The sequence below is a fragment of the Cimex lectularius genome, unplaced genomic scaffold (assembly GCF_000648675.2).
Source record: "Cimex lectularius strain Harlan isolate CLEC.00 unplaced genomic scaffold, Clec_2.1 scaffold113, whole genome shotgun sequence".
NCBI lineage: Eukaryota > Metazoa > Arthropoda > Insecta > Hemiptera > Cimicidae > Cimex > Cimex lectularius.
In genome coordinates, this window is record NW_019392858.1 from 875,720 (window position 1) to 999,814 (window position 124,095).

A 124,095-nucleotide genomic window follows, 5' to 3' on the forward strand; every position below is an offset into this window, starting at 1 on the left:
TGTATGATGCCAATAAAACTATTATCTTCATCATTAAAATAAAAACCAACAAGTTCTTATTTAATCTGTATAAATTAAAGACGTCGAAAGAAAGAAAGAAAGAAAGAAAGAGAGAGAGAGAGAGAGAGAGAGAGAGAGAGAGAGAGAGAGAGAGAGANAGAAGAAAAAGTATCTACGAATCTACTATAAAAAAAATTCTCTAATTTTCCCTTTAATTGAATATATAAGAGTAAAGCTTAAATATTTAATTATCAATTATTGAGACTTGTAAGATGCAGCGATGAAAAGACTTTAAAATCTACTTCTTTGATTAATAATTAAACGTTAAGAATGAACGTGCAATATCTTTCTCTAATTACGAGAAAGAGTAATTGCGAAATGGGTGAGATAGGTTCATTAATAAATGACCACTAATGGAATGGTAATTATTAAAAGTAGAGCAAACAATGTTTAGTATAAGAGAATATTATGATTATTTAACTTGGGTATGCACGATCATGATCATGAATAAATGATGGCAAGAGAAGGACGATCATGATATCAGGCAAGGATAAATGCTAATTTAAACAGGAGAAAAAATAGGGCAAAGGAAATTGGATTTAAAAAAGTAGTTATAATTATTTTGGTTTTATTAATGTGCTTTTACTCTCACCGAATAATTAAACGCTACATATTAAATCAGATAAAAGTTTTAGAAGGGAAACAACAATCAACCAATTTAAATAAAAATTTTAAAATGTTTAATAATAAAAGTTTGATATACCTTGGTACACTAGTGGTTGTTAAAGAAGTCTTTAATACCCAAGGGGTGAATTCTTAAATACCGTTCGACCAAATTGCAATTTCCATCGAAAATTCAAGGCTGATGAAACTCTTTTGACCGGCTAGCGAGTTGATTTTTCCTTACAAAACACAACACCAATTTAGTAAAGAAAAATATATTAAGTTGTATGATGTGTACTCATAGTAAAAGCCGGACAGTCGTATTTTGTTATTTATTTCAAACAAATGTATTTCTATCGTTATATTAATTACAAAAGTTATTATGATATTTGAGATTTAATAAAAAATATGTATTTATGATGGTGTAAAATAAAATTAATAAACTGAATTAGTGATAGATTTAAAAATGTAGCTAACAATTTACTCTATCACGTTTTCCCCTGTTCTGGTGAATTTTCTTTCAAACCATCATAATTAAACAATTATGATTAAAACTCATAATTTAAGTTGAAGTTATCGACCTGCAGCAATTAATGTTACGAGGTGGATCTTAGGGAGGTCAAATGACGGATGAAATAAAAAGGAAAAAAGAACTACTTCCGGGTTCAACCGAGTTTTCGGCGACTTGTATCGCCATCCTCAGGGCCTAGATTTGTATACATTTTTTTTTCACAATATAATACAATCTAGGCCCTGAGGATGGCGATACAAGTCGCCGAAAGCTCCGTTGAACCAGGAAGCTCTACTTTTTTCATTTTATTTCATCCGTCATTTGACCTCCCAAAGATCCAACTCATAACATTAAAACTCATAAATTTCTAATCTCAGATCAACAATTGGTTAAATCGCAATGTTAAAATGTCGAAATGCTAAAAAATATTCTTTACAAAACCTTGGTTTGGACCAAAAGTTTAATTTGATCTGGAAACGGGAATATCTTAGACTTAAAACAGTTATCCAATACTTGTTTCTTGTAAAATTTGATTAAAATTTATATTAAAATATTTAAATATTTTTTTTGTTCGCAAATATTTAATTTTTTGCTATAATAAAATACAAGAGTATTAACTAAATTTATTTAAAAAAATAAAGTAGTATTTACACTATTTAATCTAGTTTATGATGTATATTTTGTTCAAACGATAAAGGTAAAAGCCAGATATTGGATTTAATATCTTAATTTATAACAAATTGCAAAAAATGGTAAGCGCAGTTTCTGAACTAGCGTTCAGTTTAGTAAACTTTAGTGAATTGAATTCCATTAAATATGATTAATATTTTTTGCTAGGCTAAAGGATTTCTCAAAAATAATAAATGCCAAATATATTTAACTTGATTGTATTGCGATTGAACTGCAATATATAAATGTTACATAAATTGTATCTAACGATTGCCGAGCTTTGATGATATTTCTAAATTAAAAAAGGAGAGAAGAGAAAATTTCTTAAATTCTAATACTGTAATGTTGAAAATAACATCAAGGATTTTTTCAGTTTATTATTTTTGAATAACAGGTAAAAGGATTTTTAATGATTTAAGGAAATTGGGTCAACAAAATAGACGTTATTGAATACATAGATTTTAAATGTTTCACTAATGGTTTCGATTTTGCCTTTATTCCCAAATCTATTTTATATATTTTTGTGCAAACAATGTAATTTCTAAAATTTTTATCAATAATTTTAAAGAACGGTGGGTTTACCATTTGGGTTTTTTCGGTGTGAGAACTTTTTTCTATGCTACGATGACAGGTCAAAAGACTAACAACACTACCAATCTGCATAATTCACCACCTCCAGTATGCCAAGTTATTTAATACATAAATACGTCCAGACACGAGTTACATATTTTTAATAAATATTTAATCGTGTCTTACATCCCCTGAGATGATATAAATATGCCAACCGACGTTGGAGAGATACGGTGTACGTGAGTGAACTTGATGTATCTTCGTTTAAATAATCCGGCTTGTTCCACTTGAATGCTCCGATCCGGCCTAATTTTCCTCTAATCCTTAAAAATGCGTTTAATTGTAAATTTTACTGATCCGTTAAGTGCAAAGGGGATTAGGACTCGTTGGGGATTATGGCCAGATCGACATGGATATTTTACCGACGGACTTGTCATCCGCATTCAGCCGTTCATCTCATTGGACAATCACAAACCTTTATTTAACAATATACTTTTTTACGCGATCAACAAGTTTAAATAAAAAGTTGATGTACTGGTGTACTAGAAAAATATAAATGCAAAAGAAAAATAGTTACCAACAGCGCAAAATTGGGAAAATATATCCACCAAGAAATATATATGATCTTTTTTCTGTTAATAAAAACAATCTCTCTTCTCACACTCCCTCATCATCAATCATTCAATCATGTGTTTAAATTGGAGATTTACAAACATACGCACATACTAATAAAACGAAAGGTGAACAAACGAAGGAGTCAACAAAATTATATTACTTATGATAACAACGTAATTATGTACGCCTAAATGATTTCAGTTTACATTGGTAAAAGTAGTAATTATTGTTGCTAAAAATGATTACAAAATAACTAAATAGCTCATGAATTAAACACAGTTATTCAGATATTTAGTCTATAAATATGTATTATCATACAATAAGAATTTAAATGGCAGGGGGAAATATTTTTATTTATATACACAAGTCGGACGTAATATATGTTAGATCATTTCGTAAAATCAAATAAATAAAATAATTATAAAACAATACCCGCGAAAAATCACAGTTTCACAGAAAGTGATTTACTTGGTTGATTTTTATATATTGCTTATGTACAAGTAAATATACAGTTTGGTTAAGGAGATACAATGTGGCGGTGATTGGGTGTTTCCCAGGGAAACTTCAAATTTCGTAGGGTCAATTCTGTGTATGCTTTATACAAGTGACCAACAGAAAAACACTTACTTTACTAACCTATCCTAACTCGTCCCTAACTCTAACCATAACTACAATTAATTAAGGTTTTTAGTTGAGATAAAAACCTTAATTAATTGAAATATATCAATTGGTCAAGCGCACCACGAAATTAGTGAATTTAATGAATTAAATGAAGTATACTTCACTAAAGCTCTCCGTGGCCATTTCATTTGTTTACACGACATTTGAAAAATGGCAAAAAGGAGGGAAAATTAAAAAGAAGTGCGGTTGAGATGGGAAGTTAATGTCCGAGAGGATCGAGGTCACGATAGCTCAAGTGGTAGAACAGCGGCGTATGTAGCCGAAGATCGTGGGTTCGAATCCCGCTCGTGCCAATTCACTGTTTTATCTCAACTAAAAACCTTAATTAATTGTAATATATTAATTGGTCAAGTGGACCACGAAATTAGTGAATTAAATGAAGTATACTTCACTAAAGCTCTCCGTGGACATTTCATTTGTCGCCGAGAATCCAATCCTATTACACGACATTTGAAGCGTGTTTAATTGTAATATATTGTCAAGCGGACCACGATATAGTGAATCTAACCTTAACTTTACTTAACCTAGTGCACCTAGTATACCTTACCTGAAAGCCCAAAATGTTAACATAACTATAGCATCTTTCGCGTATGACACTCCAGCTCAGATAGTAATAATCGAAGCATCGACACGAAAACTGCAAAATAACAGCAACCTGATTGACAAATGGACATAATATCGGAAAATTGAAATAAATGAGAAATAAACCTGTACGTATTGACTTTGCATATGGAAACTTCAAAGACCGTAATTCTGTATGCTCAAAAGCACTTATCATGCCTTCAAGGATATCCGAATATCGAAGCTTGTCACAAGCAACCTGTGAAATTGAAAAGTACCAAGCCATGCCAACTTATTTCGTAGACTTCAGTTTGAACTAAAGTCTTGACTAAAACTAAAAACTTGATAACTGATTAGTCTAATAAGACTAATCAGTGGGCGAAACCTGAATTTAATTAGTCTTGTGTGTATAATTATCAATCAATAAACATATCGAATAAAAAAATGGCCTTTTGCATCTGCAGACATCTTGGTGTACAAGGTGTCAAATAATAGATTTCTGAAATGATCTGTTCCTTTTAATTTACATTTTCTTACATTTTGGTTTAGGGGTGTCATATAATTACTATTATATGTAATAACTTGTTTTAACAATACAAATTTCAACGTATTCAAGGTTTCCAATGCTTTGCGCGTAATCATTTAATCTTTTAATTATGTTATTTTACATTGACACTTGATTTTAAGGCATAAAAGGGCTTTGCATTGAACATCGTACACCTTGTGCATACCGAACAATTTTTTTTAAATACGTTACAACTACATACTGCTACTATTGCTACTAAGTTGTTATTACATTACTGAGTGAAGTTCGAGTTAGATTATAAGTTCACTAGTTTTCGTGGTCCGCTTGACCGATTAATATATTTCAATTAATTAAGTTGAGATAAAAAATGTCACGATAGCTCAAGTGGTAGAGCAGCGGCGTATCTAGCCGAAGATCGTGGGTTCGAATCCCGCTCGTGACACTGACTTTTTTATCTCAACTAAAAACCTTAATTAATTGGTCAAGCGGACCACGAAAACTAGAGAATTTAATAAGTTAAAATGAAGTATACCTTCACTAAAGCTCTCCGTGGCCATTTCATTTGTCGCTGAGAAACTAATAGATTACACGACATTTGAAAAATGGCAAAAAGGAGGGAAAATTCAAAAGGTGGGGTTGAAATGGGAATTAGTGTCCGAGTGGATCGAGGTCACGATTGCTCCAGTGGTAGGGCAGCGGTGTATCTAGCCGAAGATCGTAGGTTCGAATCCCGCTCGTGACACTGACTTTTTTATCTCAACTAAAAACCTTAATTAATTGAATTAGATTATAAGATTAGTCAGTGTGTGTTTAGTAGGATAGTACAAATCAGAGTTAGTCACAACATAAGCAATTAACAATTCAGTACATTACAAAAACAACTTTCATCCCTTTTTTGACGTTTCTAATTGAAAATGGAAAACACAACATCTAGCAAGTTAATAATAATGAAAAAAGCTGAAGTGTATAATCCAGTTTACCCAATATTTTCAAATAAATTTTGCAATATTAAATAAAGTCTTGAATTGTATTGTGATATAGGGACACACGGAGTAACTTAAAAACAGCAGACTTTTGCTCAATAATTCAAAGTTTTGCGAATAAGGAGAAAGAAATGATTAAAGAAGTCATTCTTTATTACGTTTAAAAAACTGAAGCTCCTTAAACCAAAATTTTTCAATTACAGTTTAAAAGTAATTCAACTTGAGTCGACTGGAATAGAGCATACTGATCACCTAAGGATATTTTGTTAATAAAATCAAAGTCAACGGCTAGGCGAAAAGTTGGACACATAGAGTTGATGGATTTCAGCTTTATTTCACGTTAGCTTTTTAAAAATATGGAGCACGTCTGTTTGATAAAGATATGCGAGTTCTTGAGGGGTTTTATAATGCTTTTACACATTATAAAATATTGCTCTGTATCAGAAAGTTTCAAAGTTATCTCCAGTTAATCGATTTACGGGCCTTTCAACTTTCAAAAACTTTCTATCGTACATTTAAATTTGCAGGATAATTAATCTGTCAACGTCGGTCAATGATAATAAAAGCTAGTCATCGATCTTGACAAGTCAAGAAGAATATTTTTTTATAATAAGAGACAACAATTTACTACAATAATTTGGTTTTAAAATTAATCAGGACCAAAAAAAAAAAAAACAAAAAAAAACGAAAAAGTGATGGTGACCCTGTGCAACTCAGGCTATTAAATTTAAAATTTTGGAAATTATATCCTTAAAAGTTGAATTAGACTAGGCTGTTCATCTGCTAAAAGCAATGTTGAGAACAGCTGTGACTACAGATCTTTGAGAAGACATGGAAACTTGCAGTGTAATTTGAACTTTCTCGCACCTCTGATAACTGACTTTCGGCATTGAATCCAGCTACGAAAGGAAATTACAACCAGGTTGATGTGTCTACAACTTGTAAGACTCCATTTATTGTATCAAGAAATGGATGCTAAAATGTGTTTAATGAAATTTGGAAGAAGCGATTCACATCAATATGATTCCCGCTGGACAGCCAAAAGATATGAAAAACATTTTAATTAAATTTTATAGTAAAAATTTCTGGCTGAAAAACACTTAACGATATAAATATGCTCTTCTGGAGTAAAACCATACATTTCACGTAAATATAACATAAAAAGTTAACAAGTAGTTAGAGTTAAAATTTGAATTTGTACCTTCAGCCTGTCTTGCCCTTACTTTTTCAGACTACAGTTTAATCCGGTCTCTTGTTAGATGAGCCAGAATTTAACACTGAACAAAAATTAAAATTGGTGCTTTCAATTTTGATTTTAAATACTTGGAACTTGTAATTTTTAGTACTATACATACGTTTCGTAAAAAATTCTTATATTAAAAAATTACCCTCCCTTTCAAAAACAAAAAAAAAGATTTTTTCTATTTTGGGAGAAAATTAGGTTTTATACAAATTAAAAACGATGAAAATTAATAAAAACATAAATAATTAATAAATAATCAACGTTATATTCAAAATTAAACTTATGCGTGATTAAAATAACAAATTATATCAATAAGATCAGTACTCAATTTTTTGTCAATTCAGGCATTTAGCATGCAGGTTTTTTTACTTACTTCGTCTTGTACTTTCATATTTAAAAATAATTAAATAAATTAAATTCACCGAGTCGTTTGGATATATTGACTGTTGAATTTGATTCTATTTGCCAAAGTATACGGACCTGGGATCACCGATTTGAATGAAACATTTTTTATGTTACAAGGTCGAAAAACGTTAGAGGCTTAGTAGCCGAAAGAGAAAGTAATTTACGTAATTTAATCAATTAAGTAATTTTTCGTATTATTTGGCCTATTATCTTATTACGCAATCATACCTTAAGAATAAATCTTTCGCAGTAAACCAGGGATCAAAGACCTCTCAATACCGGGGTCAATACTCGCTCCCTGTTGTGCACAATTTTCATCACAGACATACCAACAAATCAGAAAGCAATTATTGCCACAAGCTTTCCTTATGTTACAAAACTACATGTAAACAATTCTAAAATGGAACAATCTTTGGAAAAAAAGTTTAACCCCTCAGAGTCACCGTACATCACCTTACACTCCGCTGTAAGACAAATCCTAGCGTATACTTATATTGGGTTGTCCGGAAAATAATGCAGGATTTTGGTATTAAACAAAAAAAAAGAAACTAGTTACTTTAAAGCAATGTTCTTTAATCAAAATAATTTCCCATACTCTCAATACATTTCTCCCAACGTGTTGGTAACTTATTAATTCCGTCTGAGTAGAATTCAGAATTTTTAGAATTGATAAAGTCAATAAATGCATTTTCCAGTTCCGTTTGATTTTTGAATATTATGTGTTCTAAGTAGTGGTCCAGGTGTCTAAAAAAATGGTAGTCAGTAGGCGAGAGGTCCGGAGAGTAGGGTGGGTGAGGCAAAGTTTCATAGCCAAGCTCCAATAATTTTTGTGACGTTACACGTGACACATGTGGTCGAGCGTTGTCATGCAACAAAATGGGCCCTTTCCGATTGACCAAAGAGGGCTTCATTACTGCCAATTTCTGATGCATGGTATTAATTTGGTTACAGTATGATTCAGCATTGATGGTTTCGCCAGGATTTAAGAAGCTGTAGTGTATTAAACCAAATGAAGCCCACCATACCGTAACCATTACCTTTTTTTGATGAGTTGGGGGCTTTGGAAAATGTATTGGAGCTTCTCCTTTGTCGAGCCACTGTCCAGAACGTCTAGTGTTATCGTAGAGAATCCACTTTTCGTCACATGTAACAATTCTGGCCAGAAATGGGTCATTTTTGTTTCGACAAAGAAGTGATGCACAAACATCAAAGCGCTGATTTTTTTGGCGATCGTTTAATGAGTGTGGAACCCAATTTTCGAGTTTTTTCACTTTTCCAATCGCCTTGAGGTGGTCAGCGACGGTCGTTTTACTGACTTTGAGTTGCTCTGCACCCACCACTGATCGCAGAACATCATCATTAAGAGAGGAAGGCCTTCCACGACCTTCTTCATCTTCAAGGCTGAAATCTCCCTCCCGAAATTTTTTAAACCACCTTTGCACAGTGCACTCATTAACACAACCCTCGCCCCAGACTTGGTTAATGTTTCTAGCCGTTTGGGCTCCGCTTCGGCCGAGTTTAAACTCGTAAAAGAAAATCGTACGAAATTCTCGCTTTGACATTATAAGGATGACTGAATTATTTCCAAGTAGCGGAATGCTACAGAGGTAAACAAACAATATCATTTGGAAGAGGATTAATAAGTGTTGACATTCATACAAATGAGTAATCCTGTAAACGTAAACAGAATATTTTATATAGATTTTTTTTAATGAAAACTTAAAATCCTGCATTATTTTCCGGACAACCCAATATAACGAACCTGTTCCTCAATCCGACAAAAGTACCAATTGAGGACTTACATTTGATAAACGATTAAGAAAACAGACACTTAACAAACGAATTAAAATGTTTTACCACCTGCTGAACCAACGATCAAAATTTAAAATCAAAATTTTTGACATACACATTTCTACTCAAACCTATTTCGATGTACGGGTGCCAAGTTTACTGATCGGCCAAATATTCCAATGTTTAAAGATCACAGTTTCAAATCAAATATTTTATGACTATTATTTGATTTATACAATCATACCTTAAGGAGAAATGTTGTTTCTGCTCTTTGTTATGTAAAGAACTTCAGAGGGATCTTTACATAACAACTGTTTTTCAACCATTAAATCATATTACAAACGTGTCAACAGTATGTTGTAAAATCACAATTGCAATTATTCATTCCACACAATTACTCCGTAAACGGCTGAAGAGAATATGGATCTCAACTTCTTGAATGATTAATCCTGATCGGCTGCCAATATGTAGCTCCTCTATAATGCCAGTAATGTCACACACTCAAAGAGGAATCCTGGTCGTGAATAGCACATATACAATTGCAGATACAAATTATATGGATTAAAGGAATATTTTTTTATTATTTCAAGGTAATTACATATCATTCGATTGTTTTTTTAATCATGGATAAGCAAAAAATATGCTAGATCATATTAAAGTGAGATTAGATAAATGTATAAAACGTTTCAAAACTTAAAAAAAAGAAAGTATAAACTGATTTTTCCTTAAAAGCCATTTTAGGTACTTATTAAAATGAGAATTTTTGACCGATTCATGATGCGACTCAGCAAATTAGTTGAATTGTAAAAAGTAATAATCATCGGTAAGAATTGTTACAAATAAATTAAGGTAACTATTATTGCGTCAATTTGATTCAGGTCTGAATGTTGATTCAATGATATAGGTAATTGATTAATTGATTAACAATTTAATTGATTCAATATTGATTTAAGTGAATCGTATTCTATGATATTGTCATTAGATTTTATCTTGCGCAGTGCAGTTTGGTGACGTTTATGTCAAAACAGAAGTATAGAATGGATTGAGCACCTGTTCAATTCTGGAAGGCTTGATGTGTATAGACAATATTTTGGCATATCATCGGACCTATGCGTAGTCTTGAGGCACGGCAACGAGCACAGATCGCCGTTCCGGTACCTCAGGGCTCTAAGGATTTTTAAATATATATAGTTTTATGTGTTTGTGTTGCGTCTGTGTTTGACTTATGTTAATTTATTGGAATGAATGTAATTTATTGGAATGAATGTAATTTATTGGAATGAATGTAATTTATTGGAATGAATGTAATAGATTGGAATGAATGTAATTTATTAGCATGAAAGGAAGTGGTGATTTAACCCCGATTTCTGTGTTTCTATCGACTGTTGTGTTTGTGTTGTTATTGTAATGAATGTATTTATTAGCGTGAAAGGAAGGGGTGGCTTATAACCCCGCCCCGAGGAATATCGTGTACTCTGGGGGAGTGAATATGACCAGACTTCTGTGCTTCTATCGAGTGTTGTGTTTGTGTTGTTATTGTAATGAATGTAATTTATTAGCGTGAAAGGAAGGGGTTGCTTATAACCCCGCCTCGAGGAATATCGTGTACTCTGGGGTGAGTGTGTGACGTCTGGAGAGTAAAAGTAAGTTATTAACAAGAATGGAATGGGTTCAACCCCGCCCCGAGGAATATCGAGTACTCTGGGGAGTGAATGTGACCAGACCTCTATGTTTGTGGTGATGTATACGTATGTATTGTATGTTTTATTTCTATTCTGTATTTGACAACCCGAGGTACAAACGAGAGGCTAGCATTCTAGGTTATCAGCGTAGTATTATTTGAAAGCAGAGAATCAGTAACCAGATCGAGACGCTCAAATGGCTGCAGTTTACAACAAAATACGCGTGAAAGAAGAGAAAAAGAACGAAAACACGCGAAACATATAGAATGGATTGGATCTCTCGATGGAACGCAATTTGTAAAATTGGTGGCAAAATTCTAATTTGATCTAATATTGCTTAATAGGGGGTCAAGTAACTCGGTCATGAGATCACTGTTTTCAAGGAAACCTTTGTGATAATACAATATCGAAAATGTTAGACACTTGTCTTTGCATTGGACCGTTTGAGCTTATATCGACAAACTTTGGTTTTTATGTTGTAAGTGAGAGAATTGTATGAATTCAACAAAAACATCACAAACGTTTTATTTTATATCAAAATTTTGATTTATTAATATATTTATTTATTATATATGACCGAGTTTGTGCCATTACTTGTTGGTGTAGGGTTTTAAAGTACTGGGAAGTTTCCTGTGGAGTCGTTTCAAAATTATTGTAATATTTGTGATTTTCGAATAAAAATCGGAGGCTTTTAAAAAGCGAACAACAAGACATTCTTGAAATTCTTCTGAAACAGAGAGTATTTTAAGAGAATTATTAATGTGTAACGTTTACTGACCGTTAAATAATAATTATTAATTTTAAGCATTATTACATCATTAAAAATTCTTATCGTTCTGATCTTTGAGTGTGTCAGTTCCTTTGTAAGTTGGGGATTCTCAGTTTTTGAATGGTTAACGTGTTTGTTTTTCAAGTTTCTTTTAAAATTTGTATTCCATTGTTCGGATGCAATGAGAGTAATGTAAAATGTAAAATTTGTCAGGAAATCCTTTCACCGTTTCATGTTATAATAAGTAATAACCATATTGTAATATTTTAACTTGAAAGGCCAGACTGAATCTTTTTTATAATCAATGATCAGCCTGGTCTGTCTGTTATCGCCAATTTATCACATCTTACAAGAATTATCGGATTTGTTTTGTAGAGACAGAAAATTGGTTTTTCCGCTCTAAAATATTTGGTTTTAATTTTTAAATAGTTGGTTTAAAACGTTTATACATTTTACATTAAAATAAATATAATTACAATTTACATCCTTGAGAGATTTGCATGACTGTTTTTGTTAGTATAATTTATGTATTGTTAAAATATTGTAAACAATTTTTGTTTAGATTACATTTATTAGGTTTCGTTATCCACTTGATCAACTAAATTCTTTTCAATTAATGAATCTTTAATTAAGGTTTTGGTTGAGATAAAAAAGTTGTAAATAATACTGTAAATCTTATGTACAGTAAAAAACCCAGCTAAATAAGAGACACGTTTAATATTTATTTGCAAATGTTTATTGTTGGTTAAATTTTAGATAATTAATATCAATTTTATATCCTAGTGTTTCGAAAATAACGTCCATTATTAAGTAATTTTGTAAAATAGGACCAAATGAAAAGTGTTGAGTTTGCTCGAATAAAGTGTTAATATCTATCATTTCATAATTCTATCTTTATCTAAACTGTATTGTACCCTGGCAGAAAAACATTCGTTTCCAATTACCAACAGTTATTTCATCTGACGGGGTTTTGTGTATTTATGATCAAGGAGTTTATTTTTATACGATTCACACTTAAGATTTCAACGGGGTTCCAAATTATACACCAAGAAGCCTTTAAATCCCTACCCTGTGAGCGAATATATTTTTGGAATATGTTATATTTTGAGGATCGAAGGTTATTCCCAAGATATAAAAGTCCATATACGAAAATAAAATGGAGAAAGAACGTTTCGTTTTTGTCGTGCAATCGTTAGCCTTTTGTATATAAAAGAGTGGCGAATGAGGATTCTTTCGATTAAGGATTTTATTTGTGTACCTGCCAGACAAGAAATCCGGAAGAAAAGAGTTGTTATTGAAATAGATGAATTGTTTAGTATTTTTATTTGAATATATTAAAGTCCTGCAGTTCATTTACAATGCAATTAATTCAGTTAATACGTATAAATAATTTTATATACATTAGAATATGTAATTCAACTAGATAAAAGAAGGTTTTTGTAATGAATCATAAAAAACTAAAATAAATTTACACAGTCTATTTATCAACACTAGTTACCTCTGAGGAGAGATTAATAAAATAGAGTAATACTTACAAATACTTGGCCTTAATAGTCAATTTTACATTATTATTTCAATTTTTGGGTGCGGGGTCATGAACCTGAAATTTGATTGTTATTGATCACTTTAGTCTATCTATAATTGCTGGTTCAGACTCGTTTCTGCATTTCGCCATCTTCAGAGTATCTGTGTTATATCATTGAAGTCAAATCTTTTTTTTAAGGTGTGGTCCATGTGTCGGTGTTATCTTTGTTTGTCGGTGCCTTTGCTGGATTAAGTCTGGTTTATTTTTGTTATTTATTTTATTCCTCGATATTTTACTAATTTCCGTAGTATCTCATCCAATTTATATTCTTGATCAAACTGTAAAGGCTTGGTGTATTTGAGTATTCTTATTTTTCGCTATTTTTGTATGTGTGTCGTGTAGTAGTTTTGTGTTTGTACTGTTGAGGATTCGTGATGATTTTGTGAGGTGAGTCGCGTAGTTTGATTTTTCCGTTTTTCGTTTTTCTAAATTAACTGATAAGTCCTTTGTGTCTGTCAGGAATAAAAAAAAGAAATTTTGGTCAGGAATAATCTGGATCTCGCCATTGTCTGGATAAAAAAATTCAACAGTTATCTGTCAAGCTTTTGACTTATTTTGAAGTCATTTTTAGAGCAAAACAATGTTTTGTAGTAGTTTTAGATTATGTTCGTGGTCTTCAGTGCAGTTGTATTTTCTAATTTGTCGAAAAGATTTGTTAGTTTGTTTGTTGTATTATATTATTAATAATAATATTTTATTTGTGAACCATCTTGGTTTAATTTTTTATCTTAAAACGTATTGATTATGCTTTTCAGAAGATTTCACAAGAAACTGAACTAGTTTATTTTTTTTATATCCAACAAAGCATACGTTAGCATTGGTTAGTGTCGCTTAGCGAATTACTAATTTTGCCTTTTCCAATTAATTGTTGTCAAAGAGATGTAACATATTTTCTAAATTGTTTGCATACATTAATTTACGTGAAAGCACCAAGGGCTTGTGGTCAGAATAATTTTGACCGCCAACAAAACAGCCAACAAGAATCAGGTCATCAGAAGTGCAGCAAAATTCAATATTTGAATTACACGGAATTCAATAAAAGGAAACTCACCTTTATTAAAAGTTGTAATCATTCAACCATTCAAAACAACGAGTTGCTGTAAAATTGTTCACCTTTTGTACTTTGAATTACAATGTCAATTGGCAATAACTTTCACGTATGTAATCTTTATTTATTTTCTCCAATATCTACAGTTGCAGTCTGAAAATCCAATCAAACTTTATTGTATTTACAAAAGTACATCTTACAAATTGGTATAATCAGTTTCTTATTGGCAAATACAAAAAAATGGTTTATGAATTAGATCGAGTTGAATAAATTATATGTACCCACATGAGAAATATAACGTGTTGAAATCGTGAGGAGCGATCAAGTGGGGTACAAATAGGACACCACAAGAATAGCACCACACTTTATGCGAGTATGAAATACTTGGTTCAAAATTTATATTTCCATCTTAAATTATAGTTTTTTCCAATCAACATATGTTTTGTAATTTACCCAGGCCCTGAAGATGACCCGAATAAAGGTCGAAGCGTCGGCAAAAAAAAATGAAAAAGGTGTTCCTCTAAACTACCTCATTCTTGACCGCTCCTCACGATTTAACAAAATTTGAAACAACAGGTCTCTAAGAAACACTCATTAAAAATTACGCAATACGCGAAAATTATTTGCTTTAATTCAATCAGCGTAAAATTCGGTTTTATGCTCTCCTAAAAGTGCTTGTTGCCGGTTTCAAATTAAGTAACAACTATAAAAAATTCACCTACTTGACCAAATTCATTTATTCAACAAAGGTTTCCAAAAAATAAAAACATTAAAAGACACTTCTAAACAAACAAAAACTTCGAATTGTAGCAAATGAATGTTTAAATTCCGATACAAAAACTATTTGAATATCTGTGCTGCTGTATGTTGAAGATTCACAGAAGTTTTTATTTAAACCGATTATAATAAATTTTCTTTGTTAATGTTGTATTTAAATCTAATTTTACAGCTGCAATTTTAAACGATTGATTTTCAATTTCGTTTTCTAGAATGTGCCTGGTTTTATTTAAAAAAAGAAAAGAAAGTATATTTCACTTTTCCCATAGTCTCTGGAGTTTAGGATAATTAACAAAGACATTTTACCCTCCAAATTTGTGAAAAGTTGCAAAAGAATAATTTTTTCCAAAAGGTAAGTACACACAAATGAAAATAAGAGAAAAAAATTAAAGTATTATTAGAAAAAATAAAAAAACAATCGATTTCAAAATTTAAGCTTGCCTTTTTTTTAAATAGCAGTACATCAATAAATTTTTAATAAATAGACTTATTATATATGCTGTTTTAAGCCTGGTAGAATGCTCGAAATTTAAAATATTCAACATTAACGAGTTATTAATAAATTTATCTGCTGACCACTCTCTCGTCTCTTTCGTATTCACAAAAGTCACGTCTGCATAAAGTTGTACTTAAAATGATTATTTCAATTTTTACTTTAGTTCCTAAAATTTTTTATAATGTAACAAAAAAAAAATTAAAAGTTCAGTCTCGTGTTTAAAGCTTACAAAACATTTGCAATGAAACTGTTTCAATTTTCAAAAAGTAAAATACAAAACAAAATTTTTACTAAGTTAAAAGTTATACAATATATACAAGAAATGAAAAAGGATACTTTAAAACAAATAATTTGCAATTCTATTTAATTAATAAAAAAACCTTCCTTGAAAACCAAGTAACAATAATCCACCTTGTAATGAGGTACAATGTGTGTATGTGTGTTTGCGCGGGTGCAACATATCTCATAAATACATGTACCATATAACATTATTTACTGTTTTGATAACTAGGTTATAGATCTATCTAGGATATAAATGTACGTAAACTATCTACTCATACATTCTCTAATCTACTACCATGAAATTTTTTTACTTATTGTTGCATAACGTTACTACATAACGTAAAGTATTGATTTTGAACCATGACATTACGATAATTGATTAGAAAATTAAATACAAAGTTGTTTGCAATTTTATTTTTTAAACATTTAAAAAAATATTTTATTATTGCATATCCCGCAATACGTTTCTAACAATAGCACCATTTCTGTGCGTGTTGTGTGTGTTCTGGACGCGCAAAAACAAAATTAACATGGTGTTTATAAATGAAGTCCTGTAGTTTTTAAGTAAGGAGATTTATCTTAAGATGGAAAGCTATCCTCGAAAAAAGTTTGACCAAGTTTATCTAGCTTTAAGTAAGGTTATAAATTACAAAGTTTAATTTAATCAAGATTTTGTGGTAGATTATAAATAAAATTGATAGTGAATAAAGGGTATTTTTTTTAAAGTTTAAAGACTAGTGATCAAAAATTTAATTATAATACCGTTAGGTCTTTTTTCAGAACTAATGTATATAAAATATTTACAATTGCTTGAGTTCAAGAATAAAAATGAAACGCCCATTGGCATTATTTGAAGTTTTCGTCCGAAAGGGTTGAATAAACGATTTTTTTTCTTTTTAAGAAAGGTTTATCGCCCTTAGGCACGTTACGAACGATTTTCCCCTTGACCTCGAAACAGTTGCGTACGCGTTCGGGACGCACGGCCTGTCGTCGGCAATCGTCGCTTCTTCCATTAGCAAATTGACGACGTGTCTGAAAACCCAGGGGAGGCCGGATGGAACTTCGTAATGCGGTTATAATGCAGATTGGATGAGAGGTGGGGTGAAGTTTTTCTACAGCGTACGGTATGGTAATTAAGGTAGAAGCAATGGCACGCTACCAGGCTGTTGCTGACCAGAGCAAACCGAGCCTTGCTAGCGTGCAGTCGTCACCAGAACCATCGACCTATCTCATAACTGGAGCATTTCCACAATATTGAATGTAAGTGATTCGTGCAAATATTTACTTTTTGCATTCGGTCGTGACCCAATTAATCGAGCTGTCAGTTTTATTAGGTCAATTAAGTTTGTTCTTGGTCCCTTTTTTCAAAGCCTATCCCTTTAATTGGCATCGAACAAACAGAAATTTCTTCTTGCTTCTCTTGCAAGGGAGATACTTGTTTTACAGAAGCTTTCAGAACCTCAAACCTTAATTATTTGACTTCGGAATGATTTAAACTTTCCATCTAAATTGAACGTTAGAAAATAAAATTATTCTACTTTCGTAATTCATCAGAAAGTTGCCAACACTCAGAACATTTCTCAATGATCCTACATTAATACACTGAGACAATAAAGAATCACCACCTCACTGTTTTTAATTTTTAAACAATCTCCAACACTCATAAATTGGATTATTTGACCAAATGACAAATTTTTCTATCACAAGGGTCAAGAATTTTCCACATCTATGTATTCAAGTTTACACTGGGAATTTGTCCCACATGCAAAAAATGACAAATATACTTAAAACACAAACGTTATGCACATATTTTATTTACGAGAGAATATTCTTTCTTGTCTGTATGTTTTTTACTTTTAAATAAGCATGAGAACAACTAACTCAGAAATATAAACATTGCTTAACAAACACTCTATATGTATTCTGTATGTTCTGGGAAAAATAAACTCTACTATTAAAATCATAAAATCATTAAAAATGACTAGAATGTTCACACTATTGGTGAAAACACGTTACAGTTATGTAAATTTCTAGATGGGTTTGCAGTTAAATTTCGTAAGTTTGTTTCCAATTTACCGACTATGCCATTATTTCTAACATTTCAAAAAAATTATGTATTAAAAATTGAAAATACAAATGCTATAGAAATGATTAGCCTTTAAATATATAATTAAACAGACGTCGAGGGGTGAGGCAAAATAGAAAGAAAAACACTCAAGTCTTTCCAGATTTCAAGAAATATATTCTTTTTATTAGAAGTATGAAACTATAAGTACCGATAAAATAAGCCCAATTAAATTAAAAATTAAAATTCTATGAAAATATGATTTGTACATTCTACTTTAGTCATAATTGTAATTTTTAAAAGAAATGTGTTTTTCCTATAACAGTATTGTTACAGAATGTACTAGTCATGTTGATCTATTTTTATAGCATTTTAATTTTATCACTCCATTATAAACTGAGAAGCAAAAAACGTAGCAATCTAAGAGTATATTTTTAATATCTCTAAAACAATCCTATACTGATTATTTTACAACTTTCATTTTGGTACATTTTGAAGCATCAGAGGTAAATAAACACAGATCTCTTCTTTGTTGGTTTTTCTGTTATGCTTCTTTCTAACGCTTTAGTGTATACTTTTTTTTTAAGTTGTACCATTTTTAAGTTTCAAATTTGTTTGAGTGATGATTTTTAAGTGATAAAGATTCGCCTAGAGTCACATCATTGTGCGTGTGTGTCCAGGGCATTCCCAGAACAACTGTCCGAAGGGTTTTCCATCCCTACCGAAATACTGGAGGTTACCCACAAGGCCAGGTGGTCATCGGGTCCATTATAGAGAAATGATCGTTTTATTGTTTCCAATGAACTCCGTAATCGACATTCTACCGCTGTTGAGGTCAAGCAACGATTTCAAAAAGTTAGAAATGTTAATGTCAGTGTACGCACCGTGAGGCGAAGACTTTCCTAAGCTGGACTATATGCGAAAAGGCCGCTGGTCCAGAACTTCTCAGGCTCAGAACAGGTTAGGTTGCGGAAGAAATCACGTCAATTGGTCTGAGCAAGAGGGGACTAAACTCTTGTTTTCGGATGAGTCAAGGTTTTGTCTGAGGTCTTCTGACGGCCGAGAGAGGGTTTGGAGAAGAATAGGAGAACAACATTTTCATTCCTAGAAGCTATGGAGGTGGTGGTGTTATAGTTTGGACAGGCATGGAAGGTCGCACTAACTTGATCTTCATCGTGGGTTTACGATCATTTGCGTGATATATTGAAGATGTGTTATCAGAAGAAGTTGTTCCTTTTATGCCTCTAATTGGTAACCGTTTTATTGTTTTGCATGGCAATGCAAGGCCCCACACAGTTAGGTTGGTGACAACTGGGAACCGGCTGCAATTCAATGTTTGGAGCTGTCAGCATCTATTGCCGACTTATACCCTATCGAACACGTTTGGGACGAGTTATCAAAAAGGTGAAAGTCGCACAGTCATGCCAGATAATTTGCAGGCGTTAAGAATGGCGCTGTTGGAGTAGTAGGAAAATATTCCGCAGCACTTCATTCAAAACCTCTTAAAATCGATGTCACGTCGAATGCACGCGGTGGTCAACGCAAGAGGAGGAAATACTCCTTACTGAATTGAATTTTCAACACTGTCCTCCTGTTTTACTCAGTTTAATTGTTTATTTAGCTATATCTTATATTCCTCTTTAAAAGAATCCAGTAAACAATAAAAAATAAAAATTATGACGATTGCAAAATAAAAACGAGTGTGGCCATATTGTTTGTCTCTCAGTGCAGATAATTATAAATGGTTCATAATTGTTAACCTTTTAAAATTTGAACGAAAAGCTTAAAATTTTCTAACCTCGGCGAAAAGGAAAAATTATTCCAAGGATCAGTGAAGAAAATGAGTCTGAAATTTTGATTTTAGAAAGTTCTTTTTTGCAGGGGCATTAAGTTGTTGTTTTATAAAGAAAGGGATGAGGACAGGAACGGCCAAGATTTGAATTAAAATTTTGTGCTTATTTTTGAATATGGACAAATAAAATGTCACAAAAAACATTTCACAGCTGGAACTGTTTTATAACAAAAGATATTTTTATTGCTTAGGCAATATCGTTAATAAATAAAGATGATCGGCTGATATGTTTGAACAAGGTGTATTTGCCAGTGTTTTTTATAACAACACAATTTTACTTCATTATGTACTACAGCTCTACTATTATTACAGTATTATTATTATTACAAAATTGTTTGGAGGGGTTGAGAATTACATTTTTGTTGTAATCTTTCCCTCTGTCGACCTTGGCTTTTTGTTAATGTTAATTTAAAATATTACGACTAATATTAAAATAGAAAATAACACCTGAAGTTAAATTTGTTGAGTTTGTAACGAACTTGGGCTTTGCCTTTATTTCTCGACCATTTGCAGCACATTGTACAGGTTAACAATTTCACTTTGAAAATTATCAAGGTCATACAAAACGGCATTAATTAGTGTATAAACTGTGCTTGCTACTGCTAATTTCATTTGTTGTCGCACTTAAAATGCAAACTCTGAAATGTATTTTTTAATATTGTTCTTACTTGATAGGTTAAAAACCAGCAGTTGCGGTATTAACGGTACAATGTGATTTTCAAAAATGAAATCCTTTCTATTCTTAGACTTTTTTGTAATCAAATTCAAATTTTTGACCACAATTCTAGTGACAATTAATAAAAAAAAATTGAAACTATGAGAAATACAACAGGCAAAAGAAATTCATTAAATATTGTGTTCGTAATAGTGAGATTCATATTTCATTTCTTATATATTCCTTTATTTTTTACATTTCATAACGATTCTTTTTTGTTCTATTTGGTGTGTAGGGTAATGAAACTGTAATTTAGTCGTTACTGATCCAAGCTGTATACTGCCAAATTACTTAATAAAAATGACTAAAGTTGATAATTGTTTGTTTGTGTGTAATTTACTAACGAAATTGTACAAGTAAATTAATGCAAATACAGTTTTTTGTCGACTGAAGTTAAATTTATAAAAATACCGACTCTGTTGAATGCATATTTGAAAAATGTGTATATTTTTAATTTAAACTATTTTCAATTTTTTTTTGTGTGAATCTAAACTTATTTTTTCTAACATGAAAGAATCAATAAAAAACAACAACAACACGATTTAAGGTGAACTGTTTAAAAATAAATTCAAGCTATTTCACATGCGTTTAAATTTGTACAAACTTTATACAAAGAAGAATGATTTGGACTATAAAAGTGACCGTTATATTCGTAAAGATCTAAATCTTCAGGTTGGATTAGGTTCCACTCCGCCTTTTGCGTTTTCCTGCATATGCAAAACCTAAACCTTGGAATTTTTCGTATATCTGATTACACGTAACGTTTCGTTAGGTTTAAATCAAAAGACAGTGATTTATTAAATGAAGACAGATTTGCATAAATATTTTAGTCAATACTATTTTTATTTTCAATGTTTTAAAGTGCGACACACATACCACACACACGCACACAAATGTGGATGCTTTCAAAACCGAATTTAAGAATATTTCGTAAGTAAGGGTTCTCCCCTGGTGTGCACCAATTTTGGAATTACTAGGTCGAAAAATGTTGAAAAAAGATACATAATAGTTATATAGAACATCCTTTAAAGGCTTTTAGTTACGAATTGTTGAGGCAATAAAAAAGTTAAAAAAATTCAAAAAACATTGAAGATTTACATCTTAAATTGTATTTTTTCTAATCAATATGTTTTGTAATTTACACAGGCCTGATGTTGACCAGAATAAAGGTCGAAACGTCGGAAAAAATGAAAAAGTGTTTTTCTAAACGACCTCATTCTTGACCGCTCCTCACGATTTCCACAAATTATGAAACAACAGGTCTGTAAGAAATACTCATTAAAGATATAGCAATACGCGAAAATTATTTGTTTTATTAAAATTCCGTTTTCTTCTCTCCTAAAATTGCTTGTTGCAGGTTTTAAATTAAGTTACAACTGTAAAACCTTCATCCACTCGGCCAAATTCATTTATTCAACAATACTATTTTTATTTTCAATGTTTTAATGTGTGACACACACCACACACACGCACACAAATCTAGATACTTTTAAAACCGAATTTAAGAATATTTCGTAAGTAAGGGTCCTAACCTGACGTGCACCAATTCTTTTAGAATTACTAGGTCAAAAAATGTTGAAAAAGATACATATATAGTTATCCTTTAAAGGCTTTTAGTTGCGAATTTTTGAAGCAATAAAAAACTTTTAAAAAATACAAAAAAACAAACCAAAAAACATTGAAGACGGCGAAATGCCGAACGCGTGTGGAGACTAATCCAGCGAGGATCGTCAGGCCTATAAATAATTGGTAACGATCAAAAAATAAATAAAAAATTTACATTTTTGGGCTGGATTAGGCAGGGATAATTTTTTCTCCAATGTCCGATGTTCCACTTAAAGTTTCATAACTTTTATTGATTTTATCCCTTTTCAAGTTATTACCAATGTCAGATAGTTTAATATATCTTCTTTAAACCTATTTCAACAAACTTTGGTTTCTATATTACTGTAAGTGAGACAAATAAGACTAAAATGAAAAAAAAAACAAAAAACAACAACACATTTTTCTATTTATACATTTAATTCTGATTTGTTGAAGGAGATCACGGTTATGCCGTGAAGGGTAGTTTGTAGTATAAAATAAAGTCATAACTATTCGGTGACTTTCCAAGAGAATTTAAAACATTTTAGTAAAAAATTTGATAATAATTCAGAAATCGTGAGATGCGGTCTGGTGTGATGTACGTTTCAGAAAAACATTTTCTTTATCGTGCCAACGTTTCGATCTTTGTTGAGATCATCTTCAGGGCTCAATAAAGATCGAAACGTTGGCACGATAAAGAAAATGTTTTTCTGAAACCTACATCACACCAGACCGCATCTCACGATTTCTGAATAATTATCGATTAACGGTCACTAATCACCGCACATAAAAAATTTGAGTTAAGAAATATTTTTTCTATTTTTAACAAACTTTACGCTTTTTGTGGTATCGTAGATATTAAAGTACATAAATTATGAATGATATACAATAAATTTCGTGATTGATAGAAATATATAACAAAATATAAAAAAACTTGAAATAGGGAAAAGATAAGTATAACCAATTCGCTTTTATATTATGCTATTTATAAACAGTTTTTTTGTTTACCATTTATGGAGCTCGGTTTATCGTTATCTTTTTAAAACGTATGTACTGTTCCATTGAATAGTGCAATTACCGATTTTTAATAAAATACAGTGGCCAATAGTAAAATATAACATCAAAATACAAAAGTTGAGTAGGGAAAATACAAAAATAACCAATTCATTGTTATATTATGCTATTTATAAACTATTTATTGTTTTACTATTTAGGGAGTATGGTGTACAGTCTCTAGGTAAAGCATATGTATTGTCCCATTGTATCGTGGAATTGACTGTAGGATGAGCAGTGTATATTTTTGTTATTGTGTATATTTTGATTACAAGACTATTTTGGTTTGTAACAGCTACCTCTTTCAATTCCTTAATCAATTTTGTAACAAAACCGGCTTAAAAAAATACGTGTTTGAACAATTCGCTTTAAAGTAGCAGTGGTAAGAGAGAAAAATCGATTCATTTAGTTCTAAGTTTGATTCGGAAGATAAGTTAGTTCAATGATAAGTACATTCGCCAATTTTCCTCAATTTGTCTGTTTTTGTATGTTGTCGAGAGTTTCGTTATCGATTGTTTAAAAATATTTGTAATTTGAAACAATTTGTATTGCACGCCATTATTATAATCTTGATTTCCATTTCAGCGTAGATCTTATATTTAAGATAAAAATGAAACTTTTCCGTTTTCATTCAACTTCTACGAAATAATGCGTAGATCATGTCGACAAATCCGTTCCATTATAAAAGCTCGTCTTAAGTAAACCGAACTTCTTTTACTATCTTTATTTGCGTTTTAAATGGGTTAAATATTCATCATTTCGATCAAGTTTGTGATAGCGTAGCGTTTTTACTACTAATAGACACTTCATCCTCACGCAACTCTGCAAAACAGCTGCTAACCTACATTTTCATCCATCTTTAGACCTTGTTTAAATTGTAAAGAACATTTTTATTCTTAGTTAAATAAGATGCGCTTTTTTTTTTTTTTTTTTTTTTTTTTTTTTTTTTTTTTTTTTTTTTTTTTTTTTTTTTTTCAAAGAATCGTTTCTTAATTGGAGGAGACTGAGTATTTCAAATATTTATAAAAATGCCGTTAAAATAAATACCCTGAAATACGTGTGAGAATAAAGTAGTAGAATAGTGTAGTACAATTTCTTAATAAACAGTAATATTAAGACTTGTGTTTAATTTGAAAATTATCATTTTAGTAGTTGCCTTCGGAATTGAGCAAAAAAGCAATGAACTAATGAGATTCGTAAAAAATGATCTATTTCTTGATAATCAAACGCCACAATTCCTCGTGATTCAGTTTTCAACTTATCTAAACCACAATTTTTCAAAGTCAAAAGTTTGTTTCAAAGATATTTTACTTTCAAAATTATAAAAGCAGAAAATAGATGGATATATAAATAAGTGATACGGTTCATCGAAAACTATTAATTTTAATAAACAAAATAATAGGCAAGATAATAGATAAATAATTTTCAGGTTATTACATATTGGCATCTTATCCTGAGGGAGGAGTGAAAAAACCTCCGAATTTTTAAAATTATCGAAGAGAAGTTTAGTTTCATGTATACAAAATTCCAACTTTGTCGAAATTTCGACCCGGGCATAGTAAGTATTCACCTGTGCCAAAAAGGAGTAAATGTTTTTATAAAATAACTGTTAATTAATTGTTGTTAATTGTTGGAAAATATAGACCCTGATGACCTTGAAGCCCGGGTCGAGATCTTTGCAAAGTTGGAATTGTTTTTTATTCTACCCCTTGACTGATAATTCATCAAATTTTTAAAGAGAGAAGAAGGGGTTTGCCAAGGTTACTTACTTAGCCCAACAATTGAACTTTGTATTTATATGAATATATCGTTTTACAGCACGATTCATTTTTTAAGTAGTTTGCAATAAAATATACTAAAAGCTATCAAAGTTTATCAATAACCAAAAATTTTTTAAAACCAAATATTTTTCAAGTAAACTAGGTCATAAATTTTATTATGTGAAACTAATATGGAATTTCGTTTTAGCACCTCTAGAGACATCTAAATATAAATTTTTATTTGAATTTAAATTTATCGATGTTTTGACCCCTGATTTTTCGTTCTCGGAATATCTGATTGAAACGGCTGTAATTCAAAAAGGGTTAGAAGAGATTTATTGTCAAATAGACCACTACAAAGAAGAGAAAAAAAAGCTTTTTAACGACATATATATCATTAAAATATATAAAATATTTCTATAAGAAAATACACAAAATAGCAAAATTATTTGCCAGAAATTAACATTTTTAAATGGAAATAATGTTTGATTTTGGTTATAAAATGCACTTGACAATTTCTTAAAAACGAATTATCAACAATAAAAATCGATCCACAAACGTTTGAGAAAAATGATGTTAGAGCTTGCACTAGGAATACCAATCAGGAAGAATGGCAGTCGTCGAAATTATCAGTAAAAAATAATTACACCGATTTCCTAAGCATGATAAACACTTATAGATAATATTTGTTTGAATTTTGATTAAAATAGAGAAGGGAACCATTTTGGAGCTAGTTAACAATTTTAAAAGAATTCCAACTATCCTAATTAATCGACTATAACCGATAAAATTCTTTAAGGTCAAATTAAAAAAAAAAAAAAACTCTACCTAGTTAGAAAATGATTAAAGTTAAATTGGATTAAATTAGTCGTTACCGGTAAGTTTTCCTATCCTCGTTGAGTTGGTCTATTAAGATTTCAACATGTAAATTTTATTTGAACTGTTTAACGACACCAACAAAGCAAGGATAGGCAGAACAAAATGATCAGTTATGACCAAATTTAATAATGTAAACTCGCGGGGTCATAACAGAAGTGAGTGAGTTCAATTATTAACGTATAAACTCTTGTTACTTTTATTGGTATAACGTTTATTGGCATAATCTTGTTAAATGAAAGTTTTTTGAAAACCCTAAAACACCAAGAGTATATCTGAAAAAAATATTTTGTTTTTTTGTATTAGCACTGTTATTATTATTGTCAAGTCCTTTAATTTTAAAGATTAGTTTGAATAATAAACCAGAATCGATTTCATTTGTAAGTTTACATAATTACATTTTTGATTGAATCTTTTCGTACGATCTAAATTATTCTCTGAGGATTTATTGTCCCTATGCAAAATCGTTCTAAATTTACATTAATTAGCTATATCCCATGGCTGCGAGTGATATTTGAAATTCCGTTTGTTCATCACCAAGGGGACCGTTTCTTTTTTATCGAACTCAGAAACCCCAGACCTTGACTGGCTGGAATACGATACGATATTTAATAAAGTGAGGCCGACTGTGTTCAAATGCTGATCAATCGTATAAAAATCCCAAACTTTGTCTGTCCTACAGATTCAAATATATTTTAGAAAGATGTTTCACAAACAAAAAACAAGTAGAAATTAAATACATGACCAAAATAATACTGTTTATGTAAGCATAAATATAACTAAAGGGCCAAATGACGAATACACATACAGATATTTTACAAATAAATAACACACCAAATATAATTTATATTACTAAAAATACTACTAAGTACTATTAACACAAACAAATAAAACAATAAAACGAATAAATAAATTGCTTATATTTTTCCACCATTATGTTTCTCTTGTGCTAGAACTTTATTTTCCAAAGTTGTTCTGGAATAAAAATTTATTTTGCAGACATATTCAGCAGGCTCAATCATCTTAAGATAATATTATAAATAACTAATAAATTTGTGGTGTTTAGTGACCGTTAGTCAATGATTATTCGGAGGTTGGTGTGACTTACGTTTTAGAAAAACATTTTCTTTATGGTGCTAACGTTTCGACATTTATTGAGATCATCTTAAAAGCCTGGGATTTATTTTTTCTCACCTCCGACATGAATTTGTAAAATTTAAACAACGTTTATAAATCCCAGGAAAGATCTTAATAAAGATCGAAACGTTGGCACGATAAAGAAAATGTTTTTCTAAAACCGAGTCACACCAGACCGCTTCCCACGATCTCCGAATAATCATTTAAATATAAAAACGCACAGGTTGCGTATTTGAAGTCCTTTCGGTCGACCGGAATCTTCCTTGCCGATTACCGTAGTGGATAAATCACTGGCATACAAAAAATTTGTAGGACATCTATCGACTATAATCAAGAATGTTCAGCAGCAAAAAAAATTTCAAAATATCAAATCGTTTAAACGAATTGAATGTCATGAAAATGAATAAAAGAAGAATTTAATTAAAAATAGACACTTTACAAAATTTCAAAATATCAAATCTTTTAAACGAATTGAATGTCATGAAAATGAATAAAAGAAGAATTTAACTAAAAATAGAAAATAGGACAAAAAACGAATTTTTATTTTATTTTCTACTAAAAAAGAAAACACTTATTAATAGGATTACATCATTAACAATCATATTTAAATAATGTAACCCCTAATTGATCTGTATTGCAATGGAACTATGTTTCTTTTTATTACTGATATCAAGTATTACTTATTTTTATTTATAACTTATTCAAAATAAAAAAATAGCGAGGCTATTTAAAAGAAACTTATTACATTACGCAAAGGCATTTTTCTCCTCTTTTGTCATTAATATCATCTTTGACATCATTAAAACACCAATAACTATTTCATAAATTTTAAATGATTTAACGTTATAGTTCTATATTTTATTTTGAAAGCAATCAGTTTGCTCGAACCCATTTCATTTTAGAATTTACGTTTATATTTAAACTAAAACCTCTTATTGGTATTTAAAGTTGTTAAATATTTTAAAAAGTAAGTAATATATATTTAAATTTCTCCTCCAATCATCCTGCAATTAGCGTTTTTTAAGGGTGTTTAATTTATAACCTAGAACATCCTCTAGTCCATTCTGAGGAAGACAGCTGACTAACCCGTTAATCAATTATGGATTAGGGCCCTCTCAGATCACTTATCCCTGTCCGTTAAGCCCAGCTAGTTACCTTCTATCAAGCTGAGCGCGTCAACATCAATATAGGGCTTTCTTACATTTTCGTTAATCTGGACGCAAATCTATGTCCTACTTGACAAAGTCGTCCAAGTACAAATTAAAAAAATTCCAGTCTAGAAAGTTGTGTTTTTCACTTCAGCTTATTGGCGACCAATTGCTTGAAAAACGGATTGACCAAAGTTTTAATCATGTGAAAGTTATCTGCGTTTTAAAATGCACACATGAATAACTTTTTTGTTTAATTTAATACTATTCTTTAATCAGTTTTAGTTTTATTCTCCAAGTTTAATTGTTTAATCACCATTTATAAAATAGACAGCCATTATTTCTCCAGTGGGGTACGTAATAATGTTAATTACAGAAAATGATATCCTGCTTCGTTTCGTTTAACTGATAATTTTGTTATACGTTTAATTAATTTAGAAAGGTTACGACATTTTTTTAAACATGTTTAATCAACTTGATGACATATTCGAAGGTAATAGACTTTAGAGCATTCAGAAAAATTGTCTTAACGAATCTTCCAAACTACATTAGTGTTCATGTCATGAAATAACCGACCTCGTGCATGCCGGTTACTTCCTAACAATCATTAATTAAACGCTAACGACGCCGTGCTGCTTTATTCACGCGAGTCTGTAAATGAATAATTAATGTTTTCATATGAATTATAATTGAATTTGGTGATACGCGCGATGTTGAAAGATGTTTGGGAAAATTGATTGTTTGCATAATGCTAAGTAACCTGTAAATGTCTACTGACTTTGCAGACTTTGTATATAAAAAAATAAATAAATTGTTGTTTGTTATATATCAAACAAGTAAACTGAAAATAATAAAACTTTCTATAAATACTTAATACTTAAAATTTTATAACTTAATACTTATAATTACGAATAATAATTACATATTTTTGCATATAATTAAGAACTGTTTTTTAACAATTGAAGTGTAAGAACTGTTTTGCTTCGGAACTAGAGGTTTCTCGTGCAAAAACAAGAAACATAAACTTTAAACCAGTTGTTATGTGTACGAGCTATGCATACACTTCAAATATTAACAAAGTTCAAAGTGTCAAAAAGTTTCCTGTGCTTCATATATGTAGTTGTTATTGTATGCTGGGGAGATGTATGCTGCCGGAAACAACAGACAAATAGGGTTGCCCTGCTTTTCACGTCTTTTTGTTGCCATTTGCATAATTGTTATAAAGGGTTTTATGACGGCGGTGCTTTTGAATTAAAGGCCTAAGGTTCTACTCAGTCTGTTTACACTTTTTTACTGGGCACTTACACATAATGCACCACTTACAGACCGTAAGGGCCGTTACAACTTTTCCTATTTGGTTTACTTATCAATGTTTATACTGACAATAAGCCCTTTATCTCTTCCAAATTATGGATTTTTTGTTTATGCTTGAAAAATAACAGTGTGTAATAAATCACATAAAAATAGGTGAAAGTAAACTGATATAAAAAATAATTGTTATGATTGCTACTTTTTGAAATAAAACTATTACCAAAATTTAATATTAAATAGTGAGATTCTTCTGGCCGGCGAGGTGATTTATAATTTGGCTGTTACTAATAATTTTTGTCTGCCTATCCTAGGCCTGTTTCATCATTGACTTTTACTTCAGAAAAATCGCTCAGACCCAATACTGAAGATGAGGAAAAGCCGAAATATATCTGACAGACCAGCACAGTGAGGATAGATGATATATGATCGGTACTAGCCAAATTGCAAGTGGTTGGACAAAATGAATGTGACAATTCTGATATACTGTGGCTTTTCAACCACTGCTTCAGGTGTTTTAGTAACAACTTATTTAAGAAAATATTAAGTTATAAGAATTAAATTTCAAAGCAATACGAATAAAAAAGGTTATATTTCTAAGTTACAAACAAAAAAACTATAGTTAAAATATTAAACTGATTATTGATACAAATATATTTTTTGCTATGTATTTGTTTTAATGGGGTAAAACAAAAATAAATTTTCCTGCTTATTGCTAGTTTTACTATAAGAGTAATGGTAATTTATTGATATTTGGTAACTATTAGATCCGTGGGTTCGAATCCCACTCGTGGCACTAGCTTCTTCATTTCAACCAAAACCTTTCATAAAAAGATTAATTGATTGAATGATATAACTATTAGGTTATTTTATTGAATACTAATGTATGGACATAAAAATACAGATGTTTATCTATGACATAAAACTTATATATTTGCTATATGTATGTATTTGTTAACCCATTGAAATCTAACCGTTTTATTAGGTATCTTATTATTCCATTAGTTTTGAATGAAAACTATGATTTTTTTATTGGTAAAAAACATTCAGCTATAAAACCAAATAATATTGTAGCAGTATGAACTAGAACGTGACCGCCGAGAGTCAAGTGTAATCGATGTGTAAAGGATAATTTGCATATCTCAGATCGTTCTTAAGTAAAACGAGCAGAGCGATGTATTATACTTAGATATAAGTGAATGTCTATTAACTAGAGCAACTATTTAATTTACGATTAACGACTGTTAAAATCTTAGTGAATTTTAGAAGTAATCTTTCTTTCTATGTATATTTTTTCACCCCTATATACAAGGGGTCTCTTTTTCAATGCGACACCCTTTTTCCCAGGGATCTAACATAAGTGGCCTAAACATTTTTTGACGTTACAGTAATAGGAAATCGACTTTATTTTCCAAAATAAGAAGTACGTCGGTTGGATACATTTTCAAAAACTAGATTTTTTGACATAAAAATGACACAAAAAACAATTAGATTGTTTCATTTCACAAAACTGTAACTAGACTTCGAAAATATTTATTTTTGTTTGAACATCATTTAAAGTATGAAATATTTCCCTGCATTTGAATTGGAATTCCTCCGGAAATACGCAACCAAATTTAATGTTCTTGGTCTTACTTTTTTAAATTAAAACATCAAGTTTTTGAAAATGTTTCCAAACTTGGTCTCATTTGGAGTAGTATATAAATATTTATTTTTACATAGGTATGTTTACATATATATTTTGTACGTATTCATATTTTATTTATTTATTTATGTTTAATTAAATAATCAAATATTTTAAAAAGGAGTTCATATCAACCCCCGGTATGTCAATGTTAAAAAATACAAAAACATTTATAAGTAAGTTGGAAGCCGCTGGAATCGAACCTGGGACCTTATTCTTATAGTGATGACCGCCGTGTCAACGTCTTACCTGCTGCGGCCACCGACTCCCTTATTTTCCAGCCATTTTATTTAAAACAGATTCTAGTTAAGGCAAACAATAAATCCATAATTAAAGCTTGTTAATTATTGTAATTTTATAAATAAAAGTATGTATTTTCGTCCGTCTTAGATTGTGTGTGATGATTTTGCTCAGACTTTTCTCAATTTGCGGCTGTAATTTTTAGTAGTAAAACTGACTGAGTAGAAAACTGACATCTTAGCTCGAGTTTGTGCTTGCTTATTTTTAGTATCGTCATATAATCAGAAAAATGGACAACTGTTAAAGAGTTTTTTTTATCGCGAATTTTCAGCGTGTGTAACGTGTCTTATACGCGAAGTATGTTCAACAGATTAGGAGCTGAATTTCGATCATTTCGATTGATCTACATTTTTTTAAAAACGCTATCTATTGTAACTTAGAGTTGATGCTGGATGTTGGTCTACGCGACGGTGAACAAGCAGAATCGGCATTGTGTCATTAATTGGGGTAGTACTCGAATATACTCTGCTGCAGAGGGCCAAGATTTGGTGTCGCCATACTCAGGCAAAGTGACAAACAGTTCCTCACTGAATATGGCGTCATGCCGAAAAGCGTTTGGGTTGTTCAATAAACCCGCAAATGGAGAAGGACCCAAATAATGCCGGTTCAGCATTAGTTATGTAACTTATGAAGCTGTTTTGTAAGAAAACACAAAATTCCTCAAATCTTGAGATGTTGTAGTTGAGCACTTACAATTAATAGTACTTTTCAAAGTTTTTCATTTTTTTTCATTCTTGTCTAGTTCTCTAAAATCGAACTTTTTTATTTATTTGTGATTGTGGCTTTATTGGTATGGCTTTTCAAAGCCAGCATTTGACCAATCTTTTTGAGGTTAAAATTAATATTTTGTAATATGTGACTTTTTTGTATTTGTTGAAAATTCTGTTGACCTTAAAAAAAAATCTAAATTTTATCCTGTATCTATCAATGTGTTGAACTATATGCTCATGAAAATCAACGATTTTTCACTAAAAACCTCTTTCTAGTATATTGATAATTGCATCAACGTTTAGTGTCTCTATGTGACCGGCTACTAATAAAGCTGCACTTCACGTCTCGAGGGAACGTGCTAAAACCCAAGGGAAAGCGCTTTGTGGCACATCGGCGCGCCAGCCTCGGAATTTGTCAGAGACCCAAGGGAGATCATTTAGTCTGTAATAACACCAACTCAGGTAGAACGTGTTGGCTGGTCATCATTTAATAATAAACTTATAGAAAGGGTGACAAGAGGAAGATAATTCTCCAAAGTAAAGTAAATAATCATCTCGTAAAATAATAAAATTATGTTATTGTTGTAATTAATTAAAAATAGGGAATGTGGAGACTTAAACATTTATTTGAACACATTTAACGTGTAATTATTTCTATTTTGAACTAGCTTAATTCACGATTGGAGAGTGTGTATTCCAAGGAGCAGTAAAGAACAGAAAAAAGGACAGTTAATAAAACTCCCAATGTGCAAAAACGTAAATTTAATAACCTAAAAGTCCAATAAAAACACACAAAAGGGATTAGTTGCCACCTTTTACATCAAAGTGAACTATGAAACAAAAATAAATTGCATTCAACTCCAAGGTAAAATACCTAAAAAAAAATGGAAATGTACATTAGCACAATTGATTTTTTAAAATTTATCTATGCATAAATCATTGTCATGGGTCTAGCCGGGACACACTGATAAGATGAACCGGAGAGGTAAATAAATAAATTGGGGAGCAGGAGTGATTGACCAGCTTTTGCCGGAACCGGATCACTATATTATTAAATTTTCTCTAAGTCCGCTCATATAAGGTTTGTTCCTGGGAAAGGACCTTAAGAAAAATTTACTTTGTGTTTTGATTACCATTAATAAATTGGAGAGGGTGTTGGTGTACGTCTGGTGTTTGTTTTTTCTTTATTCCTTATTTCTTCATATTCCTAGACGTTTTAAGTTGGTCGTCGTCCACAACAGAAGGCCTACCGAGACCTTCTCTCTTTTCAAGATCGAAATCTTCAAGATGAAATCTCTGAAACCATCGCTGCACAGTTCATTCGCTAATGTTCCTCTCCCCCTCCCACCAAAAAACGAAAATGCTTTGTATAAAAGCTAACAGTTAAAAGGATTAAAATAACTTTCAATTAAATAGGTTTTTAGTTGAGATAAAAACGTCAGTATCACGAGCGGGATTCGAACCCACGATCTTCGGCTAGATACGCCGCTGCTCTACCATTTGAGCTATCGTGACCTCGATCCACTCGGACACTAACTTCCCATCTCAACCCCCCATATCAAGCCGAAGGTCGTGGGTTCGAATCCCGCTCGTGTCACTGACTTTTTTATCTTAACTAAAAAACAATTAATTGAAAGATGTTTATTATTATCCATAAATGAGATTTGAGGATTTAGTTTTGTTTACATGAAAAGCCCTGCGAAAATAAAACAAATTTTTAAAACGTGTATTAATTTTGCACCTTTTGCCTTTTGAATCAAATGCCATGGACAAAAACGAGATCTTTAGTTTATAACACATTTTTTCCTTAAATGTAGTGCCTTCTAATCTACCATTAAAACATCTATATTTTGGAGTGGTTCAGAGCATATTTGAGTAATGTGTCTTGGTATGTATCCGTGGAGCGTTCAGTCAAATTGTAAGATTAATCTACTTGATGGTGAAGAGAGGAAATTTATTAAGTACCTAATTTACAACCAAGGACATCAGTGGGATCATAACGAGCATGACGTACAGTTGAAACTGTGCGAAATGTTCTCCCTTGAATCGCCCTCTGTTGATGGAGTTGTGTTTCTTATGAAAGGCGACCATTTCTCCTGTCCACAACTTCTCAGTCAGATATATCTCCCTGCCCCTACTCATAATCAGCGACAAAGTTTTTACAACCAATTTCATAGAACTTATTACGGCAAATTTCGTTCAATGGTTTACATACAAAAGGCTACAAATATAATCTGTAATATGGTTATATGGTTATTTGTCTGTAATATGTTATACAATATGGTTATATATAATGTTTTGAAAAACGAAATACTTAAATACTTGTCCTCATGATTATACTTAAGGTTGTTGATTTTGTTATAAAGTAATCTATTTATTATCTATTTGTATCACTTAATTTTAGATATTGTAATGTGACTGCACCAATTAGGAGGGTCATTCCCTATAATGGGCTACAAACTAATCAATAAACCTACATCACGAGTTTAAGAAATTATATGCTCAAACATTATTTTTTCATTTAACACTATTTTGGGCTTTTTGAGTTAAATTGAATGAATTTGGAATTTACTGTACCAAATTGCATGATTCAACCAACAGATCTGAATCTCATATATATATATATATGAGAGCAGGCAGCTGAGGTCAACGCCGCCCCGCTGTGTGTTTTCCTATATATATATATATATATATATATATATATAGGAATTTTCTGGATATATATTCTGAAAAAAATATATATACACAATAATAATAGGAGATTTATGAGCAGGCANTATAATTAGGAGATTTTTGTGCAGACAGCTGAGGTAATCGCCGCCGCCCCTCTGTGTGTTTTCTTTCTTTTTCTGGTCTTTCACGAGTATTTTGTTGTAAACTGCAGCCATGCGAACATCTTGATCTGGTTACTGAATTTCTGCTTTTTATATGTATACAACAATGGTAGGGAAAACCTCAGGTTGTCAACTACAGAATAGATACAAAACATACAATACGCATGTATATGTGTACAGAACCACAAACATAGAAGTCTGGTCACATTCTGTCCCCCAGGGTACTCCATATTCCTCGGGGCGGGGTTAAATAACTCATTCCTTTCATGCTAAACACTGACACAACTCAAACACACACAAACACTGTACACATTTTAAAATCCCTATAGCCCTGAGGTAACGGAACTGCGATCTGTGCCCACTGCCGTGCCCCAAGACTACGCACAGATCCGATGATGGGCCAACATATTGTATTAAGGTTATCCTAGAATTCCTGATTTCTCCCAAAATCGAATTTGAATATATTGACCAAATATGGAAGATTTCAGATTGTGGGATTACTAATTTTAGTGTAACATATTTTTGGTGATAATAAGTCAAAAAATGTTAGACACATGTCCGAGCTTTTTTTGTTAATGGGTGATGTTAGTAACTAGCAGGGGAAAAAAATATTTAAAAAAATTGACATATTTTTTTAGTAAATATGGATTTTTTAAATATCTCCGTTTCAATCTATTTGCGGAGGTTCTTAGGCGTATTTTATAGGGTACTAAACCTTTAAAAATTTCCTGTATACTAATGGAGCCGTTACAAAGTGAGAATTATTTTCTCAAAGTTTTGTAACAAGGGAGTTTTTGGGATGACAAGAACGAATATCAACTTTGTTTCTTGTTATAAAACATTTTCTTCTCTAGTCTCTAGATCAAAAATTATGCATTTCAATAGTTAATTTATCTAATCCAGATCAGACATTGGTAAAGTTTTATTAACGAGATTTTGTTCTCTATTTCAGATGCGGCCTCAAATGACTCGATAAGATCCACGGATTCGGGCATGCCAAAATGACAGGAAGATCCTGAAAAGTCCATCAATCCTCAAATGGTTTGAGACAATAATTTTAAAAATATCCTTAAAAGACATGAAAATATCAGTTTTAAACGAACGCCCCTGTTATCTTTTAAATTGATTTCAACTATGAGGTTTTGTTTTATTAGCGTGATGACAGTTCAAAGATAACAGAGGACCATTTATTTGATAAATGTGTTTTCACGTAAGGCCATAAATGATAGAAACTTAATGACCTCCTTTTTACTAGATGATAATCAGTATTTTAGTGTTTAACTTTTATTAATAGGCTCATATTTGTAATTTTATACAAAAATATTACTAATTTTCATTGTGAAATCAAAAATTTTTTTGTGGAATTAAATAGAAAATTAATTATACAAACTTAAATGATAATACAGTAGAACCGTATAAAAAAACATTAAATAGAACGCAATTTTATAACGGAATAACATATTTAAAATAACAGTAAAATATTTATTAATTTTTTCTATTTTTTAAGCAGCTCTAAAAACTTTCTACCCAACTAACTTTCATACTTTACCGATTAAGAGGTCTGTGCTGAATCAGCAAAGAAAGTATTAACCTTGCCTGTATTTCAGCCTGTTTGTGGGAAGGTGCCAGGAAATCTAGTATCTCTCTCTCTCTCTCTCTCTCTCTCTCTCTCTCTCTCTCTCTCACTCTCTCTCTCTCTGTATGGAAAACTAGAAGTGACAATAAAAAAATAGCCTTGATGAAATATTAATTCTCCTGCTTATAGAGTCCATTTTGTGCAAAGCTATTTAAACTGCCGTCAACATGTTTGAAGCTGGTAATTTTTACGGAAAATTGGCTTTAGCTTTATTTTTTATTTTTAGTACTTTAATTATGCCCAGCAGACCTAAAACTACTAATTTCAAACTCTGTAAAAAGAGAATGGGAAAACCTCTGGGCTTGAAGAAATAGAAATAACCTGCCAAACTGTTGCAGGGTAAGAAAGAAGTCGGTCCCTGGTCCACGGAGAACGGTTCGAAGAGGGAAAAGGCCATACTGACAAGACTACGCATAGGTCATACAAGAATAAAGCATCGGCACCTTCTGGCCGGAAAGCGACCCCGTAGGTGCCCGTTATGTAAGGATAGAATAACGGTCGAGCACCTCTTTAATTGCAGAAGGCTCGACGTTTATAGATACTATGTTCGAATATGATCGGACCTGTGCGTAGTCTTGAGGCACGGCAGCGGGAACAGACCGCTGTTCGGGTACTTCAGGGCTATAGGGATTTTTAAATGTATATAGTTTTATGTGTTTGTGTTGCGTCTGTGTTTGACTTATGCTAATTTATTGGAATTAATGTAATTTATTAGCATGAAAGGAAGTGGTGATTTAACCCCGCCCCGTTGAATATCGAGTACTCTGGGGTGAGTTTGTGACGTCTGGAGAGTAAAAGTAAGTTATTAGCGAGAGTGGAGAGAGTTCAATCCATCCCCGAGGAATATCGAATACTCTGTGGGAGTGAATGTGAATGAAATAGAAGACCTCTATATTTCTATCGAGTGTTGTGTTTCTGTAAATTTATTGTAATGAATGTAATTTATTAGCGTGAAAGGAAGGGGTTGCTTATAACCCCCCCTCCCTGAGGAATATCGAGTACTCTGGGAGAGTGAATGTGACCAGACATCTATTTTTTTGGTGATGTATATATATGTATTGTATGTTTTGTTTTTATTCTGTATTTGACATCCTGAGGTACAAACGAGAGACTAGCATTCTAGAATATCAACGTAGTATATATCTGAAATCAGAGAGTCAGTAACCAGGTCAAGACGCTCAAATGGCTGCAGTTTAAAACAAAATATGCGCGAAAGAAAAAGAAGGAAAACACGCAGAGGGCCGGCGATGACCTCAGCTGTTTGTCGGCCCATGAACTTCCCACTTATATATAGTACTTTAAAAACACGCCATGTAAAAACACATTCTATCCATTTTTCAAAAATTAGTGTAACAATCTTGACGTTGAATTTGTTCAAGTGTATTTTGATGTATTGCATGCCTTTGTTTTTTTTTAAGTAACCAATTTGGCCTAACATCCGGAAATGATAACAATTAATATATAAAATACATTTAATTTTTTAAAAATTAATTTTGACAGACTGTGCTAAATAATTTTGTTACTTGGTACTTTGCAAGTGTTTTATTTATTTTGAAAAACGAACCGTTTAAGTTAAATAATATTGGGCGAAGCAAGGTTATTATTACCACGGTGGGTCGAACGATGTACACGACGTATTACCAATTGATTCCGAAGAGGAATATAATTTTATTACTTAACTTTCATAAACTTTATGGCAATTGCGTGACATTCTCTGATGAACCTGACCTTCTACATGTTATACACTCACGCCCACGTTCGCATTTTGTATCTGTATTTGCATTATAAGAAAGTACTGAAAATAAACAAGACGTCAAGTACGAATAGATTTATAACTATTAATATTTGTTTTGACGAAACTTGTAATAAATTATTTACTTACTTAACTTTAATTGCAGTCAAACAGAAAGGTAAACTGCATTTAACATTGAATAAATATTATTCTATTTTACTAATTAAACTAAATAAATTTGTTACTATTTTTTACAATTTATAGTGACAGTTTTGTTGATACGTATTTTCCATTATACAGTGACTCACAGATTTGTTCACGTCAGTAAACAATTTTTTATTATCTCTAATTTGCAAATCCAGTATTTTTTAATCCAGACAACAGCAATACGATTGAGTTCGTTGAACTGTTGGTAAACAAACATTCACCCTAATAATCTTTATTTATGTTTATACCTTTGAATTGAGCCAGTTTATTACGAGTCTTCAGGTGAACAGTTTTGGGACTCAGGTTACTTCATTGCAAATTTCGCAAAAACCATTCAACAATTCGTCTCAAATTTGTTATCAGTTATCATCAATTTAGTCATTTTTCTTACATATCGAAAATATTTCCTTTCCTTAATGGTTATGATCTATCCCGTTTAATTACAGTATGAAGCCATTTTCAACATTTTTGAAAGATCAAATAATAAAATCTCTACAAGAAGAACTTCCTTATCGTGCAATTTCAAAAATATATAATGTCATGGAATGGCCTCCGCAGTCACCTAACCTTAATCCAATTAGATTAATCACCCAAAGTGGTTGTGGGGAAAACTAAAAAATCTTTAGCCGATGCTGCAGGAGACGCTTCAAACTTGGATCAACTTTGGGAAAAAACACAAGTTGAATGGGACCTAATTGATCCAGAACAGTACAGAAATCTCGTGAGAGTTTGCCCAGAAGGACCGATGCAGTTTTGAAAGCCAAAGGAGGACATACAAAATATTAAAGGACTTTCTATGACACAATCATATTATCGTTCGCACACGGCAATTTCTTTTATATTATTTTAATAATCATGATAAAGGAACAATTTAATTTTTTGGGTGTTTTTTTGTGTTAAGATAAATAAAATGATTAAAAAACTACGTTTATTTGATGTCCTACAATTGTTTTGTAAAGTAAATAATGATATAACCCAATTGGCATTCAGCTGTGAACGAATCTGTGAGTCACTGTATACAAGCTATAATAATCTAAGGAATACGGTATAATTAAATTTATTTTGTTTGGTGAATAGTGACCGTTAATCGATAATTATTCAGAAATCGTGAGATGCGGTCGGTGTGATGTAGGTTTCAGAAAAACATTTTCTTTATCGTGCCAACAACAACGTCGCACAACTACTACTCAACACTAACACCATCCACTATTACTAATAATACTACCTTAAGTCTATCAAATACAAACAAACCAGAGTACATTTTCATGCCATTTATTCAAGGCCTATCACATAAATTAAACACATTTCTCTCGTCCGATNTATATATAAATATTTTTTTAAAATAAAATAAAGGTTTCCCTATTAAACAATGTTAATGCATAATACACTGATATTGTAAAACCATAATATTAGAAATGGAATGTAAAACAATAAAACATGGCTATGAAATCCGACACAAGTAATAATTAAATGACATTTTCAGTTAATTGTAAAAAAAAATTGTTTTGTATGAGCATCCTACTTCTTTCCTTTATGTTTGTAGATTTTGTAAAAATCAGGCGAAAAAGGGGCACAGTTAAGTACAGCTATCGGTGGGTATATTGTGTTGAAGTTGATTCTGACTTTTTCCCTTCCACTTTGTTATGTCGTTTGTTTGACGTTATTTAGAAAGTTTATTATGAGTGATATGTGTTGGTTGTTGTTTGTGCTGATTGCCTTTCTTTGTCCTGCATTTTCACGTTTGTAGTATGATATATTTGCCGTATGTTTGAAACTTACTTCTATTGTAGTTATTGTTTTTAATGGTGTTTTCATATCTAACCTGGAAAAAGGATTACAGGTTGAACAACAATTTGGTTGTACTCTTGGTTTATTTTGAGTTTTGTACGATTGTTTATATTTTCCAATGGTGTTAAGTTTAATTTCTTTTGATTAAATTTAAAGTGGGTGATATTTTGTTGAGACTGCAAGGTTATAAAACCAATCAAAAGGGTTTATGTTTGGATTCTTTTATTCTTCCTTAATGGCTAAGAAATTTTGTATTTCTTTTCACTAATTTTTACAGGATGATCTTAGGTTTGTTTAATTAAATTTAAATTGTGGGGCATTGTGTATTGTGGGGTGTGAACAAGGTGATGAGCTTTGTCAATAGAGCTTTATATTTTTAAAACATTTGTTTTAGGAAGATATTACATAGACCTCTGCTAGGTGAGAAGCTTCTTCGTCCCTGATCATCTGCTTATTTATACTTCTTAAGTAACGACCTTTTAAGGAGAGCCACTGATTTTTTATTTTACACCCAATCTTTTTGGTTTTATTTTTTCTTGGTTTAATCCAAACTTGTATTAAATATGTTACCACCACGCGATCCTTAGCCAAAATTAATTGGGGTTTGTATAAGACAATTTTTTGTTAAAGTTGATAGTTTTTTTAAATAATCGGGGAGGGTCATCTTGTTACAAAAAGCATACCCTCTCACGCATCTTCCGGAAGGCATAACTCAGAAATGGTCGATCCTCGCGCGTTTATGTTTGTACATGTGAGCACAGATTTGAGCTTGTATAAATCAATAAATTGGTAACAAAAGCTGATAATACAATATAGTACTACTATACTTGTTATAGTGTTAAAATTAGTATTGTTATATGTAAGGTATTAAGTTGAGAAGTAAATGGTTCCTTCAATCATGCAAAAATAATGAATAAACACCAAGAACATAGGCCGAAAAGTGATAAATTATATATTGATTAATATTAAATGTTACTGAACCAATTTATTGGGGGGATTTCGTAAATAGATAGAGTTAGATACGGGATAGATTTATATAGATATTTATAATAGATTCTTTCATTCATTTAATCAAATATTTGGCACATATACTAAATGGCGATGATTCGCCACCAAGGATTTCAGCAATTTTATTGAAAATTGTGATTAAAAAGTTCATTAATTCTTCACTAACACCAATCCACATCCACATTAGTAAAGGGTAGCGATTATTTTTTTGGTCGAACAGCTAGGGGTTTATCCCTATTATTTGGTTTAACTTCACTTCTACTCTTGGATTTGAATTTTGATACGCATTTATTTTTCAAATACTTTTCAAAGTGTACTTTCTGTTCAACGATCAAAGAACTGCAGTAGCCATTTTTTAGTGCCATTTTCTTAAAACCTATGTGGTCTATTACAACCAATATCTTTTATTTTATTTTGTATAGTAAACTTAGATGACAACACCTAAGTTTACAAAAGTTTAATAATTCTTTTTTAAATAAAAAAAGTTATTTATACCCATTAAATTCCGTGGTCCGCATGACCAATTAATATCTTGCTATTAATTAAGGTTTTTAGTTGATATAAAAAAGTCAGTGTCACGGACCACGAAAACTAGTGAATTGAATAAGTTCAAATGAAGTATATCTTCACTAAAGCTTTCCGTGGCCATTTCATTTGTCGCCGAGAATCAAATAGATTACACGATATTTGAAAAATGGCAAAAAGGAGGAAAATTCAAAAGGTGGGGTTGAGATGGGAAGTTGGTGTTCGAGTGGATCGAAGTCACGATAGCTCAAGTGGTAGAGCAGCGGCGTAATTAGCGGAAGGTCGTGGGTTCGAATCCCGCTCGTGACACTGACTTTTTTATCTCAACTAAAAACCTTAATTAATTGAGTTATTTATAACCAGGAGCGAGGGTTTTGTAAAAACCCAGTTCTCTACGATTCTTTGCCTATTGTTGATTTATAAAATTAAAAAAGAATTGTTTCAATATGATTAAATCGTTTTGGAGAAAGGTGTATCCCAAGGTGAAAGAATAAATTTTCTATAGAAAAAACATTTTTGATCAATTTATAATTTCTCCTATTGCAGCCCAATCTGGCGCTATAAAATCGTTCCTCATCAATTCTTCTTGGAGTAGAAGTTAATAGAAGTTATTCAATTTGGAGAGTAGTTTTTTACATAAAGGTAGAAGTAGAACAAGTTGACATCCCATAGTCTCACAAAAACGCAAGGGATGGCGAGTTGTAAGTTCATGGCAAGGATACGCAAGAAAACTTAATTTACAACGTTTTTAGAATTACTTTTGTTATTATTTTAATTCCTTGCACAACAAGTTGTATTGTAATGGGAAAAAATAACAAATACATTTTTGTTTGAAAAATGGTAGCCATCAACTTAAAGAATATACTACTTATTGCTAAATAAAATAAACAATAATATATTCATATCGATTTCTAGTAGTTTTCAATATTTTCGATGACGTGTAAATTAACAATTTAAAAGCACGAAACACATTATCAATACATTTAACAGGGGGCTTCGGTGGCCGCAACGGTTTAGGCATTTACAAGGCGCTCTTCACTGTAAGGTATAGGTCATCCAAACCCGACATACTTACAAATGGGCTTTTTTTCAAAAACACCGGCACTCTGAAGATCATGGAAAAAATAAAAAAACAAACAAATATTTAACGTAATATTTATGTTTTTTGTTTAGAGTTAAATTCCTTATTATCGTATCATTTTAAGTCGATGTGACTTGAAATGTTTACAATTTTTTAATAGAAAATATTAGAAATAAAAATGTAAACAATTGTTGGTAGAATTTCATCGTTTCGTTCGTTTAGTCTGTATTTGCAACTGTACCTAAGCATGCTTTAAGGTTAGCACACCCTTAGAAGGCGAAAGGTCGTTGAATGTTCTAAGGTTATTTCGCGTGACAACATTTCGAAACACGACAACGTGAATGCAATAATTTCTAATAATCGTCCCAGAAAAAGTGTACCTATCGAGCGAATTTATTTTCATTCGTGAATAGGCGGCAAAAGATTTTCAATAAGGAAAATATTTTCTGACATTATTTCAAGCTAAAATGGATTTCTCTCTTAAGGTTGGATACAACGAAAACGGGTTTCCTCAGAACAGGTTTCATTCAATTATCTTATCTTGATTAGATTCGATTTGTACTATTGACTATTTTAGCTCGAATCGTGAAAGTAAAATTATATGCGATTAAAGAGTTATCAAACTGCTTTCTTTTGCAATATGATATTTATTTATAATTTCCATCGATAAATTGATAATTAACACGCTGGTGTTGAATTTTATCGTAGGTTATATAGCTTTATTTGTTGAAATCTAGAACAAAACAACACTTAAAGCTATTCAAGAATGTAATATAATTCTTAGCAGATTCTAAAGTTTAAGATCAAAAGGAAATTCTATTGGATCAATGTCCATTTGATATTGCGCTGTTATTCTATAATAACTATGTACACAAAGACGCACAGCTTAATAAGCACTTGATTCGAAATGTTTTCTACGACCTTTTTTGCAGTTAATTTTATTATTCGCTTTAAAGCAAGAGGACTTCTTATCGCGTGCATAATTTATTTCAATCCTTGACCTTGTTTTTTGAAAGTGAATAAAATTTCAAATGTGTGGTGTTTAGTGACCGTTAGTCAATGATTATTCGGAGATCGTGAGATGCGGTCTGGTGTGACGTAAGTTTTAGAAAAACATTTTCTTTTTCGTGCCATCGATCTTTATTGAGATCATCTTCAGTGCCTGGGATTTATAAATATTGTTTGAATTTTACAAATATATGTATTTTCCACATCCTACATGTATTTGTAAAATTCAAAAAAGGTTTATAAATCCCTGGCCCTGAAGGTAATCTCAACAAAGATCGAAACGTTAGCACGATAAAGAAAATGTTTTTCTAAAACCTACGTCACACCAGACTGTATCTCACGATCTCCGAATAATAGAAATTTCAAAAATAAACTCACGTTCTCAATGTTTTTTGTTTAGTTTTTAAGTACAGAGTTTGTTTATTCGAATATGTTAAATTTTCTCTAATGTTGTCATCCTTTTTCTTAAAACCTTCACCACCAATATATAAATAAATTCCGTTTAAAAATAAATAAATATTACGCGGTCTAGGTTTCAAAGCACTTTATCAATACCATCACCCCGACTAGTCAGGCCATGAACCAAGAAAGTCGCCTTATCATTTCTGCTATTTATAAATATATACAGGATGGTACAAAACCTCAAAAGTAATCACTCATTTTTTTAAATAAAGTTATTATATATAAAGTTTATTTTATTTTTCACTTTGTAGTTTGTATTATAAAAATTGAATAATAACGTGCATTACTTCAAACCTTGAACTTGTTTTTTGAAAATGAATAGAATGTTTAAGAATAAAATCTCATTACCAATGTTTCTCGCGTCATTTTATATTAACTGGTTTGTTTACATCACATTTTCTAATGTTTTCCTTTCGATCTTGTTTGTTTTTCCTTAAAAAATCAGTGTAGACGAAGATTAATTTTAATATTTTTACGTAAGATTTTGGTCGAAATGAAAAAGTTACTGCCAGGGGGATCTCGTGACACTAACTTTTTCGTTTCAACCAAAACCTTACATAAAAATGTTAATTAATTGAAAGAAGAAATTTTGCCAATCAGACTACTAAATATAATAGATTTAATCAATTTTAATGTAGAAAAATGCATTTTGCCTTGGATTAAACCATAAAAGTTTAACTTACAAATATCTAATTAACCATTGAACGAAAAAGCGTTTACGAAGGTTATAAGTGGCAAAACATACATCGTATCTTTTTAATTAATTCAAATCATGTTAAACAAAAATCAAAGCAGAGTATTTTTTACAAATGTATTCAAGTTATAGTCAAAAACCAAAGCGTATATCGACTTGTTGAATGCAAGACTCAAAGTCCAAAAACCATGCTATGCACAGCAACTTTAAATGGCATAAAACCTTTATAAATTCATAATCCGTAAACATGAGGTTTTATTACCACGTTTTTCATAATGCAGCATGACCAATCGAAAAGCGATCTAATGAACTCTCATCATGAACAAACAAAATATCATTAGATTTACTTTTTCATTTTTCATTCCAATCTGTCAAGACCTTAGTTGTAAATTTTATGTATTTCTTTAAATTAGCTTATTGTTGAAAAAAAATTCTCTGATAAAACCAACCATCTACTTACTTCCTCTTCATAATATGATCCTTCATTAACTTTCTCTGTTCTTTTTTACTACCTTTTTTTAGTTTATTAATATTACTGATTACTGAATACTAATTTATATAAGTTTAAATCTTTCTTCATGCCGGACGCAGACGCGGGCTTTGGCTGCTTATTAACATATCCATGCATATACCAATCAATTTGCCTATGCAGACAAGCATATACACAACCATGCTTTAAAACAAATTTCTAAAATACTTACTCTTGAATTAAAGGGAAGTAAATTCATGAAACTTAGACCTTCTATCAAACCTGCGATTGATATCGTTTTATAAACAGAATGTCTTATATATGTACGTCATAACTTTTCGTCAGGATTATTCATCAGTAGAGATTTTTCCATTAATTATAGGGTAAACAGGTTAGTGGCCACAGCCGGTTGGGCACCACGTGAAAGGCCCACCCTCCATCAAATTTCTATAAACCTCTTACAAAAACTACCCTAAAAACAAGTCAAATAAATAATAACAAATTTCCATAAAGTAAATAATTAATATAAAATAAGGTTGGCTGATAGCAAAAGCCATCATGACATGAAACATGAAATTGACTATATCGATTTATTTCTTATGTTTGATTTAATCTTATTATGTAAGTTTTAATAAGTAAGTTTATGTTGAAACTTATTTATTTCTACGCCCATGAAAAAATATACAGGCGCTTCATTACATATTAGTATTCTTCAATGTTACAATTAAATTTTTAATTTTTCATTGTTAAAAAAAATAAATGAAAAAAGTTGGACATAAGATACTATCATCTGGATATTATGAAAACGCTTTTAACTGGATAATATCTTTTAATTCGAAACGATAGCACAGGGTTGACAGGCGCAGGCAAACACCATTGAAAATAATTATCGACCCTTCTGTTATACTATTGTCCATTTAATGGATTATCTGTTTGGCCTTTTCAGTTAATGGACAATGTACAAACTGGAATTGATCCTGGAGGAGCCAGATCGTGTTTACTTCTCAGGTGATGACGTGAAAGGGAATGTAATTGTCAATTTGGAGAGCAGTCTCGCCGTTCAGGGTTAGTAAAATAAGTATAATTAATTCATTATAAAATTCCTTCGAGGCGCTTGTACAAAAAATGCACCAAAAGATGTTAAAATTGTGTAGGTATTTTTTTTTATTTTGTAACGACGTTTCTGCATGTTTTGCGCCATATTCAAGTATTAAGAAGAAAATCTCGATAACGTAATGAAACATTTTTTTCAGTTTAAAAAATAAAATTGTTTATTTTGTACTTCTGAACCTTATTGATTTATGTAAAACCAAATATTATCGTAAAATACGAAAATCTCAGCGTGTTTACGATTTCTTTTATGGGAAATGTATGTTACAAGTAAGGTATCTATTCAGCCGAGATTTAGTTGATAAAATATATTTTGTACATTTAGATAATGTTTTAAGTGAAATAATTAAAATGTTAAAATGGTTAACTACTTGCAATATTTCTCAAATTTAGCTAATGGACAATAATTATAAGAAATATGTTATTGGGATCACCAACATCTGCAAAGTATCAATTAATTTTTTCTAGTCTTAATGTTGATTTCCGTTCAGATGATATCTATTTCAGTTTAAAGAAATATTAAAAATATTGTACTTAATTAAAAAATGTTATTACCTTTGATGTAGGAATAACCCTGACATTTCTTTTTGCATATAGTTAAAATGCTCGTTATTTCATTTCATTTATATCTTTTCAGCCGTGACTGTAAAGTTCATCGGTGAGGCTTGTGTGAGTGTTCCGGACGAACTGGTAGACAGCAAAGGACCAAAGAAACCACGCAAAAATGTAACTAACAAAATGTAAATACGTTTGTAAATTTTTCCCGTGAGGGATTTTTAATAACGAATGAATATGAAAACAAATACTAATATGGATAGAAAAACATTTATTTACTTGCTGTATAAATATTCACTCAAAATGAACCGCAGCAGTTAAATGTTTGAACCTGACTAAATGTTTGAATTATTTAACCTCACTGAAATGCTCATGTGTGCTTATTTATTATATGAATTATTGTCAATAGTTGATTCATAAAGCATCTTTTATTATAAATAATATTTATTGAAATGAAAGTATTTCAACTTTCATACCTTTAATTGTTTTATCTAGTAAAATTTAGCCATATCGTTTCAATATACATTAAAAAATACAAATAATACTTATTTACAGTATTAATTGTTTTCAGTACACCAGTATCGAATGAACAAGGGAAAATTGAAGCAGCTCAGGGTTGGGTTCAAGGGAGCAAAGAAATACCATCCACGCCGCACAAAACAAAGAAAGCCTCCAAACAAATTGCCAAATCTAAACTTTGTTCTCAGGAAAGATATTTCTTCCACAACGAGTACCTGTATGGGCACAAGTATAGTAGTGAGTTAAAACGAATAGACAGATAAACATGTGATAAATGTGTGTGTGTGTGTGTGTGCGTGTGCGTGTGTGTATGTGTGTGGGAGAGAGAGAGTGAGAGAGAGAAAGAGAGAGAGAGAGAGAGAGAGAGAGAGAGAGAGAGAATGAGAGAGAGAGAGAGAAATTATTAAATTACGTAGAATAATCAAAGATTCAATACATTGAATTTAATTTCAGATTTCTCTGTGTGATCTACTCGTGTGAGAAAACAGCCTTACAAATTAGTTCGAAACGCTTTGCCTACTTAAATAGTTATAATTAATTAAATAAACCAACCAATTAATTATTTATGCAATTATTTCTTTGATATAAAGTACGTAAGTTGTGAAAATCTATTTCTAAATAAAATAAAGAAAGCGACGGATAAATCCTATGTTTTTATAATTTTCGATCAATTTGGTTTGCTTATTCTTGTTTTGGTTGGTTTGATGAATTTCAGAATCTCACAATTTTTCAATTAGTCTGTGTTACTTTATTTTCCATTTTCTTTACTCCATAAAGGTTAAATGTATGTGTCCATATCCAATTTCTCTGCAGTCGTTTTTATGTTTCCGTTCACCAAAATGATTTTGCTGATGGCGGTTGCTGGTTTTTGCGTTGCTACCCACGCCACCTGCTTCTCATCATCCCCGCCTGTCGGCATCTAGGGCCCACTACTGAAGATGGCGGGAAGATGAAACGCGCCCTTCAGACCAATACAACAAGGTTTACAGTCCAATATGCCCGCAAACGAACAAGCTACAAAATTAATATTTTTAAAAATAAATATGTACAACCTTTAAATCCAGATTATTTATGTAATAAAATATAGCCTTGATGCAGATTATAAATGCGACACCCACTTATCTCTTAAACGAGGTCTTATAGAAAAAAGGTTTCAATGGTCACCCTATAGTTTTTCCAAGGATCTAAAATAAGCGGTCTAAATATTGTTTTAATGACGCAGTGAAGAGATCTTCCAAATTTTGGTACGTTTTTAAGAACTAGATTGTTTAAAATATATATCTAATGACTGTACATAAATGTACTGAGTTTCAGGAGATATTTCAATTCAAATAATGGGGAGGGGATTTCATATTTTCAATGTTGTTCAAACGAAAATAAATATTTTTGGAGTTTAGCTATTCTTTTGGGAGGCGCAGCCGTTCTAATTGTTCTTGTGTCACCCTGTATGAAAAGATATCGGTTTAAATAAAAATTGTAATTAATTAATCAAGCTATATTAGTTATATTTCTTAGGTCTAAGGTAATTAATTAATTGCTAATTGAATTTTGAATTCCCCTTAAATCAAATTGGCATATCTGCGATCGAAGTCATCAGGAATAAGACCGCCTGGTATGCCCAATGGCTTACGCTCTTTCAAAGATTTGAAGTAACCTATCCCACGTACGAAAACCTTGCTGATTGGCCAGCTCTTTTTTCCAGGTCTGCTATCTAGATTCAAGGAACGGCATCGGGACGATTGCTTACTCCGAGCTTAACTTTTCCTTATTTAAAAACTTGTCACAACCCCACACCTTACTTAATCCACAGAGAAAGAGATAGAACCTTAATTCCCTTAGTCTATCAAACTTAAGATGACTATTAAAAGCCCATTGCTAGGCCCTTAACTTGAACTCTGCACTTTGGTTGAGGGGCAAGGAGGGTTTATGAGCCCTTTGCAATTCACAATCTGTGGAAACGACACTGCATTTTATGGCTGAATGTACAATATTGGGCGAGATGAGGTTTCGCATTTGGGATCTTTTATCCTGTCTAGAAACACTCTGGTAAATCTGTTAGGCTCAGATGCACGGGCGCTCACGCAGTACGTCCGCCACGCCTGGAAATATTGGACCTAATTGTGGAATTCAATTTTTGACCCCTCCAATCCATTCACTCCATTTTCCTTTATATATTATATGATTTGATTATATCAGATTTTTTTGGTTGACGATTAAGACTTTTCCCCTCTGTTTGTTCTCTGTTATAAGTATTTTTGTTCGATTCCGGAGAGGGAGCCTGAGAAACGGCTACCACATCCAAGGAAGGCAGCAGGCACGCAAATTACCCACTCCCGGAACGGGGAGGCAGTGACAAAAATAACGATACGGGACTCGATATGAGGCCTCGTAATCGGAATGAGTACACTCTAAATCCTTTAACAAAAATCTATTGGAGGGCAAGTCTGGTGCCAGCAGCCGCGGTAATTCCAGCTCCAATAGCGTATATTAAAGTTGTTGCGTTTAAAAAGCTCGTAGTTGGTTCTGCGACCCGCGTTGTCGGTACACCGTTTGTGACACTGGCATGACGCGGGATGTCCTGTCGGTGGCGGCGGAGACCATATCGCCGTCGGATAACACCGCAGCGTGTTGGTCTTCTGTCGCCGGCTATATCCTACCGTGGTGCTCTTCACTGTGTGTCGAGGTAGACCGACACGTTTACTTTGCACAAATTAGAGTGATTAAAGCAGGCAAAAATCTCTGCCAGAATAGTGGTGCATGGAATAATGGAACAGGACCTTGGTTCTATTCTGTTGGTCTCCGGAACACAAGGTAATGGAGTGTGTTGTTAACCTTTTTGGAGTGTGTGCTAGCATATAGCGAATAATGTTATAACCTCGCTTTAATTCTTATCTCTTTATTATTATTCATTCATTGTTACTTTTTTCTCTTAACAACGATTTCCCGGAGAAGGATTGTGATCCATGCCTGTACTATGCTTTGTAAATAATCATACTGCTATATTCGTAGGAATAAAAAACATTAAAAAATGTTAATTTTGGATACATTACGTCTCACGACTGAAAATGTGAAAGCCGAAATGTGTTCAAAAGATTGAAATACCATTGATAAGAAGACCAAATGATTGAAAACGAAAAAACTACAAGTTTATCACACCTCAGACTGATCACAGAGAAATTTAACAATGTAATGCATGTATTTAAAAGTCACTCAATTTAGTGTGAGTTGGAAACTTCTTGTTTTATATTTCTCCTGTTTCGTTTAACCTGCATGTCTAGTTTTTTTACGATTCAAGTCCAATTCTATTGTGTTTGTTCTCTCTAAAGAGGATACAAACCGAGCACTTATTCCCTTAATATTTTAGGTTACAGAGAGCAACTGTGGGAGGGATCGCACGTGTTCCCCTTTCAGTTCACACTGCCGACCGGGCTGCCGGCATCGTTCAACGGCCGTTTCGGCTACGTCCGATACTACTGCGAATCGACCCTGCAGCGATGGAAGATAAAGGATACGAGGCGGGTCTACTTCAGCGTCACTAACGTCGCCGATATAAACACAGAGGCGAAAGCGGAGGTAATTGGAAAAATCGCTTTCCCATCGTGGAAAGTCCTGTCGGTAAATTCTACAAGTCTATTACTTGAAGGGACATTCGACTCTCAAAGGGCCTTCAACTTGGCGAATTAAACGTGTCAGAGTGACTTAGTTGAGACCGATGCTTTTTTATTCAATGATAGGCTCAAGTTTACAAATTAGTCGAACGAGCAACTTGAATGGTTACAATTAATTAAATCAATTAACCAATGAATTATTTTGTCAGGGTTCCCACATTGGGGAACGCCAGCCGTTCTACCTAAATAATTTCCCTTTTATTTGAATATCAGTAACAATTTATTTAGCCAATGGACATTGGACAAGGGTGAGACAAGCCTAGCCAGAAAAATGTGACCGTTGAAGTATTTACGATTGTGGCTCCGACCTCGCTCAGCATCCCATTCTATTGAGGTCGGCCCAGCCGTGTCAAAAGCCTCTTCTAGGCTTGGGACTTGGGATGAGCATGATGTTCGATGTTTGTTGACCTTCGTTTCCTTTCCAGTTTTGTGAATAGGGAATGGCCAATATTCTTCTCATTTGAAAGTGACCTATCAGAAGCTGTCAAGAGTTGTTCAATTTGTTGCCTTAGTGGCACATCTGTTCCCTCTGAACGATTATTTTCCAAAGCTTGACAGATTATTTCGAAAACCAGAAATCGCTTAGAGGATAAATTGGCTTTAAAGCTACGTTTTTTAAATTGCGTTCCGGAGAAGATGTGGTAGTGTTTCGTTGTAACATTTGGATACATTAATTCTAATAAATTAAGAATATAATTGATTTTAGTTATGTACATGTTAAATCTTTACCTTGTTTTAAGCAAGGGACGGGAATTGGGCTTGGGTGGATTTGGATGTTTTCCTAAGTAATCGAAGAAAAACAGGGAGATATTTTGAATAAAATTCACAGGCACAAAATTCTTTAACAATAGACATCTTTTATTTAAAAGGGAGATATATAACTATAAATGAAACAAAAAGCAAAAATAATTCCTAATAAATGTTATTAAAAAATAAACATAATTTTTATTAATTAAGTTGCTAATAAAGGTTCAGAACTGGGGAAGTTGAAAAATTAGCTTATGTTTCTAAAGTGGCACATAAAAGTAACGTATCCATATGAAAATAATTTGTGGTTTGAGCAATGAGTTCTCAAAAAAACCAATGATGTGTAGACTATAGAGTTGATGATCGTACCACCATCGATGGTGAGGTTCTGAAGATCAATGGATGGTCACCATCGTTGTTTTTATAATTGATGCTCACCGCTAGGCTGGACTATGCCCGTGACACCGACCCTCTCCCTGTTAAAAATTTTTGCATGGAAAAATATTGGGCTCCTTGGCGTTGTCTTTCAATGGCTTATCTATTTATTAACTTAGGTCATCGCCCTGCAATAATTCTTTCAGGACGCCGGCAGTAGATACGAACACCGAAGGTTTGGGCTACCGGCAGAGACGGACAAACTTGGAGGTGGATGACCTTGGAGCAAAGTTTAATCTTCTCTGCATTTGACGGTGTCTCCATCTTGCCTTGCAGAGTTAAACGGAATTAGGTTTTAGGAAATACATTTTGTTTAAAAAAATCCCATAAACCTGATACTATTTGCTTGAAAGAAAATTAAACACTTTTTTCTTATAAACAAAAGGACAATCTTTGTACGTGGGAAAAATCATTGTTAAAAAGATTACAAAATAAAACATTATTTTAATAAATTTTGGTTTAGAAGGAAACTACTTTTATTATATTTTTTTTGTGATTTTGGTCGTCATTCAAATAATAAACCGAGTACACAATTATTATAAAATGTATATAATTTACTACTTAAATTCACTAATTTTGTGGTCCGCTTGACCAATTAATATATTACAATTAATTAAGGTTTTTAGTTGAGATAAAAAAATTCAATGGCACGAGCGGGATTCGAACCCACGATCTTAGTGTAGATACGCCGCTGCTCTACCACTTGAGCTATCGTGACCTCGATCCACTCGGACATCAACTCCCCATCTCAACCCCACCTTTTGAATTTTCCCTCCTTTTAAAAGGTTTCTCAACTAAAAACCTTATTTAATTGTAATAATTTACTCTTTAATTTATAGAATTTAGAACATTTTGAACACATCACAATGTTTTTATATTTATTTTTGTGTAGTGCTTAGTGACCGATAGTCAGTGATTATTCTGAGATCGTGAGATGCGGTTTGGTGTAACGTAGGCTTTAGAAAAAACATTTTCTTTATCCTGCCAACGTTTCGATCTTTATTGAGATCATCTTCAGGGCTCAAAGTGTTTGATTTCTGTATAAGTGTGTCATTCTTTTGTGTCTGTGTTTTGAGAGTCACAAAACTGCTACTAACTACTCTCAACACAAAAGTATGACACAATTATGAAGAAAACAAACACTTTGAGCCCTGAAGATGATTTTAATAAAGATCGAAACGTTAGCACAATAAAGAAAATGTTTTTCTAAAACCTACGTCACATCAGACCGCATCTCACAATCTTCGAATAATTTATATTTATTATTGTTTTCTATTTATTTTTTTAGCTTTGACAAAATTTCATGAACCCAATCGAAATCTAATTTCTTTCTTTCCATCATCAATCTATTACAAGGTGTGTTATATAATTAGTTGAAGCCAAGCTTTATAAGATCTTCATTTATATTAATAGATTATAAAAGCTGGCGGTATCAATGTTGCTAGTTATTAATTTAAATAAAAACTACATATCTAACATGGTTCTCCTATTAGCAAACGTTAATAAATTAATTTCTTTAAGAATTAGGTATCGTTCTCTAACAAATTTAATTTTAATTAAGTAACTACGGAACAAATTTTGACCTATATATACATACACATACATATTTTTACTTATGTATATGTTTGCTGCAATTGGATGACCAAAATACACTATTAAATTTAAGTTTTGAAAAAGAAAGACTTAATACAGTGCCTTGAAAACATCTTTATTTTTAAAATTTTCACGTTTTCTCATATTTTTATTGATATTTATTCCTACTTTCATACATAAGTATAGCAATTGAAAAAAAATTAAAAATAATTTAACTACTTATGTTTCTTTACAAATTCAGACTCACTGAAGCCCATACACCCGGCACGCACAAGTCCACACTCATGTTTTAAAGAGTAATTTTTAGGTACAGTTTGTAAATAAACTGGATGTGTCAACGGTTGTGTCATAATTATGTTGTGACCATTTCCCCCTAAGCGTGTAACATGTTTTCCCCTTGAGTGAAAAAAATGACAACAAACGGGGTTAATGCTGTTTACACTCCCGCACAGCTACGTCGCCATACGGTCTGACTTGATCAAAGTGATATGTTAATTGCGTAAAGTGGAAATACCGTTACTCCTTTTATCATTTCACTTTTTGGAATTAGTGAAAAATTCCTGTTAAACGGATTTAAACCGCGCTTTTTATGATATTCGTAAACCAGTTTTACTCGCTTCTATATTAAATTAAAAGTAACTTTTAGTTGGTCTTTAATTAACTTATATTGTCGTGGAGTTAACATTACTCTGGACAAAATAATTAAATAAATAAAAATATTTAGAAGATAGTTGATATCAATCAAGTGGTTGAAGTAGTAGGGAGTAGTGAGATTAGATGTATTTTCGAAAAACACATATTTAATTTAAGTGACCATGTTTCGACATTTATTCGGGCCATCTTCAAGGCCTGATTAAATGACAAACGTGTTCGTTGAGAAATTTGTTTAAAAAGTTATAGAAAAAATGTTAATGATGTAGATGTAAACGTTAATATAAAGATGAATTTTTGTTTAGTCAACGTAATCATACATAAAGTGCAGTGTTAATCCTGTAGTGTTATGTGTTGTAAGTGCATACTTTTAATACTATTATTAAACCTAAAATTCATCTTTATATTACCATAATCACTTACCAATTAATTAACATTTAATTAAGGTTTTGGTTAAAAAAATGCAGTGTCACAAGCGGGATTCGAACCCACGACCTTTGGCTAAATACGTCGCTGCTCTACCACTTGAACTGACTTCGATTCGCTCGGACACTAACTTCCCACCTTGAGGTCGTGGGTTCGAATCCCGCTTGTGACACTGACTTTTTTTATCTCAACCAAAACCTTAATTAAAGATTAATTAAAAAAAAATTATTTGGTAAAGCGGACTACGAAACCTAATAAATATAATCAGTTACATTTTTCTTGTATAATGTTTTAAACAAATTTCCCAATCACTATCTGTTTGTGATTTAATCAGGCCTAGAAGATGACCCGAATAAAGATAGAAACGTCGGAAATTAAGTGAAAAAGGTGTTTTTCTGAAATATATTTAATCTGACCGGTCCTCGCCTATTTCAATTTCTTATGAACCACCGGTCGTTAAACTACACATTGGTGATGTTTGTGTGTAGTATTTAGTGACCGCTAATTAATGATTATTTCGATATCGTGAGATGCGGTCTTGTGTGATGTAGGTTTAGTTAAACATTTTCTTTATTGTGCCAATGTTTCGATCTTTATTTAGATCATCTTCAGGGCCTCGGATTTACATGTTACACATTTACATTTACATTTATGTAAATCCCATTGTTTTTTAAATATATATTTTTGTTAATCAAAACCAGAACAACATTATAGTGATTTTCCTCTAATAAAATTTTTGCAGAACAGAAATATTCTTCTATTATCTCGCCTCAAACAAAACAATGAGAACATCAATAATTTATTTATTATTATTCAGAAATCGTGAGATGCGGTCTGGTGTGATGTAGCTTTCAGAAAAACATTTTCTTTATCGTGCCAACGTTTCGATCTTTATTGAGATCATCTTCAGGGCCTGGGATTTACAAACATTGTTTACATTTAACAAATACATTTAGGATGTGGAAAAGTGAATTTATACAATGCAAAATATATTTTTCATATTCAATCTAAGTATTTCTAATCACTCAAAGTGTTTTTCTTCTGTGTTCGGTATAGCATAAGTCGGTATATACCGACTTCCTTCCCCACTCCTTCGAAATCCAACGTATATAAACATAAAACAGCAAAATCTCACTGGCACTCTCAACACGACCCGCAAGAATGGCATTACACAGAAGACAAACATTTTGAGTGAGTAGAAATACTTTGATTGAATATAAAAAAAAATATATTTTGCATTGTATAAATTCACTTTTCCACATCCTAAATGTATTTGTTAAATGTAAATAATGTTTGTAAATCCCAGGTCCTAAAGATGATCTCAATAAAGATCGAAACGTTGGCACGATAAAGAAAATGTTTTTCTGAAACCTACATCACACCAGACCGCATCTCACGATTTCTAAATAATTATCAATTAACGGTCACTAATCACCACACATTTATTTATTATGTGCTCAATACACGTTTTATTTTTAATTCTACTGAGAAGTTGTTAAATAGCTGTGTTTCATTGTTATGGTGAGATTTGGCTTACGTTTCGCATTTTTGAACTTGTATTCTTGTTTTTTAATTTATTTTTAGTAAGAGTTTTATCTATATTTTGAGTATTTTGAATACACAAGTTTTTAAATTACTTTGATTTTGTTTAACCCATCACAATATCGTTATTCTATCTGTCTAAAAAAGTTATTAAATGGCGTGGACATTAATATCGTTTAGTCGTGCTTTCAACCGCAAATGAATCAAAAGTGACAATAGTTACGTATCATAATTAAGAAATTAACAATATTTATTAGCCTAGCAGTAGACGCAAAAATTTAGTTAGAAAAAGAATCAATTTTTTAAATGTAATCTTAAGGTTGTAATTGACATTTTTTTGATCTGTGTAGAATGTGGTTGGCCATCGTTTTATAGGTTTTAATGAGAAAAGTGTTTTAATATCTTTCATTTATTACACTAGCACAATATTATTATTATTTGTTATATAATAAAATTGACGATTGTCATAAGTAAATTTTTAACAAGGGCCTTTTTAGCCTCACGCAGTCCTGCCTTTTTATGAAGAACTATAGGGAAGAGAAAATAATTAGCGAATTACGTTATATAGATAGTCAAATTAGGGTCGTATTTCCTCTTCCTTAACCTAAGAAACATAAAATATGACTACAGACTAAATTTCAACATATTCAGAAAACACACGGGAACTGATAAATCATTAGTGTTGGCTCAGACGTCCCTCACAGGATTAAAACTACTAACAAATGAGAAGTACTAAACCGAACTAAAAACATTAAAAAACATACTACAAACAGGTTACATCATAGACAAAATTAATAAACACAATCCGAACATAAAACCAAAATGATACCCGAAAAAAGAGACTTGAACCATACTGGCACAGAGAAAGTGATAGAAGACATAAAGTCACCAATATATTTATCAAACCAGGCAATATTTCCTGTCATTCAGGATGGCTTAACATTAATCTACTTATTCGCTGTAGCGAATGAGAGGTGCAAACCATTAAAAAAAATATACATAAATACTATTCTAATTAAATTTTCATGGGATACGGCGGATTGGAGATTCGAACCCAGAACCTCTAGCGTAGCAAATACGAGTCGGACGCCCTAACCGCAGGCACCACCCAACAATAACAATTAGAAAACTCCTGAGACAAACATCGACAAATCTAACCCACTAGACAAAAACAGCACAAGCACAAAAATGCAAATCCAGAATCAAAAATGGTGAAAAAGCTGACCAGATTAACCGAAAACGACCAAACATCATTCTGTAGACCCAATACGTATAAATAATATATAATAACTGTATGGGATATGAAGGACTACAAGGAGTTACATTTTTAAACTTGAAATCGAGATTTTTTAAAATAATTTTTTAGAAAGAGCTTGGACTACGTTTAATGTATTTTGTTTACACTAATTTTTTAGTGTATAATAAAATTTTTGCGTACCAAAAAGAAATGCATTGACCCATGTTTATATCTATAACTAACTTTAAAACATACAATATCTCTTTATATAGTAATTGTAAATTTGTAATGTATATATCCTTTTGGTTTGTTTACATTTCGAGTAATCTTTGTGACAATCACAATTTGTAATTGTGGGTTTTTTGATTAATTTTTACGAAGAGTTAGCTGTTCATTTTATGCGTTTTGATTACACAAGGGTTCGAGGTTGAATTGAACCGCTGTGATCATACGTTTCGGCCAGTTCTGACAGAAATTGTGATAATGCGATGTATCGTTCTCATTTCCATAACGATTGATTGCACTCAAAGGGACTGAAGGCCCTTGGATTAAAGTTCCGTTTAAACCAATAACTTTTCGGCCATATTTTTGAGTATGAAAAAGTTCAATTTCAACCTAACAAGTTTTTCTGAACTCGTTTAGGGTTTTTCCTTCCTAATTTAGAAAGCGTTTAAAGTTTCGTCTATTGTGTCGAAATTTTACCAAACCAGTTCTGGCTTAGAAAATTTTATTTTTTTATATCAAGTTCTATAAAAAAACCATAATTTTATTATTGCTTTGGTTGAATTTTAGTTTCCAACTTATTTCTGCGAAAAATCGTGTTTTCCGTTCTATTAGTCATGTGATGACAAATCTATTTTCATTTCCCTTGTCCACCCAGGGTTTTCCTATTTGCAATCATGCTCCACATTCCGTTCAGAAGAGAATTTATTCAAACAAATTTAATATCAAAATGATTTAATAACAGTGAAATTCACTACCACATTAAATATTAGCAGTTTAATTTTTTATCTGTTTAACTGGAACAATACGTTCCCTTGATTCACTATTCAGTTTTATGTCTTGGAAGGAGATATTATCTAGTTACGCTTTTTGATATTTTCGTACCTTATGATATAAATTTGACGTAGTATTTTATTTTTTATTATTATCTTTTAATTTTCTTTACATGACTGTATGTTGCGTAAATATTTTGAAAACCTTGGAGCTGGTCGCTGGCACTATAATTGTGTTAGAGCTGTGAGACCAATCTGAATCTTTTTTTATCCACCTTCCCAGCCGACTGCGTTATCTTTAAACAATCCGTTAACAGTTGTTGAAGGGATGATAAATGGATGAAAACAATTTAATACTAATGGGGATGTTTCTAGAAAGTTTGCCTGACAAAATGTTGGCCCATTTCAATCTTATATGAGTAGACCCATAGATCCTCCAAAATCTTTACATAATAAGTTCAAATTTTTAAAAATAGCTTACAAATTCTTATAAACGGAGAAGCTCAGTAATGTATTTGTATTATAAAATCTTGTATTTTTTTAAACTCATTTTTCGTTATTTACTAGCATATGGGCTTTTAAAATCTCCAGAGTACAATTAACTTGAGTAATGAGTTTAGTACCTGACATTCTCATACGGAAACTATAGAAATTGGTGGTAACAGGATCGGTTGAAATGTATGAGTTAATGCCATACGATGTTTACATTGTGGAAAATTATCCCGGTATTAATTTCCCACAGGCACGTATCCGTTATCGCTTTCCTCCTATCGTATCTATTTCATACAGCGCACACGATTAAAATTGAATTTATTGATTTGCAGAGTGGCTGCGAAGAGCAGAAGACGACAAATTCCTGCCTGTTCTGCTGTCCCAGAGGCACAATCGTCGCATCGGCGGAGTTGAAAAGGAGAGGATTCGCTCCAGGTGAAATAGCACCGCTTCTTGTAGAGATCCATAATATGAGTAACACATCAATTACGTCATTAAAAGCTGTGATTATTCAGGTGGGACATGTCACAACTTTTAAATCAATTGCATAGATTAAGAATTTTTTGCCCTCCACCTCCCCGTCGTACCGTAAGATAACCCTATACTGGCGGACCCGACATACTAGATTTTCAAAAAGAGGCCTAAAATGAGAAGATTTTCTTTTAACAGCCATAGCACTGAAGAATACGACGGAATTGGGGCAAAACTTTGTTTATATTTAATTTAATTTACTAATCAAAATTTGAAGGGTTCCCTTGTTGTATAGATTAAGAATTAAAAAGGATTGTTTTAATTGAACTTAAACCTCTTTTCTAAAGATGAGAAAATTCATAAATTATTGAGCTTTTGTTCTGATATAATTACCATCGGTTATGCTAAACCCTATATGGATAATTATTTATAGAAAGGTTGAACGAAAACTGAACAATGAATTTTCCAGTCATTAAAACACTCGTCGCAAAACACTCAATAACGAAAAACGAGGTGAACTTTTCCTATGTTTCCTGCCCCTTTCATCTCTGTCTGGACCTTACCAGCCCCAACTTCCAACATTTCTACCCAAACTTTATTCCGTATTAGATGTGAATGTGCATGAGATTTTCAAACTTTCCTGGAATCATTATCCAAATTTTCTTTTCTGTATTCACCGACGCGGCTCTGGGCTCGGAATTATTCACGTCACAAAGTCTCTGGTAAAACGCAGTTCTTCCTCCTTGGGAATAATTTTTCTTAAAAATACCACCCCAACTTGGGTTTAATCTGAACCTATTTCAAGTTGGTCTGTGGTGTAGGAAGAATTGCTTTCGATTTTCGAGAGAAGATAACATTTCTTTATAAAGTTAAGCCTAGCAATTTACTCTATCGTAATAATGTACAAGAAAAATTTATCAAACTGATATTTTGGACAATTTAATATAAGATTTGAATTAATAACTTATATAAAACAATTAACTCATCCAACACAACAACTCTTCCGTTCCACTTGTATATACTTTTGAAGAAGTATTTTCATCACGTTGCTAATATTTTTGTTCTTATAGTTTGGAGACATTTTTTTATTTCCAGTTTTTTGTCTTTTTGTCTTGACTTTTCTTCAAATTCAGATGAATAAAATGCTCAAATTAAAATCAACATAATTTAGTGGAGATTTTCGAATATTTGTGTTTTAATTAACATAGGGGAGGACTATTGGAAACGTAAATTGAGTTGAGAATGAGAGAGAGAGAGAGAGAGAGAGAGAGAGAGAGAGAGAGAGAGAGAGAGAGAGAGNGAAAAATGAGAAAGAAAGAGAGAGAGAGAGAGAGAGAGAGAGAGAGAGAGAGAGAGAGAGAGAGAGAGAAGAAGGAGAATGTTTTGAGAGAATCAAATTTTACATTTTACAGTTGGAAAAAATATAATGCTTATAAACCATCAAAGAACAAGAAAGGTGAGAAAATAGCGTAATGTTTTGCTAGAAAAATAAATAATTATAACAAAATAAAAATTGAAAAGACAAATAACAATAATTACTCGAGAATCCCAGTTCAAAATATTTAAACAAAAATGATCAAATATTTATGAAACATTTATTAATACTGACAATGTTTTATCGAAATGCCGGTTTCTGCTTTCAGTTCTTAGTAGATTTTGTCTGTTTCTTTTGTTTCTTGAGACATCTTTGATCTCTGTGAACAAAGACACCATTGACCTGCAAAATTGTTAAAATAAAACAAAATCTCTTTTAAGGTGTTTAATTAAAACCTGATAATAAAAAATGCATTAAAGGAAAGCCAGCAACTAGGGGAAAAATCAAATAAAACGCTCTAGGGGACAAAAGTTTTCTCGTTAAGAAAACCGTCGTTTTAAGAAAATATTTTGAAACTGAGAGTATGTAATGTGTTAAATTGGCACCGCGGTCTCTTTCGTGAAATGGGGGAAGATTTTCTTGGCTGTAGACCTTGATATTTAGTGGATTTTTTGACATCGGGTCCCTTGATTTATTATTGTTGAGAAAATTTTCAAAAATTGTTGAACTATTACTTCTTCTCACGGCCTAATTGGATTAATCCTTTACTGTTGCAGCAAAAAACTTTAACAGATCCCTCGTTCGCCTACCGTAAATCTAATCTGCGTTCAATATCGGGAAAAACTGCCGATGCTTTTCCCCGTTAATTATATTTTTTCCCGTGTAACAATGTGGGCTTTTTCAGTAGCCGTGCCGAAGGGCATACAAGCGAATCGTATTAGTGCAATACTACCAAATGTCAAAGGTAGCAGACAGAATTATCGTTATTTAAATGCACGGTATTCCAGCCTGGTTAAAATAAATACCATTCGATTTTTACGTTGAAATTAACAATGTCAAAGAATGTTTTAACACGGAACGAATATTTAAAGTTGAGTCAGTGTATACTACTTCATATTTTGTTTGTAAACAAAAACGATCGATTCTATTTACCAACACTTGGCTGAGGCGGATTTTAGTTAATTCACGAGTTTCAGTTTAAATGGTCTTGAACAGATAATAATTACGTGATTGACAGATTTACGAATTGTATTATCCTCCTCCACACAAACAGTGTTTCCATGAAACATTAATTAGCCTGTTTCGATACAATGGATGACCAAAGCATTTATTGGTTGGAATAACAACAAACATTGGCTCTTCCTAAATTAAATTGTAACAGGTTGTATCATTCAACATTTAGTATATTAATATAATAAATTAGAAAATAAGATCATACTTCTACAGGATCATTTCTGTAGTAGATCTTCACAAAATCCGGCTACATTAGTCGAATATAGTAGAAAACGTGAAATGTAGAATACAGAGCATTTAAAAAAACACATGTCACCAATATGCAGCCTAACGAGGCTCAATAGATTAAAAATTTATATTACATTACTTATTATATTACAAAAATATAAAACAACAAATTCTAACATTGAAAACAGGCGAAATATTAACGTACAGTATGACGGTGAAAACTGGATGAATGAGCAGAATCTGTTTGGGTCCATCAGATGGAATACCTGAATATGGTGATGCGTATAATTATAGACGTTTGGATTGATGTATGGGCGGTATACGTATCCTATCCCTCAATCATTTATCTATTTATACATTTATTTTTATTAATTATTTTTTTCTTATTCCTATATCAATTACCATATATCAATAAAAAGTATATTAAGATGGGTGAAGAGTGACTTCGTCCATTCACTTCGTTTATTGTGTGCGCTTGTAAAAAATGTCATAAAAATATTTAACTGCGTTACATCTAATTCAAAAAATATTTTAAGGCAAATTATTTATAGAGTTGTGCTTCATTCTGTACAGAAAACGGATATGTACTCCGAAGAACGTTCTTTACAATTTCAATAAAAATCATACGAGCCACTGGTGATTCTTTTCCGGCAGTTTTGTTTATTTGAAAGGATATAGTGGTATAAACGGATCGGAATAAGAAAGTTGTTCCACTAATCCGAGAAAGGTATTCATACCGCATAATGTTCATCGTACCGGGAAATGTGGAGCTGAGGGCTTGCCAACTTTTTACCTCTTGGCAAATGTGATTTAAATAACCTCATAATCATAGTATCAAATTGATTCGATGTTCCGCTGGAAGGATCTTCAATGAGATAATGAAATTCACTGGAAGCCGATGTTTACATATAGTACAGTTTTCGTTATGACAAGCGGTCCTGAAATTATTGTAAATCAATTGCCACGAAATATAACAGGACGACACAGGAATACTGCTGGGAAGATTCTCTATGTCAGAAATTGCCCTGCTTGACAAATATTCGAGGAATTTGTCGGTGAGCATTTATAAGGAAGCACGCCTTGAATCCTATAAACACGGAATGCCTCAATTTTGACGGCATATGCCTATTTTATGTGGGACGTTGAATTTGATTAAAATTTGAAGCGTTATTAGCGCAAATGTTGTACAAACTAGGATTGCTTGTCAAAATTTCCGTTTAACTGTTTTTTGAATAATAAATATATAAATGAAATGTAAGCTTGAATAAAACATACAAATAAAATAAACTCCTTTCTCATAGGCATAGTTTTTTAAAAACAATTTTCATTAAACCAGAAATTCATTTAGTATTCCCAGGGACGATAAATTTACCACGATTACTAAGTCCCTTTTGCTATCCCTATAAAAGGAACTAATTTTCCCAAATGTGTGTGGAAAATGTAATTATGTATTATGTATTCTATTCAATTTGTGGAATGAGGGGGCAAGCCTAAATCGAATATATCTCTATATATTAAATTATATTATGTATAAAATTATACAAAAAAGAAAATGTTTTGTTGGCAAAAAAGTTGAACAAGTAATTCCGGCCTTAAGGCCAAACTACCAGTTGGTTGTTTAAATTTCTAAATTTATATTCTCAGGAAGATCTATGAAGAAAATTATTCAATATACTATTCAAATTACTCAATTTTTGTATGCGATGTAAAAATTACATTTGTCTCATTTACAGAGCAAGTTAAAAAAAGTCTCGAGAGCTCAGGGCGACGAGGGCAAGGAACGAAAAATTCAAAAGCGAGCAAAGCATAGAATTGTGAGAAAAAAGAAAGATTTGGACAACGAAGTAGAAAAGAAATAGAACGGGAGGATGCACCTTTCTGGCGAAATCGTATTGATTTACGATGATGACGTTCGACATTTATCTTTTCCTTAGTAATATATTATAATTCAGTAAAGGTCTAAAACATAAGACGAAATAAAATCAACATATTAGAGAATTCGTAATGGCTAATTGTAAAATTACATAAAGTGATTTATAATTTTTTTTTATCATGTGGCTGAGATGAAAAATTAGTGTCACGAGCGGGATTTGAACACACGACCTCCGCTCAATACGCCGCTGCTCTACTCGAGGCTATCGTGATTTCGACCTGCCGGGGCACCAACTAATCATCACAAGCTAAAACTTTTTAAAATTTCTTCTTTTCGCCATATATTCAAATATTGTGTAATCGGAATCGATTCTCGGCGACTCATGAAATGGCCAAGTGCATATAATTCAATAATTATTATAATAATCCATAAAGTCACAAATTATTGATACGTTAACGAACGTGTTATTGATTAACATATCCTTATGTTTCAAAAGTTTTTTAATGCTTGCCTACGCCTATTTTGCTGATGTTGCTTATAAGTTTTCCTTGCAATCTAAAATTTTCAATTTTTTGAGCAGAATATCGATGAAATGTTTTCTCACCAATTGTTGACACGTATAACGTTGTTGTAGCGTGTATTTATAACGTTGTGGGATTAATATGGTTATAAAAAATAAAATAAAATAAAATAAGACTGTACCTGTTAATCATAAAAACTTCTTCACTTAATTAATTAATAACAAATTAATGAATCGAATATATTTTATAAATGGTTAGAACTAATTTAGTAAGGAAAAGGGAATATTTTCTTATGATAGAAAGTAATAAGTAATGATAAAAAGTAAAGTGTAATGTTATTTTTTTGGTTTCCTTTTCTCTGGACAAGTTGTACAGTATAGTGTAACAAACCTTTATGAATGAACACCACTCCACAAGAATTTTTCAGTAGCAGTTTTTTGTCTTGATAACGTCACACACTTTTATTTTTACTTTATCTTCTTTCTAATGTTGCAAGCGACCGAGTAACTCCAAATCCAGCGTGGCTCTCCTTAGTCCTGCCGCCGTCCTCTCGTCTGCCTCCTCAATCGTTGGAACTCTGCCTTATTGATTGTTTATGTCGCTTTGGCGGCCTTTATGAAAGGCCTGTCATACACGTAAAAGCTAATTATCTTCGGGAAAACTAATCTATTTTTGACCCGTGTGAGACGGTTTTCGACAGGGAAAGGAACCAGTTATTGACTTTATTTTGAACAAAATATTTTTATTTATACCTTTATTTCTTATTTCAAAATTATAGGTTCTGAAAACTTTTAAATTTGTTACACTTATAACCCGCAGCTAAATATCAGAAAATAGTCTGAAAAGAAAATTTCCCGAGCAATTTTAAAATTGTTAGATACTATTTTGTACATTTTAATCGATATTAAAATAATTAAGAAATAACTCTTTTAGTTTTCTACACTTTGACTAGTTTTTCACGCTCATCAATTTGGAAAACATTCGTTATTCTCTTACCAATGCAAAAATAGCTCTAGTAAGCTTGCAAACCAAAGTCCGATAAATACCCAGTTACTGACACTCTGACAATAACTGGAGGCAACTGATCATTTTGAAGATCCAGTTATTAACACCCCAAAGAGCTGTTGTTTTAATCGAAAGGGTCGTTTATAAATGATATTCAAATCATCAGGAAGAGGTATCAAAATGAGTGGAAAAGTATTAAAACTCATCAACATAGGACAAGAAAAATAGAGAACATTTTAAGTCCCCTTAACGAAATCCGTAAGGAGCCGGCGACTGACGGGAAGTGATGACAAATACGCTTTCATTCAACGGAGACGTGCAGGAAGACTGATTATTAGGGCTTTGAAATGGCGTCTAGTCTGAAATGATCTAGGCGATCCAAACCACTTATTTTATAAAATTTGAGTGTCAATAATTGATAATATGTCAATAATAAGTGCTTTTACCTTGCTTCATACATAACGTTGTAAGTTGAGATGATGGGTTGGTGTCCCAAGTGAACGAAATCATGATAGCTGTGGTTAGATCAACGGTGTATTGAGCCGAAGGTGGTGGGTTCGTGTCGCGCTTGTGACACTAATTTTTCATCCCAGCCACACTTTACATAAAAAATTATAAATCAATTTAAATAATTACTTTGGTTAAATAGGGCCAACTAAAACACATATGTATAATTACTTTTAACTATTTGAACTAAGTATTTGACGAGCAAATTTTCGTAGTGCGTTTATTAAACATAATCAATTTATTAAATTGATTAATCGTAAGCAACCAACTTTTTAGAGTGTAAACAAAACTGATGAAATATTGTATTTTCAATCAATATTGTAAATATTTACGAAGATCTATTCACAAATCGAATATTATTGAAATATCTGAAGTTTTTTAAAAATTGTAGCGTTATCATCTTAGCAAAGGTTAAATAAGATAAGATAAATTTTAAGATTACTATTATTTTTTATAGTTAACTTGCAGTTCTTGAAATTAAACATATTTTTGTAGTTTATATTTTTATAATCGATTTAATACACGAAAAAAACATTCATGTTAAAGGCTAAAAGGCTGAAGATATAATGATAGATATATGATTAAATGTAGAATTATTAGCCGTAACCAAAGCATCAATTTTTATGAAAGTATTTATTTTGAGAATATCTAAAAGAAAATTGAACAATTACTTTACAATTAAACATTATCTGACATTTTTTGATTTATTGTTATATCGCTGCTTAAGTGAGGCGCGTCCGTTTTTTGGAACAAAAAATGAATTTTTTAAATATTTTACTAGATTAAACTGAAACTCTTTTTTGCACAAAATGAAACCGATCTATTGCGAATCAGAGCTTTAGAAGTGTCTCAAATGTTTGTTGAAAATTACAAATCTTTCTGTTGTGCCTTGTCTTGATCAATTTGCAACTCGCTTCGTTTGTTATGGTTGAATACCTCATCTTTTATTTATAGTCTGGGGCAAAACCTTTCCAACTAAAACATTATCTATCAACTCCTTACTGCTAGGGAGTATCTTTTTATAGCGCAAATTGAGCGGCAACGGGCAAAATTTTAGCTAGATCAGAAAATTGATTCTTCTGAAGAATAGTATTGTCTCATCTTTCGGTACAGTTTTCTCGAAAACATTCTCATCACATATTGAAACAATTAATTTTATTTTATAGAACAATAAGAGGAGCATCATACATGCTAGTAATTTTTAAAAAACTTCCATAATCAAAGAAATTATTATTTGTTAAACGAATAAAAACGAGCCACAAATTTAAGTTGTTGCCAAAAGTGAACAATTTGCCGTTAAAAAACAAACCATAGCCACGAATTTGTAGTATACTAAGAAAAATTGCAATGAAAAATTAAAACTTTTTGCCTTCTCATTGAACAAGACAAGACCACTAATACATGAAATGCGGTCAAATTTTAGAGTTTATTCACTTAGACCGAAAGTACAGACTATTTTGAAAAAGAAATGCAAATCAAAATTTAAAAAACATATAAGGAAAAGAATTTGTCGTCCATTATTTTATTACTGTAGTTTTATATAATATATATTTACATAGATTTTATATATATAGATAGATATATATATAGATATTTAGAGATAGATAGAGTTTAGATAGATAGCAATATTTTATTTTATAATTTTGTGCACTTCATGAAACATATTAAACATCTGGCTTGAGATCGTTGTAAATGGTCACATATAATTGGAAATTTAAAATTAAACATAAAACTCCGGATGTACATGCATTAATTGTAGAACATAAAAAGAATAAAATTAATACACAAAAAAGAAATGAGTTATTCGTCCATATTATTAATTTTTTTTAGTAAGGTATTTAATGCAGGAATGGCGTATATGGAATTATAAATTAAATTCCTGGACTAAATCGTATCTATACTTTACCTTACGTTTATTAATGTAGATTTTTATATGTTTGTGCAGAATTAAAAATGTTTTCAATCTCAATTGTTAAAAAATTTCTGATATCGTTTATGGCAAATCGGCCTTCAGTTACATTTTCAGCAATTTCGTTATCAAAATTTTTGTTTAAATTGTCTGAATGATTAGTCATGGTAAACGATACATATTTTTAAATTTACGATCAAAACTGTTCTAAAAAATGTAGCTAATGAATTCGTTAAACATCATTATGATTGATGAATTAATCAAATATTAATTTAATTTTTTCTTGCCATACATTGCACATATAAAAAGTGTATATGCCATGTTTTATGAAAAACATGCTTGAACATGTTCCTCTATCTAATTTCTTCAATGTAATGCATATTAGGAATAGTTATTAAATCCATTATATTTAGTCGTCTATTGACCAAATTACTTCTTTCAGTTACTCTTAATCTTTTTATTTGAGGTTTTAGCTGCAATGGAAAAGTTAGTGTCACGAGCGGGGTTCGAACTCACGACCTTCGGCTAAATACGCCGCTGCTCTACCATTTGAGCTCGTGGTGTCGAAAGTCGTGGCTCGTGACACTAACTTTTTCATTTCAGCCAAAACCTTACATAAAAAGATTGAGTATTTGGAATTAGTAATATTATCGAAAGGCGGCTTTGATGTTTCATCACAATTTGGTTAGAAATGTTTACATGGAAACAGCTCTGCGGTTGTTACGTAACATTACGTTTCAGGCTATATTTGTCAATAACATTGCTACTAATTTTAGATATCAAGATCGGATTGCGGAGATTTATTTTTAAGACCTCATCTTTTTGGTAACTGATTTGCGAACAAACAGTTTGGATAATTAAATAAATCTACTTTTGATATTTCCTCAACTATCCTCAGTTTGTTTGAAACAAGATAGTTTAATATGTGGTGGGAAAAACTGACACTTGCTGGTTTACAGATGGTGGAGTACTCATCTCCGCAAGGGATGAGAAGACACGAAGACGAGCGAAAAGTGCTTGAAGTGACGAGGGGCGAGGTTAAACCGGGGACATCCCTGTCCTGGGGGACTGCCGGAATCAGGCTGCCACCCCTTCCTCCGACCAGCTTTACTGCCGACTCCTGCAAAATTATCTCTATACATTACAGGATTGACGTAAGTCATTTTCACTATGTTATTTATGGAATTTTAAATTTCTCATCCTTGTTCATACGCATTTCTTCCATTTTAAAGTTATTTCATGTAATTTTTTTCAAATTACAATGCATAATTCAGGATATATCTCAGTTTAACATAATACATCGCAAGGTTTCATGTGTTTTTCATTTATAAGCTTACGTTCTGTTTAGTTTGAAGAACTGACATTCCCTAGAACACCACATTTTTAATGTTCACGTCATCTTGAAACCATTCCGGACGTTAACTTCAAGTAAAATCCATATCAGGATCTTACCAGCTTTCCACTGATTCTCTATACTTTCCTCCTGGCCGCTTTTGCGAATATACAAAAGCAGTAAAACACACGCACCAATATTCTTTTATTGTTTGTTCCATGTTGCAATCTTTACTCCAATTGTCGAAAGCATGTTTTGTTTAAAAATTTCTCATTTGAACGTACGATTATGAAATATAAACGTTTAAATATGACAAATAAATTGAAATGATCTACATTATCTAAACGTAAATTATACCCCAATACATAATCAATGGAGTTTTCAGCCACTGAAATTAGCTAATAAAGATTTTGTCACATACATTAATTTATTTTTCTTTTTATCCAAAAAACAGATACATATTACAAACGTACAGTCCGACAATGATACAATCCGTCAGTTGGGAGTTAACGAATAATTAATTATTAATAAAAGTGAAAATAAATAGAATGAAAAAACTCAATGATAGATACATCTTAACGAAAAGTTACATACGCATAATAACACAAGTACAACGTTTATGTGAATATAAACAAAACTTAACATTTCTTTGTCATAGAAAAAGAAAACATAACTTTATTTATTTATTTCGTCAAAATGTTATCATCAATTGAAATGTTGAATCAATTGATAATAGTATTGCACGTAAATGGTTTGGCAAGGTTAAAAAAATTACATTATTTTTTTAATTATTTAGGATCTGGATAAACGAAACGCGAGAAAGGCTGGGGACACCTAGATGCAAAAGACGATATTCCGATCAAATTGGGCATTCAGCAATATAGTAAAAAATATCTTCCTTCACCTCTTTAGTTAGTAAAGAGCACATTTCGTCAAAATTAGATTTCCAGGGTACAAAGTTTAAAATATTTGTTCGAAACGCATATTTAGAAACCATCGCTGCTCAGAGAGGAAAGAAACGGACAAGGAGGCTTTTCTTAGTCAACTCTCATGATGACTTTCCCTAATTCGATTTAGGAGGATTTCAGATAGGCCAGGCCAATCAGTTTCATTTGTTAACTTGAAAGCACAGCCATAATTATTAGCCAACGTGTTCCTCTTGGAAAAACCAATAGCAATTCGTGTTTATCACCGCTTGGGCATTATAACACTTTAATGTTGGATACAGGGGTGGATATCAAGTTCATGCATTAAAAAACAAAACGAGAAGTGAAGCTTTAAGGTAAAAAGAAGTAGTAGGTCAACTCAATCTCTAACGACAGCATATGTGCCGGTGTAAAGACGAGAGGGAGAAAAGTTTTTTAATAAAAAACCTCTGAACTTTTTCTATTACCACATATCTCTGAAACCCTCAGATCTGGTAAACATAGCGCAGAATGAAACGACAAACGCTATTAAACTTCGCCAAAAGCTGTACCAGGACCTGGTGAACACATTACAGGAACAGTACATCGAAACAACGGATGGTTCAACCCTATTTACTCCTAACTTAGCAAGTGTGCTTTACGTTGTAGAAGATTAGCAAATTACAATTTTGACCAATGATTGCCCACCTCCATATTTAACGTTATTTACATCTATTTTCTTACTTTTGTAGTTCCAACTCCATGACGAGCTTGCCTACCATCTTTCCTAAAAATTAAATTTTTTGATTTATTCAGGTTTACAGTCAAGTTCTATTGGTCACAAAAAACCTTTAAAAGTGATTTTATGATCATCATATAATTCAAACATAAAATTAAATGCATATAAGGATAGTACAGTTTGTAACAGGCAAGGACCTGAAACATTAAAACATTTTTCATTTTTTTGTAGAAATTAAGAAGCATCTAGAAGAATTTACCTTGCCAAATATTGCGCCAATTTGTAAACAGGAATGAATTTTTTGTGTTTACGAATATGAATTTAAGATTAGGAGCCTTTCGCTTAAATGAGAATGGACTCGAGTGGATTACATGTACAGGGAAAAAAAGGAAGTAAAGAAGGAAGAAAAAGAGATAAAGTGATTTACAATAGACTTTATAAGGTGAAATTTGTATATTTTAGGTAGTTTATTTTTATTTAATACATTATTGAAATCTATATTTCAAATTCAACTATTAAATTGTAATATATATTTTTGTCCATCTTATGTAAAATATTCTACTTAATTTACTACTTCTTTGATAATGTTATATAATTGGAGAGATTACAAGTATCTGAATATTTAATTTTAACTTTTACGTTTTCTATGGGTCTTATTACAATTATTTGCACTTCTTGTTTTAATTTGTACATTTTCTATGGGACTTAGTAGTGAAACACGTAAAGTTAGATTTTACACTTAAAGACAGATAATTATAGAAAAACCAGAATAAAAAAAACTAAGGTAATGATTTATCCCATTATTAATATATTGGGTGAGTTATTTAGGCTGTTCATTTTCTATATTTATTTATATAAGCTTGATAGAGAGGGCATTTAAATATAAAATGTTTTCCAATTTACAATACTGTAAATTAAGCAGCGAGGAATTAACTAGGTGTAGATTTAATTATTCTATCGTACACATTCAAAACATTAAATGAAAGCTAAGTTAACTGATTATTTTTTTATGATTAAAAAATTCAGATATTCTCTACTATTGCAAAGGAACTCATTAGCCTATTGCATATTGTAAATTGTACAATAATTTAAATTGATAATTGATTCTGTAAGCGGACGATGGCGCTAAGTATAAATATTTGTGAATACTATCTCTCTATTGTACTTTTGAACTTTACCTTCCTCCAAACGAAAAAAGTTAAGCGCGTACGCTGAATGTTGTCTTATCGCTTAGCGATTATGTGCTGATCGCTAGGTTCAAAAACACAATAACCAGAGAGAGAATTAATAGACATTTATTATTATTGGCTCTTTTTAATGTTGTAATAAACAAACAAAAAGTCAAACAACCAAGTTTACTCGGCCAAAACTCTGAGGATGAGCTTATTTGCAAGAGGACTTATTTCAAATTCTTCTTCAAATTCAAAGCCTTCAAGGTGCTTCTTCCCGCAGCTTCCCGGATTCTCGACTTTGGCCGATTTGCTGCAATGGCTAGGTCCTTGCTGGCTGAGTCCCCCGACTGAGTCCTTTGATCGACTGATTTTGCTCTACAAATCATCCTCCATCCTAGGGAGGGAATGAATAGCAAAAAACAGTTGGGCCCGATGTTCAACTTCCTTCCATGTCCTGGGCAGTTTCCATTACGCAGCCATTTGCCCTATGTCGATGGACTTCCGGCGAAGTGTGTACTCGTGACTCCAAATTTATGGTGTCCCACAGCTTGATGAACTGTGTCTGCGATAACTTTTCCAAATAACTTCTCGACTTTCGTTATTTAGTGAGGCTATTCGTCGGTCGCGTTTCTATGACTTCCATGTTTGTGGGAAAATCTCTTCGCTCCCTGCTGGGTAGGCGATCCGTCAGATTTATGGCCTTATTTGCAATATATGTTTGAAACACTTTTTCTAAATGATGGTTCTACTCACAGAATTAGAGCTTTAATTGGAAGCCATCTAGATTTTATTTAAGTCTTATTAAATCCGGCATATTTTTCTGGCTGGTGTGCCAGGAAAGTAGCCTCAAATTTTGAAACCTACAACAAAAAGGAGTATTTGTTTCGTCTTATAGCTTATGTTTATATATCTTAATTTTCCCTCTTCTATTTTTTAAAATGAACTGGAAAAGATTGATGTTGGTGCGCGATAGATGGACTTGGTTTATTACTTCAACTGCTGCAAAATCTGGACAAAAAAGTAAAGCTCGACTGACTCGGCAGATGCATTGTGCGCCGTTAAGAAGAACGAGGAGATTTGAATATGTTGCATGATGAGCTTAGGGAGCCAGATTATCATTTTGTAATCCGATATAGCGGTGGGATGTTCTGGCCCTCAGGTTTAGTACTCTGTTTAGGAGGTTGATGATATCAGGCCAGAATAAATTTATTGTAACTTTTATGGAATGTCAACACAAATTTTGACCATCTCTTTGTATTTGTGCCAAGCAACATTCGAAAAGACAATTCATGACGCTATTTCTCCGTGCTAGTGTGCTGTACGGCTATTTAAAAATTATCTCTCTCCGGAAAGCGAGTACCGGGGTAAGATTAGGCCACGGTGTTGCAAGTACGTAAAAGAACTGACGCTAGTACGTGTACTAGCCGTACCAAACAATATATTCAAACGGATTAATTAGAATTTCATAAATGTCGTCGGCCTTTGTATTAAAGACGCCGGACAGAGTTGCATGGTAATTCGAGGTAATATAATGCAAAATAATTTGGCATCTGGTGGTTATGGCTACGTTGGAATAAAAGGCTGATGAAACCTTTCCAATAAGTTAATATTTTTAATAAAAAATTACTATTTTTAGAGGCGACGGAGGCCGCAACGGTTTAACGGTTGACACGGCGCTCATCACAGTAAGGTAAAGGTCCCGGGTTCGAATACAGCGGCCCTGCATTCGAGCCGGACATACTTACAAATGGGCTTTTTTTCAAAAACACCAGCACCCCGAGGGTTGATATGACATCTGCTGTTGCGAACTAAAACATCATTATTATTTGTTACCTAATTAAAGGTACTTGTAATCAACTGTAAATTAAAAAAATGTAAAAGAGCATTTCACCAATTTTTCGATAAAACTTCCCGGAAACCTGCATGGAATACATATTAGGAGCATAATTATTTTATTTAATATTCTTTTAACTATTGCTAAGTTAACCCAGTTCCAATAAACCCATTGGTTGAGGGTAGTTTGGTCGCCAGTTGTATATTTTTTCTAAACAGTGCTTTGAAGCTATATAAACGATTCAATAGAATACAAAGTATAAATCCAAACAGATAGAAATTTAAGAGCTAAAATTTGATTTACATGCAGTAGGGATGAATGGATAAGTTGTAGTTATTTTTAATAGTGATACTTATTAAACTCAAAATAAAATCAATTAAATTGTATAAAAATATATTTTATTTACTTTCGATGACTTATATAAAATATAAATTAATTATTATTGAACACGCTATTTACGATCGATTTTATGCAAATAAATAAACGATATGTGTTTCAAGTGTTTCGATTTAAAAAAAAAATTAACAATACAAGTTGGTTGAACTTGAAAGTTTATTTCAGAGATATTGTAATCTATTCTCTTCTAATCTTAAATACAATGCAGGGATTTCAAAATTACTGTACATGATTAAAGCAATTTCTGCCTTGTCAACATTTAAGTACGATTAAAACTAGATCGATCACGCTTAAAACTAAAAATATATGTCCTATTAAAATTGTTGTTTTTATAAAAAGATAAATAAATAAAATAAAAAATAAATAAACGTGAAACTAACCAGATTTTTTTCTGGCTGAATGATTTTCCAGAGTAATTTATATCAAGGGATGATAAGCCGTCACACGATTTTTATATATTTATAAACTAGTTTCCCATTCTTCATATGAGTCTGATTTTAGTAATAACATACCAGTTATTACTCCTACGAACTCACAGTACAATCCGTGGCGAAATGCTTAAGCTTCTAATTGGAGGAGCATAAAATAAATATTACTTAACGCATAACATAGGATTACATTTATCAGTTGGGTTTTTTCTTTAGCTTTTCTCTAAAACATTATTATATGTATATTTGTTATTTTACAAATAGTTTTAATAAAAAATCATGTGAAAAAGTAATAAAACTATAATAGACATAATATTTTGTATCTTTAAAATACTTAAGACTCTATTAAGAAATAAGATTGACGAAACAAGACAGTTATTCCATTATACTTCAGTATTACTAATCTATTATCACCGAATCTGTATACGTAAGATGTATCATGAGGATAATTTCTAATTGTTCTGACTTCAAAACTTCAGCCTGGTGCTTGTCAGACGCTTTTAGATTTGTAAATAAGTGATGGAAAATAATAAAAGATAGTATTTATATATTATGTAATTATTTTATTTTTTACAATAATATTTAACAAAAACAAATATTTTTCTTTTTCAGGTGTTGATGTACGTTACAGGCGAAAAAGAACCTCTTATTTTAAAGCTTCCCATAATTATTGGGAACATTCCTCTGAAAAAAAATTTCTCCCTTCTCGCCGATTCGGAACTGGGAGACTCGCTTCATGCGGTTGCCTTTCCAAAGCACATCACGCACAGATACTGCAAATTACGTAAGAATTCAATTTTCTAAAAACATGATACAAAAAATTGAATATAAAAGAAAATGGATGAGGCTTAAAACAGAAGAGATGCAATCTTAGAAGAGTAATTTTCTTTCCTTATACAGTGTTTTTTTTTTGATGGGCCGGCTGAATTTCTTTTGAAACAATGACGCTATAAAAAAATTACGTATTTAAAATTTTTAGCCTAGTTTCAAATTTTTACTTTTTTGGAGAAAAGTTATGCAGGGTATCTCAGGGTATCATCAACTTCAAAATTTCAAATATATATCTTGACACATCATTGTAAAGGATTTTTTACGTTTTAAATTGGTCAAAAAATGACAACCTTATGGCAAAAAGTTTGAAAAAAAATTTGGTTTGCTATTTATTAATCAAAGTTCATGTCCAACTTGCCTGCCTTGCGTAATGATGCAAAGATTTGCTCTTTTTAACTACTCTTTAACCAGCCAGGGGAGATAGAGTGATAAGCATTTCCTTTCCTTTGCCGCATTTCTTCAACTTAGGCTGCTGGGTTATGATTGGGTCCCACAAAAAATAGTCAATTGGAGTTAAATCGGGTGACCGAAGAGCCCAACAGATCACCAAATGAGGTCCTATCCAGCCGGAAATAATGGTCTCACCAGCAAATAATTGTGTGCGGGGTACCATCAAGCTGGAGAAGACTGATGATGACAAGAGTACAAAATTCTCGGATTTTCTTCTGCCCACGTTCGAAAATGCCAACCTTTTAGTATGCCATTAGAGGTGAACTTGGATTCATCAGTCATAGGATGTATAGAAGAACGTTTTCTTCAGCCTCCCAAATCGACATTTGTGCAAGGAACGTTACACACCTCCAATAATCAGAGTCCCGAAATCCCCGACAACATGAGAGCGATTGTCCGGACTACACCTTTAATTTTATTTTTTTGAAAAACCGTTCCAACATTGCGGAGAAAGGATTTCGCATTTTCGTGAATACACATTGAAATATTCAGCTCGAATTATGCTGCCGGTTTTTTTGCTATAACTTTGTAATTTTTGACAATTTGAAACCGGATTGCAACATTGTTTTCAGAATAAAACATCCTTTAAAATACATAAAATTTAGGATGTATAGGGTCATATTTTAAATTTTGAAGTAGAACTGAGCCTGAGGTACCTTGTAAAATTTTTCTTCAAAATAGGTAAAAGCTAGACTAAAAAAAGTTAAACACGTTTTTTCGATAGCGTCATTAGTTCAAGAGAAATTCACCGCCATCTAAAAAGGACACCCTGTATATAAACCTAGGCTTTCTAAGCGTACTTGAAGAAATCTATAGTGATGATAAAATATATTTTTTAATTATAAAATTGTAATAGATTTTTTACATTGTAGGTTTTAGTCTTATATGGCACGAACGGGATTCGAACCCACGATCTTCGGCTAGATACGCCGCTGCTCCACCACTTGAGCTATCGTGACCTCGATCCACTCGGACATCAACTTCCTATCTCAACCCCATCTTTTGAGTTTTCCCTCCTTTTTGCCATTTGTCAAATGTCGTGTAATCGGATTGGATTCTCTGCGACAAATGAGGAGGGAAAACTCAAAAGGTTGGGTTGAGTTAGGAAGTTGGTGTTCGAGTGGATCGAGGTCCCGATAGCTCAAGTGGTAGAGCAGCGGCGTATCTCGCCGAAGATCGTAGGTTCGAATCCCGCTCGTGCCATTGACTTTTTTTATCTCAATTAAAAACCTTAATTAATTAAAATTTGTATTGACTAATTTTTGACGGTTTACCACATTAAAAAATTACAGGCTTTCAATCCTGGGTTTGCTCTGCACACTCAAGGGCATCCTACCTACTAAGTTCTATCTGGCCCACAGGTACTTTCGAGTATTGGTATTTCTGTACAAGAAGCACGGAGCGTCCCTCCGGGTTGCATCCTGGGTCCGTTACTGTACTTAATACTATTTTAAATTAATCCATATATGTTTAAATGGCATAAAGTGAGTAAAAATTCGAAAGGCTGCAGGTTGAGATGGGTGGTGTCTGAATGGATCGAAGTCAACGTAACTCAAGTGGTTAGAGTAGCGGCGTATTGAGCCGTCGGGGGTTAGAATGCCGCTCATGATACATCTCAACTAAGATTTTACATAAAAAGTATAATTAATTGAAATTATTTTAAATATATTATAACTGCAATTCCATCCTACCGAAAATGTCATCCACTACCTCGAGCTTTATCTAGACAAGTGACTGACTGAAATCTTTATACATGACTTAAAAGGACAGAACTAAACCGACGATACCAATTACTTAAAATATTGAGGCAAATGAGTTAAACTCTCCCTGGACAACAAAGTACAACTCAGCATTGAAACCCATACAGCATAGAACTATCTGGTTCTATCAAACATGCCACTCTAAAGTAGTTACTTTAAAGTACCTCGATATACCTGATAAGCCTTTAATATTAGAATGTCTTCTTAAAAAAATTAAATTAATACGTTGCCTTATCACTCGTTTTTTTAGTACGAAATGAATTAAAATTCCTTTTATGTCGGTATTTAGATCAATACTAATAATTATTTCTGTTCTTAAAATATTTATATAATATATAATATTTATATAATATATTAGTAGTAAGATAAATGTACATTAATTAATTTGTATTATATGGTCATAAATATGCCAATATTATTACCAATATTTACTTTATTACATATTTATATATAATCGCCTACAGTTGTGAAGCAGGGGCAAGATTTAATCGCATCAGAACTACATTTCAAACATATTTTTCCCGGACGGTCCGAAACTTATCAACAAAATTAAATAAAACTTTGAACTTTGACTGGAAAGTTGAGTGCTGATACACTCTCAAACTTTTGATAAAATCGGCCGTCACAACCCGCCCCGGAGGCACAAATGTGTATTACTTTCCGAAGTCGTTTACAAAACGTTTTATTTATTAAGTTATTAAATAATTAATCCGATTGTACGGCCAATGAAATAAACAATTTTGACGAATACGGTTATATAAAGATGATATTGATCCCTACTCTAAAATCGGCAAATCTCGACCTAAGAAGAACTCGTTCTGACATTAGTTTTTAAATGTGTTTTATTCTTTTTCATTTGCCAATATATAATTATTTTCTTTGTATATTTAGCTGTTTAGAATAATTGTTTTTTGATTTGTTGAGGAGTGTCTGTTGATTGTATTCAACTATTTTTATTATATTTATTGGGGTTAAAAATGTCCTGTAAAATGTTTAGTTATGTTATCCTGGCTGTCTTTGTTTTATTAAAATTGAGTTGATAAAGGTATGTCGGTATTACCCTCAAATTACTAATCCGGTGACAAAATTAAAAACGTAATTTATTGTAAAATTAAATTTTATTATGAACAGTTCGTATTGAGGAAGTCAAAGGACACCGAAACTTGAAAGGTAAACAACAAGTTATTAATGTTGTGTTTACGTTTTAAGTCACCTATTTATACCTAGTTATTATGCCCAATAAACAAATCAATACAAGTTTCCAGTTTTTCTGTCTTTGAATGTATATTGATAATTTACCCCTTAACTTTGATCAAAAGATTAAGATTTTGAGGTTATTTGTGTAAAGATTCTTCAGCTTATGAGTACTTACCTTTTCTTTCTTTTTTTAAAAAGACTTATTTGGATCTTTTTGACCTTGATTCTTGGAACATGATGGCAGTACAAACACCGTCCACGCTTTTGGAGGTGTTCATGACAATAGAAAACAATGTTCATGTTTCATTCGTGCTAGGCAGGTTTAATCCTGTGTAAATTATCCGTTAGTACACAGAATCTATTCTCTTATATAAACGTATTGTATATGATGTTGATTTTAGCGGACGCTTATGAATCTATTAACAATTTTTTAAAGTTTTTTGGTGTTTAGATTTCAAAAAATCATCTCTCATTCACTCTCTCTCCCCCTCTTATTGACTGTTTTGTTTAAGTGTTCTTTTTTTGGTAGACTGTTTAAAAGAGCTTAATTTCTATCGAATTAAACCTGTACGGTAATCTTCCATTAATGGCATGCAATAATACAACTAGATAGAAAAAGAGAAGGAATTGGACTATTGAAGTTAATGGCTTCCAGAGAAAAATTAAACCTGGCCAACATTTAATTGTCCGCGTTCACTCGAAACAACGATAGCCTACCGGTTACATAATTGACAATCACTTGTATGTTAAATTGCCGACAGTTGATTAATAGAGGTAATCCAAGCCTGTAAGCCCTCGCTAAGTTATAGTAGCTGCCAATTTTGCGAAGTGTAAAAAACAACCTGCCTTGTAAAATTTATTTCTGTCACATTCTTACGGTTAAGTAAAAACCTCTGGAAAGGAGGCTGTTTCTTTCCCAAAGGATTAAATCCATTTTTCTTCTTTTTCACAACACTTCTGTATTTGGACAAATTCATCGCGATTCTTAAACAGTATTTTTTCATGAAGGATTGTTCCCGATGAAATATAACAAAATGGGAGGTAATTTCTTGAAAAATGTCTTAGCACCTTGAAGAAGGAGGCCGAAGAAGACGTATCGCCTCACGTATTCTTACCGGATTTGAAGTACTGCTTGAAAGCTTTATACCTTCCGGTTGAACATTTTCAAGTCATTTCTTAGAAAGCTTTCCGGTTTAAAAAATAATGCATGTGTATCATCACTCCCTTGGCAACACAGTCAATGAGCGTGTTGAGTATAATTGAAGTTATTAATAAAAAATAAATGTGACTAAAATGGTAAAGTAAAGAGCCTTGTGACGTTAATTTGACTTCATGATTGACAAAATATACAACTTAATGACGTACAATCAAATATGCGTTTAAAAGGAAATATGCTATATACAGTTATTGTTTTTTTATCACTATTAATTCAAAATTTTCATTTATATTTCATGTGACCCTTTCATTTTACCAAAAGACTAACTTTGATATGATTTCTGTTGGCTTATCTGTTTCATATTAAAAGTTTAGATGCCAGTTTAGAGTCACGAAAGCTCGTATTGTCCTCCCGACTCGACTTTAGATTAGGTTAATAAAATAGCATAATCTCTCAAATAAAACATAATTAAGCCTTTTGCATAAAACTGTGGGGTTTTTATTTGTTAAATTTAACTTTCCTCAGAAAAAAACGAAACAACCTTCATTTTCACCTTGAATTCACTGTTTTCCCAAGTCCAATAAAAAAAATATAATTTATTAAATTCCTACATATAATTCTTAACCGAGATGGAATATCAGTCACCATAACTTTGTTGAGCCAATTTCAATTTGTTTCAGCTGCTGCGACAACACAAGAAAGCGTCAATCCCGAACAATCCGACTGCGTTTACAAGCTGCCGCATTTCAAGCCGAGATACCTTGTATACTACCCGAACGAAATTATGTAAAACAAAATGGAAAGCTTTTGTATTTATATTTAACCTAAATATACGTATTTATTTATACATGTTGTAAAAATATATTTGTAATAATATATTATATATTCTTTCACTTTAAACATTATGAACAGAATTAAATATATAAAAAGTATAAAAAAATAATTGTGCCAATTTACATGATTATTAAGTAAATTTACTTCAATTTCACATTATATGAATTTAATACACGAAAAATAAGGAAATAAACCCAAAATTGAAAAACCCACACCAAAAAATGTTGTAAATATTCATAATTTATTCAAATGTATGTAATAATTACAAAATAGTCTACCAGGCTGTTATTGTAAATACGTCAAAAATCTTATAATATTTCTAAAATTATAATTTATATTATGTTCACTATTGTTGTTTTGTACATCGTACAAAATCGAATACTTGAAAATATTATTCTGTCAATTAATTCGCTTTTTGCCTAAAATACACTGTTCTTTTCTTTGTGATATTAATCGTAAGATGTGCCTTCAATGTGCCTACGTCATGTGATTATTAACATTTTTTAATTTTTAAGACAATTCGTGTTTGAGAGAAATTTGAAAAGTACCTTGTTGGAAAAAGAGTGTATTAGAGAAAATTAAACTTAACTGAAATGTTGTAAATTATGTTAAAATTACAAACCAATGTAATAAATAATAAAAAATATATTGTTTATTTATTTATTTTACGAAAAATTCAATTTATAAATGGAGGGGTGAATGTAATAGAATAATTTAATAAACATGATGTTCATTATACATTTTTTCTTAATATTAGGAGTAAAGTAAGTTTTACTTATTAGATAAAGTAAGTATAAAAATGTTCAAAGAATTTAAGCCTGAATTGTTACTAGAGTTGAGTTCGAATCTCAAACAAATCATTGCCGGCGCTACGAGTATACTGTTTGTTAATACCTCGAAGTCGTGCGGGTTTAGCCTAATCATTAGCGTCTTACAAGGGCGATAAGGGCGTGAGATCACAGAATCAATGAAACTTTTTGGTGATACCAGGTTACAAAATATTAGACATTTGTCCAAGCATTCTTGTCAATGGGTCCTGGAAACGGAGAAATTTTTTCTTAGTTGTTCTTGTAAATCAAGGTTATTATAATCACTCGATCACTTACATTTGAAGTAGGATAAATAAGTAATATGCAAGATTGTATTTAAATAAGATTAGATATATAATTTTTTTATATTTATTCTTACAGACGGGTCCAAAACGGCAGAAGGCGTGGGGTGTGCCGTGTACACGGAGGGAGAAACTAAACAAGTATCGCTCCCTCCTGCCACAAGTGTGTACACGGCGGAACTAAACGCCATATCCCTCGCACTGAGCATGATAAAAAATAAAAACGACAACTCTTTTTTGTTATGTACCGATTCGCTCAGTGCGGTCCAGAAGCTCAGGAGAAGAGCCTCCGTGGACCCCTTAACAAACAAGATAAAAGAACAGTTAAAAGGGATCGATGCAGTTGGGAAGAAGGTCGTGTTGGCATGGGTTCCCGGCCACATAGGTATAGCCGGGAACGAAGAAGCAGACAGGGCGGCCAAAGGAGCCGCTGGAATGCCCCACGACGTTTCCCAACCTATACGCCCAGCGGACCTAAAACTACTAATTTCAAACTCAGTAAAAAAAGAATGGGAAACCCGCTGGGCTCGAAGAAATAGAATTAACCCTGCCAAACTGTGGCAGGTTAAGAAAGAAGTCGGTCCCTGGTCCACGGAGAACGGTTCGAAAAGGGAAAAGGCCATACTGACAAGACTACGCATAGGTCATACGAGAATAACGCACGGGCACCTTCTGGCCGGAAAGCGACCGCGTAGGTGCCCGTTATGTAAGGATAGAATAACGGTCGAACACCTCTTCAAGTGCAGAAGGCTTGATGTATATAGACAATATTTTGGCATATCATCGGACCTGTGGGTGGTCTTGAGGCACGGCAGCGGGAACAGACCGCTGTTCCGGTACCTCAGGGCTATAGGGATTTTTAAATGTATACAGTTTTATATGTGTGTGCTGTGTCTGTGTTTGACTTTATGTTAATTTATTGGAATGAATGTAATTTATTAGCATGAAAGGAAGGGGTGATTAAACCCCGCCCCGAGGAATATCGAGTACTCTGGGGTGAGTGTGTGACGTCTGGAGAGTAAAGTAAGTTATTAGCGAGAGTGGAGAGGGTTCAACCCCGCCCCGAGGAATATTGAAAGTGACCAGACCTCTATGTTTCTATCGAGTGTTGTGTTTGTGTTAATTTATCGGAATGAATTTAATTTATTAGCGTGAAAGGAAGAGGTTGCTTATAACCCCGCCCCGAGGAATATCAAGTACTCTGGGGTGAGTATATGACGTCTGCAGAGTAAAAGTAATTTATTAGCATGAAAGGAAGGGGTTGCTTATAACCCCGCCCCGAGGAATATCGAGTACTCTTTGGGAATGAATGTGACCAGACATCTATGTTTGTGGTGATGTATATATATATGTTTTGTTTTTATTCTGTATTTGACAACCTGAGGTACAAACGAGAGACTAGCATTCTAGAATATCAACGTAATATATATCTGAAATCAGAGAGTCAGTAACCAGATCGAGATGCTCAAATGGCTGCAGTTTAAAACAATATGCGCGAAAGAAAAGAAAAAGATGGAAAACACGTAGAGGGCCGGCGATGACCTCAGCTGTTTGTTGGCCCATAAACTTCCCACTTATATATATATTTATTTAAGTGAATTAATAATCAACGAAACACAAAAGAGAAACTTCGCATTTTGAATTAGACATAAAATAAAATATACGACGTATGGACGAACAAATGTGGCGAGTGTGAAAAGTTGACCGGCGTGCGGAGACATGAGCTGGCCGGCAGAATCATGACTCGGCCGTGCTGAGGACAGCGAGTCGTACTTTTGAATGTGGGACTTCCTTTCCTGCAGAACAGCCGTACTCGTACAATAATAATCCAAAAGTTGAAGTGGAGCGTAGAGAGAAAAGTGAACTGGATGTATGGAAGTTCGTATTGCTGGGCGGAAGAACGGTTTTCGAGTGGCAAAAGTGTAAATAAGGAGAGGAGCGTGATTACCAGCAGCTACGGATTAACTTCGCTGCTTTTGATATGCTTCGACTTCAGTTGAAATATTTAAAGTTTAAAAAAAACGTTTTGGGGGGCAGCGTAGCCGAGTGGTTAGCGTGAGAGACTCTCGGCTCGTAGATCCCGCGGCCGTGGGTTCGATTCCGATTAAAATCCGAGTGTTCTGTGACATAAAATTACTTACTGCACGTGTCGGGCTCATCTACAGTAGCTTCTAAGGATCATTCTCTAATAGCCTCATCGGACGATTTGTTATACTCTGCAATGCCTAAAAAGAAAGTGTTGCATTGTTTTTCGGTGCCTTGAAAGATGGACCGCCCTGTAATTTATATAATATTACATATATATATCTCTGCACTGCAGGGGGAAACTGAATAAGTTCAAAAACACTTATGCGATTGCGATTTTAAAGTTTATACCTTGGTACAAATTCAATTTGTGTACTAGCTTTTTTATTGTACCTCATATTTAATCAAATTTAAGGCAGTTTCTTTATCATGTATGTTTTTAATCAATTAAATTATATTTTGACTTTCTGGTACTACACATTATGAATAGTACAGTTTTTCTCACAATTTTTTGGCCCTTGCCCATTATCGTACCATCACTTATGCAATAATCCATTAGTATCTTTGATCGACTTGGCAGGTAAAATGGGGAAGTCAAGTTTTATTAAAAACCACTATATTGAAAAACTGGGATTACTGCAATAAATCAATTATTTTTAGAAATGAAACAAATGCAATAATACAAGTGCCTAAAAAAGATATTTTTTTTCTCCCATCCAAACCAATTCGAGATGTCAAGTCAAAATATCACATCGCGTTTAGAAAGAAATGGTTTACTTTTCGGGATAAACTATTATACCCAGTTAATAGAAAAGATAAATGGTGTAGTGAGTGTGTTGTTCACTCTTTTTAAAAAGACAATTTCTACTCACAGTAAGTTGTTTTCAACTATCAGGATTTCGAGCCTACAGCTCATCATCAGGTTTTAGAGCTCCTTCGACCTGATGAAAGTTTGAAATCCGGATCGTTGATAACAACTTACTGTGTGTAGGAACTATCTTTTTAATAAAATTGAACAACACACTCACTCCACCATTTATTTTTTCCATTAATTATACCCAGTTTGTCAAGCCTAAAGGCTTATGGAAGTCTGCATTTAACACATTTTGGCAAAATTTGACTGCAGTTCTACCCCCCGACAGTCCAGCTATTGTACTCAATTAGATTCGCAATATTTTCATATGCTACGCAACATAAGCCAAATTGATTGATATATAATCAGCATGAATCACATGCGCAACAAAGATATTATCATAATTATTATAATTTACGTAAAAAGGCAATATCTAGCTGGCTAATCTGGTAAGAACGGTCGGAAACGTGTCTAATATTTCGACCTAGTATCCTATAACCATGTTTAATTAAAATCGGTGATCGTGGTCCTCTAACAGATTTTTTAAGCATGTGATATTTTACTAGATGTCCATCCTTGTCAAGAATGTATTGTACATACGCACACATACAGAAACTAACAATCTTACATATAAATAATTTTCTTACTTTAGAATTTGGTTTTATATATGACGTACAAACATAAACACGTGGCGAGTTGTGCCTATTAGCTTATCGAAATCCACCGGCTTTTTAACTTTTGCTATTGACAGTACACTGCCGGCAGAGTCGGGAAACACCTATCCCGAGTCCGGCTCAGACCTCAGTCCATCCATCTAGGTTGAGCTCCGGAGGGGTGCTGTCAACAGCTATTCAGGACCCAACGCATACAAAAATAATTTTATATTTTTATATCCTTTATAAAAATATTAATAATTTTATATTGGCGTTGGCTTAACATATTTTAAAGCGTTTAGATCAAAATATTAAAATTACAACGCAAAAGGATTGATGAATGGGCAAGAAGGGATGAAATGTTTTCTGATTTTACTTTGAGTGTAATTAACATAGAACATAATATAAAACAACATCATTCAGGTAGTATTCGGTTCCCCTCTGGACGCTTTTCCTCGATTGCTTTTCTAGAATTTAAGGTCCGATTACTGACAAGAAGAAATTAAAGATCCAATTTCTACCTTACCAGATGCTTACCACTCAATCTTCATCCGATCTTTAATTGAGACTAGCTGCTTTTCTTGTATGGTCCGCTTCTCTGAGGGCGTTATTATCAACGAACATTTATACATCCAGGAAAATACCGGAATTTTTTCGTTTTCGAAAAAGATCTAATGAATATGATGCCTGTAATTATTTTATTAAAAAGTTACAATAATTGAACAAATATAATTAATATATATTGCGTGTAAAATATTTTTATTAATATTTATTAGATTTTATTATGTTTCGTGGTAGCTTGACCAAATAAATTCTTTTCAATTAATTACGGTTTTGGTTGAGATAAAACTGTCAGTGTCACGAGCGGGATTCGAACCCACGACCTTCGGCTAAATACGCTGCTACTCTACCACTTGAGCTATTGTGACCTCGATCCACTCGGACACCAACTTCCCATCTCAACCCCACCTTTTGAATTTTCCCTCCTTTTAAATGGTTTCTCAACTAAAAACCTTAATTAATTGTAATAATTTCCTACTTTAATTTATAGAATTTAGAACATTTTGAACACATCACAATGTTTTTATATTTATTTTTGTGTAGTGTTTAGTGACCGATAGTCAGTGATTATTCTGAGATCGTGAGATGCGGTTTGGTGTGACGTAGGTTTTAGAAAAACATTTTCTTTATCCTGCCGACGTTTGCCGAAGTATTTGATTTCTGCGTAATTGTGTTATTCTTTTGTGTCTGTGTTTTGATACTCACTGCTACTATCTACTCTCAACACAAAAGTATGACACAATTTGGAAGAAAACAAACACTTTGAGCCCTGAAGATGATCTTAATAAAGATCGATACGTAGCACGATAAAGAAAATGTTTTTCTAAAACCTACGTCAGATCAGACGTCCCATCTCAGCTCCACCTTTTGAATTTTCTTTCCTTTTTGCCATTTTTCAAATTTCGTGTAATCTATTTGATTCTCGGCGACAAATGTAACCTTTTTATCTCAACCAAAACCTTAATTAATTGAAAAGAATTTATGTGGTCAAGCGGACCAGGAAACCTAATAAAATGTAATAAGTAAATTGAAGTATATTATTCACTAAAGCTCTCTGTGGCCATTTCATTTGTCGCCGAGAATCAAATAGATTACACGACATTTGAAAAAAGAAGGGAAAATTCGAAAGCTGCGTTTGTGACACCGACTTTTTTTATCTCAACCAAAACCTTCATTAATTGAAAAGAATTAATATTTATGTAATATTATTAAACATTACCAAAAATTCTACATGTTTAAAATTTATATTTAATTTTTGTGATCCTGTTATTTCTCATTCTTAAGAAAAGGCAAAATTCGTCTTATCATCATGATCAAAACAGAATTTAGTGACTCGAAGAACTAAAATAATTCCTCCCGGTTCAAAGAAGTTTATGTGTATGCAAAAAGACGCTATTGTGTATTCTGCAGTACGTAATCTCCAAACATCATCATCCAGAGATGGCAGAAACAGTCCTCAAAATAAATACGTAGGTCGGAAGGAACGGGAGTTTTAATTGCTATGGCTAATGCAAATTTGCTTTTAATGGGAAGTCACATTAGCAAACATGGAACTTCTCCTTGTCAGAGTTCATCATAATATATGGGGCAGGAGTCCGCCTAAAATCAACGTGGTTTTAGTCCATTGCAAAGAATTCTCACTTTAGTAAAAAGTAATTATAATAAAAAACAGACCGCAGCGTGAAGTTCTTTTAAAAAGTATGCTAAGCTCTCAACTTAGAACTTTTGTATTACTCTTTTTAAGCGTTTAATCTCTATTAAAGGATCCTTTTGGCTAGAATCTGGTTTAAACTAAAACACAGTATTTAACATTATGCTATTAATAGACAGCACTTGAAAGGACAGTTTTGGAGAAGCAAGTGCCGATCGATTTACCAGACTTAGGACTATAACTTTAGCAACAGGTGGGGGTGATTAGTCGCCTAATAAAGTTCCTTCAACTAAATCTTTCAATTTATAAACGTTAAACGTAAGAGGCCTTTCTTCTCAATTAACACGGCCACAAATAGAAAAGGTACAATTTTATTACACGAGAAGCTTTCCTCTCAAAGCAATTATCTTGACGTATTGAGTTTTCGAGATAATAAGCTAATAATTGTTTTTTAGTTTACTTTCAATTTTTTCAAGTTTCATGTATATAGTTTATTTATTGAGCTGTGCAAGGCAGACATTTTTTATTATCGGTATAAACAAAATACCAGAATACATTTAAAAAATGTTTGTTTAAAAAGTAATATATATATAGCGGTTCTTCGTGTTTAAACTCTTTTGCTATCATGGTATTCGATTTAACCAATACACATAAAATTGTGGCAGGGTGGTGAAGGCGGTATGGATTGGAAATTTTCTTTGAAAGTGTGCGACTCAAAGGGGGTCGTGAATGGGGATTGTCGGGATTGGTTTTCTAATTCGGGATTTATTCAAAGGGTAAAATTCTTATGAACGAACAAAATTATAACTTATAAAAGAGCAGCATACCAATTCACGCCCAACAACAATTTCACCACGGGTACACTTAATAAACACGACTCTACAAAAATAACCCTAAATTTTGTGTGAGTATGAATACTTTGATTAAATTAAAATTCATCTTCATGATTACATAATCAACTACGCGTTTCTTGTATAATTTTTTGCTCAAATACTCAGTAAATTGATGTTTGTACCCAGTCCTTGAAGATGACCTGACGATAGGTCTAAATGTGTTTCTTAGTGACCTGCTGTTCATAATTTGTTGAAATCGTGAGGGGCGGTCAAGAATAAGGTGTTTCGAAAATGACCAGCTTACTATTCATTCACACATGAAGTCGAAACAAAAACAAAATATCATTCTTCGACACTCTCTTAATAAGCCAAACAGATGGCCAATTAATGCTGATCGTTACCTCAATTATGCATCACACCACATTAACACAACAAACACAATTAGTGACCACGAAATTAGTGAATTTAATGATTTAAAATGAAGAATACTTCACTAAAGCTCTCCGTGGCCATTTCATTTGGCGCCGAGAATCAAATAGATTACACGAAATTTGAAAAATGGCAAAAAGGAGGGAAAACTCAAAAGGTGGGGTTGAGATGGGAAGTTAGAGCCCGAGTGGATCGAGGTCACGATAGCTCAAGTGGTAGAGCAGCGGCGTATCTAGCCGAAGATCGTGGGTTCGAATCCCGCTCGTGCCATTAACTTTTTATCTCAACTAAAAACCTTAATTAATGGTAATATATTAATTGGTCAAGTGGACCACCAAATTAGAGAATTTAATGGAATAAACACAATATTAAACACGGCTAAAGCATTATTACACAGAATCATATCTCTAAGTCATGAACCTGTCACCTAAAAAATATTCAAACATACAAACAAATCTTACATATCAATAACTACCCTAAAAATATAATCAACAGAATCATAAACAATTATAACCCAGCACTACTCCAAATAACATCCTCCACAGTACGCAAGACAGCATCAACACAATCATGCAAGGACAAACCAATATACGTCCATTCCGTTCATCCGCACTTTGTCACAAAAATTAAATCAATTTCTCTCCTCAGAGCACATTGAAATAGCTTTTAAAAACCATAAAATAGTACACACACTTTTTTCCAAACTCAAAAACCCAACATTAACAGCCTACAAATCCGATATAATGTATAAATCCATTATATTTCGTGGTCCGATTGACCAAATAACTTCTTTCTTCGGAAGAGGTCAAAACAGAGAAAACTTCCTTACGGTTTTCGCCGAGCTTTCGACAGTTTTATACTGTCATCTTCAGGGCCTGTTTTATTATCGTATAAATAAACAATTAAAACATGAGAAAACAATAATTACAACAATAATTGAATATCTTACTTTAAAACCTTAATAGGAAATTAAACAACATGGTGTTTTGGGCACAGAAGTACATTATGTTTTTTGGGGCTCAGCATCTAAACATTAATTTAAATTGAATACATTAATAATTAAAAATTATAGCTAAAATTACAGTAAAAATAAAAATTAAAAAACGTGGTAGAGAAAGGTTACCTCATATAAGTCTAAAAAACCAATAAAATCCTCCTTTTTTAAATTTTCAGGTACATGTGATCACAGTACGTTTCTTAAATATATATACATATACAATTAACTTATTTTAAAATTTAAATAACAATACTGTAGGATCACAGATCAAATCAATAAAAACCGATAAAAACAAACTCTCTACGACGAGGGGAAACAAAGGCTACGGGAAACAATCGTTTTTTTTTGTTTTTTTTTAATAATTAATTTTTTCAAGTTCGACTCTCAGGGAGTCGAACTTGGAAAGGAGATTATTGACCGAGAAAGTATATATATCAGTGTCACCTTAAATACTTGTAATCTACAAACTGATAGGTTGGGATCCATTTCGGTCTTTGCAGGCCTCCTAAATGAATACAGGATTTCTAAGCAAAGGAGGGAAAGGAGAACATCGCCCTAGTGGCGGATTTTGTGTTAACTAGGAGAGAGAGAGAAAAAAACGATTGTTTCCCGTAGTCTTTGTTTCCCCTCGTCGTAGAGAGTTTGTTTTTATCGGTTTTTATTGATTTGATCTGTGATCCTACAGTATTGTTATTTAAATTTTAAAATAAGTTAATTGTATATGTATATATATTTAAGAAACGTACTGTGATCACAAGTACCTGAAAATTTAAAAAAGGAGGATTTTATTGGTTTTTTAGACTTATATGAGGTAACCTTTCTCGACCACGTTTTTTAATTTTTATTTTTACTGTAATTTTAGCTATAATTTTTAATTATTAATGTTTTCAATTTAAATTAATGTTTAGATGCTGAGCCCCAAAAAACATAATGTACTTCTGTGCCCAAAACACCATGTTGTTTATTCCCTATTAAGGTTTTAAAGTAAGCTATTCAATTATTGTTTTTTCATGTTTTAATTGTTTGTTTATATGATAATAAAACAGGCCCTGAAGATGACAGTATAAAACTGTCGAAAGCTCGGCGAAAACCGTAATGAAGATTTCTCTGTTTTGACCTCTTCCGAAGATCCTCTGAAAAGACTTCTTCTATCCAGCAGGTCGATAATCTAGTTCATCGTTACAACTTCTTTCTATTAATTAATTTTTATGTAAGGTATTGGTTGAGATAAAAAATCGTCGCCGAGAATCAAATCCTGATTACATGACATTTGAAAAATGGCAAAAAGGAGGAAAATTCGAAAGGTAGTTGAGATGGGAAATTGGTGTCCGAGTGGATCGAAGTCACGATAGCACAAGTAGAGCAGCGGCGTATTTAGCCATAGGTCGAGGGTTCGAATCCCGCTCGTGACACTGACTTTTTTATCTTAACCAATACGTTACATAAAAATTAATTAATTTAAAGGAGAAATTTATAAAATTAATTGTATGAACTGTCCAGCAACATACATTGGAATTACATCGCAATATCTCGAACAACGGAAAAAACAACACATCTATGATTGCAAAACGCTAAAAACCAATCCCAGAGCATTGGCCTCACACCATTTTGAAAAACAACACAACCTTGATTTGGACAAAATAAAATACTTAACACAGAAAAGACAAATACAAACGCAACTTTCGACAAATGGTTTACATTTACAGAGACTCACACAGCATTAACTACTGAACAGATACTTGCAAATTCAGCCGTAGGTACGCCAACATCATAAAGCCAATAAACTATTAAACCTTAATTTTATTTTTACCTTTCCTTCATTATCTATATATTATAACAAATTCACGTTTCACACCACCAATTTGGAGAGAATAGTTCCACACTTTATGTGAGTATGAAATACTTGGTTCCAATTTTATACAAAATTTGTATTTACATCTTAAATTATATTTTTTTCCAATCAACATATGTTTTGTAATTTACTCAGGCCGTGAAGATGACCCAAGTAAAGGAAGAGACGTCGGCAAAAAAAACATGACAAATGTGCTTTTCTAAATTACCTCCTTCTTCACCGCTCCTCACAATTTCAACAAGTAGGTCCAAATGTTAAAGGAAAAAGGTGTTTTTCTGACGTAAATCTAACCTGACCTCTCCTTACTACTCGAAACTCTTGTTCATCACCAATGTTGGTCATTCTTTTAGATTTTTGCAGATTTCAACCAGTTTATTTGGCCTTCCGCCAAATCGAGGATCCGATCTCGGCCCGATATTTCGTACATATCGCATCGGTAAGAGTCAGCATTATTGATCACAGATTGGGCAATCCGGATAATCGTGAAGAAGTAAACTTGCAGCATTGAAATGTATTCCCTCCACATTACTTTCTTAAGTTGTGGCATTTTTTGAGAAGACTCAACACAAACAAAAAAATATATTATTAAACAAAAGAAAGTATTCATTTATGATTTTATGGTTTCGATGGTGAACGCGATATTTTTTATAAGATGAAACTATGAGGAACGAGCGTTGGAAATCGCAGTTCTCCTCTCTCCTTCTAATCTCGGCATAACTCATCGATTTCTTTTTTATATTAATTTGGAAAAAAGTATTGTGAAACGATTTGACCCCTGGTCCACGGTACTCATTTTACTGTACAAAAAACTTAAATCTTATAACATAAAATAATCTAATAAACAACCAAAATTGAACATATGCATAAAGAAAAATGAGAAAAAAATGAAGAAGGTAGAAACAAACAAGTCTGATGAGATTACGACGATGAATGGCAACTAATGTTTCATTTATTGATTACAAAATGATTTGAATTTAATAAAAAGAAAGCAAGGCAATAAAACTACTGTATATATACTTAATTACAAAGAAAGTAAAGCGAAAAATAAATAAATTATTATAAGAATTTTCTCTGACGCTTCTTTAAACTATGTCTGAGATAGAGAACAATTTATATTGACTAATAATGTTGTTAATGAATTTTTTAACTATGACATAAATTTATTAAAAATATATATATGTATAATAATTAAATGGTAACACGGTCAAAAAATAAGTTTTGTTATTGCGAAACATAACATTTTTTGGTAAATTCGTTGAAAAATGACCAGAATGAGAATAAGAGTATATTATTACGACAGATCAAGCCAGAAAAAAAAATTCTATAAAATTTACCGTTCAACGAATACTTAATGAGGATGTTACTAAAACCATAAAAGATTTAACAATCTAATTTAAAATACAATAAAAAATAAAGAAGAAATAAAAATAATTAGAAGAATATTGGATGGATTAATGAACGTCACAATGATGGTAATTTATAGAAATTATAAATGATGGGGTGAGTGTGTAGTTCAATCCTTTAAAAAAAAAGATGTTTCCTACTCACATTAAGTTGTTTCGTCATGGGCGGATTCTTCCCACCCATGGTCTCAAAAGGCTGCAGGTTTCATTTGGCTCATAGACCATATGTTAAAACTTCCATTAACTCCTGCTAACTATAAAAAAGAATTAGATACTATTAAAACCATAGCAAAAAACAACGGGCATCTAGAAATATTTATTGATAGGTCACTAGTTAAAAGAATAAAAAAATTAACTTTAAAAGAATCAACAATAGGACTCAGCCACCCCACCATAAATGAACCATTAGGTTTACGTTGTTTGCCATACATTGGTGAATTATCGGAAAAAGTTAGTAAAATTTTTAAACAATAGCTAGAAGTACGGGGTCACTAAAAACATTCTTTCAAAACCTAAAGACAAGGTAGACAACTTGACAAAAAGCGGGGTTTACCAACTCAATTGTAATGACTGTAATATTAAGTATATAGGTCAAAGCGGTAGGGAAATAAAAACGAGAGTAAAAAAGAACATTTGCCTAAGTCGAACAAATTTTCGGAATTCAAGGACCATCTAAAAGAAACAAAACATAATTTCAATTCCAATTTAAATACAACAGTGTTACATAGTTTCAGCAAAGTGAGAGAACTAGATTGGTTTGAGAAATTTGAAATTAAAAAATGTAAAATTGAACATGGTGATAAATGCATTAATAATATAACAGATTTTGATCTACCTCCCATTTTAAATATGTATATAAATAATATTAAACGTCCAAATAATTAAACTAATTATTCTAATTATTATTATGTTTTATAATAATTTAATAATATTAAGGTATTATTCTAATTATTTCATTTTTTATTTTTATTTATTTATTTATTTTTTAATTAGTTTATCTTTAATCACTTTACAATTAATTTCTTACAGTATTTACTATTCCAATTGTTGCACGTTCTAATTGAGCGCCATTAAAAACCCAGCTCCTCATTGGAACAAGGCGGGGTTGCGGGGGTATCAGCGGGTTCACTTCTGCAATTCATGTCGAGAGACGTGTTTGTGGAAACCCTTCAACCTGACGATGAGCTAAAGGGCTCGAAATCCGGATTGTTGCGAAACAACTTAATATGAGTAGGAACCATCTTTTTTAAAAAGGACTGATGGTAATTTTGTGTAAAAGCACAAAATGTCCAGAAAAATAGATTGACACAAAAAAGAGAAATGTATTTTTGGTTAAAAGAACTGGAAATTACACACCAATAATAGTTTTATTATTACCAGAAAACATAAATTTAAAACATTACAAATACGATACGAAACAACTTCAGATAAAAAAATAAAATGAAACAACTTTAACTGGCCAAAAAAATTGTATTCCATAGAATATATTACTTAATAAAGCAACTAAACTCACAAAAAATAACAAATGATGAAATCTCACAAGCTGGCGAAAAATAAAGTCTTCAAATGAACGAAAGTTTTGATATATAGGTTGGAAAATGAACATCCCAATGATGATGGGTCTATAAAAAGCGCAATTAATCAAGTCAGAAAATGGTAAGAAAACATTCCCACACACAAATAACCATCCAGATTAACTGAACAAAACGCTTTTTTACAGTAAGTTTTAGTAAGTTTTTAACGCTTATATGATTTTCATCTTGAGTTCTTAATATCAAGTGCTTGCAAAAAACCGACCCCCTTTTTGACTCACGCCGTATGTTAAAAATGCCATCAGATTGTCTTTAGAGAGGAAAACGGGTGAAATTGTAGGCCACAGACCGCATTATCCTTCGCTCAATTATACCCACACAAGCAAAACCCTTCGCTGTGGCATATCTGCTATAACGATACCACCTGCGACTGATTGTGGCGACCTCAGGCACCGAATCCGCCCCTCTTCAGCCTTTAAAATTGGTTTTAAACCTAATTTACTTAATAACGTTCATCTGTTCAGTTCCAGCAGGAACTTTTAAGTCGACATAAAGTTTAAGCAATTTTACGGTGTAATTAAATGATTAAAATATTTTCTTATCAATTGGAAGAAAAACAGTTTACTTACTTATCTTTTTATTTTCTGATGATTGCTGCTGTAAATCATTTATTAATGCATGGAAATGGCTTCGAAGGTAACGTAGAAAAACCTTAAAGTGTCTCAGACTAAAGGAATATATTTCATTGAAATAGTGCACAACACATATTGTTTTACAAAAATCTAACTTAGATGTTACATCGAAGTTAGATTTTTGCAAAAAAAATCTTGCGCACTATTTCAACTGGTGTATAAAGCTTAATGAAAATAAAAGTACCCATGTATCATTTCCCCTTCGAAGGAAAACTCCTCAAACAATATTTCTCAATAATACTCCAATCCCAAAAACATACTTCGTCCCCTACCTTGGGTTCCATCTAGACTCAAGACAAACCTGGAACCAACACACACCACTAAAACGACATCAATTAACCGTTTCGGGCTTCTCTACTCAATGTCACTCGTATTTAACGTTTCAACAAAAAACGCACTGACACACTACGGGCCAATACTACCGATCTGGATATGTGTAAAAGAAATGTGGGCCAATACTATACCTTAAAACTTAGAAAGAATACAGTCCTTGCAATCCTCAAAAGCAACACTCCGTACTATGTCACCAACATCACCCTTTACAATTACTTCAAAATCGCTTTTGTCCCAAAAATAATCCCCAAAATATTTTCCAGTTTCCACGACCATCTCTTACACCAATCGGGGAAATCGGGGATGCCCAATCCTTATCAAATAGAAACCACACTTATAACCACACCTGAAGACTGAAGAGCAAATTGTCTTACATCCTAAAAGAGGATTAGTCCTTGCGAATAGGCGGAGAACAACAATGGTTAAAATGAAAAAAAGGTTGTAATCAATATATTAAAAAACAAAAACAAGTTATTAGTAAAGTAGAGCAAAATGTTTTGCTTAATAACAATTAGGTTCAATTCAGCACCCATTAAAATCTTTAAATCCGGAATTTTATTGCAATAAAAATAGATATTTGTGAGACGTATTCACATATGGCAATTTTTTCTAGCCGATGGCTGGTGTTCCGTTTAAAAATACATAAAACCTCTGTAGTTTATCCCATTTCACCGTATTTACAAACGTTAGAAACCTTAGACTCTCTTCTTTCATAATTTGTCAACTAAATTGATATTTTACGACAAATGAGGCAAATAATGATGAAATATACAAGAACTCCTCAATCATTTTATTATATCTTTTAATTCTAATTTATTTACGGTGGCTAAAATTATGTCATTATGTGTAGTTTATACGGTTCTAAATATCTTTAAGGATTTCGGTAGTCAGTTGTGTCGCTTCACAAAGGCTTTTGGACGGCTTACAATTTATGAAAAATATTTTTCTCCGAAAGAATTTTTATACAAGAGTTCTGACGGTGTAAATAACAACCCCAATATTTGTTTATTGTTTAAAATATTTTAGACTGTTCATACACCACATTTCGTGACCATATTCGTATCTATTGAAATCTATTTGTCTAACTAACTCATAATGACATAAGATCTAAAGATTGTTCATATAGGCTGAAAGAGGAGAAATGAAGAATTTTTCTGCTGTTATGGCGGCGAAATTGGATAAAGTGCAAAGGAGATACGAATTTTCAAATTGAACACTGGACATCATAAAAAAATAATAAAAAATAAATTAATAAAAAAATGCGGCCACCTAATCCAGCCTAAAATGTCTATTATTTTATTGCGATGTTATTTCGAATTTAAGAGATTTAACTTGTGCTTAAATGTTTTTACAAAAGCAAATTTTTGCCAGCCCAACGATGTTGATAGCGTATTTTAAGTTTAGGAACTTTTTATTCCTCATCTCATTTAATACGTTTCTGCATATTATTATCTTTTCCTAGGTAAAAAATACACTCTTTAACAATCAAACTCCCCAAAAACAGATGCCAAACGTCTTTCAACAGTAAATGGTTTGAGGATTGGCAATCTGGTTTAACACAGAGTATGAGGGTTTACTTTGCAAATCCATGTTCATTGCTCTTCTCCCCATGGTTTATCGCTTCGGGTATCATCGGCTTAAGGCCTCCTCCCGACAATGGAAAGACTCGGTAGTTCTCTTCTGTTCGACACCCTGACAGAGGCAGACCTTTGTGGCATATCCAGATCAATCAGAAAATCATTCCGTTTTGTTGATACCATTACGGCGGTTAGCTTTTTTTGGTTTATTTCATTCTTTTTCAAGTGTACCTTTTTTTTCAAGATATCGTTTTTTTTTTGTGCTGGAGCGTGTAAAAAGATCCGTTTTGTTGGGTGTCCTCTTTCTTAAAACAACTACTTTTCTTCCGTCCAGAGTATGAGAAAACAAGAGAAGAGTTCTTTGCCGACTTAACAAAATCAAAAGATGTTTCGAAACCATACAGCTATGAAACATTGTTGGTATTTGGGAATTATTGAGCGTATGGGTTAATTAAATTAATAATTCATTTTATCTAAGGTCTTGGTTGAGATGAAAAATTAGTGTCAAGAGCCTTCATTCTAGTTAGTAGACGGAGTCACTGCAAAGAAAGATCTCATCCTGCCTAAATTTGACTTTTCCAGTTTTGCCCCAAGGGAGATACATTTAAGAAATATTTAATACTGCAATTTAATAATCAGATATATGTGGTGATTAGTGACCGTTAATCGATATTTATTTAGAAATCGTGAGATGCGGTCTGGTGTGATATAGGTTTCAGAAAAACATTTTCTTTATCGTGCCGACGTTTCGATCTTTATTGAGATCATCTTCAGGGCCTGGGATTTACAAACATTTTTTAAATTTAACAAATACATGATGTGTGTGTTTTTTCCACATAATGTATTTGTTAAATTTAAACAATGTTTGTAAATCCCAGAAGATGATCTCAATAAAGATCGAAACGTCGGCACGATAAAGAAAATGTTTTTTCTGAAACCTACATCACACCAGACCGCATCTCACGATTTCTAAATAAATAATAATCAGATATTTACTCTCAGTTTGAATTTTATTTTATTTTCATGTCTTATGAAAAAAACACCAAATAAATCGAACGATATATATATAAAAAGCTGAATTACACCCATAGCAGGGGCAGAAAACCACATTAAAATTTGTAATTTACTTAAAAATGCAATATCTGGCAAAAGACTTCAAACACCTGCTTAATATTTCTTGACCTGGTATCACAAAAATATGATTATTTGATATCGGTTCTTTTGCCACCTTTTCAAAGAATTTTTTCTAACTTTGGAATTGGTAATTATGCAATCAATTATTTAAAGTCAGAGGGTGAGAAGTCAATATAATAAGATTAAGGTTTTTGACCTTTGGAATGTTTTATGTAAAGGCTTACTTCTCTATGGCGTGAGTAACCCCAATCCTTACAAATTTGTTCTTGTTTTATTATTATTTTGTATTTAACAGATTAAATTTCAACATAAGGAACATTTATATTAACAATGTTTCAAATCAACATTAATATTAAAGATTTTCTATCAATTTGTTTGTGTATTCTGTAATAGAGTGTAATCAAAGATCAATTAACATAGTTATGAAAATTCTAGCATTTCTTATGAATTAATACAACTTTTATGATGCAATGATTCTATGAAACCATACTTAAAGAAAGAGCAGCGGCGTATTGAGTTCCAATCCTACTCGTGACACTAATTTTTCATCTCAACCAACAACTTAGAGAAAAAGAATGATTTCTACAGCCTAACTTTAAAAGTTAAAACGAATTTCAAGTTGGTGAATTTAACAAATACATGTTTGTATGCACGAGGCCAACGACTGCTAGACCATTTTTTAGTTAACATATAAATTAGAGGAATAATTTAATCCGCTGGATTTTCCTTTCGCCTTTAGAAGAATTATTTTCAATTTTCATCATTTCATGAATATGCACAAATATATTCACATTTAAAATAAATTAATTAAGGTTTTTAGTTGAGATAAAAAAATCAATGGCACGAGCGGGATTCGAACCCACGATTTTTGGCTTGATACGCCGCTGCTCTACCACTTGAGCTATCGTGACCTCGATCCACTCGGATATCTCAACCGCAACTTTTGAATTTTCCCTCCTTTTTGCCATTTTTCAAATTTCGTGTAATCGGATTGGATTCTCGACGACAAATGAAATGGCCACGGAGAGCTTTAGTGACGTATACTTCATTTTAAATCATTAAATTCACAAATTTCGTGGTCCGCTTGACCAATTAATATATTACAATTAATTAAGGTTTTTAGTTGAGATAAAAAAGTCAATGGCACGAGCGGGATTCGAACCCACGATCTTCGGCTAGATAGGCCGCTGCTCTTCCACTTGAGCTATCGTGACCTCGATCCACTCGGTCACTAACCTCCCATCTCAACCCCATCTTTTTAATTGCCATTGACTTTTTTATCTCAACTAAAAACCTTAATGAATTGTAATATATTAATTGGTCAAGCGGACCACGAAATTTGTGAATTTAAAATAAATGATTTTCAAACTTATTGAAAAAATGGAACATCTTGATGAATCATCGTTTGTGTGTAACATTTATATATAAACTCTTTTTTGAAATTGTGACCACTATTTTCCAGTTTTATTCATAATCCCTATATTAGAATTAATCCCCCGTTAAATTATCTATAATTGTTTCAATAAAAACGTATTATCAATTAAGGCTGAACGCATACAGAAACATTCAAACCAGCCATTTCCTGATAATGGAACATTTTCTGATTAATTTTCTTATGTCATCTGTATGATAGAAATTGAAACATAATAGCTCATTTATTTTTATCATATAAATAATACATTCATGTATTCATATTACTTTCGTTGAGATTAATGAAACAAGCGTTAAGAAGATTAAATTTAGTCCGCTTTTTCAGTCTTATGCTTCACACGACATTAGTGTAACGTATTATAAAAAGTATTCTCATTAATCCCATTAAATGTTGAAGAGAAATAAAATCCTTTTATGAAATAGAAAAATAAAGTTTTGCGTTTTGTAGGAAATGGGTGAATCAGGACTGTCGTCAATCGATTCACCCCCGACTCTAGACGATAAGCGATAAACGGCAGAAGTCTATGATTTGATTTCAACGCCCCAAGTTAAAAATAAGTTTTTAAGAAGAACAGATAAAAGTAAATGAGAAGTGTTTATACACTTCACAATAGCAGAGTTAAGCATTACTTAAAAGATACAACAAACTTTCATTTAAAATTTCTAAAGACAGAAAGATAATTTTATTATGAACTTCTTACTAAAAAAACCGGCCAATCGTATCAAATAATGGTTTCTCCCGGCGAACTAAGCAGACCTATCAGGTAAAGCGGTTTTGTAATGAAGTAAATTTTCTCCATACGACTTCTCATTTTATATTCGTTCTTGAACGGGAAATAATGTAGAACAGAGAATTAATAGAACTAAGAAGCAGACTAGATATAGAACAGATTGTCTTACAAATATGTTTTAAATTACTGAATTTTGTACATGCAAGTTGATCTTAAAAAAATTATTTTTATAGGCTAGTTTCGACTGTTCATATGATTTAGTTGGGTTTGTTGAAGTAATTAGTCATATCTAGTTAACTTAATCTTACATAAAGAAAAATTCAAACTTTTAATTAGACTTATTTGAAAAAGTAATCAACGAAAAAAAAGTATTTCTAGTAGTAGTTAAAATTTACCAATTAGATATCTTTGATCTTGCATCCAGGAATTGGCAAGTCACACGGAGGTTTTTAAAAAAATTCAGTAGAAAAGGAATATCACTTGTTTGTAAAAAGAGACAAACTACAAATAATTCACACTTTTTAACTTCTCTCTAGGCTATTTTCCCCATTGTCTCATCGCAAATATTTTGCATCTCTGATAGAATTGTAAAAATCTTCCTTTTTAAAAAATTTTTTGCCATCGTAAAAATTTCTATGCGATTTTTATTGATAGACTAATTTATTGTATTGTTGTACTTTCTGAAATTAGCACAAAGGATTAAAGATAGTACAAATGAGTCAATTGGACATGTATAATATAATACTTAAAATTTATATTACTAATTTATATTTTACTTTTAGATCAAACGGCTATTCTCACTATCTGTCTGTCTGTATGTCTCTCTCTCTCTCTCTATCTCTATCTCTCTTTCTTTCTTTGACTCTCACTCTCAGTCTCTCTTTCCCTCCTCTCGCTGTCTAGTTGATCTTGACTAGTTTTATGCGGCTCGAAAATGCGTAGGGGTTGAAATATATGACATAAAAAATACTTGGTATTTCATTCAACAAGCTAGGTAAAAAATGACAAAACTGGTAAATTTTTTTTGTGTCTGCTTATTTGTTAAAAAACTTTTTTTTTAACAAAATAATAATTAATTGTGATATTAGCATGATTGCATTACAAGAAAAATTAATTTAAGACAATTTATTATTAAAAAGATATCAGAAGATAATTTGTTTTCAAACTGTTGAAACTATTTACGTTTATTTTAAAATCTGTTTAACTTTCTCTTATATTAAAACAATTTTCTGGGGTGGGCCATGGCGAAGAGTTAAACAAATTCTCGAAACCAGTGTACTGGTGAGAAATTAATAATCAGCGTTTCACCAAGCTTACATCTAATTGAACAACAAATCTAGCCCGAAGTCCCGGGCTCACAGTCGGAGGTCACCAAGCCCTGTGGTTGTTAAGACGATATTCTCTCGGCCCCTTTTTGCCAAACACCCTTTACTGTAATAAAACCGGCAGAAAGGACTGAAAGGCAAGACTAAAATTACAAATAATCACAAACTCAAGTTATTAAAATAATATCATTATTCCCTTAGAAATTGTCTTTTTCTTTGTTTATGAAAATTTAAACTTTAATCAAAATCGTATTTTTCATAGAAGCAATATACATGTATATATATTTTTAAGAAAACATTTCCAACGCGCGTTAACAAAATTCAGAAGATAAACCAATGTGGTTACAAAAATTGCGAATAATACTCTACTGATTAAAATAATTATAAAAAAAGCACGCGCACTTTTCCTGATCGACGGCTCTATCGGATAATGAGTTTAACAAAATAGATAAATGCTAGGTAATAGACAAATATTTTTTTATATGCATACATACTAAATGTCAAATACAGGAAATTAATGTAAATTCCCTGGACAAAAGCAGAGCGAAAAACGGAACCGCAATAACAATAAAAGACACCGGCAAGCATCCTATCCCGTCTATAGCGTCCCATTTATACTTTTTTTTGTCCGCCATACAAAGGGAAGGTCACAAGGATGAACATACGGTATCCTGAGTATAAAGCGTGCATAAAACTTAAATGGGTGAAGTTGATGTAATACGATGAAATTGTAAACATTTCAATATATGTAATTAAGCAAGATGAATGCGAATGTGTAAAAACAAGGAAAACAAGATTCGGATATATATATATATATAATCAAATTTTTAAATTANGTGTATATATGTGTGTGTGTGTGTGTGTGTGTGTGTGTGTGTGTGTGTGTGTGTGTGTATGCAAACGTACGAATTATTAGATTAAATAATTATTCTACAGTCATTTCTACTTAAGAACAAAACCAACTTTTCCGGCGCTGCAAGTATACAGTTTGTACGAACACAGAGGTCGTGTCGGTTTAACCTAACTTTGAACGCCTTACAACGGGTGGAACGTAAGTGGGATCATCGATTTCAATTGAACATTTTTCGGTGATTCTAGGTCTAAAAATATTATAAAGTAATTTACAACTTTTTATAATCAATATAAATTATACACCCACATATACATACAAACACATGTATACAGAATTGAACTTATGCTTTAAGGCAAGTCGCGTATACCCACTTTGGTGTATGCCGGTCCGGAATCGGATCGCGGCTTCATTCAACGCATGCAATTTTTAAAGCTAGACACACTCTCATTCATTATTAAATACTTTCTTTCCTATTTACATACAATTCAGGCGAGTAGGGTGGAGTCCTTGAATTCCAACATCATTTTTACACATATTATAAATAATCTAATACATACTCTAAGGGGTAATCAATATTCCATCATCGGCTTCAGACAATACACATTAACAATATATATATATATATATATATATATACTATTTACAAAAAAATAGCTCTGTATTCTCCAAAAATCGAAACTGGTACAGCTCAACATGCCAAGAGCCGAAAACTCTACAATCGAGCTCATATAATTACATATTTAACAAAAATGTAAAGAAAATAACACATGTAAAATATGCTATATATAAAGATATTGATTAAAAATGTAAAGAATCTACTGAGAAAATATAGAACGGCAAGACAAAATAACTAATTTTCAATGCAAATATCAAAACTATTTTGTCACCTACTTTTAAAAGTGTACAAAGAACCATGGGAAATATCACAGACACTAGGAATACAATCCTTCTAATAGGCGAGAAGAAGCATGTAATACTTGGCATAAGAGGTATGGCGGAACTGTACTGAAAAGTTTGTTTATACGTTAAATGGCCCCTTAGAACAGTGGTCGGCAAACTCGTCATCCAAAAGAGCCAAATATAATAAAAAATAAAAAATTGAAGTTTATTCAAAAAGGCATTTTTTAAACTTAAGCTTTGCTTTAGTAGACATTTTTATGGGAATAATTAGAAGTAAAAGTACTTTCTCGAGCTTGCCTTTGCTGAATATGCTTTAGTTTAACTAACGGTACAGTAAATAAAACTTGGTATCATTCTTATATAAAGATAGTATTTATTTCAAAATATAACAATTTAAATAATATAAAAAGTATCCTTAAAAAAACTACAAATACTCCACTAATGTGAACAATGTCCTTGCATTTCCCTGGAAAGTAGGGGTAAGTCAGATTTTTATGTTGATTTTAATTTTAGGCACGATCCAAGTTCTCATCGATAAGTCGATTTCTTAATCTACTCTTGATTTATGCCTGAAAATGATTGTTTGCATAATTATATAAACCCAAACAAAGAAAGAACAGCAAACGCTAGTTTCGTAGTTGATCATCATCATCCAGGTGTTAAAAATCAACATATCTTTCCTCGCCAGTTCTTTTAAAGCAGACCATTTGTGCTGTAAACTTAATTCACATTTATTTTTCAACAGTAGTAAATAGTAAATCGGTTTAAAGACGCTCGAATTTTGAGCTCCAAAATTCTTTATTTTTTAAATCCAGCAACTGCATTTCAAAGCTGCCAATATGAATATTGAAGGGCAAAAAATTAATTTCTGTTACCGTGGCATTCAGAGGTTTTTTCTAACAAAGGCTAGCGTCGCTTTGTTGTTTCTAAAGTCTTTGAACCTGCTGAGCAAATTTATTCAGGTATGTCTCAAAGTGCTTCCTGATGAATAATACAATGGTAAGTAACCGTCTCCTGATTAATTTTTTCTTCAAAAATAGCGACAATGCCATTTCTTGCACATGTCATACTTTTCGCTTCGTGTCTGCACTAAACATTTAGTGAAAGAGCCTCAGCCAAGAAGCCAAAGAGCCGCAGTTTGCCGACCTCTGCCTTAGAACAAAATCTAAAAGAATCTCAGGCGAGGAAATTTCGAAGTTAATGAATTTCTATACGAAGATAAGGGAGGCAATGTGCCTACAGTCCTAGTCCTAATCTATCTACATACTTAGGATTTTTGAATTGGATCAGCAGGGAGAAATTTTTTTCTCCGGTTTTCTACTTAAAGTTCTTACAACTTTCTTGAATTGTAACCAATGTCCATGGTACTAAAACCATTTGAAATACAACAACAACATTTTGTCTATAACGACAAAACTTATTATAAGTGAAAAAAGGATTGAACAATCAACAAAAACGGTCCAAACTTTTTATTTCTCCTGTTATGATTTATTACGAAGAGTACGTCTGGCACAAATATGGAAGTAATAGGTAACGTTTCCTATGGATCAATTGAGCCGTTTGAAAGTTATTAACTTTTTTTTAACTTTGAATTTTTGTTATATTTCCATAAAATTAGCATTCACGGGTTTACTGGAGGTGCATAATGCCTATCAACTTTGTTTTGTTGCCGGAAAATTTGATAACTTATTTTGCATCATTGCTCCGTCATAACATATTTATACATTGCTTGATAGGTTAAAATATTTATATTAAAATTGTATTTATTATTGTCATTTGTTACAAATGTACAGATTCGAAATGTGGAAGATTAGTTAAAAAAAGAGATGAAGTAAAATAATGATAAATATAAGGAAACAAAATCACATGCAAATATTACATAATATATTTTTTCAATATTTGCTTTCTCGTTGATTTGGTACAAATACGTGCTACTTCCATATAATGTTTGTTAAGATAATTAGAAGGTAATTCCCCTGAGGCCGTACTTAATAAATCAAAAGTTTGAAGCACATCATACTGAGGATTAATTGGACGCAGGGCTAAACTAAACAAAAATACATTAACTTTCATTAATTGATTTCAACTAATTAACATATCGGAAAACATTAAATTCCAATGTCAACAATTCTGAATAGACAGAAAATAGCGTATAAAAAAAATTGTGCATGCTCACATTTTGTGAAAAATGATTGAATCACAGGTCACACACACACACACACACACACACACATACACAAAAGGAAAGCACAGTGTTTTTCTAAACACTGTCATGATTGTTAGAAATGATTGAAATTGGTCAAGGCCAAAATAAAGTTTAATTTTTGTAATACTGACTAGACAAAAAATCCGTGAAAAAACCTCCACTGTTTAAGCCCGACAAGGACATGCTTAGTGTAAATAATTGTACTTTTTATTTTTTATTTTTGTAAATAACTAAAGAACTGGATTGAGACAGGCAAAGAGAGAGAGAGAGAGAGAGAGAGAGAGAGAGAGAGAGAGAGAGAGAGAGAGAGAGAGAGAGAGAGAGAGAGAGAGAGAGAGAGAGAGAGAGAGAGAGAGAGAGAGAGAGAGAGAGAGAGAGAGAGAGAGAGAGAGAGAGAGAGAGAGAGAGAGAGAGAGAGAGAGAGAGAGAGAGAGAGAGAGAGAGAGAGAGAGAGAGAGAGAGAGAGAGAGAGAGAGAGAGAGAGAGAGAGAGAGAGAGAGAGAGAGAGAGAGAGAGAGAGAGAGAGAGAGAGAGAGAGAGAGAGAGAGAGAGAGAGAGAGAGAGAGAGAGAGAGAGAGAGAGAGAGAGAGAGAGAGAGAGAGAGAGAGAGAGAGAGAGAGAGAGAGAGAGAGAGAGAGAGAGAGAGAGAGAGAGAGAGAGAGAGAGAGAGAGAGAGAGAGAGAGAGAGAGAGAGAGAGAGAGAGAGAGAGAGAGAGAGAGAGAGAGAGAGAGAGAGAGAGAGAGAGAGAGAGAGAGAGAGAGAGAGAGAGAGAGAGAGAGAGAGAGAGAGAGAGAGAGAGAGAGAGAGAGAGAGAGAGAGAGAGAGAGAGAGAGAGAGAGAGNCAAGACCTGCCGTTTATGAGGGTTTAGTCTAATGGTAGCGCCGTGAAATTGGGTTTGTTTTAACAAGAATTATGAAATACTGTCAACCTCACCTGAGAATGAGAGAGAGAGAGAGAGAGAGAGAGAGAGAGAGAGAGAGAGAGAGAGAGTGAGAGAGAGAGAGAGAGAAAGAGAGAGAATGAGAGAGGGAGAGAGAGCGAGAGAGAGTCTATAATAACAACTTATAAAACCGAAATCCTCTGCAAATTATGATGTAAAGCCGAGGCCATTTGATGACCGACTAACCGATAAAGCGGACAACCGTCGGCCGATTATGACACAAGTGCTGACATCCAGAAAAATCTCCCTTTCTTATCATTTCTCTAGTAAAATGTCAAAATTTTATAAATCCATAATTATTATTTTATCGAAAACCGATTTTCAAGCTCAAAGATACACAAAGTGCAAAGGTATTGTAATATTTGTTTGACTGCACAATACGTCGATGACCAAGTAAGGTATAATACCCTCATTTATGTTTTGATGTGCTGCAAGACCCATAACCTTGATAATGCGGCACTGGTGAAATTAGAAGAAAAGGCGAAGGTGTGGGGCAAGGACTTAGCTAAGTAAGTTAAGTAGAGTGTATTTTCTATATAAGGCTCCTAGAGACGCGGCAGTCATGCTCAACTTCCTCAGGCGCAAATCTTCATTACTCTCCTCCCTAATCTTCGTCATAAGGTTACAAGAGAGAAAATTAAGTCAATCTCAATTAACCTTAATCCTGTCCAAACAGGCGAGAACAGCTGAAGTGAGCACGATAAACGAAATTTCTTAATTAATTTATGCTAAATATTGTATTTGTGAAATTGCATATTATCAAAAGGCCTACGATGACCAAGACGAGAATGTGTTTATCGTCTGACACGATACACAGTATGAAAGGAAGTATTAAACTATACTTAGAACATTGCTTCTGATTCTAAGCATGTACTTTAAACTCGTGAGAAACAAGTTGTCCCACTTGACTAAATGACGAAGGATTTATGTGATTATGCAGAATTTCTCAACACCAGGGAACCAGATATTATGGAGAATATATTATGGAGAAATAACAAATGGGACTAAACCGATAGATGAATTGCTTTTATAAATTGCATACAAAAGTAAGTTGTAATTTGTGATATTGCGATGTTCATTGAGTATAAGAACAAGTAATTTTAATAAGAAAATCGACAACAAAAAGTAATAACTTTTACTTGCTGTTAGATACCACCACTAGAATTCCTCATTAGTTTCGAAAGAAAAGCAATAAAGAAAATAATTGACATTTACAATTTACGTCAATAACAACCAAAACACTTTTTTTTTTTTTTTTTTAAATTTGTAAATACAGAATGATTGGTTACTGCTTGAGTGAATGTATTTATTAGTGCAACAGTAGTGTATGCATGGGTGGGTCTATGGTGGAATATCAACTACCCCATAAACCCACCAGCCTAGGTTAATATTTTACATTAATTGTAATTTTAATTGTACATAATGTATGGATGTATTTATTAGCGCGAACGAGGGCGGATCTACAGAGGAATATCGAGTACTCTGAAACCCGCATATAGGCTAGGCTAGGATTGAATGCTAGTGAATGAGATAGTTTCAGTCTTTTCACCACGTGTGGGAGGGCTGGAAATCTAGAAATAAAGTCCCAGAACACAACCAGAACGATCGCCAGACTTCCTACAGAAAAGCTAACTTCAAAAAAACAACATAAATAAATAAATAAATAATATAAATAAATCAAAATAAAAATGAATAAATTTTTAAAACGTGAGATGGAAGAAATGTGAGGTGCTGGCAATAGCCCAGGCAGCTAGCCGGCTGAAAAAAAGGTTTGGCATTCGTTTCATTTTTTTTATATTTTCTTAATTAGAAATAGTTCAAACGATTCAGTTCTATATTATGTAAAAATGTTGGTGATCATGATATTACGATTTAAGATTACATTTTTGTTATTGTATTGGAAATTGTCTTACTTAGTTTTTGGCCAGTTTTGTTTAGATTCCTTTGGCTTGAATTTATTAATTACATCTAATTAATAGGGTAATGGATGCAGAACACCTGTCGATAGGGTCATATAAAAATAGATTTACATCAGTATAACACTTTGAAAAATTAACCAGGTATGTTTGCTTTTATTGCGATCATGTTGCGATGGTGTTCTTTTTTTTTTTTTTTTCTGGGGCTTCCGACATCTGGGTCATGCCCCAAGCTAAGTCAAGTCAATATTCTATTTACACTTCTATTTACAAACACTATATTCATACAGATAAATACATTCATACACATAAATACATCCATACAATACACTCATTCCGTTTGGTCGGTGGAGTACTTGATATTCCTCCACCGACCTATACTCGAACTAAACTAGATTGGGGTCGATGGAGTACTTTTATAAATATTCCGCCATCGACCCCGAACACATACTCATACGCTCTCATCGTTCGAGGGGCGATGATGATGTTATATTTCACCCTCACCCCTCGCCATTCACGCTAATAAATACATGCACTCAGACAAACATATAGACACACAACACATGAGACATACTATATACAATAAAAAACCCCAATTTCCCGTAAAAATCGGAACAGGGGACCCTGAAACCCGCTGCAGTGCTCGAGTACCTTCTTCAGATTGGATGGCATGCCTACGCGCTCCCTGTAGGGATGGAGTTCGTTGTTAAATTCATACGGAAAATTAGTTTTTTCTTTAAATTCTTTATTTTATTTTGCACATGTATTATCGATGTTATATGTTAGTTTAAAATATTTTTTTTATTTTACTCTCCAAACATTGTGGGGACTGAATGTTGAAGATAAACTCTCTGTTGGACAGAAAATTATGAAACTAACGTTACTTATAGTTGAAACATTATCTCAAACAAGGTGAAACGTAATCTTATGATAGGAAATTTATGGAAAAAATTTCAACCATAGACCATCGGCAACATGGTACAGTGTAATTAATAGAATCGTTGTACCGATTGTTTTTGATAAAATTAAATCTTAACGTGATTTGCAAATTTGGATGTATTCATTTATAAATCTTACGTTTGATCAAAGAAAAAAAGGTTGTTTTAAATATCAGCGTTTCCTGTGGGTTGTGGAAAAGGATTGGAAATTGTGCCATCCTTAGTATTATTCTTCCCTTTTAATCCAAGCATACCGGTTCCTTTTCAAATTCTTTTCTGCGTTTCACTAGAATTCCATTTTCCTTGTAACTGGTATGTGCGTAGACTACAAGAAACGCTGGAGTACGGGTAAGGAGGGGTGCTCGGTTTGAAACAGTTCTATTTAGGGACGTCGCAAATGGAAAACTCACTGTTTCGACTGTCTCAAACCCTCTAAAACTTAGTTGTCTACATCTACGGACAAGGAAATTGCGAAGTATGTACAACTAAGTACTTCAAAATCGGCTCGATAGTTTGCTACATTAATTCAAAATTCAAAAATCTCTTCATTTATACAGTTATCCCGGACACATTTTCCACATTATACATAATTTCATAAAAATATTTAACAAACGTGTAAAACTATACACCATAAAACAGTAGATTAACATTTGATAAAGATTATTTAGATAAAATACTTTGATATTATTTGACGGCTATTAGTTGTATTTGTTATAATTTTGTTTGGGAATAGTATTTTTAAATCTACGTTAGTATTTTATTACCTGTGGTTCAATTTATCATGATTCAAATTCTTTCAAAAATAAATGCAAATAATCAATTACGTATGTAATATCCATTATTCCAATTATCTCTAAATATTTCTATTTAAAAACTTTCCCCTTGTTCAGACTTGCCAAGATAAGGGCTTTAACGATACCCTTCACTCCCACCTTGCTAAATCCACTCCTAGACCTTCCACCAGGGTCAATATTAGAAAAGAATGTAACAAGTGACGTCTGTTGTGTAAGAATGTAACAAGTCTGTTTTCCGCAAGCCTTCCACTCCTGTAGTTATTAACTTTTAATATAGAAGTTAATTTTCCTCTGCCAGCGAAATTCTTCTTCGACCTCAATCTCGATCATATAATCCTGCGGTTGGTTGTCACACTATTTTGTATGCGAAACAGTAAAAATGAAGGTTTATAGTGCGGAAAAATATGGTGTTTAAGCATAGACTTTTTTCGTATGTCAATATGACTTTTTGCCTTTCAGGACGGATACGAGTTCAGTTATAATTCAAATGACACGTATGATACGTCATTTTATCAAAGCAAATTTCAAGGGCAACTCGGGAAAATCGAACAATGTTCAACGTACGTGACACACGAGTTTAGAACGCCTCAACGATAAAGGCCCACGCGGTGATCGGTGTTTGTGTAAATACGCTCTATTCTTAGAACAATACGGATTTATCATAATGTATATTCTTACATGCAAAGTACAAGCTATATTTAAATATACTTTGAAGGCATGCAAAAATATTAACGATAAATATAAAGTAATAATTAGTCATATTTAAAAGAAATATTTTGTTGTTCTTTTCTTTATTATTATTTTTAAGCTTGCTTCTCTGGAATAGATTTTTAATATTATTTAAACGTAAACGACTTGTTTATTACAAAAACTATAATTTTCATCAATGAATATTTTAATCAAATCTATTTTGTGGAGCATCGCAAGAAGACAAAATGTGTACGCTTCATTTGTCAATTTTTGCCATAATATGTAGTGTTTAGTGACCGTTAGTTAATGATTATTTGGAGAACGTGAGATGCGGTCTGGGGTGACGTAGGTTTTAGAAGAATATTTTGTTTATCGTGCCGACGTTTCGATCTTTATTGAGCTCATCTTCAAGGCCTGGGATTTATAAATAATTGTTTAAATTATACAAAATACATGTAGCATTTGAAAAAAGTAAATTTATAGTCATACATAGTAGTAAATTCTAGAAATTTTACACTCAATCAAAGTATTTGAACTAGAACAAAGTGCTAATTTTCTGTGTAGATGTGTCAAAATTGGTGTGTTGAGAGTGCCAGGGAGATATGGATATTTTATGTTTATATACGTTGAATTTTGAAGGGATGGGGAAGAATGTTGGGACAGAAAAACATTTTTATATGAGGAATTGGCTTATTTCAGGTAACAGGTGACAATGGGAAAGAATGTTCAGCTTGATTTTTCTTTCAGGATTATATAAACAAGGATAATTAGGGATCTTAATACGACGCCAAATAATGACACATATACACAGAAAACTAATACTGTGAGTGAGTATAAACATTTTCATTGAGTCTAAAATTTCTACCATTGTATAAATTAATGTTTTGATTCCTACATGTATTTGTATATTTAAACTATGTTTATAATTCCCAGGCTCTGAAGATGATCCCAATAAAGATCGAAACATTGGCTCTGTAAAGAAAATGTTTTTCTTAACCTACATCACACCAGACCGCATCTTACGATCTCCAAATAATCGTTTTTGGCATACTGTTAATTTCTATGCTTAGTTACATCCTGTTTACAGACTAGTGGTATCTTTTGCAAAATTTCCTCAACTTGTTTGTTCTTCAATATTAAATTGTTTGAAAGCAACACATCTAACAGGCGGTTCTTGCCGGTTTTCTGAAAGAGTTTAGTCCAGGGTTGAATCGTGGCTATGACTACAGTTGATGCAAAAAAACTGCTGAATTCGGATTTTCAAAGAACCTAAAAATTTACCATCATATTCGTATTTTTAGATATACGGTTATTATTGAACAATAACGTAATTTTATTTTTAATTTTTTTAAATTAACGCGGATATGTTCTTTTTTCGTGATTATTATTAAATCTTTATACCTAAAAATTTTGAAGTAACAATCTTATCTTGAGAAATACAGTTATTATTAAAACATAATTTACATTTATTTATATTTTTTATTACCGTGGATATCTTTTTTGCGTAACCATTTATGCGTCATTAATTTCGCGGTGACGGGGAGTGCGCATGAGGTACAGATTAGGGTTTGAATTAAGGACTACTTATCGTTGATAATAGTATCCGTCTTCAATGATAAATAATACAGCTTAAATAACGCCTTGTTCTTGTTAGATTCCATTACTTATTTATTATTAATTTCACTAATTTCGTGGTCCGCTTGACCAATTAAATCATTACAATTAATTAAGGTTTTCAGTTGAGATGAAAAAAAGTTAATGGCACGAGCGGGACTCGAACCCACGATCATCGGCTAGATACGCCGCTGCTCTACCACTTGAGCTATCGTGACCTCGATCCACTCGGACATCAACTGCCTATCTCAACCCCACCTTATGAGTTTTCCCTCCTTTTGCCATTTTTCAAATGTCGTGTAATCGGTTTTGATTCTCGACGACAATTGAAATGGCGACGGAGAGCTTTAGAGAAGTGTACTTCATATTAATTCTTTAAATTCACTAATTTCGTGGTTCGCTTGACCAATTAAATCATTACAATTAATTAAGGTTTTCAGTTGAGATGAAAAAAAGTTAATGGCATGAGCGGGACATGTCCGAGTGGATCGAGGTCACGATAGCTCAAGTGGTAGAGCAGCGGCGTATCTAGCCGATGATCGTGGGTTCGTGTCCCGCTCGTGCCATTAACTTTTTTTGATCTCAACTGAAAACCTTAATTAATTGTTTATTATTAATATTACTTAAAAAATAGTAGTTCTTATATTGGAAATAGTTAGTTGTGTACTTTGCTGTGATAAATCTGTAGAACCAAAGAAAATCACTTAAAGACATTTTGTGAGCTATTTTTAAAATTTTTTGAAATAACTTTTCAAATTGGTCAATTGAATAAACCTTATAATTCTATACATGGAACCTGGAATAAAAATTGCTCTTAATTAATTAATCTCTTGTCATGAGGAAGGCGTCAAATACAGCAGAAAGCACGACATCAGAAAACAAGTTTTTTTTTTCACGTTCACTTTTATAGACGCAAAGATAACACACAGCCCTTTCAGAGACAGTTAGTAAAGTATGTGTTGGAATACCCATGACCATATCGTACTGATTGTCACACAGAAAGGTTCATTGACTGCACTAAGCTACATTAAGGAAGTTCTTCTGGGATCTGTGATCCCATTCGCTCTATTGATTGGGGACGACTTCGCGTTAATGCACGAATTTGCTCAATCGAATGTAGCTCGAGTTGTCACTCATTACTTGCAGGAACTAGGGATTACAACTATGAATTGGCCAACACGTTCTCCGAACTTGAACCGCATAGAACATTTATGTGACATCATGAAGAGACGGGTTTGATATCGTTCGCAACTTCAATAATTGGTGAAATGCTTCAACCGCTCTTGCTGAGGAATGGGATTCTGTTCCACAACAGGAAACCGATCGCTTATTTTCTCGATGCCTAAGTTCTTTATTTATTTATTATTTTTTTTACAAGGGTTCGCAACAGCACAGGTCATAACAACCCTCGGGGAGCGGTGTTTTTGAAAAAAATCTCATTTGTAAGTATTCGAACCCGGGACCTTTACCTTACAGTGATGTTGCGTTTAAAACCGACACCGTTTCGGCCACCGACGCACCGGGGTAATCAATTAATGCTCATTAACAATGTTATTTTTAACACAACTGTAACTGCTGTAACTGTAATCAGTAAAACTAAAAAAAAGTGTGAAATTGAAGTATTTAAATATAGACTCTACGAAATAAATATGGTCATTTTAGCTGTAAAATTATATTTAACTCGGTACTTAAAAATATTACCAATTGTGATGTTTCAAAGCTGTTCTGCATCTGACTACTAGTTCAAATTAGTTGCACGACCCTTGAAAAGCAATACTGTTTCAAATATTTATAAACCTAAACGCCAATTTACAAAATCGAGATAATTAATTTACTACTTACTTAAAAAGACATTACCCTTGCATTAATAAATGAAGAAGTTCTTTTAATATAGTATAACAGCTTTAATTATTTCTAGAATTATGATAAATACTATATAATTGGTTCTGCTAAATTAACCTACCTTGAACTAATTTATGCACTATTTAATTATTTTGTGCAAATAATATTGTAGACACCGGCGGTCTGAACTTTTCTGAGTCCTCCCGGAAGGACATGGATGATACTCACGCACAACTTCCTTTATTGTGTGTTTTATTGTCAATTTCATTTTTAATTTTGTTTTAAAACTATATTTTATGTAGATACCTTTCGTTAAAAGCAAAACAATTGAGTTATAATATAAAAATTTAACTTTTTTACCATAGTAATTATTATTTGATCTTATCAAGGATTGTCACAGATCCAAAAATTATGTTTTGTCATGTTTTTTAATGACAACTACTGTGTAAATAAGGAATTTACTTACCATTACAATTAAAACTCAACTTTAATTTTCCTGTTGAAGTATGCAGGATGACAAATCTGTATTTCATCGTTTCAGATCATCATAGTCTGTGTCTTCTCGCCGTTTCTGTTTGACAACGGAATTTAAACATTCTACCACGTAGATTTATTTACCTTGAATTAATTTCCTTTATTGGGAACCAGAGTTGTATTTTTTAAACAGATTAATTCGTTTTTACATGCCTTGTGTTTGTAAGTGGGGTTCAGGTACTACTTGAGCGGTGAATAATAAAAAAAAATAGATTGTTTAGAAACAGACACACACAGCCAGCCCATTTGTAATTATGTCGGGTTCGAAAGCAGAGCCGGTGGATTCGAACCCGGGACCTTTACCTTAAAGTGATGAGCACCGTGTCGACTCCTAAACCATTGCAGCCATCGACACCCCCTTGGCTATTTTATCTTCATGTAAACTAATATTAATTATTTTTGAATTATTTGATGTATTTGAAGTATTTGATGATGTGATGTGTATTTAACTAGTTTTTTTGTATTTCCTCGAATTTTTTTCGGTTTAATTGTGTGAGATCAATGATAAACCTGTTGCATTATTTTCCGACAGACTATCACCTATGTTGACCTATATCTACTAAGCATTTTTGTTGCAAATGAAAATTTGTTTACTTTGTAGTTTTGGAATAAAGCTTTAACATTTAACACATAAATTTCAAATTATATGTTTGTCTCTAATTTTTTTAGTATGGTAAAAGTTGAAAAACGTTTTGTTTACGTTTCATTAAAATTTCATTAATTTTTGTATCGATCGTTCCCTTCAATACTGAGTGTATGTATGTTTCCTAACTAAAAACCAAACACATAATACGACTGTTTAAATAAAAAAGTAAAACTGAAATAAAAAAATATATTTATAATAAATATATGCTCTAAAACATAAATGCTAAAATAACAAAAATATGTCTAATTTGTTGATGAAAAGATAATATACGTATTTTGTTGATTTATATTATTTATAAAATTGTATGGATTGATATAAACACTTAAATTTGTCTGCCAAACAGTTTCGCGATTATGTCAAAATATTTTACTGCTAATAATTACTTAAAATGAAAAGTTTGAATAAAGGGCCGTAATACCTGACCCTAATTTAATTAATGAGAAACCTTCTTCGTGTTAAAATACGGAGGGGCAAGATGTATGATAATTGCGAAAATCTCGGCGCCCAGCCTACACGAGAAAATAGGCCATTTGTTCGAGACTTATAGGCTTAGATTTCCTCAAAGGATGCTTCTCCCTGATTTATAGTGTTGTGAGGTTACATGGAACATTAGATCAGAGTATAAAAATATAAAGGGAATGAAAATATTTTAATATAGAGACAATGATCCCGTGTGATTTATTCGAATAAAAAATTGTATCGTCAACCTTATACCTACATGTGCAGTTTTAGATACCAATTAAAATTTATTGTATCCTGCCTTTTACAGTAGATAATTTCAAGGATTATTTTTATTATAATTTCGTATTATTTTTATTATAATTTCGTATTGTTCCATTTTTACATTCATTATTGTCAGGCAAATATAATTTTTATATAATTTAAATTTACAAATATAATATATTAATATTTTGTTCGAGATCCCAAGCAGATCACGAGCGAGTAGAAGTGTATGAACAATTCAATGGTATTCACGTATACAATTCATGTTTTTCAATTGGCCGCCTTTACTCCTAGGGTTAAATTTATTTTGAGATTGAATTGGCTTCGAAAAACCGGTTTCGTTGCCAATAAGCAATTCAGAGTGAAGAAATTAGTTCCAATCAAATACATAACATTCCACTTTGAATTATGCCCTTAGAAGTGGTTGATGGTGGTCTATTGCCTATTTCATGTTGGAAGTTGCATTTAGCCATGTGAGATGGAAGTTTTCGATGGAATTGAACAATTTAGAACAAACCCATAAGATTTTTTTCTCTACTTGATACAGTTAATGGTGAAGTAATTTGGTTTTCTTCACAATCATGCCAAACTTTAAAGCGAAATTTTCTCTTGACAGAAACCTCATTAATAGTCTTCTAACGATATCCCGTTAAATTGCCGCTTTGAAAGCAAATCTAAATGAGAACTTTTATTTTTTCCCCTTTTGATAACATTTGCACCTCGGAATCAAAACGTCTAACATCTCATCTATAAATGTTATTCGCACCAAGCATTTGCTCATGTTTTTATAGTTATATACAGAATATTTTTGATTAAAGTTTTATGTTAGTATTCTTCTAGCTTCTTGAGTTTTCCATCTCACCGAAGAAACAACCACCTAGTCTATTTTACGCAGCAAAGATAAGTTTATTTTTATTTTTATCTAAGTATTTTTCTTTGTATCAAACTATTATTTTATAGTATAAATTTTTTAAAATAATTTTGTTGTATCTGTATTTTTTGATGTTTAAATATACAAATTAATAAATTGTGCTATGCTTAGGTCGACAATTAGGTCAACATTTATTAGATATTCATATTACAATTTACCTTATGAATACTTGATTGTGAATTGAAGATTATTAAGTTATTTTCTGGGCTTGAGATAATGAATAGGATGCCGGTATGTAATTATTATTATTATTACTTTACGGGTCATGCTGATTTTCATAAATATTTTTCATTAAAATTGTGTTTTTCATTTCAAAATGCCTAATTGAAATATCCGTAATCACTAACTGGCGAAAGATATGTACAAAGTTAAAAGTTTGGGGGCGTAGGTGGCCGCAACGGTTTAGGCGTTGACACGACGCTCATCGCTGTAAGGTAAAGGTCCCGGGTTCGAATCCAGCGGACCTAAATTCGAACCCGACGTACTTACAAATCGGCGTTTTTCAAAAACGCCGGCACCCTGAGGGTTTATATGACCTCTGCTGTTGCGAACCCTCGTAAAAAAGACGAAAAAACTTAAAAGTTTATTATATGAAAACTTTTCAAACCTTGCCAAATATATGTCAACACAATATAGTAGCATTTAGACCGATCAATAGTATAAAATAATTTCAATAATAATCAAATAATTCATTAATTTTTTGTGTAATTTATTTTTATTGATTTATGATAAATGAATGCTGTTGTTGCAGTTAGCGTTTACCCTTTTTCGGTTTTCTCAACAAATAAACCGGGAGTGAAAGAACTGTTTGTTGGTTCCATCAATAGCCAATTAAATTCGACTTTCAACTGAATCACGTAGCAAATTGATATGCGCCTTGCAAGTCAATATATATTTGTTATACAGTTTGCATCCACGTGTATTGATTTTGAAAAAAAATGTTATACAGGAAATTCCGGCACTGGTTATACACTGACAGAAAAAAATTCCACCCAACTGATTTTTTTCATTTTCTCGATGAAATAAAATTTTGCCCTTAATTTGTCTCATTGTTTTTGTCAATAAATATTTGTTTATGCTATGTTTTAAATTGGGAATATCAATTAGACGTAAACACACTTAATCCTTAATCCAATAAAGAATTTGTCAATGTTTAATTTTTAAGGAATTTAAAATGTTTATTCAGTCTCATTTGAATTCTGAATCAATAAACTGGTTAGTTTTCATCTTTGTTTTCTTAATTTCAATTTTTCAGATTAAAAAGCCCACTTAGTGCTGAGGATGTTGCGCGTGATATGGCACTTATCGATGATGGACGTTCCATCAGGTATGACCCTATTGCCATCGAATTTCCCTACGATACTCTGCGAGACGCCATCAGACGTTTTCTAGCAACTGGGTCCTACCATAAAGGCCTGGACACCCTAGGGTAATAGAACCACAGGATGACCGTTTTTCGACTTTGAGAATTTTGCGAAACCGCACCTTACTATTGTTCAAGCAAATCCTCACCTCCAGGAAGTTCGAGGTTTCCAAATTTCTGAACGAACTGCCCTAGGAAGATTAAATGCGTATGGACTGACGGCTTTTCCCCTTAAGAGGATCAGAATTGACCAGAAGACCAATTTGTCTGACCCAGCCATTGGTCTTTAGACCTTTAGACGATTGGTCTGCTGTACTTTTTACAGATGAGTGTAGATTTGCTCTACACTTCCACATGGGCGGGAAAGAGTGTGGAGAAGGCGAAATGTAAAGTACGTAGTTTGTAATTTTTCCCAGAGACAACCGTTTCACCGTTGCTCAGTGATGATGTGGGAGGGAATTTCAATGGAGATGATGTGGTTAAAATTTTGGAACATCGTGCTTTCCCTATCCTCGATGAAATCAGCGACAATCCTATTCCAATGCATGACAATGCCCGTCCACATGTCGCTCGCATTGTGCAAACTTACCTCCAACAGCATAACATCAGGGTCTTAGCATGACCAGCCCGTTCTCCAGACTTGAACCCCATCGAACATTTATTGGATAACCTCAAAAGACGAATAAGAGCACGTCCATCAATTCTTGCTACACTCAACCATCTTGAAATGATTCTTCGTGAAAAATGTGCTAAAGTCCAGCAATGGTAGAAAGTATTCCGAGGCGTCTTCGAGATGTAATTAAGGCAGGAGGAGGAAATATGCGGTATTGAAATGTTGATTAGAAATCGAAAACAAATTTTATCTGTCCGTCTTTTTTAAATTTTTTATTTTATTTTTCATTTTCCTTAACAATTTCCCTTGTTTTTCTTTTTTTTTACTTTTTTAGACAACGACTCAATTATTAAACGTTAAAAAACTTGAAACTTAGATTAAAAATAAAAATATATACAAATCAATTTAAATTACAAATGGGAGGAATATTTTTCCTTCCAGTGTATTTACAATAAGGTATAAGGGAGAACACGGAAGTACACTGAGGGAATATTAATGGCGACAATGAATAATACGGACAGAAAATAGACATTCTAAAAAACCTAAGAGAACGATGAAAACAAATTTCATGTCCAGAAAAGTAAAGGCAATAAATAACATTAAACAAACTGCACAAACCTGATTCAGACAAAAATGGCCGATCTAATTAAAAATAATTATGACATCGATATGCTACAAAGTTACGTACAAAGATAAAGAAACAAAAAAGAAACACACGTTTGTATTAGTCACCGCGCAAGTATTAAATGTAACGTATTCACACACAAGGAAAGAACGTAAGAACAAAATCTGTTTAAAATATACGCCAAACTGGCTTCAAATAAAGAAAATCCATTCAAGATTTAAAAAAAAATGAAAGAAGCAAAAGGGTTAAATTTCTTTGACAAACAGAATCCGCGAGGCGATCTCTGCTGGAATGACCTCTCGTAAAAAAATTGTATTACACTATATACAAAAATTATCTTATTCATAGTTTTAAGTTAACAATTAGCTGTGCCCATAGGTGTACTATCTAGTAGAAATATTAGCATTTAGTTAGTATTATCTTCAGAACCCCACGACAAAATTTAATGAAAATTTGTGTCTTTGTTGGCCTAGGTTTTGATTTTGAAAGTCTGAATTTTAGAAATTTATTCTGAAAAAATATATTGCGATATTCGGTGAATGAGTGATATATATATATATACACAGTGTGGTTCGTCATGAGAGAAAAAACCGAATAGGGGAAAGTAGTCGGTAAATATTCTCTATCTGTAAATGGAAGAACAAAATCGGGCTTTTTAAGAAACTCCACAAAAAAATACGATTTATTATTATTTTTTTTAATAATAAAATTAAATATTGAATTATTTTACACTCACACACACACACACACACACACACACACACACACACACACACACACACACACACACACACACACACACATATATAAACGGAAAAAGTCAATCTTTTCCCTGTTACCTGTTATGCATTTTTCATAATTAAAGTTATTATCTGATGAATGTGTCATATAGTTTAATACATTTTTTTGTAAATCTTAATTAGGTAAATATTGAAAGTTTATAGTTAAAAAGATATACTTCATTATAAAACATTTTTTTTCTAAAATTGATACCTGGAAAAAGCATTGAATGAATTACCTTCATAAGAAAATTTAAATGTCATTCTTTTTCACCTACTTTCAACCTTCGAACGATGTGTGATCAAGAAATAAAATTTTAATTAACATTTAACTCGATATTTTCATCATTTTTATTGAAATCGCTAGGTTTCAAATCTAACCGGCCAATATTCCTGGTTGTAAAATAGGGATGCTCAATTGTTAACATTTCGTATGCAAAATTTTGTCTACCTAATACTTATTATCTTTTTAACAAGGAAAAGAAAACGTGCTATAAATTTTATGTTCCACAAGTATCAAAATTGCATAGAAAATAAACGTTTCATGTATAGCAGGACAACTTTTTTTTATAACGTACATTCAAAATACAATAGCACCTGTGTTTGAGTATTCAAAGGAAAATTGTTTGAGAAACGTTATTCTATATGAAAAGTTCTCTTGCAAACAGCGATAGTTTATTTACTTTAATACAAAGAACTATTACTTTGCCGTCTCTTTTGGACCTAATTAAAAACATACCACTCTTGTTAGGGTAAAAATTAAACACCTATTTTCAAGAACGTAACATTGATCAGCAGTATAAATTTAAAATGTAAAAATGTGTTTTTAAACCTTAATTTTCTGAAATCTGTCACTATATGTGAATTCGTTTTTCAACTATTTGTTTCAAAAATAGGTATTTGTTGAAATTTGAACATCGTTATCAGTTGAAGAGAAAAGTTCTGGTACATGCATATTATTACATTCAGAAATTTCTTACAAATGTGAACAAATTACAAGCCCCCTCTGCTGCCATCGTTCATATTTAAATGCTATTATTTACCATAATTTCAGTGTTTGCTTTTTATTTTCTTTATAGATACATGTCCAAAAAAGATGGTTGTATATTTAATACCGACTACAAGCTTTTTATTTTCTCAATATTAAAGTGTCACACTCTCATAACTTTTAAGGCGTAGAATACGTTACTGTTGGCAGTCCTGAACGTGACACAGCAGCTGCATTGTAGTCGGGATGATATTCGCCGTGTTTTCAAGAAATTTTTGCTTTTACGAGGTGTAGAAGGCCTTTTTATTGGCAATTTGTTTCATGTAAAAGTGTTTCGTTTGTAGATTGACTACACACAATGAAAACAATTCCGATGAGACTGAAGTAACTCCACGGGCCAATGATACCACGGTAATGTTTCGTGAAAGCATACCTTAAGGAAAAGTCTATTACAAAAATAATATGACTATGTAAATACACAACAAACATTTCTATAATTATTGTTCAAATTCTCGCGTGTATTTCTGTATTCTGTATTATATAAACCCAATTACAAAAATGACACGTATAAAAAATAAAAATATTACCAACCTGGAAGAATAATTATTCAGAAATCGTGAGATACAGTCTGTTGTGATGTAGTTTCAGAAAAACATTTTCTTTATCTTGCCAACGTTTCGATTTTTATTGAGATCATCTTCAGGGCCTGAGATTTACAAACATTGTTTAAATTTAACAAATAAATGTAGGATGTGGAAAAAGTAAATTTATACAATGCAAAAAATATATTTTTTGTATTCAATCAAAGTATTTTTAGGGAAGAATACTGAACCCGTTAAAGGCATTTGGCAACCTACAAAGCTAACCGAGAAGATTATCACAGCAAAACAGTAATCACATATGAAAAAAACAATGAATAGGCCATTGACAATATCAGTCAGATTTGAGTCTGAATTTATTGGATTTCCCAGTAATACGACATAGTTCGTCATAAATATGGTAGCAGAGCGTGGTTACCATATTTATGACGAACTATGTCGTATTACTGGGAAATCCAATAAATTAAGACTCAAATTTTGTGGATCTTTCCCCGTCCGAAGAATAGTGGCAAAGGAATTTAATAAAATAAATGATTCGATTACAATTGTCTAAAAAAAGGATTTTAATTAAAAGATAAAAAAAAGAACAACAACAAAAGAATAGCGGCTCTGCCGTGCTTCAGCACATTATTTTTAAATAAGAAATAAATCACCAAACGCATTCATTAATAAAAAAATACAAAAAAATTAAAACAAAGGCTCACTGGCGTTGAAAAAAGTGGAAGCGTGCTGGGCCCATAACCCAGAGGTCCGTGGATCGAAACCACGCTCTGCTACCATATTTATGACGAACTATGTCGTATTACTGGGAAATCCAATAAATTAAGACTCAAATTTTGTGGATCTTTCCCCGTCCGAAGAATAGTGGCAAAGGAATTTAATAAAATAAATGATTCGATTACAATTGTATAAAAAA

General features: G+C 32.3%; 1 protein-coding gene, 1 non-coding gene and 1 pseudogene across 2 annotated transcripts; all 3 read left to right on the forward strand.

Annotated features, from left to right (window-relative positions):
- Positions 1 to 16,907: 16,907 nt before the first annotated feature.
- Positions 16,908 to 81,594, forward strand: LOC106667111 (arrestin domain-containing protein 17-like). The gene is made up of 10 exons (XM_014394820.2): positions 16,908 to 17,117; positions 35,836 to 35,924; positions 46,440 to 46,558; positions 47,241 to 47,343; positions 47,730 to 47,914; positions 51,042 to 51,250; positions 59,796 to 59,978; positions 69,485 to 69,679; positions 75,945 to 76,116; positions 81,407 to 81,594. Exons 3-10 carry the CDS (start codon positions 46,450 to 46,452, stop codon positions 81,514 to 81,516), a joined length of 1,266 nt encoding a protein of 421 aa, XP_014250306.1. The 5' UTR covers positions 16,908 to 17,117; positions 35,836 to 35,924; positions 46,440 to 46,449; the 3' UTR covers positions 81,517 to 81,594.
- Positions 42,016 to 42,088, forward strand: Trnai-aau. The gene has a single exon. It is a non-coding gene; the product is annotated as a tRNA-Ile (tRNA).
- LOC112127596 lies at positions 62,678 to 62,766 on the forward strand (annotated as a pseudogene).
- Positions 81,595 to 124,095: the final 42,501 nt, after the last annotated feature.

Coding starts and splice junctions, on each gene's coding strand:
- LOC106667111 (XM_014394820.2), top strand. CDS start 46,450: ATGTACAAACTGGAATTGATCCTGGAGGAGCCAGATCGTGTTTACTTC. Junction 47,915..51,041: donor GTATGGGCACAAGTATAGTA/GTGAGTTAAAAC, acceptor TTAATATTTTAG/GTTACAGAGAGCAACTGTGG. Junction 69,680..75,944: donor CTATACATTACAGGATTGAC/GTAAGTCATTTT, acceptor TTTCTTTTTCAG/GTGTTGATGTACGTTACAGG.